Raw genomic sequence first — 107998 nt, 5'->3', positions numbered from 1 at the left:
GTACGTGATATAATTATATATATATATATATGAGAAGAAAAACAAAGGACTTTGTGAGCACTTGTACACACACGGTCGAACATTTCAGATACAAACAAATAAAACTATTGTAAAATGGCAATTTGTTTTTGATGAATAACGATTGAAACGCATGACAAAGAGGCAGCTGTGACGTCGTTACTATTCTTCATTGTTTATGGAACAGTGCCTCCAGAATCATGGCGATGACCTCAGATGGGTCATTGTTGCTCTGATCATAAGGAAAGTCTGGTTTATAGTGAGATGAGTGGATAGTTAAGACTGCCAGACATTAGCCGTCCACTACCAATCTTACGTTACCATCATTTCCCCTTTGGCAACTTCTTCGTCTTGTTGGTTTTGAGATTGTCCCCCCTGAAGGCCACAAACTCTAGCTCCTGTGTTTCGGCCCTCCCAAAAACACAGGATGCCAGAGTTTACTTCCTTTCAATTGAGCATTGTGTTTGATTTCAGCTGAAGAGACCAAAGAGAGACTCTTCGGAAAAACCAAGGACAAACAATACGAAGGCTGTTTGGCTAACTTGTGTGTTAGTTTATGTTGGGAGTATTTGATATATATTTAGACAACTGCGTAAGAAAAATAGATTGGATTATTCTGGTAGCTTGATTGATCTTTAAGATCTTTCTCATGTGCCTGAAGATTGGAGGTTTCATTTCTAACATACCATTTCTATGAGGCAGAGATGCCTCATAAAAATGAATATGGCCGAGTAGAACCAATAACATTTAAATGTTGCCACATTTTATCTTTGTACGAAGGAGGAAGCCTGCAGATCTCTGTTTCCTGTGTACACAGGTACGCTCGAGCAATCTTGGCTTCGTCTTCGTAGCTTAATCAAAGAAGTCACGAAGGTTGACGAGGAGGAAACGCGGATCTACAGGCCAGGCAATGCCAACATCTTCAAAATCACCGGAAGCAGCAGAGCAAAAAACCTCAAACACTATTTTACAGACACTCAACTTACAGCAGTGTTAAGAGGATGGCTCCATGTGGAATAGAGCATGTGTAGCGTGTGCGTTTTCCTTGCAGGTTTGAATTACGGGTGATGGCGTTCGTGTTTCCCGTAATCTAGCATCCAGCGTCATTCACTCGTGATGCAAAAAAGACTGTCTTCTGTATTTTTATTTTACACGGTTGCATATTCATTGGCGGAGAACTGACGGCCGGAGTCAGACAGACAGACACACTCACTCACACACACACACACACACACACACGCGAAGCGGGTTGGTTTCAAGTTGAAATTCATGCACATTTTTATTGAACAGTTATATAAAATACTTTTCATAGTTGCAAGTGCATGCCTCATCTGCCAACAGTTTTGAAGTTAAATTACAAAAGCAAGGCTTCATGTCGTGTAGTGAATTACTTGGGCACTTAAGCAGTTCTTAAAAAAGATCAAAGTCATTTTTTTTGTTTCATCTTAAAGTATTGAGCAGTATCAAACCTGTAACTGATACACAAAGCAGAGTTCCAAATAATAATAATAATAAAATTACACTTTCTGTGGCACATTTACAAAACAGAACAGAACCGATTTACCAGTTATGACACAAACGGCTAATCATGCATTTTTGAGTTACACATGTAACTACACACCTCACAAGAACTGTCAAACATGCTTAATTGGACTGTGTGCACTTACAAGCGCAGGTTAAAAATATGATTTCTCATTCATCTTAGATATTAAATGCTTCAATTACAAAAGAAGTTGAAGGCATAGAGCATCATGGTGTTAATTGAAAGTATGCAGGTATATATACGTTCCCAGTATATGTTCACTAAAGCGCAGTATATTTCAAAACAGGCCTCCGCAGCCACGGTATTCAGATTTCCTATTTCCTTTGTTTGATTTTTATAAAACATGCATAGGCAGACACTTTTAAGTTCATTGTATTCTTTTTTTTTTACACAATATAGGTTCTCTATTTTCACTTTGTTCGCAATACTTAAAGAGAAAAATGAACACTCAATTCCAGCAAGCCACAATAAATCTGCCCCCCAACCCCTTCCAAAAGAGACAAAAAATAAACATATTTGCAAATGATAAGATAGGTAAATGTAAATTCCAGTTATGAAACTCAAGAAAATAGGTATTCATCACAGAGTTATTTAGCCATTATACAGAAAAATCAGGTCAGAGCACACACCAAAAGAACCTGAGGTAAGCATAATATGTACAAAACCATAAAACGTTCCATTATTTGGCATTTCGACAACATTGCAACATTCTTTTTAAGACTGCCTAATTAATTTCAGAGCTATTTTATAAGAGTAGCAAAAAAAAAAAAAGTTATCAATAAATAGTCCTTATTTAGTTTGTACACCCTTTATATGTTAAAAACATTATCCCATGTCCTGTCCTTTTTAGTGCTGTATTTTTGTAAACGTACAATAGTTAGTAAGAAGTTACACGACTTTCCATTTTCGGTGGAAATGAGCGAGGGTCTTTCAAGAAATAAAACAAAATCACCTTTAAGATCCCTCCATCCCTCCCGTTCTCCTTCTCTCTGACATACAACAGAGGCCCGACCCTTCAGAAATGTGATTCGGCAATAACTTAGCAGATTTGACTATGAACTAATATTTTGAAGGCATATCCAAAGACTAGAAAGTGAGATGTCCCCCCCCCCCCCCTGCCCCACCCCCAGCTTGAGCCATAGATGCCTCCCCCCCCATCCTTTCTCCACCTTCACCCGTTGCCCCTTTTCTGCGGGGGCGGGCCGTGATGACAGGGCAGCCCCGTCGGCCACGGTGGCGCCTGCAGCCGGCCTTCACTGGATGTTGTCTCCGCTGCTGGTGCTCCCTTTGGCGTCCGTGCCGTTGGTCTCCGAGGACAGGGCCTTGTTGAGGGAGTTGAGGCTGGCGTCGGAGGGCAAGCCGTCTCGCCGCGGCGGCATCCTCTCGTTGATGCGATCCAGACCCTTCGCCTCCGCGAAGCTGTTGATCTTGTGCTGGGGCGAGAAGCCCTTGATGGCTGTTGGGGAGGCAAGACAAAGGAAAAGAGGTGGGGGAGATCAGGAGCCATTTTAGAGGGGAGGGTTTAAATGATGAAGAGAATGGGGGTCTCACTTGCTCACATTCACCCACACATCACCAGATTTGGCTTATCTTTGGTTTGGTCTTGGACCACTTTGGAAAAAAACTTGTTGAACTGAGAAAACGACAACATACAGACGGCATCTGAGGAGCTGTTGGCTCATAAGTGCCAGTCAACCATGAAAAAGAAGTACCTGAAGGGCTTGTTAACACTAATGGTACCTGCATCATGTTGATCCTTAAAGACCCTACTTCAAAGGAATAGTCCGTCATTCGGGAAAACGTGCTTATTTGCCTTCTTTCTTTCTGCATATCTTAAAACGGGAACACAGCTAACCTGGCTCCGTCTGAAGGTAACGCAGAGGGCCTTACAGCACCTGTAAAGCTCTAATACCTGAGAAAAACCAAGTAGCACAAAACAATTGTGACATTATGAGGAATTAAATATGGCAGGATGCAGTAAAAGTAAATGATAGCACTTTGCTGGAAGTTAGTGGCGCTAAGCTAACCGGCTGCTGAATATTAAACGCACAAATATGAGAGAGGTTTGATCCTCTCATCTATGCAAAGAAGTGAATAAGCACATTTTCCCAAAATGTACACCTATTCCTATATGTTGTATATAGTCCTATATGTGTGATGCAACACAAATCTATTCATAAGGCTGAAGTAAACCTCCAACCGGTGATATAGTCGTTGCATTATGCGGTTTATGAACCACACCCCATATTGTACAGCATCTTTACTTATTCATCATTTTAGAGTGTTTAGTAGTTTAATAACAGAAGAACAATTCATATAAAAAAGGGTAGAACTCATTTTCATGAAATGACTACACCAACATTGATCAGAGTTTGAAAAATGATAGAACTGCACAGACAAAAGGATTAAAGAATCCTTCTAAATCTATAGAGGGCCCTCCTGGAATCAGGGTCAACAGGTTTTCACTGTGCCATCAATCCATGCTGTTATGATCAGTATCTGTGAAGAGACTCCCGACAGTACCGGACCATCGAATGACCATCTTGTACATGCCATTTTGTAAATCTTAAAACATTGCTAAAATATGGCATATATATATATAATTGGGCACATTCCAGAACACCTGAGGACCCCACACATCCAGACTGCCCCGTCACGTCACAGATTAAAAACAACAAAAAAGGGACGAAGGAGAACGATGAAACGAGGGGAGGAAAAATAATAATAATAAAAAAAAAAAACACTAGAGTGGAGCCCACTGAGACATTCACGTCCACAAACTAGAACCACGTTGAGACTGAGCTCACGGACAAAGACACTACAGAGGGACTCGGGGTGCTAACGACTTGTTAAGTCTGCTTGGCGCATGCAGCAATCTAAGGGTCGACTGCAGGTTATGAGGGGTGGAGGAGGTCACAAGAGCATCTAGACTGGAGGTAAAGCAAAAACAAGATCCAATTGAACTGAACAATGGAGAACAAACAGCTGGTTTATAGAAGTACCACTGCGTTGAATAAACCCAGTCTGATGCAGAAAGACACAACGGCGTAACATTTGTCAACTCAAAATAGTTTGATTCAATTGTAAGTATGGCCTTATTACTCCACGATTCATCTCGATCAAGTTTCATTTCAGCCCATATTAATGCCAAAAAGTTGAAATTGTGTTACTTCCACCTCTCATAAAGGTCGGGGGGGGGGGGGGGGTCTTAATAGTAATATTGGGTATAATTGCAAAGACCCTTTATCAGAATGAGGGACGGGGACATCATTTTAGAGACAACAAATTGGGGAGCGGGGCATGATGGGTAGCGTAGTTGTGTTGCTGCATAGCACAGGTCAGACACAGGTTATTAGCAGCTCACAGGGAAGAACACGACACAGCAGGGCCACAGAGGGTCCACATGGAGAGAGAGAAGCAGAGGAGAGTCTCCACCCCACAGTGGACGGTCCTCTGTGGGGCTAAAGAGGAAGTACTGGACAACGCCAACCTAAATAGCAGCTGGCAAACTACTATTTAGCCCGCAGTTGAGGTTGTTCTTGCGCCAGAGGCGATGGGAATACAAAAAAAGATTTTCGGGAGAATCCAATTTGGATTTCAAAAAAAGCCTCCCGTGGAGCGTTTTAACGCCATTAAATTAGATTGAGCTCGAAAGAAAACTGAGGTATTATGATATTAATACAGCAGCAACAACAATGCACAACTGCTTCAGTCGTTTCAAAGGGGAAGTAATGTTAGAAGCTTTCATAGCAAGATGTATCTGTATTGCGTGAGGGCAGAGCAGGTGGCACGCTGTCTAGCACGGTGCTATCACCATGTTGAGTGATTTAAGTGAAGTGTTTGTTTCAGGGTCTCCAGAACTTTAACAGCTTTCGATAAGAACGAGACTTTAACAACATTACATACACAAATCTGCCAATTCTGTCTGTGTATGCATTCTACGCAGGATCAAACATGTTGAGAAAGATCTACAAAGCACTGTATGGGTTATGGTGCTAGTGCTCGAGCTCTACTGGATACAGTATGGTAGCCAGCCGGTGCCGCTGGTATCTGGTAAAAGCTCCTTTGAGATGCCAGAGGACCTGATGATGCCCGTATATTCACACCTCCCACATTATGAGAGTGTGAATGTGCATTTCATGAACAAATGCAACCTCTATCCTGAACCTGGATGGTCCGATACTCTTCAATGAAAGATTACATAAACGGTGATATTTTAACTTCTGAAATGAAAAGCAAAGTATTGCTATAACGGTATTACAGCACGTTGTTGCCTGGACTAGCAAAGATTTAGAACTTAGTACTTGCTTTGCACTCACTCAAAATCAGTGTGACTTTGAAAGCTATGAAATCCATTCCCCCTTTAAAACATCGTGTGACCGCAGGATTCCCTAAATGACTTTTTTTTCTCTGTTAATACTATGCCACATTTATTGTTAGCCCAAACACCCAACACACTCTATTCAAGCACCAGCGAGATGAATGAAAACCCGGCGGAGCCCCCCCCCCTCCCCCCGTCTATTGCCGTGGGAAAAGCAACAGAAGAGGGCAGCCAGACCCATTTACCTTCGTCAGCCTCAATAGCTTCAATAGTAGCTGAAGAGAAGAAGAGGGGGGTTGCAAAAACGAATGAGAGAAGTGAGCAGAGGAGGTCATTTCGTCCGAGGTACAAGTCAATGAGCAGCAAAGACAGCCAATGCCGACAACAGAAGGTTAAAGTCATCTCCACATTTTTTCTTTTTTTTTTTGATGACAAAAAGGACACATGGATGTTAGCAGAGGAGAGAGGAGAGAGGGATGAGCCTTAGCTTTAAGATGAGTTCCAGATCTGTAAAAGGGAAGGTGACATGTGACCCCGTGGAGAGGATTTGAGGTACTTTTGAAAAGTCTGACAAGGTCTGACAAAACGAATCGATGCGGTGATAGAAAAAGAAAAATGAATACGGCAGGGACGAACACTGACAGCAACTACAACGGGTTAAAGCAGGAAATAGATTAGTTCTTAACCATGACGCAGATCAGGCCATACATCGTGAAAGGAGTGTTGAAATAGGACGAATGGAAAACAAGAACAAGGTTTTCAGTGCATGTGTGACTGTGGGGGTGTCGTCAATGTGAAATCGAAGCGCTGTAGACACATGAAGCAGCATCTGGAAACTGCAGGATTAGCATCTTTTGATATGAAATATCAAAAATGCTGGCTTACTGTTGTGAGGTGCGAGGGGGGCGGGGGGGGGGGCGGGAGGAGAGAAAACCTTTTGGCGTTTTAACCACTTACCAATTTCTTACGGTCGTCCTCAAGATCATAAATTGACATACAGCACAACGTTGTAAATCAGCTTTACACAGAGACAGGGATGTGAAGGCAGAAGGTGAAAGTAACGTAACGGCTGTACAGTACTGACGACTACGGGACACACGACCAATGAGGATGAGACTACAAAAAGGCGCGAGAGGCCACAGAGTGTCAAAGGAATGGCTGATGGAGTCAACATTACAGTAGAAGCACACTGGCGTCTGCTTAAAGAGGAGGGGAGCAATGTGATTCTACCAATGTTGCAACAGGAATCTCTGAACATCACTCTACCTTCACCGGAGTTCTCTTTAGCGTCAGCTGCTTCGCAATTGGCTTAAATACAAATACTCTCAAACTTCTATAATCGTACGTTAAATCCTTAGGAACGCCACTGAACAGGTCATCGGCAGCAACACAATCGCTAGAGATGAGAGTGGTTTCAAAGTTCTGATGAAACAGTCAATATTGGGTTAAAAGCCATCTCTTCGAGACGCTGTTTGTGTACACATTTGCAGAGGATATGTTCCATTACTATGAATTTAGAGCTTTGTTTGTGACTTAAATCGACATCCGTAGAGGAGAGCATCCCAGCCTCCCTCATTGAGATACGATTGCCAATTTTGTCCGGATGTTATTTCAATTTGATCACTTCTCCTCCCACAGGAGGTCACAATGCAATTCGAAGCGAGCCCAGCTCAGAAGCTATGCTCCGTGTGTACCTTGTGTTCCATGATTTGTGGAAACAGCAAGAACTTCTTCTGCTGTTTGCAGCCAAGAATTCCCCATCATTCGATCTGCTACGTGCATCTTCCAAGCTGTTAAAAGCTTAATCGGAGTGCTAATGTTCTTTAGTGTACAGCCTGCTTTAGTGCGAGCTGATGTGTGAGAACCTGTGAGAGGAGAGGGAAGTTCTGGATTTCTGCTTCGTTTGTTGTAAAACGAAAGGCAGACAGCGGTTATCCCCCTTTCATTCACAGTCGCTTGTGTCAATTCCAATTCATCCTTTGGATCACAGAGAGTCCCGCGTCTATCCCGACGGAGCCCTGCTGAGATCCACAACTAGCGCTCAAATTCGGACAATAAAGTGACCATTTCTTTGTCAGGAGTTCCAAGTAAATTTGAAGTGTTTGTAAAGGCGTTTCCAGAAAGCCGTTACTTCCTTTTGCTGCAGCGGCTTGTCAAACTCATTTAGGGAGTGTTTGGAATTCAACATAAGAGGGTGGACTGAACTCTAAACTTGTCTCACAAAAGAAATAATAAAAAAAACAAAAAAAACAACACAACAGAATACTTGCACAACCGATTATACCTGCGGTTTCTAGAAAGAAAGGAGAAAGAAAAAGATACAGGTAATATTTGAGATAAAACCAGTGGAATATAGAAAGAGACGGGGACGGGGAGACACACTAGAGAAGACAAAAGGGACAAAGTTTGTGGCACTGAAGAGGAGACAATCGACAGGAAACGTAACTTGATATGCTGCCGTCATTTATCCAGGAAAAAAAATACTTCACTGAACTACATCAAAGCTTCATAGAGCAGCCGAAGTGTTTAACTAAAACATGCAGTATAGAAATGACACTACCGAGTGAAGCTGCCAGAAACATTTTACTTATTTTACTTCGAGGCAGCAATTTTTAAATCCTGGACCTTCACTGAGGGGGGGGGGGGGGGGGGGGGGGGGGGAGTCTATATATAGAGTATTCCCTAAACACTGAGCTAGCACTTTATTCAGGGTATTGCTGCGTAAGGGGAATTTATGTGCGAGAGAGAATCCGTTGTGGGGGGTCTCGGGGTACTTGGTGACAGTCTTACCATTCTGCAGCTTTTCTTTGCCACCGGACAAAACTCCGCTTGGTAGCATGCCTGTTGGGGTCAGTCCCTTCAGCGTCAGCACACTCTCACTCTCCTCTCTGAAACATCAACACAGAAATACACACAATATTTACTCCGGTAGGATATTTTTTTTTCATATACAAAATAACAAAAGTTACAGCCGACGTGTTGCATTGACATTCATTTAAAGTCGGGTTTCCAGCCACTGAAGGAATGTCCAATATTCACTGAGGGAACTAAGTGGCTCTTTAGCCGCTAAAGGCTCCACTATGTTCACCCGTTCGTTGGTCTCTCTGTTGTTTTGTGCCTGAGAGCATTGTGACTGAACCCGTTCAGTAAAAACAATGAGCTGAAAGACACTAAAAACCATCCGTACAGCTGAGGGGGGAACTGCAACTACAAAGGTAGAACATACAGGACACAAGGGAGTTCTTTTTAATGTTTGCATACCTGAGCACAGAAAATACCCTGGCCATCTTGCCAATGGCACGAATCTTGTTGCGGATGACCTCCTTCCGGGCAGAAGCTGTGGCACCTGGAGGGGGTCAGAGGTCAGACACAGTCCTACAAGCTGTGACTCGTGCATACTAAAACAGTGTCCTGTGGAAGTGTGACACAGACTTCCTTGTCTGCCGTTCTGTGAGTCCCATAACGGTTAGTAAATGTGGGAGGACGGAGCGAGTATTTTGGACTATTAATTTGATCCAGAAGTGCATCAGACGGACAAGATGCAAACATGGTGAGGTTACTGAAGTTCAGCTTAAATACAAAATGTGTTTAGATCCACCCACACGTCACAACTACTGAGTGATTCTCAGCATTCAGTGCACTCACGCTGCCCGTCTGTGCTCCACCATCAGTGGTGTTCAGTTGAAGTCCCTTTCACTCCTGCACACTATTTTGGCCAGGTAGGTACTTGGTACCACTGAACATTGTTAAATCATCTGTACATGGCCTGGTCCTTGTCCAAACACGTCTGATCAGCACTTTAGATGAGCACACTCCAAATTAATTTCCCTGTGCTTTGTGTTTTGGTTGCGGAGACTCAAACAGGAATTTTCCTGGACTGGAAAACAAAGCTTTGTTTTAAAGAGACCTCTTTTTTGGAAAATGCATGAAGTATGAAGGATGGAAATGAAGCTGATGTGTGGTGAAAGGCTGGGTAAAGGAAAGAGCTGCCCGTCTGATGTCTCGTTTCAGACTCTTAATGAATCTCATCCACTGTTGGATAAACTGTTACTTTGAAATATGTTCCTCCACAGGATTGATCCCCTGTAGTAACACCGCTTACTTCAATGTGTAAAGCAAACATCTTACTTCAGCTAATGCGAATTAGCTTCCTGTAAATGTTTTTTTCTTTGTTCGTGTGAGAGATTTGGCTTTACTGTAACATCACTGACACGTCTTTGTGGTAAAGGTTTAAAGAGAGATCAAGAGAAAGACTCTGTAGTAGAGTTAGTCGTTGTTTTAAACAGTGCTGTTAGTCGACAGACTTAAACGCAGAGAGCAAGCACTGGACAAAAGTCTATCGATCTACCTCTGCACACACCGCTACGGCTAATGGTTGTACCTTTTTTGGGGGGATATATTAGCTGTCCTTCTCATGAAACACCCCCAGAAGAGAAGACAAGAGAAAGGGACAGAGAGATCAGTGGATGGCCGTAGAATGAAAGATGAGGTGGTGGAGAGGGCAAGAAAGCACAACAAGTGTAAAGTAAAGCGGTGCCTTGAACATAAAAAAAACTCTGGAAAACATAGAAAAGAGAGATTAGATGAGGTAAACCAAAGGTAGTGACAACATCACAGCATGCGACAGAGAAAAGAGGAGAATGCAAAGAAAATGTGTGAAGAAGTAGTGAGGTTGGAAATCATCAACATGAAGGCAACTGGAAACCATGGAAACAATAGTAGGTAAAGAGCAGCGCTGGCACGGAAAACGAGATCACGAGTGAAAAGACAAAAAGGAAAGAACGAGTGAAAATATACAAGAGATCTGAAAAACGAAATAAACAGAAGACGAAACAGAAAGGTGAAAGCGAGGGCAAGGAAACACGAAAACAAAGTGGATCAACCGAACGCTCCGAGTGGAATATGATCACACGTTCAGGGACGGCTAATTATTTAAGGGGCCGTGTAGTGCCAGCTGTGCCGCAGTCCAAATCCACTCAGCGTATTGCTGCCATGCCAGAAAAAGAGATCAGCATCACCTTATAATGTGAAGAGTTACGCCGTAATCACGTGAGAAACAAAGTTTTCATGTTCCAACGTGATGCTGATCTTCTTCTGGCGCTGTGTGCAAATATTAAGATCAATTTTAGCTTAACTTTTTTTCATTACGCCACCCATTTATAGTCCGTGACTATTTGTGAGCTTTGATCATATGAGCTTCACTTCAAATCAGCTGAAGGAACCGGCAGCATTAGCGCTTTCAAAAAGTCTAATCGGCTGCACCCCTGGGTGCTGTTTACAGAGTCATACTGTGTGCATCAGTAAACACAGAGAGAGAGAGGGAGGGAGGGAGGTGGAAGGACTGGTGAGATCATTTCCTGTTTGGCAGTAAGGGGTGGGGCAGGCAGAGGGAAGCTCACTGTAGATAAGCGGTGACCAAACAGATTTCCCGAACTTGCCACGATTATGTGATTATAAAAGGCACGATTACTGTATGACTAACTGTGCTGTTTGTCCCAAGAGGACTTGCGCCACAGTTATCGAGCAGAACAAAACATCTCCAACAACTGTATTGAAGGCACATCCACACTTTCAAGGCCTTCAATTTGGATTTTTCTTCTATTCAGACTTTCTAAGGATTCGCTGGGTATTTAAATGAAGTATGTTCAAGCCGCCGAAAGCAAGAGCAGAGATGGTTTATTGATTCGACTGCGTCACGTGTCGAACGGTCCCTCTGTTGGTGATATTGTGGAAGAACGTTGTGAAAATTCGATGTATTTAAACTGAATGCTCTGAAAATAGGTCAGTGCAGCCACGGTATGGGAAACAACACAAGGGCCGTGCATTCGTATGAGGTGTAGAATGAGTGTGCGTCTGGTGCTCCTGTTGGCAGAGATCTCCCTCTAGTGGAGCTAAGGCAAACTGAAGAGGGGGGGGGGGGGTCTGCCGTGCTTACCGTCCAGCTCCTCTTCAGTCGTCAGCTCATCATTGGAGCAGATGCTCAATACGTTCACAAGCATCTCAGTCACTGTGAAGAAATCAGAAAAACTGACATTTTACAACATGAATCCTATTTTTTATAAAAAATTTTAAAACACGTGGCACTTGTTACACGGACAAAGATTCACACACACGGCGAGCAGTGTCCATCGGTGACCTTGCACACATTGCTAGGAATGGCCCTGTGCGGAAGGGTCACACCCAAAATAGGCTTCGTGGGGCGAGTGAGTCAGTCATAGTTATGTGTGATCCGCTGACACAGACGTGTCACACATCTGAGAGTGGGGCGCTCTACAAACCAAATGCCTGGAACAATCTTCAAGGCCGTGAGAGAACTCAACCCCTCTGCTCATGTTTATAGCCATTGCTAAGCTACCGGTATATGACAAAGTGTACTTAGAATGTGTGCGTGCTCACCTTTCTCCCCGACGAAGGGCAGGGACCAGGTGAAAACGTCCATGAAGTTGGGCAGCCAGTAAGGGTGAGGTGAGCAGTTGAACTGTCGGATGTTCATCACGTTGTTCTCGTACTTCAGCACTGCCGCTGGGGGAGGGGGAGAAAAGACGGGGAAAGGTGGTTGTTAACATACGTCGAAATGCCTCAGGGCAGATATAACAAATCCTGCTAATAATCACGAAACCTATGATGTGTCCGTCAACAGCCACATGTCCCACGGCCTGATTATTGTAACGTGTTGAAGCTTACGCCATCTCCCTTTTCTTCTTCTATAGTCGCAGATAGTACACAGCGGTCTGAAATCCATACTTGACTCCATACTTCAACAAAACCAAGAGAAAGCATCAGATCGATTTAGGTCCATTACCGGCCGCCATCCTGTTCCCAACCACCACTTAGAAACACTGTGTGGTCTCGGCAGCTTCACATATCGAGGTACGTATATCCCTCCGACGGACCGCCCGACATGTATCTGAGGAGCTAACCGTACGGACATGAAAACATATCCAAAGCATGGTTCCATGGATTGTTGTGGACATCAAATTTGAACAAAAAGACCAAAATATTCTCTACTTGTAAAGAATATCTGTCATTTTGTTTATTTATGTATCTATTATGCCATTCCCCGAGGGGACTCAATCATTTCTTCTTTAGTCATTGAAAAACAAACAATGCCAGAAAAACTTTACTTTACGAATACTTTGAGTTTTAATGTGAAAGGTTCTTGGCTGCTGTCATTAGCTGCAGGTTCTGTGCAGACTTGTGACTCAAGACAATCTCGCTACAGAGCTCCATTTGGCAAAAAAAAACAATGGAGAAATCGTGTAAAGTGGCCAAAACGCTGTCATCAACACCACAACACCTAAGCTTGGATGCAACTCAACATGTTGTCAGATGCTGTCAGTCAAACCTCTGGGTGATGACCGTGAATAAAAGGATCCGGTATGAAGCTACCTACGCACACAAAGACACTTTCAGGTGATTTCTTAACGCTAGCGTTGGTCAACCTCTCTCTCCGACAGAAGAACTAATACATCTGCATAATTGCAAACTGAGATGTGTAAATTGAGGCTCGAAAACTGCGCAAGCATCAAAATGAAGATAACCATCAATTCCTGGCGAGGAAGAAGAGGGAGGGGGGGGGGGGGGTGGAACATTTCCTCTGTGTATTGATTACCGCCCCCAGTTGGTGAAGCGCGTCCGTCATTCCCAGGATTGGAATGCGTGAATAACATCACAGAAACACACGGCTCAGCATTTAGGCTCTGTAGGCTGAGCACTTTTCATTAGTGAACAGAAGACCATCAATTCCTGGCGAGGAAGAGGAGGAGGGGGGGGGGGGGGGGGGGAATAGCCAGAGGCGGCAGGGATAATAGTTATGGTCACTGTAAGGTAATGTTCCAGGCAATCCGACATAGACATGCTGAACTGCTTACTTCCACCCACCTGCTTCTGCCATGAAAGTGTTCCTTTGTACGCTGCTTCAAATGCTAAATTATATCAAAATCGGTGCGTTGCATCATTTACAGAATTGATATGACTAAGTGTGCTTTCAGGAATTCGTCCAACAGCTGGAAAATGTGCTTATTTGCTTTATTGTGGAGAATTCTTTTTTTCTTTTCTACAAGCTAAAATGGATCCCATCAGAACAATTACAACACCACAATCATAAAAACAAAAACAATATACACACACATAGTGGCTATAAATTATTCAAGCAGTTCTATTAATCATGTCTCAGTGGAGGATCCGGTGGGTGTGGTTAGGTTGTTGGGGTTATCAGAATAAAAGCAGCAAAAACTTAAATTTGCCTGCTGACTTTAAATGAGACGAGATGCATATTGAGTATTCAGTGAATATTTACAGAAAGCCTTATCATAATCACATGGTCTCTGTGCCCCGCTGACATAGAAACCACCTCCCAAACACTGACCACACAACGCCCCGTGTGACCTCACCCATGATTAAGGCCCGGTGTGAACGTGTGTGTGTGTGTGTGTGTGTGTAATAAAAAAATTTTTAGTTTTTTTTTTTTTTCAAACTTATTCGGTTCGTCATACGTACCGAACCGTGAGCCTCGTACCGAACGGTTCAATACGCATACCATCTCTCTCTCACACACACACACACGCGCGCGCGCGAGGCCAGTCTGGTTGGCCCAGATCTGGGGAAAGCTGACACCATGGCTGGGTCACCGTGGGGGACTTTCCTGCCTCGGTCTCTCCCTCTGGTCGGGAATAGCTCATCAGACCTGGCATCCCGAGCAGCTAGAACCTCGGTCGTAACACAAATGGGGTCAGAAAACATCCTGCTAGGCTGGAGTTCGCCCCAGTGTGTGTGTGTGTGTGTGAGGAATCATTGAGGCATGGTAATGCATACAGTGCAGTAACTATGCAATCAAAGTGGTCCCTTAAGTATTGCAAAGCATTTACATTCCACTGCAGTCACCTCTTTATCCAGAAGAGAGCGCGCGCGCGCACACACACACACACACACACACACACACACACACACACACACACACACACACACACACACACACACACACACACACACACACACACACACACACACACACACACACACACACACACACACACACACACACACACACACACACACACACACACACACCATCCATGTACTGTATAATTATTCTACGTTATTATCGATAGCGGGAAAACACGACAACTCAGTCCAAATCAGAAAAGCATTGCATTACCGTGACACACACACACACACACACACCACTCAGACGGGGCAGTGGGTATTTATGCGTGTGCTTCGGCATGACAGCAGTTGCGCGCGTGGGCAGGCCTTGCATAAACATCACATACTCCCTGAACATGGTCGAAGCACTTGATTGAATGCAGCCACGGAAGCCCGGAGGGAGAGAAAAAAAATAAAAAATTGAAATAAAGCAGAGCGGGGGAGAAGGTCAGCTCCCCCGCCGTCCCTCCTTCGAATCGGATTCCCTTTAAAAAAGCAACAAGACACACCCGACAACCTCCCCCGTGCAAAACAAACATCTTGGTCGAGCTCTGGGTGAGAGCAGGTCAAGGCCCACGTTTCTTTCTTTTCTTTTGATATTCCATTTAATAACATGCAGATATAAATGGTGACAGGAACAACGCGTTGCGGGGCCCCCATTATCCACACATGCTTGACAACAAATGCTGAGAAGTTAGTTCTCATGCAGCAGGAGGGCACACTGCCTTTGTGGTGAAGCAGCCGGGAGCTCCGTGTTTAACACCGTCAGCCACTAGATGTCTCTGCTGCTCCGGTGGTGGGCTAAAGCAGGGGAGCCGAGGCCAAGCCTGCTGCCACGGTAACACAGATATTGCGAGTCGGCGCCCCGCTCATTATTTATTCAAAAGGGAGCGCCTCGAGTCGGTTTCCCCGGGTAACGAGGGCTGTTAAGTCTGCTTTGGGAAGAGGGGGAGATTCCCGCCGCCCTGCCTCCCGATGCTTTAATGCTGACTGCATATCTGTCTCTAAGGCCTCTTGTATCAAGTTCCACTGGATTAGTATCGCAGGCCAGCCACTTTAGACCTTCTTGGTCCATTACATTCGGCGGCTCTCCTCCATTTCACATCAGACACATGGATTGCAGGGACTGAATGTAGTCTGTGTACAGATGAACAATGGCTTCTAATTAATTTTCAGTTCATAAATCAATGAAATAAGTTGTAGCAGCACAGAGGAGTAGAGAGTAGTATAGGGTTGGGACAAAACACCTCGTCATGTTTGACAAATGACAACAGGTGGATGATGATTTCAAAATGAGGATCTGAACTCAAGGGTCCATTTAATTGCATCTCATGGTCTTCTCCAGTGGACAGAGTTTGCTCAGTTGTCGTGGATTTACCAAAGCTCAAGTCTTCTTACTCAAAAATATGAAGATAATGGGAACAATGAGTCGATCAAATAAGCACAATTTGAATCAGAATTGATGAAACTTTAACAATTCCCAGTCCTACACACTACACTCACCAATGACCCATAACTGGGCAAACATTACACTGTAATGACTTTAAGATCCCGCTTTGCGTGGACCGAGAAGCACCTGTCCGGCATTACGTTGTTATTATTTCTTGGTCGATGCCGCATGGTTACAGGAAACTGAAGGGAAGCCCAGTAATGACCAGAGTGATAACAGATGGCCGGTTCATCTGTGCCAGGGATACTCTTCTCGCTGGCCCCCGTGACAAGGGGGGGGGGGAGTGAATTCCCTGCTGCGCTGGCATCATCACTGCCATAGATTCCATCCTGCCGTTCATTCCAGTGGCAGGGCCGGGACCCAATCATGCCACTCCGTTTCCTTCCTCTTCAAATCACCCGTCCCGTCAACCTGCCAATCAGCACCTGACCTCCTCATCAAAAAAACGATACCAGACATTTATCTGGTCCGATATGGTTTAACAGGTGTGGGATGAATCCAGCCCAACCAATCCTTCAGTGTCTCAGGAGTGAGATTTAATACAAATTAGCGTCAACAGCGTTGCCAACATCTCGGTCATTTAGCTTTTATTCCATCAAAGCACCATATCCATTTGGACTCAGTTGTTGGCTTTCGGGTGCCAGTCAATAATGATGCAGCAGAAAACATTCCATTAATACAAAACCGCACGCAATCTCCAAAGTGTGCAACTGCCAACTACACCCCACCCACCACCCCCTTCCTCCTCCTCCTCCTCCTCCTCTCCCTCCACTGCAGTCCCTTCAGAACTCGAAGCTCAAACAGTGAAAACTGCTAAATCACTGCTGCTGTGTTTTCATTTAACACAGCTCCCCTGCCAGCGCTGGAGTGCAGGGGTGCGGTGTGCGGGGGTCAGCGCTGCGATGGACAGCTGGTCAGCGCCTGACACTTACTGCAAAGCCAACAGTTTGACTCAAATGACAAAGGATTGATGGGTGGCATCCCTGAAGCAGGACTTCATATCCTTACAGAATCACATCCTGAGCATCATTCACGCGTTGATCGACCTGACTCAGCCACCAGTCCGCTTTACTTCTTGTGGAAGAGTTGTCCGTCTGTGGTGCCTCATAGATATCCTCCGCCGAGGAGGAGGAGGAGCCACCGCACTTCGTGGCGACGTCTCATTGGTTAATCTGGCCAACTCCCTGCACTGTATTGATGGGACCCGCTGATGCTTCCTCCCTCCACCTTTTAAGATTTATGTGCCCACTCGATTGGTCATCAATCACGGTACATGCTCAGTGGGCTTCCAGCTCTGCTAAGAGTAGACCAATTCATTGCAGAGGCTTTGGTTCTACATGACTGATTAGAAGAGCATCAACAGGACTGATAGGACTATATTGGCTAGCTGTGCCTGTTCCGTGGTATTGTGTGTGTGGGGGGGGGGGGGGGAATACATCAAGCAGACTGTTATTAAAGTGGATTGGGAACCAAGTAACTACAGAGCCGCAACTTGTCGAAGTTTTAAGAGCTTTGACATGAAATCTCTGACGAGACATTTAGCTTATGGGGTGTTTATTTGCTCTTGGCTCCTGTGTTTGCCTTTTTAAGCCAAAGATCTTGCCACTTTATGACAGCGGATTCAGCCGAAGACAAAAAGAGCGTCTCGTATTCACGCAGACGGCGGATGACGAGAGAAATAAAGAACACGTAGTGCTGCCACGGAGGATGCATCCGTGTGCCTGATTGAAGTCAGTCCTAAAATCAATCGGAGAGTAATCTTTGGGGGAAGCAAACAAATGTAACCTAATCTTAGATCAACCAAATACACCTGCAAATGGGGCAAAAGAAAATAGAAAAGGCCAGCCCTCACTCCCCCAGTCTGTGATGTATTCTAACCAAAGGCGCTGCATTATAAAGCCCCGTTATGGCATTTCATCACGAGAGGCATTGCAGAAACAGCGTGCACCAGCACCATCACTCTTTCCTTCCCATTTCCATTTCCTGTGGTTCGCCCATCACCGCCCCCATCCAAACATGCCCCCACGGCCAAAGCAATATACTGTCTGTTCTCCGGGGGAAAAGTGCTGACTCACAGCACAGAGGCAAGCCTGTCTTGCTGCGTAGGCACCGTAGCACAGCACAGGGCGCCACCAGGTGCCAAGTCAACCGGCACCAGGCCATTTCATTTCTGGCCAGCTTTGTCCCTGAACTGACCTGATCAAAATCAGCGGCGCAGAGATTATTATCATTGAACAAGTGCAATATTGTCACCAAAACGTTGTGTACGACAGGGGTAAAATAGTTGTCCAAGAACTGCATGCACTGTAGAAGTGGAACTTAAGATCCACGAAGACCTTTTTGATACCGTATCAGGGTAATTGGAAATATGGCGTTATTTTAAGTTTCTCACAGGATAGCAAAAGACAATGTCATTTATTTTCTACGGTGGAATGCATTCATCAACATTACTGTAAAAGTGCCAGTGTTTTCAACAGTTTGTACCGACAATAAAACAGAATTCTCCTACAATCTAAGAAGGTTGTTAGAACTACCAATCCCACTCGGAAGCAACAGTCTGCAGCTCTGTGCAGCTTGTGGTCGAGTCCAGAATGCCCTGAATATGAAAGCCTGGTAAACGATTCCAAAATACTCATTTGTGCGCTGCTTGCCCATTGCAAAATGGTGAGGAGCCAAAGCATACGAGTGAAGACAGTGTAAACCGAGCAAAAAAAGGGAGCCAGACACTTTTCTCAGGAGTAAGACGACTAAACCAGAGATAAAACAGAGGCGGGGGGGGGGCTTGTGAGCCTCAGTAAGCAGTGTCAGCTGGCTTGTTCTTAATTAGCCACTGAAGATTGCCAAAGATATAAGCCGTACCTTTGTTGTTGTAGACATCTAGGTAGTTGGGTGCAGAGAAGATGGTGATAAGGGATGGGAAGCCAGTGGTCTGACTCTTTCTGTACATGCGGTATCTGGTGAAACATCCAAAAGGAGAGGTAAGTATTAGTAGACATTACAACCTTGTGCTCCTGGATTAATCATTGGTGTTCAACCCTCGGGATATGATTAGCGGCGGCAGTTTTCATGGCCTCTTGTTTTCACCGCGGCTGTGTGTTTGTCTTGTACAATGAGGGGGGGGGGGGGGGGGGAACATCGGCGTAGCCTTACGAGAGGAAATCCCCCGCGTTACAGGTTAAACATGCCCTCAAGTAGTCATCATCACGCTTCAACCAACTCAGCATTCAAACCCACTCAGATCTCCCAGGAACGTCTGTGCTGCGTTTGGTGGTTTGGATACTTGGAATCAAGCTTTAGGTAAACAGAGCACGAACTCAAGAGGATATGTTTGCTGCGCCACACCTCGCAGCAACTATTTACGGAGATCGAAAAATAAGAAGGGGCAAACAAAACATATCTGGAACTCAATAACATTACCACATGTGTGGTTTGAATTGGCTTGGGGCCGCAGCCTCATCTGGGACGTGTCCAGGCGTCCCATGTGACCGCGCTGCGGGAGGGAACGGTAAACAACTGTGAATCCCACCGCCTTAACCTCGCTTAAAAGAGAGATCAGCTTGACACACACACACCTGCCCTGCCCGTTTGAAAATCCTCCCAGGCTTTCCAGTGCGTTGTTAGAAATGTGTCTGAATGCGAAGCAAACAACATGTAGTGGCAAAACGCCACAATCACACTCGACTTCTTCAAACCACGGCTCTTGACTAGGTCTGCATGAATCACACTCATCCCATCACATCTGGCCGACTTACTCCTCCTGCTGCTGGATTCATTTGCATTTCGTGGATGAACACGACTTCTCTCAAAGTTCAGACTGCACCGAAACCGGCTCTCCAGACGGGCTCGAGTAACCCCCCCCCCCCCCCCCCCCCCCCCCGCTGTGTGACAGTGTGAGGGAAGACGACGACGAAATGCCACAACACTCACCCAGCATCCTGCGCTTCATGGGCCCGGATGACAGATAATAAGTTATTGTGTTGTAGAAAGTCACAGACTGCAGGGTAGCTGTTGAATAAAGAGACAGAACATTTGGTTTCGTCGTACATCAAGAAAAATTCCCAGTAAGATCAAGAACAATCAATAGAAATAATGAAATAAGTCGGAGGTATTATTGATCGTGCTCAGAGAAACTGTGGATGTACAACTCTGAGTTCAAGCTCGATTTGTTCGAAAGCCACGTGGCTTATAAAGCGCTATCTTGCCTTGAAAGGTTGCCTGTAAGCGACGGCTTTCATATCCATTTTTAAAATTAGCCTTGAATTCAAAACAGGCCCTTTAATGTGTCTAAAACAAAAAGGTATCATAATCTATATAATAACCCGTAATATGCTTTTAAACAAGCGTTCATACTGTAAGCGGAGTAGGTGTGATCTTTTTTGGAAACGGCGGATTGTTATTTTCGAATGAAACTCAAAATAACGCAGAGTATGACACATGATTCGTAGCAGACTTCGGTTTCTTCAAGAAAAAGAGTTGATCGCTTGGGAGAGTGTTATTAAAGCATGTTTTATGCTCACGCTGATCGATTCAGTCTGTGTGGAGGGAGACCGAAAAACCTGACTGCCAACTATCAGACTACAGTGCGGTTTCAGGGTTTTCCATGCTACAACCTTTCGTTTCTCAGCGCCAGCTTCCACTGGAAGTTTCCTACGCTCGCAATGGGAAAGGCAGAAGACAAGTCACTGGCAGACAGCATTTGTTATGTAATGTCTCCTGACCTGAAAATAGGTTAAGAATTTATGTTAAGTTCAGTAAAACTGCACTCCCACAATACTTTTTGTGCTTTGCTTCTAACAAACATGATTGAAACAGTGGACGCCGGGATGTGTGAATCGTGGGATGCTGTGTAATGAGAGTGCGTGACAGCTCACAGTGAATGAGTGACACTTTGCATTACATCAGAACCACCATACAATAATAGGGGCTATAATAAAGTATTTTTTTGTAGTTTTATCGCTAGAATTTCTGGCAATCTGGGTGGAATTTTAGAGCATCTCTTACAATGTGCAATGTGAAACTTTTATCATTGTGATTACTTGGATCAGTAGTAATTCTAATGCAAAAAGAAAACCTGGAAATAAACATAGTTCATAAAACAATCTCAAAATCCCGAAACCTTTGTTGTTGAGTGAAGAAGTAGATTGTGTCATGACTTTGTATTAAGTTCTGTAATCCTAGCTCAACGCCCCTGCAGAATCAGAGCACAGCAATGAACAACGCCCACATAAAGTCATCAAAACCAAACGATACATTTTGGCTTCCGACCTCTCGAGAAAAGTACCAATCTTTTTTAGCAAATGCTGCACAACAAATGCAGTTTGACCGACAGACTAATACTATTGTGGCAGCTTTATTGCATCTCTTAATGTAAAGTCCTTTGAGGCAGGGTTGTAAAAAGGGTTATATAAGTAAATTCACTTTAATTTGAACGGCTTGGTTTTTTTTATTTTTTTTTATTGCATGCTCAGATACCATTGGTGCAGAGGTAAAATATTCTAAATTGAAACTGTGTGAAAACCCCGTTATGGGAGACTGAAACTGAAGGAGCTGGGAAAGGTTCATTAATAATCCTGGTTCACGTAGATGTGAGAACAGATGCATTCCTGACAGTCATAACAAACATCTGCTGGGAGGGATGTGAAAAGGAGGGAGCAGTTGCCGAGATGGAATTAAAAATGGTGAGTTTTGCGGGTTGGGGGGAATTAGGAATAAATGTTTTATTTCTCACTTGATTTCCTGCAACAGATACATGCCATATGGAGGCGTTCAGACAATATACATTTTGGCCTAGTGTTTTTTTTTTTTTTGCCTTTTGAGTTCCGAGCGTCTCCCATCTGTCCAACAACAGAGCGCAGATGTTCATGAGCTCCTTGGACAACACGAGGAGCTGTGCAAGAACTTCCACGCGTGCAATATTAGTATCGCTTTGCATGTTCGCCACGTTCAAATTAAAGCTTTTAAATTTGGTTTTAATAGCAATAGCTTGGATCAACACCAATGAAAAAAAAAAAAACACATCAGGGTTATACATTTGTGTTGCAGAGTGGCGGCTAAAACTAAATTTCTTGCCTGAATTGCGTTTGTAAAAAGAGTTACGAGCGTGCCTACGGCGCTGGGGGGCGGGGGAATTATTGGTCGCTGCAAGACAGAAGCAACAAAGAAGCTCAATGTTTTTCTGTGGAGGGGTGCTGAGGAATGGCTCCCTCTCAGTCTGGCTGAAACTGTCTCATAAATCCTGAATGCCAGCGTGATGCCAATTAGCGAGCGTGCCGTGGGCAGATGACGTGAGGGACACTGATGAAAACAAGACTGCAGAGGAATTTTTGACCAAAAAGCAGCGGGGCTGACAAGGGTGCTGGTACAACACAAACAGTCAAATTAGTGATTTGAGCAAAAAATAAATAAAAAAATAAATAAAAAAGGCCATACACCGAACATTACATAACGTTTCTGTTGGGTCTCTCTTCAGTAAAGGGAGGACAGTAGCGGGCAAAGGACCTGTTGTGGATCTGCAGTGTAATGGCTCACATAAAGATGTTAGGACCATCAGCCAAAATGGGTCCTCATGAATCCACAACAAGAGCAGCACTGCGAGTTCATTTCCAGGCGTGGACATTAAAATACTATTAAGTCAATGGTTATGAAACACCTGTTCTTAAGAAAGAGAAAAATGCAAATCAGGAGCCTCAGGACATGTCGGAGTACTTCTTCTGCCAGCTTGCCCCCCAGGCACGCCAGGGCCAAGCAAGCAAGCATTGCGGAGGAGACTTTGGGACTTCTCTGATGCACGCCATGTTCTGACGAATGTCGGTCTCCCACTCACGGATGAGAAATAGAAATTTGGAAGCCGGGTGTCTTGATTTGTCAACCTTTTTTCCCCCATTTTTGTTTTACACTACTTGAGTACTTCTGCAACTTCCGTACCCGTCTTTAAGTTCAAGTATTGGAACATTTTTATTGTATTGTCTTTGGTAATACGGTATTTACAGATAAGCACAGCCAAAACTAGTCGATTTATTTTTCCTAAAATAAGTCAGAACACAAAAAAAAGAAAAGAAAAAGCTTTTTGATTACGGTTACTAAGATCATGTTTTTAATTCCACCGTCCAATATAAAACAAAGTGTTTGCTTAATACGAGTCCTGTAGACTGAACATTGCGGACGCTATTTAATGCTAGCAGAGAATCAAAGCTGCCATCTTTCCGACTGTTGGCTGGAATCCTTTTTCCTTTACACTCACCTGTAGAAGTAGGAACAGCCTCGCACTGTGTTGTGTGTGAAATGCTCTTGGCTCTTCTCATTCCCAAAGTCCTCCAGGGGGTCGGACCACAGCAGATCGCACATTGGTCCGTATGCTGGGGGCTCTTTGAATCTGTCTAACTGTGGAAGAAAAAATTGGGACTCGTGTCAGCCGTGCTCGACTGGAAAGATGCACATGGAGAGCGCGTTCTTGCTGCAGAGAAAAAATACGTTGGCCGTCTCTGGGAGAGCGGCTGCTGCCGTGATCATCATGAAAGCTTGACTCTGACTGACACGTTTGCTGAAGTGATTTTCAAATTATTCAGCGTAGAAAGGAGTGGAATATTTCATATTTCAATAGACAGTGCGGATGACGTATTCAAAGACAGCGCTCGCCTCTCAGTACCTAGAAGGCTTCTTTTTATTTTTTTTGAAAGACGTGAAAAAAAACTCGATGGCAGCCATTCTTTTGGTGCAGTGAACATAAATTACTTTGCTTTCGGCCAAGGATAGCTCTTTCTCAAACAAAAATCTTGTGGATTACTGGATGGGTAGCATGATGGACACTTCAATAGAGCAAATTCTATTATGCATGCCCTCTGATTGCAGCCATAAAATCCATTTGGAATTATTGAATTAGTTTGAAAGCAGGATCCGAGTCTTTTTTAAATCAGACTTTACATTCCCTAATGTCCAAGTCCTGAGCAGTAGACACATCTGGGTGAATCACTTCATGCATTGCAAGTACGGTTGTTATTTTCACAGCCCATCATGCTAAAACAAATACAATTATATCTCCTCATTAACTTTGAATGAATGCAGAAAGCACATGAGGCGTACAGGAAGCTTCAATTGTATTTTCAAAGCCATTAACAGCCACCTGCTGTTAAAAACACACACGCACAAACTGTAGCTTTATGAAATGATCGAGAAAATGGCCTCGAATCAGACACATACTTTCCTGATGTCGTCAAGATTTGTGATTTCTGGAGACAGTCCTCCGTGTACACACAGGAACTGCTGGTTCATAAGGGCAGCCAGGGGAAGGCAGTCGAAGGCGTCCATACATGCGTCATACACCCTCTCTGAATACTTAATTCTACCTGTCATGGGGGGGAGGGGAGGGGGAGACAGGGCAGGGAAAGGTAAGCGTGCCAAGTCAAACAACACAGCTCTCATACAGTGGGGCTCACAGTGTGCTAGAATGGGGCGGGAAGGCTCTCCACAGTGCCATAAAACTTCTCAAAGACATTTTTAAAAACAGCACAATTTCACAGCTCTTTTGTATTTTACTTCTTCTCCCCCCCCCCCCCTAGAGGGCACTTTTAAGTGAGCGTTTGAAGTCGATGGATGCATGATAAACAGCTTATTAGAAAGAATAACTCAGTCTGTACAGAGAGTCACAGACCAGACCTGTTTGGACTCAATCTAGATCAAAAACGTAGAAAATAAAGAAATAGAAGTGTCAAAGCAGTACTTACATTCCTGCTTAAATGTGAAATACTCTGTTAAATGTCTACATTCATGATTCCCACGCAGCAAAAACAGTGTTTTTGGGTAAAGGATCTTTAAGGCCCACAAGTACAGCACACACTGAAACAAAGAAGCACAAAAGAAAAGGGTTGGGGGGGGGGGGACAGTGAGCTTGTCATCTTTAAATAACACTGGAAACATGAACAGTCAAGTCAGACTCTGTCAATATCACGGAGTGGCATAATACAAGCAATTCTGCTTATAATGAAACATTCATGCGGTACATTTTCGTGGCATAGTTCAGGCTTGCGGGGAGGAGATGACAATCCTTCAGAGGAGCCATCAGAGGACAGGCACGGCACGCTCCATTACAATATATTTTATTCATAAAAGTGGAATGTTTCAGGCGATGAGATGGCAGGAAATACAGAGCTAAGTTAATTCCAATCTGCAGTCGCAGATCAAATACGTGCATTTTGCTTCATATTAAAAAAATCTCTCGCCACATAGAACATACACAGAGACATTCGCTATCCGGGCTATGTTTGAAGTTATTACAAAAGGCCCATCACCGCTCCAATATCTGCAGCCCGATTTGATCCACGCTCAAAAGAAAGCTATTAATAAACACAGCGTGTCACACTTGATTAAACAAAATACAGACTTACTTCAATACTGAAATACCCTCGGTCAACGTAGTCCCCCAGGAAAAGGTAGCGCGTGAATGCTGGTGATCCTCCGACTTCAAACAGCTTCATCAGGTCAAAGAACTGCCCATGGATGTCTCCGCACACTGGAATAAGGCAGAAAGAGGAACAAAGGCACATCAGGATAACTGCTATTTTTACAGCTGAGGTACAGATGAAAGCCTCTATAACGTCGTGCGAGGCGATTTGCTTATTTCCATATTTGCTGTCAGATGTGAGGAGCTCAGACTAATGTACGCTATACCGCAGAAGACGTCCTATACGTGTAGAATCCTGGATAAAGCTTAAACTTCGGTGGCTTTTCATAATTATAGCGACAAACATTCCACTATAACGTTTATTTAAATCAGTTTGCTTTGTCAAACAATGTGAAATTTTGTTATGAACATAAACTGCTCCCTTGTAACTGAAAAAAGGCATCGTGGACCAGCGTGGACCAGCTCTGCAGCCCACGCTGACTGCAGGGAATTATGCAAAGAATAAAACCGAAAACGACGTAAATACCGGCTATTATAAAAAGGAGCTCTTTCCAAACTCAATGTTCACTAAAAAATAAAAAAGAGGCTTGTAATCTGAATCCATTCAGAAAAAAAAAAACATGAGCATAATTGCAAATCACAGTCTGTACGAGAGCATTTAATTTGACTGTCAATGGCAGACATGCGTTAGTGTCGTTAGATGGCCATGAACCACATCACAAACAAGTGTGTTATTGCAATCTTTCCTACAAAGCTCCACTCTCACAAAAGAAGTCAATACTTCAGCGCACACTATTTTCATTATTAAAAAGTAGCGGTCCAGTTTGGAAAGGAATCACAAGAACTGGCTGCAGCTCGCTTTTCCACCACATCCTCTTTCGGCCTCTCCGTAACCTGGAGGTGTTTCCAACTGGCTCGTGATTGTGAACGCATCCTCGCCAAACACACTGAAACTTAATTGGCTGAAATGACTGGAAAGCTCGCAGTTGTCTCCATTCCTCAACATGTATTGTTAACCGGGATATGATATGGTATATTCAGCACCACGGGTGACTCCCCGACGTCGCCAGCGTCGCATCCTTTATGCACCAACAGCACTGGTATACCAACGGATTGGGGGGGGGGGGTGCATGTGCGGTCGTCTGATTTAAGGGCCGTGGGTCGATTTTCGAGCTACTCTAAAGGTTGGTTCAACGGGTCGTTACACCGGAAATTAGTATTCATTGTTGATACATTTCATCGGTGGGCTTCACATGGTCCACAGTCCTGTTTTCGGACCGTGGGTAATAAATTAAAAATACAATTTGAGTATATAACCACAGGATGTAACAAAAAGAAAATATAAAATGAGCATTACAATTACATTTTCCTGTAAAAGAAAGGCTGACAGCTTTGACGGAGCTCAAGCCTTGCATATAAAAAGCTGCAGTCATTTTCATCAAGTGGCTTGTCTCTTATTTGGCATTAGCCTTTGTTTGGGAAACTCGAAACGCCACCTGAAAAGCTCAACCGCAGATCCCGAGCAGTATTTAACCGCACAGCAGGTCTGTAAGCTGCCAGCTGAAACCTGCAGCTGGAAATTAAATCCAGTTAAATCACCATGAATACGCGGCGGCTTTAATGAGGCTTGTAGAAGGTGTCTTTGTTTCAGTACACAGTCTTCAGTACACACAGGTACACGAGAACACACGGGTGTTATATACCCGCAGGTATTTTTTCCAGGAAGTGGCAGCGGATTTTAGGTACATTTGTGGCATTCAACCGTTCTGGCGAGGTCTTTCTCTCAGGAGACACAATTGACACAGAATATAGTCAAAATCGTTTTTATTGACACTGAACACAAAAGAAGAAGGAAAAAAACGTATCATTCAGTGAAGTACTGGGTTAAAACTGGGCTTGAAAACAACTTTTATTCTCTTCAATCATTTCTCCGCTCTGCAGCTCTTGTGTTACCCTGTCTCCCGTTCTGTTTATCGAGCCAATTTGCTGAATTAGTTGTTACTATTGCAATGCTTTTACTGCTTCGCTATTTCCTCGATGCGGCGCTTCGCATTTCATTTAAAAGGCTGTCAAGTGGCGTCCAGTGTGGGTTCACCCGTGACCTCTGGTGATGTCATATAAAAATGCCAAGAATCACAGATGCAAATCTATACCGGCTGGTGTGATCAAAACAGCAATTAACACTGACTTAAAGCCTTTCCGCTTCAGTGAACGAGTTGGAAAAAGTCACCTTCTTCACCTGAGAGCGGTGATAAACAAACCGCACAAAGGCAGCAATCAGTGGTATCGAATGCGAACAGTATGGCAGCGACAGCAACGATACGCACGGCATCCGCACGGCTGATGCCAAAGTGCCGCAATTCATCTTTTCTTCAAGCTAGTTGAGCAATTAACAAAAAGGGAGAATAGGCTGAGATCTAATTTGAAAAGGACATCGGGCTTTCTTTTTATCGCTCTACGAACTGCATCTCGCAGGACGAATTACAATCGGAGTCGGTGCAAAAGTCTTTCAGAGAGACACCCAATTACTGGGAGCCGGAGGACAACGTTTGAGAGCAATTATCTAAAAGGTACGAGCCTCGTGAGACGGCTCGGAGAATCAGCTCTCCTTGACGGTATCGTAAACCTCTGCTTAACCAGTGGTCTTTTATTAAACCCACAGTCAGTAACGGTTTAAATCCACAGTGGCGCACCAACTCTAAAAAAAGGAGCCTCGTTATTCGTGTCCAGTTTCTGAAGATGCCCGTAGTCCCTCTTGCAATCAAGCCAACGCTACCAAAGTGCGAACATGTAGCGCAGGTTGGTTTTAGATTGATTAATTGGAACAATAATGGCAAAAAACAATGCTTGAATGAAGGGAACTTAAATTGCAGCTATTTTATTAATGTTTCTAATTATTTGCATTCATTATCTTCAGGTGTTTTTGTCAGCGTGGCTTTTTCTAGCGTCTTGGGCTTCATGTTCACGCACAAACGGCTCTGGACGGAGATTTTTTTTTATAAAACCATGCTCGTGTTGACAGGATTTCTTCTGAGAAGGAAAAAGGGAAATAAAAATACAGATGTACGTGTGGACTACGCACAACAAAATGTACAACATACCTTCATGTGTTGGAGGTTTGCTCACCTGCTTTCTATTTTTCCATTCCTCCCATAGGCTACCATTTCAGTGTTTATGTAACATATCCCCCCACTCAACAATACAGTAGGTGACAGTGAGCGGATTGTACATGCAGTTCATATCCTTCATGTTCATATTCTTTAATTATAATCAGTAAGATTTAACTCTGTGTAGAGAAACACGTGTTACATCAGCTCATCTATGCTTCAAAATGAGCTTGCCTTTATTTAATTTAGGATTCAAATAAGTGTAATATGACCATGCAGACTTTAAATTAAGTTTTAAAACCTGCATCGGGTCAATACAAATAAATATATTAAACAAACGGCAATTAAAGCGAGCGAGCCATTTTCTTTGAAATTAAAAGGCACCCTTTGCAGATATTTTTTGTCATATCTTGTTTGTTTTTTTTGCATCCTGGCCACCATTAAGGCTTCACTTTAAGGGCTAACGTACTACTTAACGTCGAGATGAAATAAAACTCGGCGATCAACTTGATTCATCTGGTTTCACCCAGAGACGGTGTGATGCTATGGCTGGCTATTGCTATGGAAACGACTCCTCAAACAAATCTAAGCTGCTGCCGACCAGATAAAGGACCACCACGAGTACCATCAACGGAAACAATGCAATGCATCCACTGTGTAGAAACACAGCGATGGATGCAACAGGCAGCCATCCCCTCTGTAAAGGCCTGGTTCTGAAACACAATCATTTCACTGTGCCATGAGTACAATTCTGTCTCAAGGAATGACCACCAAGAGAGCAATTACTGTGAAAATGTAGTGCTCACAGGGAAATGAACAATATAGTCATGTTTTTCAGAAGGCAGCTCTGCAGGAGGGAGTCCGTCGGTGAGGGAGTAGAGAGGCTGCAATTTCACCTGAAGCACACCGTGTGTGGGAGGACTATACCTCCAGCTGACCTTTTGGAAAGTCGTCGCTTGCCAGGCGAAGAGAACAGCGGGGCGACACGGCGACGGGGGAGAGTTTAAATCGCTGGCCAAAAAAGACCAAATGTGAACTGCAGTCGCCTCATCTGTGCGAGCGTGGACGAGGCTGTTCGACGAGATAAAAACCCGCCACAATAGCTCACTCCTCCAGCTCGGGGGCCCTGCTTTATCACAGCGAACAATCCATCCAATCGCTCTCCGCTCCAGTACACCTACAGACACGCTTTGCCTGCCTTCCCTCCCGCTTGTCACACAGCGCGCACAAAAAAAAACAAAAAACGAGGTGGGAACCAGAGCCCACATAAGAAGAGCAGGTGGGAGTACATTATCTGGAGTGAGAAACAATTCGTTCTGGCCATCTCCTGCTTGTGCACTGGAGTGATCTCCCTGAGTAGCAGGCAGATACCGAGTGGGTGGCAGGCATTACACAACCTGGCATCAGAACCTACACGGGCCACTCCACAGGGCCGGGCTCATTGAGCGAGCGAAATCCACGGCGAGGCAGACTGTGCCAGATCGTGTTTTGATTAAGACTGGATGATAACAATACCACCCCCCATCCCCCGGTTTGTATGATGGCACTCTGTGAGAGCGTACATGCGTCAGAGTATGCATTTATGCAAAGGGCGGGGGGGAGGTGGCGCTCGCAGATCCGTTATGAACATCGTACTGTATGCGATTCTTAACAAGCTGCAGTCTCCAGCACAGCAGCAACAATACAACGTCTGATTTAGAGTTGGACATTGACGAGCTCAGCGCACTTCAAATTACTGTGTTGGTGTGAACCACTGGTTATTTCATTTTTTTGAGAGGCGTGAAGAGGCAACACTTTCCCGTATTTCACTTTTAAAAAAAAAACAGAATTTGAGAAAAGACAAAAGATATGTTTATTCTCATCCGTCGTTTCATCAGGTTTGGAACCGGAGGTGTAAACCATGGTGGGACATTTTAGCTCGACCGACACTGGATTTGTGAGGCTGATACCAATCGATATTTGAGAGTGGAAAAAAAAGAAGAAAAAAAAGATACGCTAAGTTTGCTTAAACTAAAGGAAAGGTTTAATGGCCTTGAAATGCTTCACAGAGCAAGCGCAATTCACATTCAGCTCATAAAATGATCGTGCTGATCAATTTAATAAGAAATGTCTCAACGAAATGCAAACAGCTACTTGTAGCTGGAGTAAAACATGTTTCACAGTGTTTTAGTCGAGCACCCGCACTGCAAACAGGTGTGTGAACAGTGTAAAAGCTCGCTGTGGCTGTAAGGGTCGATCGATGGCCGTGCGAAGGCCATGGGAGCAGCTTGTACTCTGGCCTAAGCCAGCTCAGTCGTCACACGCACCCCCCCTCCACGAAAACCCCACCTGCCATCTGGCCCGACCAGGAAGTGTCGGAGCGAGGGAAGAGATGGCCGATATGGTCGACGATAAATATTTACTCACTAATTTGCTGACCGCGTGTCACGTTGGGAGATAGAGACAGAGGGGATGGACGCGGTCTCTGAGCATGACACGGAGGGACAGAACATGGCAGACAAGAGGCAACGGGAGACAAACAAAAGAAATGTTTATAGAGAGCGAGTGTGTGAGTTTTCGGGAGCACGCATGAGAGGGAAACACAGTGGGATCGCGAGCACGCGCAGCGGAGAAATCCTTGTTGAAAAGGACTCGTGCGTGGGAGAGGGGTTGAGACGGGGGTGTCGAGTGGGAGGGAAAGAAGCGCTTCATTGCCGCGCTCGTGTACACAAGTGCACGCGCACACACGCACACGCGCACAAGATCCACGGCTTGCACACAGAACAGGACCTGTCCACCGTTTCTATGTAACACAACAAAAGGAAGGAGGTTTGCTGGCCGAAACCATCGTTTTTTGAACAGTTCTCAGGTCTGAAATCAACACGTGTTAGGGTGTGACGGCGCTTGTAAGAATTGAAATGACAACCTCGCCGAAAGGTCAGAGTCAGAGCTCTGTTTACACATAAGAAACCAGATTGTCATCAGGTTAAGGCAGAAGATCATAACACAAGCTTGCATGTCAGATCAACGCCCTCGTTTTTACGTCACGCCGACTGCCGAATCCAGTACCAACACATTTTTAAGTGTATTTAAATGAACGTCTTATATAATAAACACTGTCCCTTTAAGAGATTTCTCTATTTGCTCTGAGCCTCATAGTGAGAGGACAGGCTCTGAGAAAGATCACATCTTTGCATTATTGTGCATGTGTTTAAGTTGGATACATAGCACACAGTTGCACTGTGGAAATGGACATATTTAGTCGTGTTTACTTTAAACTGGAAGGTCAACACATTTTGGTTCCGTGCGAGTTAGAATTGAATTTGTTGAGGTACACTTGTGTGTGGCTACAAATGCAGATTTTTTTCTTCCTTTCACCCCTCTACATTGGGTCCACGGTGGTACTTTATCGTGCACATGAATTACTCAAAAATCCAGTTACGCTTATACATGGCAAAAAAAAAAAAGAAAAACTGAAATCTAGTTATGTTTAACAGGATTTCTCCTAATCCCTCGCTTGTGTGCCTGCAAATATGAAGACCGAGGCAGCAAATAAGGCTTTTGTCCAAACCCGTTTGCATCTCTTTGTTAAGCTTCATTCTCTTGAACAGCCCAGACAAAATATTCTATTATTATAATGGCCTCAGTAAACATACGAGACCCACACTTTTGTTCAAAAGGGGCTGTGCATTCATGAATTTAAGTAAGTGCGATGCCTGCCAAAAGACGAGCACACAGGCCACTCCGGACTGAATTTCGAGAACAATCTCGTATTTGGAAATGATGATGGGTTGCCATAGATCCTTTGAGTAGGTCTGTGCCTCTGATTACAACAACATCAAAGAAGCCTCATCAGAAAGTCTAATGGAGGAACAGGGCACTTGACCAGGAAGAAAGACAACAATGGACGCACTGCTTCTGTGCATATGCATCAGCGAGACAGTCCTTCTACGGGTACGTTCTTTTCAGCGAGGCAGGCACCAATGACTTGGACTTCAGCTCCGGGGTGCTTTTCAGACCGAATAAGAGCTCAACTGTGAAATAAATAAATATTGTGGGGAAAATTTGGAGCCAAAAAAATGACAGAAAATGTTCAGCTTGTCATGCTGTTTTTATACTTGTGCCACACTGGTTAGCAACTCTGTTCAAAACAGAGAAATAGTCAAGTTATCTTTTTTTTTAAAAGGTTAGCAAGAGTTTACAAAGTCAAAGTTTTAATGCATGAAGCAGTCAACTGAGCGAGTGTCACCGAGCTTGTTCGTTTTTTGGCAAATTGGATGAACTAAACCCTGTGTGTTTACTGAAGTAAAAACACACTGCTATGGCTGGCCACATGGCCCACACGTGGCCCGGAGACACAGTGACTCACTTAACTTAAAAAAAACAAATGAAGCTTTCATTCATTGCATGCAGTCCTCTCTTAAAATAACCCAGAGTGTGCGTTTCAAACCTAAAACGTGTCAAGTTCACATAAAACAAAACGGTTCTGGCCTGCACAAGTGATTTTAGCTTAATATCGTAAATCTATTAAATGAAGTCTAAAATATAGGGCAATTTTGAATGTGATTTGGAGTCACGTGTCAGTGACAAACAAGGCTGGATAGCAGGGAGTTGGAAAATAATGTGCTTCTTCTGCCACGTCTGCATACAAACCCTAACCCTACAAAACGCCCTGAAACACTGCAACAAAGTTTCAATAACTTTCAGTTTCACACGGCGTCACTTTTAAAGAGCAATACGGATGGCGAGGACACACGCTCAGAGGCAGATTGCATCACATTTCATTTACAATCAACCACACATAGAATGAGACTGCAGTTGTTTTTGGCTGTTTGGCGACGTAAATAAGAGGGTTTCATACAGATGTTAGCCAGAACCTCACTGCACACCACGCACTGTGGCTTTGGGCAATCTGCATTGGCCATCCAAGTGAAGCCCAGACACAGATCATTTATCATATTTCCTCTTTTTTTCCCAGTCTGATGCTCTCTCGTTTCCTCTTTTTTACCTTGACTCCGCGATGGGCCGACGTGCTCCCGATTTGTCTGTGCAATCCCTTCCTCCTTCCTCCGTCTCATCTTCCTCTGACTCCCCTTCGATTTCTTCTCCCGGTCTCTCCCCAACACACCTCGCCGTTCCTCTCGCCTCCGATTCCCCTCTCTCTCTGTCCCTCTCCTCTTTTATGACTGATAGCGTCAGAGGGCCCACCTGAGTTTCCCCGATTTTCAGCCAGTTTTGCATATTTGCATGAATGTTGCTAAATGAATGAAGTTAGCTGTTAGCTGACGCTAGCTGCACAAGCTAGGCTAGCTAGTGTACGTAAAAGACAGTCTGGCAGCAGGAGCTGAGGCGGGACCACTGAAAAATCGGACCACTGACCTGTCACGGGGGCCTCGATGTCCAGCAGGTTCTTCTCTGCGCGCAAGATGGAGGCGCCCTCTCCGATGAGCCTCAGGGCCACCGCTTCCTCCACACGGCCTTCCTTGGTTAGGTGGGCTTTCAGCACGTCCACTTTGGGCTTCCCATCGCTGTCAAACACCTCTTTAGCCGTCAGCCGGTGACTGGGGGGGAACGGGACAGCTGCCAAAAAGAAAAAGCATCATTACGGCTGCTTTCACAGCATATATACCGTGCTTCAATATACCGGTACCTGTCATTGACAAAAGGCTTATGGAGGATATGCTGTTAATTCCACTTCGCTGCACAAAAGGTGTTTACGCTGTTTGATTAGCAGGTACTCTGTACCTTCCAGGGGATCTAGTCCCTGCCGGAGAGGGAGTCGGTGTTCACTCCCATGCTTCCAGCCCACCCTCTGAGACAATTTACCAGATTGCTGCTGTGATCGGTGAGTCATTCAATTTCCAATATTTATAACAGGCCTACACAGTTTTTAGTTTGCGTGGCAATATTCATAGCAGAATAAATTACATTTTGGAAATGAAGCACAGAATACAAATGTTTTTTAGCCTTTCATGAGAGTGTTGAATATGGAACCATTTCTATATTTAAACATGCTCACTAGTATGTGTGTGATTGGAAGAGAGACATAATCTTCAGTCTGACATGCAATTGCTTTATTTGTCAGTCACAATTATTTAAAAAAGGGTAAAATGATGCTCATTCATGAGTCTTGAAAACATCATGAAAATTAGACTAACCAAATCCACAACAAATCGCCGTTACTGTCAATCTAAAGGCAAGAGGAGTATTTCGATGAAAAAAACAAACTATGTCTAGATTCACACGTAAAAATCCCTCAATCATCGCGTATGACCCAGTAGAAGTGAGTGCCGGTGTCTGTATCTGCAGAGAACCTGTCCTCTGCCTGGATTTCAGACAAATTTCCCCTTGGGGATGAATAAAGTACATTTCTATTCTATTCCCCTTTTCTTTCTATTCCGCTTCCTTTCCAGCTGTCAATCCTCTGCCTCTTCTCCCCCCAGTGGGCTCTGCTCTGCCCTGGCCGACACCGTAGCCGGTGTCAACCGAGTCCGAAGCTCCGCTTAATTCTCCCGTCTAAAACACAAATACTACGCCCATTAGCTCGCTGGACTGAATGTCGCTAAACCGGCTGCTAACTATGCACAGATCCCATCTTTTCGGTCCCGATGCCGATAGCAATACCTGGTCAATACAGAGTATCAGTGTTTAATTATATGACATCAGTGTTATTAAAACTAAGAATATAGTTTATGAGCATATGATTGAATTTAATAGATTCGCCCCATATTCCCCGATACTCTATTTGAGTCAGTATCGGCCCGATATCAGTATTGGTGCATCCCCATTGGCTAGAGCGATGAGCCGGAGGAGGAGGGGCCCACTTTGAATGTTGCGTTTACAAAACCACAAGAGACAAATCCTCCTCATCCTGCCTTTAATTAGTGGCTCATGAAGGATGGCTTTTCACACCATCGCAATGTGCTCTCGCAATTTGGCATATAACAGACGCATTCAAAAGCCTGAATCCTCTTTGCATGCATTTTAATTCAACAGTGAACCTTCCAATCTAAATCACAGCACTAAAAAAAAATACATGAAGCACAATTTCTATGCAAATAGCCCGGTGAGTCTTTAGACGGACTGTAAATGGAAAGCGCAGCCTTTTAACAAAACAACAAAAAACCCCAGTTCTTTAAAATGGACCTCATGTTCTCACTTCAAACGGGTAAAAAGAAGGTAAGTTTAAATAATGGTTTTATTACCTTCAGTTTAAGTGGCCAACACAAAAGCATAGTCTTAATATTTAATTTATTACAACCCCCTGATGCGGAGCATATTACTTACTGACGGGTACAAAAAGGACAGAATGAAAGAATCCTAGGAACCTTTAAACTCAAGCCGCTAAAAAATAGGACTTGCTCTTAATTAACGTCCACTTGCCGACTTTGCACGCAGCAGTCGGGTGTGACTAATGCACTAAGCCAGTGGCAAATACTGTTGAGTTGGTGGTTGTGTGTGTGTGTGTGTGTGTGAGAGAGTGAGAGAGAGAGCGAGAGAGAGAGAGAGAGAGAGTTTGTGTGAATATCCATCCTTCCCAAAAGTGACATCAGTGGTAATCAGACCTGCATTGTATCTGTGTCACTCAGTGCTTCGTGACAGACCATATGTGGGATCTCAACTGCAGCATTTAAAGTTGATTAACAGGTGTGGTGATGAAATTGCATATTTACAGGACTTGCATATTTGTAAGGTGAATTTTTTCAGCATTACTATGCCTTAAACAGTCTAAACCACCAAAGTACAGCAGGCTCTCTTACTGATACATTTCTCTGCATATATAAAATTGGATCAACTTAAAAAAATCTTAACATCGCCTCAAGCCACCAAACGAAGTGAGAATCAATTTCAGAAATCTGAGAGTCTACTTTGAGATGGGGAGATGCCATTTCTCTTCCTTCCAGCAACCACCATCTGCATACTTAAGACCAACATGTTCGGATACAGGCTCTAAACGCACACATTATTCCAGCCAAATAAATACTCAATGTGCTTAAAAACAATCGCTTAAAAACAATATCAGCCCAACATCTCCGGTAGTTATCTGGAGCACTCAGAAATAGAGAGATAGAATTACCCAAAACCCCAGGTTGGCCTCCAGAGAGCACCTGCCATGCAACTCGAGCCCGAAGGCCGGGGCCTCGGGGCTTTTTGACGACACCGAAAAGACGACACCAGATCGGTCCCTGAGATGTCGGGGACATACAGCGTGAACATTCGCGAGAGCTGTAACGGACCCGTTTGGAGGAGTTTTCTTTCCTGAAGACAACAACATGACAAGCAAGGTCGAGAATCTGCAACGTTGAACTCCCGAGGCGGTCTACCGCAACCACTCGGTTCTTGAATCTGAACTTCATGAGACCTAAACTTTATGAGATGAAACCAAGTTATTTCCAACTATCTCTGCAAAAAAACAACCATATTGTGCCTGGATGGAGAGGTAGCTGGTAACGACATCGAGTTTTATGAGGAAGATGCACCTAAACACCACATCCAATGGTTGCAGCGGATATTTGATTTTGCTTCCCGTAAAAAATAAACTATCTCCATCACTCAAACAGTCATTAAAATATCTCCACAGCGATACTGAAAATGCACATCTGTAAGTGATGCGAGACGGTTTAACCATCGGAGTAGCTGTGGATGTTGATCACATCTGAAGTGACCTAAAAACACTGATGAATAACATTATTCTTTAATAGAAATAACCCATGTGAAAGCTGTGGTTGTTGGCGCACCGGTCGTCCTTTCACCCCTTCCATTTCCCACACTCGTGACAATGGAACCACTGTGAACTTTCCCCCTCCTCCGTGGAATTTCTAACAACCCTCTTATTACAAGAAGCAACAACCACCTCTGCCAAAATATTACATGACACATTGTAATGGTAGGTTCTACGCTCAAAAGTGAAAGGTGTTACTACCCTCGTGACAAAAATCGAAAGCACTGAGCTCAAGAAAAGCCACGATGTGGATTAATAAATCATTCAATCATCAAACTAAATGGTGATGTCGAAGATGGCTTGAAAATATGGGCAGTTATTAACCATTCAAATATGAGCTATATCGACACGTCAAAACAACAGTGTCTGAACATCCCCACACAGCGATTGTTGTTTATAGCTGTGAGAGCAGAAGCTGACTGAAGTCAGTATGAAGTGCTGGAGTATGACTCAAAAATGGTCTCCATTAGCCGGTCCCTTTTTGCCTTCATTCATTTTGCCATTTCCCTGTTCCTTTCCGTTACGCAACCGCCGAAATTACACCGCGGCCTCCAATCTCGAAAAGAGAGTGGAAGTGACTGACACACACGAGAGAGAGAGAGAGGGGATGAAAACGATTTAACGTTCTCTGGTAATTTGTCTCAGATTAGCATTGTAATTTGCCATCCATCCGCCATTAGGTTTGAAGACTACTAGACCACTAAACCTCTGAAGTTTATTTAGCGCACTCTCAAGACATTCAGTTCATCGAACAAAAGTATATACCATCTTGTGTTGGTCAGCAAGGTATGTAGCAAGATTTAATGATTTCCTTTTTCCAGCGGATTAGGGCCGAGGCAGAGGCCTCGAACTAACAAAGCCTCAGATCGTCACCCACAGCAGTCACCTTGTTCATGCAACATCCGTGACTCGAATAATTATCCCCGAGTACAGCAGACATTCGATTGTGATTCTTGAGCAATCTGAATCACATCGAGACCGCTGTGAAGCAGTGGGAAAACGGCAGCTTGAAATGTTCACGTTGGTGTAGTTCAGAGCTAATGCGATTCACTCAGAGGAATGAAACAGCGGGAGGTGAGCAGTCATATGGTGCCGGACAGATCAGCTTAATTGGAGAAAGTGAGACAGACTGTTGCGGAGCTCAGCAAGCAGCGCCTGGGTTCTTTTAGTGAAGAACATGGAGCGCAACCGGGATTTGCCTGAGCTGGCAGCCCAGATGTCTACAACTCCTGAATATCGTCTTCCTTCCTGGTACTTGTCAGCCGTTTGAAAGGTGAGTGCGCCGCACCTTTACGTTGCGAACACAGAATAAACTGCACAGAACATAACGGCACAGTCACTTTCAGTGGTTTTCAGGAGATTTTCGTAGAATTCAGAAGACAGCTACTGAGCAAAAAATGAATTCCGAACAACAACAAAATGCCTGTACTTTGTGCATTAGAAAATCGTTTTAAGAAGTGTTTTTATTGATATAATACAGCACCTCTCGCACAATATGGTCAGTCAATCAATATCTAACTAGTGCCACTACCGGCAGCCACAGTGCCAGTTTATTTTCATGGACTGCACAGCAATACCTATAGCAAACATTGACTGTGCCCCAGACGGCATGAAGAGCAACTATCTGCCTCTGTATTAAGTCAGCATTGCCCAAGCTGTGTTGGGATTGTTGCCAATGAATGGGCATTGATAGAACAAATGAAGTCCTAACGTACAGATAGAGCAGACTGCTTGGCGAGAAAACTAACAACGTACGATACATTGTTATTCCAGGGGCCAGAAACCTAAATGCTGCGATGCGCAGCATCGTTCCATCAGATGCCGAATTGACCCCCCCCACCCCGAAGTAATTGCTGACGGTGCGTGATACAGCGGGAGCCCTCGCAGAGCGTGGGCGAGACCCCGGGGTTGTCACTGCCCACGTCAAACCGGCCGCCCCCTTCCACCACACAAGCCACCGCACCAGCAATTTTCCTCCCCCTAAGACTCAGCATGACCAGTGGAAATCTCAGCAGGACCAACAGGGAGCAGAACAAAGGCCCCAGAACTATGTGCGGGTGCAACAAAGGTCACTTCATACAAAGCATAGAATACCAGAAGTAATTTCACTGTGTGACCAAACGGTATTATGCAAAAGCCAGTGCGCGTCTGATCGAAATCGCGATGCCGATCTGTCGAACTTAACTTCCTTACTTGCACAAAGTCACTGTTCACCTGATCCATTTGCCCGTTTTCGAACGACGGTGCTGTGCTCTTCCTCCTCATGCAAGATCTCTGTGTAATAAGTCAAGTGGAAACTCATCCTCTGATCAAATGGTACATCAATACCTATGTAACAGATTTTCACGTAAAAGGCCCCCCCACAATTCACATAAGACACCCGGAGTGAAAGAGTCACAAAGCAACAACAACACACAGGCGTGCCGTTTGTGGTCATTCGGTGTCTCCATGTGGTCGTTCTGTGTCTCTTTGTGGTCATTTAGCGTCTCTTTGAGGACCTTTTGTATCTCTTTGTGGTCCTTTTGAGTCTCTTTGAAGATGTTTTGTGTCCCTTTGTGGTCATTCTGTGACTCCTTGTGGTTGTTTTGTGTCTCTTTCTGGGACGCTTTGCAGCTGAAGACTCGGGGCCCCTGAGCCTATGTCTGATTGGGCCCTTTCAGTATTCCGTCCATAGGTAAGACACACCCAGCACATCGACAATCGTTCGATTATGCTTTCGGAACAAGAGTATAATGGAGCTGCGCTGCATGCATGAGATGAATCTGCTATTGACGGAGCAGAAATGAAAGAAAAAAATCAATCACAGATCAAGACTTTTTTCCAGTTGGAAGCCTTTAAGTGATGAAGCCTTCGCTGCACGTGGTGGAAGAAGCACAGAGATACGACTGCCAAGTGTTGAATGGGGCAGCGAGAGCAGTGCAAGTCACTCTCCACTGATAGCCGGGAGTTCGTTAATTAAATCACGCCCCAGCATTTAATTAGAGCGAGATATGTTTAGGAGTCCAGGATGCAAAGAACGCATGAGCTTCTGTGGGCGGCAGGAAACAAAAAATGACGTACGGTACATCAGGAAGCACCTCAACTTCAAATGTCGTCTGGCAGCAGTGGCACTGCTTCATTATTACACCACCACAGAGTCCATTCAGAAGCTGATTATCTGACATGCATAATGCAAAAGATGGAGGTACAAAGAACCTGCAGTAGCTGAACCATGTAACGCATTGTAGTCGCAAGGTGATCAATTATTTGCAATATGGTCTCCCTCACAGACCGGCTAGACCAGCGTGATGGCTAGATGTCAGCTTCTCAACACGGCACCTCGGTTTTTCTACAACTCTCTAGAAAAGCACGGTCAATCAATAATTCAAAAGTCCCTGGAAATAATGCATTCCTTCAATGCAATTATCGCAACATAAATTCCAGTTGCAGAATGACACCCACAGTCCACAGTTGAAATGGCGGAGCGAATAAATCATAAAAACAGAAACGACTGGTAGCTTATTCCAACAAAAACAACCTGCTTCTGCTACTGTGAACAAAACGACATTATTCTCCACATTTAGTAGGATTCACAAAAGCAATATTGTGTGCCTTAAGGGATGGAAAGAGAATTGCACTTTAAGACGACAATGAAATTCAATCTTTCAGGTACCCTTCTAATATTTATCCTCAACTGGATGAGCAGTAAAACACACTGGATTCCATCAGCGCGCTGATGCAGGGTCCAAACACCTAGTATTTGCAATGTGACTCAGTACAGCAAAGATACATTATGTTATATGAAGACTTATTGAAATTTAAGTCAACCTATAAAACACATAAGCCTCCCATCTGGCCACAGAGGACAGAGCAGAGATTTATAAAGGCCGGCAGGAATTAGGGCTAACGGAGAAAAAGGTCACCTATGAATTGGCGCAGACCTCTTTACCATGCATTAGTAGGGATAGAAGCCAGCCCTGAGCGGAACGCTTAGCGGAGCGCAGCTTTGAAGCGCAGTGCTTTGGAGTCTGCCGAATACCTCTGTGTGCGGTGCGGGGTTGGACTTGTTACATCTGCGGTTGAGGCAGGAAAAGAGAGCAGAGAACAATAGCACTCCCAGGGACGGAGAGACATAAAGAGAGGAAAAAAGGAATAAAGAAAAGGCACGGAAGAGAACCCACGGCAGCGTCAGACGAAAGAAAAGGGGGGGTGGGCACTGAGCAGAACAGTCAACAAAGACTCAGGGGGCTCGTATCAGAGACGTAATGCTACAGAGACCAGCAGGTATTAATCATGTTATCAAAATTATCAATCGTTCCCTCGAATTAATAATTCAATCTTGCACTATTTCATTTGCCTCCTGTAATTATTAATTCATGGCCTAAAATTACAAAATTGAGCCTTCAGATTACTCAATTAATTCCCTCAAATTCATAGAGCACCCTGCTTGTAGGACCGTGGAGCTCATTTGGATGGTGTTTCAGCACCGTTTGCTGGTCAGCTTTGGTTACATGGAGCACAAATGCCGCCGCTGCGTACCGCGTTAAAAATAAACGGTACGCGTTGTCTGATGAATAGATAACAACCTCAATAGGCCAACTGGGTTAAATAGCATTATTAAGATTTTGTTAGGGAAATATGTTTTTGAGGTTTTGGTGCAACACGGTGACATTTGTCATGCCACTATTTATTTTACGGAACATATTGTTTGTTTCTGATCCATAAATCTCATGTGCACATACTGTTTACCGCTGAAACTTCTGATATTCAAATCACATTCCCCTAGATGCATGTACACATTGCAAGATTTGAAAACACACTATGTTAAATTTCGCTAATTGCTCATTGTCACGACTTTAGGCCATGCCCTGCGTGCGGTCAGTATAACTAATTGCAGCTCTAACGAGCATTGCTTTCATTTAACGCTGCCGATGGACCATTACTGTACTTGAAAGAGTTGCTGACCATCATCCGCTGCAGCGGTATCAGCTTTTACATCGCATCAACAAACAGGAGAGATATTAAATACAAGTGAGTAAAAAGGGAGGTTGCCAGGGAAACAGCGCTGTAGAGTCTCAGTCGTAATCTTTCATCCATCAAAATATTGGCTTAAAAAACGAATAGCAGGCAGCGTGTTGGATTCTGCACCGGTGCGGCCGCGATGCGAGAGTGAGTGACAAGCAAACGTTAATCTCGTTGCTGGCTCAACAGATTTTGGATGAGAGATGTAGAAATCAGTAAGCAGCAGCAGGTGATCAAAATACACCGCTGCTCAGACAGCACTCTGACTCAGTCCCTGATTAATTAGTGAGGTTAGGGGCTGAAGCGTGGGAGGCGTGGCGTGGGTGAATGGAGGGATGGATAAATGTATGTAGGGACGGATGGATGGGAGTAGGCGGCGGATGCTGTGGTATGGGGTGGATGGGCCTTTTTCTAAGGGATGTCCCTGCACTGGTTTTCTGGGGGTGGTGGGGCATGTGGCGAGCCATCGATGTCGCAGCCGATCAATGACACAGTGAAAGGTCGGCAGGGACCTGGATCGCGGCTGGCAAATGCCTACAGTGATTCGGAGGCGGGGTGGTGCATGAGTCAGGGAGAGGGAAAAAGATCAGTCAGTGAAATAAAAATGTATCAAGGGCCAAGATGAAAACATTCTTTTTTTTTAAAGTGTGCTGGGGAAAGGGCACCAGTCAATCTCTCAAAAAACGATCCACCCTCCTACTGACAGTCCACTGATGGGATGCCCCGACAGATTAACCATTTACACACAACTTATACGCTCCAGAAATGTATTACCCATGCCATGACGACGGGCAGTCAAGTCAGTCCACTGTCTAGAAAGCCATTTTAAAACAGCAACACCAGTAAGGAGCAATCACTTCTTCTCCAAACAATAAATGGGGCAGTATTAAGGTACAACAGCTCTTACACTCCTTGGATGGAATCTACTGAGTCGACTTTTTAACCGATCAAGGTCCTGTAAGATTCAACTGGTAAGTATGGGAAAATGAACAACGATGGAAATTTTGGAGCATGTTATCATATCGCCTCAGTGATTCTTTCTGCCGCCGTGCTTTTTAAATTTACACAACCAAAAGCCATGTTCAGATATGTGTTGGTACCGGCCTTCTTACCTTACATGTTTGGGGGAAAAAAAAGAGAGTACTGGTATCAGCTAGGTATACCTGGTATTGACAGATGCCCTGAGTTGGGGTATCAGCAAGGATATTGGGAAAGAAAGTTGGATTAATGTATCCTTAAAAGCTGCTAAGCTTCCACACAAAACTCTAGCTCAGGATGACAAACTACGCGAATAAGTCCACCATTGAGGTATCAGATGTGTCAATTCCATCCAAGAAGATATGATGAACGGCTGGACTGAACGCCGTTAACATATTGCAGGCCCCTAGAAGTTCGGTCTGTGTTAAGGGCCAACAGACTAGGGCAAAAAACAAAGGAAACCTCAATCTCAATGTAAAACACTGTAGATTTCCATGTTCGGAGACGTTAACACTCTCCGACATTTCCTCTGAAAGCCACTCCGACAGGCCCTGAAGAAGACATTCCCTGCTAGCTTTGCCCCCCCCCCCCCCCCTCCACTTCCTCCACAATGCCGTGACACAGGATTAGCTTTCATTAAGGAAGGCGCTGTAATCAGCTTTGGAGCATAGCGGAGACGGAACAATGGAGGAGGCTGAAAGGATCCGGAAGACGGGGTGCTTTGGGTGCATGTTCGGCGGTGTGCAAGCTATTCCCACAAACGGAACCTGTGGCACATAACGGCCAGACAGTTTCACAGCCACACTTATCTGCATGGTCCCCAGCGTTATGTACTACGCTTAAAAAGGCTGTTACCGCGACAAACACGGCATAAGCGCAACATGCTAATTGCCTCACTTAGGGCCCCTGACACAACAAGCAGACAGTCAACTATAAGCCACGCGATAGCTTTTGCAGTCACACTGTGTTAGCATGATTATTATCTTACGGCAGACATTGCGAGAGAAAGATAGATGGCTGGCTGTTCGGACCAGTGATTTCACCTATACAAGCAAAGACGGTGAGCTCACACCGATGCAAAGCAATGTGCAGAACTTATGCTCACCGGGTTAAATGGCTGTCGGCTTTAGTTTTTTTCCCTGTTGAATTGCACAGAGTGAGATCAAGATTTATTTTCTCTCTGCCAATGAAAAAACACAGAGGCAAAAATCCAATATTCTCATATCGCAAATGTGACAACCGATCACAACTCTAAATTGCCATTCATAGATCAAATGAAAGTAAATCAGGCCTCCCATAAGGTCCGCGCTATTAAGTGTCTGGTCTTGGTCTCAAATGACGGCAGGTTTCTGCGGGGCATCAAGGCTACAATTTCAAGCTTTTCCTCAGGCGGTAAAGAGAAAGGTCAGGCAGCTAAGGGGGGGATTGGTGGGTGTGTTTGGATTCCAGTCGGGACCAAAAAAAAAACCTGGCCCTACACATGCACAGAACCACCTTTGCGCGAGTCCTTCGCCGCTCTCCATCACGTCTCCAACCGGCGCTTGCATCGGGAAGGACCGATGACACGGGTCTATCGAGAACATGCTTCTCCAGAGAGCTGGCAGCCACTTCACAAAGCGCTCTTGTTGGTTGCTTGTTTCTAGGAGTGTGTAGTGACATGCAGACAAGTGGCTGGACGCGATACAGATCCGCTTGTGTGCAGCTCAGCTAAGGGTTTGCGGCGGTTATCCCAAAACCAAAAAATTTGACTTCAAAAGCTTCACCGCTAAGTTAAACATCTGAAACTCAATATCATAATGACACCATGAGAGAGAGCAGTAAAAATATATTGCAGTATGCTGGACAGCTTTTGAGCAACTTTTGCATAAGTGCTTTAAAATATTGGTTGATCATAAAATTGTGAGCATAGTAAGTGAATTAATTAAACATTTTGCACCGGGGGATACGGTTTTTTCCCCCATCCTTTTAACTGCTACGGTCAACTGTAAAGAGCTATATTGAAGCCTCTTCTTTTCCAGCCCCTTTTAAATATTTCAAGCCACACATGTACACCCTCTGGAGAGAACACTGAAAAGGAATTTCATCTGGCAGAACACATTTGCCGCAAGCATCGAGACGTTTCATGTCTCGTTCGCAGAGTACAAAAAAACAAACTCTGGGGTGGCATCCGCATACGATGCCTTGAACATTTTCAATATCTGACTGGCACCTGTGGGAGGTCAGGTACTGCCCCGAGTTGTACGACCACATCTAAAACTCACAAATAACAAAATCTAGACCGACGATAACGACGGGACTCCTGACGCAATTGGATTCAATCCCATATTACCGAATAAAACAATGTGGCATGCAAATGAAGAGAGAAATGTGGCCACGTTGCAGAAACTCTGACCGACTTCAGTGTTTTCTGTACTCATTCGCAGCTTGCCTCTGAGATAATATGCCTCAACAGGCGCGATCGCACCTCCCAAGGAGGGCTCGTTGGCAGCCGAGATGTTGGCATTTGTAGAATGCAATTACTAGACGCATACAGAGGGGATGAGGCCAGTCTATATTTGCAGCCACACTTGGTAAACTGAGCATACGAGGCTCGAGGCCGACCCAAATAAAAACACGGCCTGAACTGTAGATAACGTTCCTCATCATTAATTAACTCACCTCGGGCACTCCTCTCAGCTGGGGGGGGGGGGGGGGGGGGGGTGTGTGTGTTACCTGCTCGACTTGGAAGGGAATACCTCCCTGCGACTATCACAACGACCTGTGAACGGGGACTAACCCTTACCAACCGTACGAGAATAGCCCCGTCACATATGTGAAAGGGCATTCCTCCATGATGTGTCCAAGGGAGGGTCAGAAGAGGCAAGCACAGCTCCAATAACTACACATAAATAAAGCATAAATAAAATACAAGATTTGAAAGTGTACTCAGGGATTGGGATTCAATTATAATAAAGACGCATCTAATGTTGTAACAAGCCTCTTTGTGGCATCAAATGCTTGTGTCCAAGAGATCCATGGTTGAATTTCCATTTCTGGCAGACCGACTGTGGTTTTGTTGATGAACAGGTGGTGAGGCAATGGGATGGCGCAGCCAGCCACCTCCTCCCACCCCTTGCCAAGACAACAAGGCCCCTAAGAGCCCCCTTTCTTCGCAATCGCTTCCTTCTCCCTCCGTCCCTCCCTCCCTCCCCCCACACCAATGCTCACACCCACCTCTCAAGGCCATCTCTGAATCTAGGCCATGACTGTGCGGGTGTGGTGGGCACCTGACTGCCAAGAAAGAAAAATCAAAAAACGACATAGGAGGGAGGGCAACAAAGGAATTACTGCCCTAAAAGACCAAAGGAATTCTGAGTCAGCAAGGGATATAATTCCACACCAACACACACACACACCTTGTCTCGCCATTCCCAGCCCCCTGGAGGAGCTCTATATATCAGGAGAAGCTGTGACGGAGCCCCTGAAGTAGCTGCTATTATGCAATCCTTCTGGGCTTAAAGTGACTGTAAAGTAAATCATCCTTCTCTGCTGCCAGCCTGACCTCTATAACTGCAGGGAAAGCACTTTCAAAATTCACTAGAGGAGTATTACGCTGAAGGCACCATCTGCGCAGGCTTTACTAGGAGCCGCCAGATTAAAAGGCAGTTAAAGCATCACATTCAAAAGCAGTCCCCTGCAGCCGGCGGCCAATCAAAAAGGGCGAGATGTGTAAGTGAGGGCCGGGGCCTCTATGAAACTCCAGGCGCCGCTGGGTAGTGGGGGTCAAGCAGTAGCGGGCTGCTTAGGTCGGGCCCTCGATCCCTTCGGGGCAACCGGGCCTGCTGCAAGGGCCACGTGTCCTTGAGGATCCGGTCAGCGAGTAGGTTCAGGACTCAGAAAGGGTCACTTGACAGCTTGACTGCCTGAAGGGAGTCTCGACTCCCAGACTCCTTCCTCTCTGCTGTGGTCAAAGGCCTGCTGCATTGCCTTCGCTGCACATCTCTTTACATTTCCAGACCAGATACTGTAGCAGAGCTGATTTTTTTCTCTCCAATTTCTTCACTTCTGTAAACTTTCAAAGACATTCCTGCATACTATGTTCCTCCGCAGAGCTATGCTCAGCTTCAGTTGGTGCCTCTCATCTATTAACGTTACATTAGAGTCACCATTACACCATCGCCCTGCCACAAAAGCTTGATTCGTTACAGTCAGACATTAGTTTCATGCTTTTAGGTCGAAGAAAGTCTTCTTTACAAATAGGTGTTATTTTGTATAATGCAGGGTTTTGCAGAAAAAGCTAAATGCTGTACAAGCGTTCAACCAGAGTGATAATTGAAAGAGACAAAGATCCCACTGAGCAACAGTTGAATAGAAATAGAAGAAACCACCAGTCGTTGGTTGGTGCATAATAAAGCCTGTAACAAGCTGGAGTATGTACAGGTGTGTTGATTAAGCAAAGCTATTCACAATAGAGATGCCGTCTTGCACTGACAGGTAGAAAGGAAGGAAATGTAGTAGAATTACAATATTTTTTCCTCGAGTACAAGAGTTCAAACAGACATCCGTAGAACAGGATATTAGTTCATCACAATACATTTTAGAACATGGCTGCTACAAATACGACTGATAAAAGCAAATCATTTAAATTAGGAGATACTTTAAATAATATTAAAAAGGAAGGCTGTCTTATAAAAGAATGTCAGAGGGGATAACTTCACATACAACTCATTTACACATGCCTAAAAACAAGGAAGAGATCTACCTTTGTGGAAATATTTTGTTTTACCATATGTGGCATATCAGTATTTGAGGTCCATATTTTCAGTCTCAAACATAGTTTCACCATGTCATGTGATATGCCAGTACACTCTAAGACCAGATATTACTGGGACCAGAGAATTGCAGATGAACCTTTAATATGCAGGGATTCACATTATTATCACTACCACTGACGACCCCTGTAACAGCAGCTATCCCTGGCGTTTGGTGTTTTTAACAATTTTTCTTCGCTAAACACAAACGGACACGAAAAGCATACGCTGCCACACATCCTGGCACTTTGCGGATTCTAAAAACGCACACTATATTTACTTTAAAAAAAAGCAAATAGGCTTTATAAAAGACATCCCATGCAGGGCTGCAGGCTGGTACCGCTCGAGTGCATAGCTCCGTACTATATACCATCTGTTGGACTGAAAAGAAGTCCCTGCCTTCTTAACTGCAGTCTACAAAACAGACGGCACACAACAACTGTTTAAATCAGCTTTCAACTACTGTCTGCCAATGATTGAGATTAATAAAAAAAAAAAACAGGAATCTGGGCTGGTTGAGGGGGGGTGAATGCTAACTTGATTTGACTCTTGCCAATCGCTGCCGAAGTGCTGGCTTAAGAATCAGTCGGAGATACACTATCTGCCGGCTGACCGGCAGGCTTGTACCTCGATTTGGCCGTCCCCGAGGCTTGCCACATTCCTCCAGGGGGATCGGATTACGTTCTATACAGGGAGACGGGCCCGAAGCATTATGGGTGTTTTGGGTCTTACGACGCGGGTCTGGCACAGTCGAGCAGCCAGCGTGAGCAAGCGAGTGTGCAGAAGGAGGAATGAAAAAAAGACAATGCCAAAAATGAATGGCAGACGGTGGCCTAGAGAGGAAAGCATTGTAGTCCTGGCTGAAAGCAGGGATGGCATAACCGCAGCGAAAACTAAATAAGAGGGAAAAAAGACAAGAACTACGTTGTTGGAGGGTAACTGGGATACATGACAGAGAGACAGGGAACAGTTGAGCCTGTGAAAAAAAGAATAAAAATCTGCCTCCGTACAGTATGTCTCACATTTTTACAGGACAGTGCTGACTGTAAGTAACTGTCGGGCCCCGGTAGAGAAGCTGTCAGAGACGTTGTACTCTTTAGTCTTCTTCAGACTGTGTGTCATGGACTTGTGCTCACAGCAGTGACTGTGCTGCCAGTGAGCTGGTGTGTCACTCCTCAGCCTCGCCAGTTTCTGTGGGGGCTGGGCCACTATTAATGAAGGCTTGCATGATATAGCGAAGCAACAAACGAACTGCCAAAAAAATAAATAAATTACAGCGAGCGAGTGCGCGCGTGTGCAGCACTGGGGCTGTGACAACGGCATTAATTACCAACAACAGGCCCGCATCTCGGGGCTCAGGAGTCAACACTGAGTCAATATTAGCTTGTTGAAACAACATGTCTCCCACGGTTTCATGACTCAGTATTTTTGTTAGAAGCTTCACACAAACAAAAAGTAACATCAGTGGAATGGGGCGGCTCCTACTACTTCCTTTGAGTTTGACATTCTTCAGAGTCATCGCCCATCACACACACGTATGAAAGCACATGGGCGCATGTATGAACATGCCCAACAATGGCAGCTAACGAGCGCGTCGCAGTCTATACGGAGAGACGGGATCTCTCAATAAAGAGATAAAAGCGAAACGCTGCAGCTCGTAAGCGGCAGGGCCCACCTGACAGCGAAGAGATGCGAGCGGAGTCCACGAGCCCTCCCTCCGCCCCCTAATGGTCCGAGACGCCATTGAAGCTCAAATGATTGGTCATTGTAATGCATGGCTCCCCCGGCGTGTTTTGGACAGGCACAAAATCAATCGGAGCCCTGGGACACACTAACCTCTCTGCAATCTGGCAGAGGCCCGCTGTGGGCGTCAGTCTGATGAGATATCAGTTTGCACCATCACCGCGCTCCCCTTGGCCCCCCGGAAAACTGCGGGGGCCAAGGCCGAGTCGGCTTTACTTCCAGGGTGGGAGGTGGGGGCAGCGGCCGTCTATCACCGGTCTTTGCCGTTGCTGAGACACAGTCCGTCGAGGACAAACCGATGTAAATTAAATCTAACTTTAACCAAGCTCACTTTACCCCCGCAATTACTAGCAGCCTATTCCCAGTAGAAGATGAGTTGCTGAGGGGGGCCAATCGCCAGTAATGAAATCTCACCCGGTGGTCCATTTTTGAATTGACCCTGGGGGCCTGATTCAGCAGACAAAACAGCAAGGGGCATGGCAACAAATATAGGTCCACCAGTCACGACTCTGGCTCGGGTCGGCCTCTGTAGAGTGTTTGGAGTGAGTCCTCTTCCCTCTCCTCTCCACGTGGGCGGGAGTGACTGAGCGGCCTGCCATCACCAGAACTGGGCCAAACCTAACCCCTGGTAACGTCCCATTTTTTATTTTTTTTTTAGACATTCAGGTTTTAGGCTTTATTCATGCAAAATTCAATTCATCATTTTGAAAATTTGGGGGGAGATATAAAACACATAAATATGTAAATCAGAAGATTGTTAGTCAACATCCTGTCAGGCAGTCAACAAATGCCGACCTCACAATGCAACATCATGTCAGGTCAATTGTAGAACAAGCGGACATCCAATGAAAGATAACTTTTTTTTCCTATGGTAGACTAAGACAAGCAGACACTAACCAAATTCACCACCACACGGACTAAAGGGGTTCATTCTCAGCCAGGTGGTCTATAATTAGCACGTGTGAATGAGTGTAAATAAACCTTGGGGCCTGGACTCACCTCCAGCTGTATTTGTATAGCTGGAGTTTCTCCCTCGTCCACACACTGGGCGCTTTAGCTAGTTGGGTTAACAACACCTGAAAGAAGGGAAACGTTACCCCCGAGGTTGTCTTTCCACAGATCAACAGTGAATGACCGGAAGAAAAACGTGGCACATAATGGCTTATTTACCCATCTGTAATTAGGGTTTTCCTCAATTAAGCTCATTTTCTTAATGGAGCTAAGAAATAACAAAAAAGGGTCCATGCAGAACCTGAGAACAGCCTTTTTAGTCAAAATATCCTAAAAATACTGAATCACATTGTACAAGTCAACCAGAAAAGTAAAAGTGGTTCTATTGCTCTCAATCTTGCCGCCTCTGTTACTGGAGGCTTTAAGGAGTGTATCAATAATGCTTGATTAAAAGTATTGATTGGTCTGATAATTAAAAGGAACTGGATACACCAACACAATCTCCTTGTCTGATAAAAATCGGCAAAAAGGATTCATTTCTCGAGCCGCAGTTGAAAGGATGACGATGATGAAAAGTGGTAAATAAACCGGGGAGGAAGTGGGAACAACACTCCGCTGCGTTCTTTGATGGCGCAGCAAACAGCCGGCAAACCGGTCCACGTGACATTGACTATAAATCCCCACACATACTTCACTCCGAAGGGTCTCCTGGTTTATAGTCAAAAGCCGCCGGTGCTGAAAAATGCCGTTAAAGATGTCAGACTGCATGTGAAAGCCAGAAATCACAGGGCAAATTGTCTGAATGCCGCGCTGAAGCCATGTTGGCTGATGCTGCTCTCCGTGCCTCTATACTTCAGCGATCTGCCGAACCAAACCCCCCCCTGTGACTCTTCTCTGCTGGCTAATCTTACATTTACAGGCATGCCCGCAGGCTGCTTTACTCATTTCACCCATATTTAAATACAAAACCGGTTGTCTGCCACAACACAGGAGCGTGTGTCTATGTTTGTATCTGTCACACGGCAGCATGCCAGGGCTTGTTCCTGATCCAACAAGACAAGTCTCCCATTTAGCATACAGGTATGGTTGCGTTTGTTTCACCACAAGGAACCTCCTCCTGGTAATGGAGACAAGTACGGCGGGAGAAACGAGGCCTAAATACAGTGCGGGTGTTCAAACTGGAGGTTTGTCCTCAATAAAAAATAAGAAGCACATACCTGCGTTTTATTCTGAGGTGCAAAATGGTTTCTCATTTAGCATGCGGTTTGAGGTGGCTGTGTGTGTGTGTGTGTGTGTGTGTGTGTGTGTGTGTGTGTGTGTGTGTATACCTGTGGGCTGGAGTTAAATAAATATTCAGGCATTTTTAAAATGTAAACAGACTGCAATTCTCTGCTAATGACACAGTCAGGGGTGTAAGGATTCATTCATTACGCGGATGCAGTGCAGATGTAGCTGCAGCAATATGGTAACAGAACAAAATAATAAGACAATGTGGCTTCAGCAACGATACCTTTACTCCTACCGACGTAGCGCCGAAATTGTTCAGAACTACCGACACTATATTTCACAAACGAGCACTGCAGACAAACAAGAGATCCTTAAGGTCAGACATCCCGACACCTTCCTGTTCCTGAAACAAAAAGGCACAGGAACGATAAAATACTGTAAACTTGCAAAGCCAGAACACAAACTATTTACTCACTGCTCCTTATCATTTCATAAGGCCTTCTTTATAAATACGGGATAATTAGTCGTTTGTTTACTTTATGTATACAGTTCAAAAGAAAGCAAGCCTTTAGATATTGATGACTAAAAGTTTCAGCTTGAGTGTTTTAAAGTAAAAAGTCAGCTCAAATCTTCAGTGTCTTTGTAACTGAAACACATAAAGAACTGTTAAGTGTAATTATGCAGTCTTGTTCCGATTCACCGCGCAAAACAAAAATGACAGCCTCACTTGTTTTACTACACATTTCTTTCTGCTCATTTTGGCCAACAGTTACCAAATCTGACTAATTTACTAAATATAATTATGCACACACACACACACACACACACACAAATTCGCTCCTGAACCAAAATAAACATCCACAGAGTTGTTAATTTAATGAGTCTCTGTGACGCTAATGAGTCACAGCCCTTGACAAAGCATTTGATTTGCTCTCAATTCTTTTGCTAAACAGCATTTGGCAACAGTCCCGTGACAGATGGGTTTTTTTCTCCATCTGAATCCTAAAATCAACTAAAAGTGACCCATGCTGTGGCCCCGTGTGCATGCATGCATGCATGTATACTGTACATGAGTACACTCTACTCCCTCAAAATCAAACTGATTTGGGATTTTAGGTGAGAAAGCCGATTGACTACTTCGGATTTGGCCCATCCTTCCTCACTGTACTGGGTGCCCAACATGTAGTTACATGTGTTGTAGACACTGTATTGATTGCTCTGTGACCAGCTCCAGGGAGGGGTCCAATGACACACGACTCCTGTGCCCGTTCCAAAAATCGCTTTTGTTCGCCGCTGCAGCCGACAAAGAGGCCCGTGTGCCAGAAATGAAATGGGAAATGCTGAGTGTTTGTTTATACGGAGGCGGATTTTTTTTTTTTTTTACCAAATACGATAGCGCAACGTCACGATGTAGCGCATGCGAGGCGAAATGTGATGAGCCGCAATGGCAAAAAAGCTGCAGTAAAACTCTGTCCCTCTACATATGAGCTACAAAACTGCTTATTATAACTGCACTGGTTCAGATGTATCAACGGCGGGAGTGTAAAGGACAGCAGATCCCCGAACTGTACTCGTAGGCTTAGCAGCAATCTGAAAACGCCAAAGGTAGGTAAACTGTTTTTCTCCCACTATTGCTTTATCGAGACCCAACATCCATTTGTCCACATGAATTAGCAAGAGCAGCGGCTTTAATGCATGGAGTCAGATTACAACCTCTGAGCAGAGCCGCCTTTATCCCCCTATATGGAGCGTAATCTGTCCAAATCCGCCGCTTTGCCCTGCCCTAAATCCACAACAGAGCCGAACTCCTCTTTAATCTAATGAGCGGTAACGGTGCACTTACTCAGGTTCAGGATACCGCGGACTGTGTGTCCGAGCGTCACGTCGCAACAGCGGTAGTTCCAAGTCTCCGCTACTAAAATGCAATACACCAACATCATATATATAGGCAAGCAGATACATGAGAGCTTTCGCTTGTTTGGTTATCTTCTTGTCACACACAGTTTCTGCTGTCGGAGACATTCCCAGGTCGAGCTGTTTGAGTGGACCGCTGTCAAAAGATGCTGAGGAGGAGGAGGTGGACGCCCCCCCCCCCCCTCTTCCTCAGCCACCAGGACCCCAGGCTTCTTCACATGCCAAGGAGACATGACAGCAAGCACAGAGGGGGCATCCCTGAAGACTATAAAACCGATTCACTTTTTCTTATTTACAAAAAGAGTTTCAAAACCAACCAGAGAGCAACAGCCTCGCACATCCACCCTCAATCTTTCGGGCCTTTTGTTCATGACAAGGTTGAAGCCTGGAGAGAAAACACCGAGAAAATCAGTTGAGGCCAGCAGCCGACAGCTGGACCAATCAGCAAACTATGTTGCACAAATACTAATAATTGTGATCATGATTTATTCTATTGACAGTTTGCTATTTCAGCTCCTGCTCTCGTGCAGCAGATCAAGCGCTCCCAAACTGTCCAATCACAGGCTCCAATTAACCACTCTGCTTCTTAAACACAGGAGCAGCTGCCAGCAGGATTACTGTCACCTGTGTGTGCCGTGTGGAGGGCTAGAGCCTTTGTATTAAGCTGCAATGCTATGGTGGTATAGCAATAATATTCATAAGCAGTAGTAGTATTTTAAAGTGCTGCAACCATGATTATGTTTATTAACAATTCATTCTTTTCCCTTTTTGAAATTACTGACGGCAGTCAAAAAAAAAACCAATGCAACCACCCGCCAAGGAATAAATGTTGATGTCTGCGGCACACGAACGTCGTTATTCACTCTGGATTCAAATTGACGGTCTTGCAGAAGAATAATTGATGCGACAAAAACAAAAAAAGGATGTGGTGACTGATAATTTGATTTGCCCTCAATTAGTAACGTCAAACAACTTCTGACTCGACCAAAATACTGCGGACCTTTTCTCGTGAAATTTTAACTTTTCAAATTACAGACTGGCACAGTATAATAAATGAATTTAAAAAGCCGCAGCAGTGATTATAAATCGCTTAACTTTCCCACAGCAAACTTATTGCCATGCAAATAAAGCTAATGGCGAGGTTTATGAATGCTAATGAGGAAATATTACTGAGAATGGCGGCACCCAGAGGGGAAATCCAGACAAATGATGAATTAATACCTCTGTATTACTCTGTGTTTGTACCTGGTGAGAAAGAAAACCCAATGAAATGATGGCGCACACATGCCAGCTCATGAAAATGTAGCAGAACCGTATGCAGGTGTTCACATGTAAGGCAAGGATCAAGTATGTGGCATTACTTAATGTTCTGTTCTATAAATGACTCGGCTATCCAGCTGGGATCAGTGGCTGGCATTGCGCCGCTGTCACCACCGCCATTTCTCCAGCCCACGCATGTCTGAGCACGGGGGCCTCTCCTCAAAAGTCAAATGTCAGATGTTATCCATCCCCGCTCGCAGAGAAGGACCCACCATCGGGGCCTCGGAGGCCCTGCTTCTGGGCTGGTGACGGAAAAACACCATTACTGAGCTTTGTTGTGCTTAGGAGCGCGGTGGTTGTAATGTTCGCACCGTGACGACCATATTACCAAACGATTTGTTTGTTTGACATCTAACTGAGGGTCGCTCGGGTGCAAGCTTTCATTCGCTACTCAAATGCAGAGCATAGTTTTGTTTCCGCATTCAAAATCGAAGTTAATTGGCAGTAATTATACATTCAAAAAAGAACTGTAGTCGCTGGAAATGCTGATGTTGATTTTTAAAAAGTCCAATGAATGGTGCGTGATAATGGTTCATTTGAGTTGAAATGTAAAAGTGCCAAAAGATTCCTTGGTTTCAGGTTCTCTAATGTGAATATTTAGTTTTCCTACTCTATGATATTAAACTCAGCATCTTCGATAGGGCTGGGCAATGTGGAGAAAATCCAATACCACGATATTTTGGACCAGATATTGCACCGATATTGTAGGTTGACCATTGGTGCTTTCACAAAATATTAACACAGCGAGGTGTTTGATAATTAATCATGAGGAAAGAAGGTGTAACGACGAAGTGGGTAAAGGCAAATAACAGCAGCAAGAACAGTCTGGTAAGTTCAGAAATTGAAATCATTAAACTGTAATGCAGCGTCTAAAACCAGAGAAAAGAAACGTACCATATCGATATATTGCTCATTTAAGTATATAAACTTGGGTTGTGGAAAATTCGGATTCTTGAACCAACGAGCACGAATTCTATACCAACAACAATATCAAACAAGTGGCTGGCTTAGAAGCAATGGCGGTGGTGGAAAGATTGCTCATACAATTCAGGTTCTTCCGGTCTGGTACGAAAACACGACGCAAATGACGCAACTTCTCCTGCTTCAGTTGATTAAACTGGAATGAGTAATTACTATGCATGCGGCAGCGGCTCTCAGGAGCATTATGATAATGCCTTTTGGAGAACAGGTGGATGCAAAGCACTTATGATAAGTTGGACTGACACCTCGTAGCGGGGCAAACCAAGGCAGCTGAAAACAAATGACTTCACACCTATAGCCTGCAGTTATTTTGGAGAGCTGCTTTGTACACAGCCAGCGTCAGTGTTGTCATAATACTGATGCATTACCAAAACACTGACTTCTCCAAACTTGGATGAATAACGAGCGGAATTACTTTGCCGATCATCCGGTTGAAGAGTGAGCTCGACGGAAACCGGGGCTCAAATCGGTTAGATTCCCTGACAGCCCCTCCAAAAAAAAAAAAAGACCAATCAATGCCTTTTAACCCAATTTAAGACCAATGCAGACCTTCTGCCAAGCAGAGAAGGGAAAACACGTTGCAATACGTTGGCATCTCCTCGGCGAAAAGGAGCTTCAGATCTGCGTAACGCGACCAGGCCAAGTATTCCCACTGATCATGTTAAATCTCTTCAAAAGAAAGGCCCGTACTCGTACTTATTTTTCATTAGCCTTCAAGTTGGTGGAGACTGGTAGGGGGGGGGATGATCTCTTGAAATATTCATCACAAAAAGCACCCAAGACATGCCGTGAGTTCCCTTTTAACGTTCAACCCCATTTTCTGAGCGGGAATGTAGCCACAAAACACGACGGGTTATCTCTGTACCGAAAAGACCTCGTCGCAGTCATCATTTCGTTTAACTTTTTTTTCTCCAAATGGCACAAAGCTCAACCTAAAGGACGCAATCACGTGGAACTATATTTGCTAAGGGAGCTCGGGCTCGTCTTTTAATACAGTCAATGACTCCAGTCATGGTCTTTTGAACACTGTCGCGTTGCCTTTCCATCCTTTCTCAGCAGAAAAATCTTTGTTTAATGCTCACTGATGATTCGATCATTTCAAGCGGTTGAACCCTTGGAAAAAATAAAATAAAAAATGACTTAACGCGTCCCGACTGTGCTCACCCCTGTTGTGATGTGCTGGAAGCAGGAGAGGATAATGGTTGCAACTAGTGCTGGAGCACAACCAGCAGGGCCACAAATAAAAACACATTCTGTCATCTCGATGCTGAGGGGGAAAAACAGGGGCTTTTTGAGTTGGTCTTCCAATGAGAGAAATCTCACTTCCAACGACATTTAGGCACTCATATTCTCACAGAAATTGGCTTCGACGCTGCAATTTTAAGTGGAGTATACTGCTGCCTTTAAAGTCAACATAAGATGTCAACTGACATGAAACGGGGCAGGCTGCATTGCTCCAAGAGGCAGGTCGACTTGATCGTGATCTTTATTGCATTCTTATGGTAGACTGCAACGGTGGAATGTCAGACCTGTAAAAATGCACAGAAGGCAGGGAAGCACCTCCCCATATGGCATGAAGACTAAAAGGCACACACGATGGACACCCTCAAAACGGGGAGATTCCAAAAACACAGGCGACATCAAGTAGTGTTATGCAATGGTGAAGAAGAAGAAGAAAAATAGAGCCTTGGTGAAACTATGCTTGGTGGTGCATGCAAAATGAGGGGAAATCGCCCTCGAGTAGAATGCACTGGTTGTGCAATATCTGCATGCATACTGTAAAGCTGTGCACTGTGTATATGAAGCGAATGGTCATGCATCTGGCACAGCTGCTGCTAATGACAACAGTGCATGTACAGACAAATGTGAGAACATTTGTGGAAGAACTCGCCGCTCTGCTCTGCACACTGGAGTTGCCCTCACTTCCTAGTTTACTGCTGCTGTCACAGCTCGGCTAACACCCTTCTTCCTCCATAGCACAGCAAACAATTTTTGCTGCTGCTTGCTGCTGCTGCGACCGTGAATTCTTCCCAAGTCTGCCACCGCTGGTCAGAGAGCCAGAGCCGTGGGTATAGCGTCTCGTTTTCAGCGTGGCATGAACAAAATACACTTACATTTCACCACCCTGTCCGTCGTAGATAACTTCGGTTCATCATTCGGCTTGTTTTCGGACATTTCCATTGTGGTATAATATTGAGATATAGCAGAAATGAGACTGGGAGAAGAAGAAAAATAAATAAAAAAAAGGTCCCTGCGTTGCTCTTTTGCCGAACAACTCTCGAGTCTATCCGAGAAAAAGAGACCGCAGTGATCTCACTCGGTCCTATCAGCGGCCAAAAATACTTGCAACAGGGTTACAATTTCACTGCTGGTGCTGGAGGAGCTGCTCCGTCTGATTTACTGTTACTCTGTATCAAGTTGTATGAGCGCAGTGCGCAGTCTAAAGTGCTAACCCACAGGACCCGCCCCCCCCGACTCACAGCGACTCCTATTGGCGGAGAGCGGCAGGCTGCCACTCTTCATGTCCATTCACTTTTATTAAAGGACTGTTTCTGTGTCAATCTGGTCTCTTATGAATAACTGGTATGCATAACTTGTGATACACATTTGTGGCTTGGTGTGCACAATAAATACTTTGAACAGATACAAAAATAAAATCGTGATCACTTCACAAAAGCAGATAATATATTAGATTTAGCACAACAAAGGATCTATCTATTGAACAAATGGTAAAAATGTGCATGGTCTTTATTTTATTTCTTTATTTGTAAAGATAACATTGATTAATTAACATTTCTATAAATGTGCCCGTGTTAACCCACTGGCACATTTTCAACTGCAGTTCTTTGAAGGTTGATAGTCTTGACTTGCTAAGTCAAGTTAATAAGGTATACAGACAAAAGTATGAGATAGGAAGGCAAAAAAGTACGAGACAAAAGTCAGTCAAGATATAGTGAGTAAAGGATTATGAGCTGAAAAGTCAAAATTATGAGATAAGTCAAAATGCTTTGATAAAAAGTTGAAATGATGAGAAGGTAAGTCAAACATTGTGAGTGAAGGTTTTGAGATAAACTGTCAAAATGATGAGATGGTGAGTAAAGTTGTATCTATTTTCATTTTCATCTTTCTTTTACTGGCTGAATCGGGCTTCTGTAATAAACCTCATCTGCATAATTTTGCCCCACTTTTTAGTCAACGACAATAACATGAGAAAGATATCTGGAACACTAAATAAAGGCCAGTTTGCTCTTTTCATAGTTCCCGGAGGATGAACCCCGATCGTTTTAGTGAAATGCTGATCTTTCTATTTTGGATGCTTGAATACTTTTCCTCCAGTGCCACCCTCAGGATAAGAGTTGCAGCTTCACGTCTTGTTTGTTTACAGTGATAACATGTCTCTCTGAGGTCACGGCTAACCTGACATTGACTTGTTTGTCTACACGTTTCCATACAAACGTAGCTGGCTTTAATGTCTGCTACAGTGGACGCGTTCTACTCCGTCCAACTCCCTACAGATCCCGTCTCTGTGGTTAGATCATGGTGAAAATGTGAGTGAGTTAGAAGTGTGGGGATCTGCATGGAACAGAACGATCTTTCATTGGTGAGTCATCAGCGACACGGCACCGGCGATGTGCCTGAAGGAGACCTCAGCACTCACCTGCTCATTCTCTCAGCAGTTGTGGATTTCAGTCGTACCCCACCGCTGCCCAAAGGGAATAAATGGTGGCAAACTGCTATTAGTGAGACACCGGTGTGGTATGAGTCAGTTGTTTGGCAGGTGAAGGCAGTTAATGAAGCCCTGAGTTTAACATTTCTCTCAATGATGGACCGTGTGTGTGTGTGTGCATAGTGGGTCAGAACATCCCACTGCCTTTTTATTTCTGCTTGTAGTGGAGACATTCACAGCAGATCATTAGTTTTAACAAGCGTCATGGCTCGAGTACTCTGCTTTGCACCCGTGGCTCTGTAGACTTAATTAAACGCCGGTGAGGTCGGAGACTCAAATTTTTCTCTTTCCGATGACCTGTTGCCTGCTTGGCAGCGACCTTTTCTGTTTATTATTTGCTGTTTTCTGCTCGTAGTCGTGTCCTTTTAATGGCCTTTCATTGAATAGAAAGTTATGGCTTTGTTTGCTTTTTGTATTTCAGTTTAGATTACTTCCACTGTTGGTTTGTGTACTTTTTATTCCATGACGATATATAAAAAGGAAAAACAAATCTCGACTTCTTACGACGACACATGTTGTGTTTGGTTGTGCCAGTATACCAGTTACATGTTGACAGCAAATAACAAACTTGGATGACAAGAATTTGAATCTCCAAACCACATAATCAATTTTTCCATCACATGGTGTCACGATCTTGGTTTTGATTGACTTTGTTTCCAGTATTATTTTGAATTTTCTTTGCATGTTTTCTCTCCTTTGCAATAGTCTGCCCCGCCCGTGATTGAATCCTCCTGTGTCTAATCACCCACACACCTCCCCAGTGTCTTTAAACCCTGTGTTCCCCTGTGTCAGTGTTCCTGCTAATATCGCTTGTACACATGTCTGAATTACACGACCCTGTTTTGCCCGTTCTTGTTTGCGTTGGGTTTTTAGTTCCACAATTTAGGACTCCCCTGCTATAAGTTTTGTTTTGGACATATTTAATGGATTAAAGTCACCGTGAATCATCCCTCTGTTCGCCCGGGTCTATCTGCATTTGGGTCAATCCCCTGTTGTCTTTTTGCCCCCACGTGACACATGGATGACGTACATTTAATAATAATTCTACTGGTTAAATTACTTAATGACTTAGAATTGCTGCCATGGAGCTAGTGCTGTTGTAAATCAAATGCCGCAAATTCCAGAGAACAGGCTCTACGTTCACTGAAAGAATGGTCGAATTTCTTTGTCCATGTTGGTGTAGCAGGAAACTCCCTCTTATCTGAGCTCTTCCTGACAACAGCAGTGCTGTTCTCCAGGTCACTGTGAAGTTGAACCTGCAGACGAACGGACCTGTAGCCATGAGCCAGACAGGTGAGCAGTCCCATTGCGTTGATTATTTATTCACTCAATTGCATTTTTACTGGGGTAACCAAAACCAGTCGTCGCTTTTAATACACGAGTCGTGCTGATTCGTGATCATTTGCAATGCTCGGAGCAACAACACTGGCACAAAATATCTCAAAACAATATTGAAGTGTTGGTTGTTTTTGTATATGACTGACAATCAACGGCAAGATTTATGATCACTGTTCAGCCATTTCAATGCATCCTCTACAAACGTGTACGTTACATTTCAATATGCTGAACAGAGTCAATTCAAAGGTATTTGTCCACTATGTGGGTCAGTTGCAGAAGTTTGGAGACTCTTACTATAGATATAGCTGACACAGCCTGAATGCCTATATAAGGCAGGGGGGATGTTTTATTCCATAGAACACTGAAACACTTTCTCTTGTAGCTAAGCAGCTGTTAATCATCTATGAGCCGGAGGCAGAGCAATGGGCAACTTATCTGCATTCAGTCTTCACTGGGCCAATCGCAGCGGCTGGGATCTGCTGCTATGACATCGCTGCAGTGTCCAGTCGGCGGGACGACTTCCTCAGGCTGGTCCAGTACACCTGCAAGCTCCTGGTCCTCTCCAAGGGAATGCTGGAGTGTATGTGCCAGAAGCGGCGCTTCTTCCTGGCCCGTGTATTGCGTCCTGCAGCTCATGTGGTGGTGCTGCTGTGTGGGGTGGAGAGTCTCACCCCACTGCTGGAGCTGGTGCCCCTGAACGGCGACGAGTGCCTGCAGATCTCCAGTGAACAAGATGCTCATGAGTACCTGACCATTGTGACTGATATTGTGGGAAAAGGTAGGGAATTTGAGTTTCGCCTTGTGCTTATCGTCAATATATTTCAACCTAAGAAGCGTCACTCCAATTCGGATGCTGCAGTTTCCAAAATAATTATTTCATCCACGGAAACTCTACTATAATGATCATTGAAAGCAATGGCCACATGGCCTCGCCGTTCCCCTGCCATGAATGCGAGGGGGAAAGAATGCTCATTATTTGAGAGACTGGCTGAGCAGCAGCTCGGAAACCTGTTTACTGACTTTTAGTTTTTCTTCCTGTGAATTGTGTGTGTGCTTAAAGATTGACCAACCAGCCACAGAGACTTCTTTTGTGACTGTGTGTATGTCCTCGTCTGCCCTGTCAATTATCCTCTGCCTCCTTCCTTGTTTTTCCTAATTGCAATAGTTGTATAAAATCATAAAGCAGAGAATTGGGGGTTGTATTTCGACAGGTGTGTACGCACGATATGATGCAAATAGTCTTTCCTCTTCGGCTACACTGACTATACTCTTTGGAAGCAATGCAAATTGAAGTGCACTCTGCATCACTTCATTGCACTGATACAGTGAAGGGCTTCAGGCCCGGATCCCACAAACGGTTATATTTTAACCCAGGAGCACCTTCCCTATTCATACAGGATGCCGTTTGTTAGCACATGCAACAGATATGTGGGTGTTTGACAAGTTCCAGTGTAAATTGGTGAATAAAAGGCACTTCATGACTGGTTTCTATGATCACGGCCTGAAAAGCTAAATCAACAGTGTTGGAAATTAGGAGACCTTTAAGCCATATTCCTATGACTTAAAATGTCACTTTTAATCATATATAGAGTTTTCGATTTAGTGTAATTGAACCTAGTTCGATTGTAAATAAGACAAATATTCTACACAGCCATGTTAGTGGCTCTGTTAATCACAAAGTACAATGGAGGCTGATGGGAATATCATTAGTTTTGCAGGTATTTAGTCATAAACCATTGAAATTTTGACTCGATAATGGGGCTAGATAGCTCCATAGCTTGGTAATTGCCAAGCGATTACATTATAGTAGCTGTTGGGACAATTCACTCGTTAACGATGTCAGAGGATGTCAGAGGATCACCAAAGTCGGTATAGGATTCATCCAAATTTCATCCAAATTTCATGGAGACGCAAATTTTAGTTGGCAAGATAGTTCAGTTTGGCCAACATTGCCAATCCCTATATAGCCATGTTACTTGCATGGCTAAAAACACTCCTGGCTAGCTTGTGGTATCTGGAACACATTTAGTAGACATCACTGTGATGTTACAGTAAACGTCCCATCTTTTGTAGGTGTGTTAGCGGCGGCAAATGTCAACCCCTTGACACGTGAACAATTAGGATCAGAGCAAAAGGCGGAACAAATGCAGTCAAGTGTCAAATCCAACATTGTGGTCGTTCCCGCCAGAGTTCCATGCAGGGTGAGACACTCAGCACAGTAGTTTTTTATTTATTTTTTTCATAAAAGAGTCCTCAACATTTACTGCATTGCAGTTGACTGTACTGTCTCTTTGGCAGAGCTCTACGGAAGTGTTCATTCTGTTGAAAAATGAGTCGGCTGGCAGCGACGCCGAGGTCGAGTTCACTGGTGAGAATCAGACGCTGCGGGTGAAGCCTGCGCGCTGGAATGAGCGGATCCTGTGCGTCAATGCACCAGGTGAACAAAAACAACAATGAGTTGTATGATTAAAATACCATACAATGAAATATTAAGTGAAGCCCAGCCCGGCGTGGACAATATCTGGATGTTTTCCATTGCAGATTTTCCAGCAGGAAATGTAAGAGTGACCGTGTATAGCAGCGGGGTGCCACTGAGCAAGGCACAGCTGCAGTACTACAGCAACATGGAGGAAATAACCTCCCTTCTGGAGAGGGCAGCAGACCCGGTCGATTTCATGTGTCAGGTAAAGTCATTCAAGGGCTGTTTCAAATGTGGGCATTTACCAGGCAGGCTAACAAACGCACGCGGTTGAGTTGCACTATGGGAAATGTAGGACAGTGTTTTTCATCAGGTCTTTTGATCTCTCTCCGGTGTGTTTGCCAGTCCCACGACTTCTTTATGGCAGTGCAGGACTAAATGGAGTAGCACTTTAATAGAAGGTCGTCTGGGTTTATTCTTTTTCTGTGGATGAAATCATAGTCTGGAGAACAGCCAACTGCAATTGGCAACACGGCCGAACCTTTCAATGGTAATGAAGATGAACATTAATATGTCTAAACTTTGTTTGCATGTTACTTTCTGTAAAAAGGAAGTAAACTTGATATTACACGACTGTGTTTGTACAACCAGTGGAGATACCTCAAACTTGAAACCTCCAACACTTACAAATATATTCAAATAACTCCATCAATCATTGATTTAGGAAACTCATGGGAATGCTGTTCTGTTCTCCCCCCCCCCCCCTTTAATAAAAGCAAATTTTCCAAGGCATTGTGAATGTTACTGAGTGACTCATCGTTATGCAACAGGAAATTAGTCACTCGTCACTGCCGATAATCGATCCCCTTCGAGTCGTTGGAAAGACGCAGAAAAACCGAAAATGAATTGAATCTGCATATTTCTGCTGATGGGTAGGTGCGCCACTGTTTCCCGTCTCCTCTCTGGAAATGAAGAGACAGCAGGTTTCGGCCTTCCCGCTGCCACGAGCACTTGATTCGATTAGGTCTCTTTTGCTGAAGAGGCAAACTTGAGCATTGCCAAAAGAAGAATTTGCCAAGAGTATTTCAAACAAAACGTCTGGACCAACACAAATGCACTCCGATGCATTTGGTTATGTTCAACTTGGCATCTTTATTGTGCCTCTATAGACTATATCCATTATTTTAAATGCTGCTTTTGTTGGGCTTTCAGTTGCTAATTCGCTTGTGCTGACTTGCCTCAAAGTATTTCAAGATGTGTCCAGCTTGTGAACTGTCTGTCTCTCTGGGTTTCAGGCTCTTCAGGAATCCTCTGTGGAGAAGCTGGACCAGAAGTTGTCCTCCATGTTGTTGGCGGGCATGCCCGGCAGAGGATTTCACAGACTGCATTGTGAAAACACACCTGGAAGAGGTACAGCACTGTGGGATTGCTCACTCTACATTGAATAACATCTGCTGCTCAATATCACTTAGGAATTATCACAAATGATTTGTTCTCTATGTATTCTGTATCATATTTAAATGCAGTGATACAAGAAAAGAAAAAAAAAAGGCTGAGGGAAATGTTCCCCATGACAAACGGGTCAATAAGTGCCTCCCAGCTGTCTTCCTTAGACTCTGCCGATTGTGTTAGATTGCACACGTCGGGTCAATTTAAAGTTACGTGAGGAAGTGGTGAGTGGGGATTTTGTTTTTGGTTGTTATAATCAGAGCTCCACCATGCAGACGCACCATCGCTCCTCCACTTCGCTGCCCGGTATGGATTGAAGAGCATCTCCAGCCTGCTCCTGCTGTGCCCAGGTGCTGAGCGAGCGATGCACACAGCCAACCGCCATGGACACACGCCCAGTGAGATCGCCAAGAGTCACGGCCATACAGAGCTTCACGTCTTATTGAAGGAAACACTGGTAACTATTTCCATAATTAAATCCACCCGATGACATTATTTATCATCTATTTATTTGATAATTCTGAAAGGACACTAGGATCATCATGTTTTTTTGTTTTCTTTTCCCAATGCTAATTGAATTAGGCAGTGAGGACATTAACATTAAAAGAAAGACACGGTGTGCCCAGTGGTGTAACATCAGCAAAGACAGCAGGCTGAAAACACCAGATCATTTCTGGTGTTTCCTGCAAATACTCAACTTGATGCAAGAAGCAAATTAACATTTTCACATAAACATGATTCACTTGAACGGGAAAAATAAAGAATACTTCCAGTTCCTGCCTGTAGCTAACCTGGAACTGTCCGAAGGTAAACACAGACTAAATCCATCAAGCATCACCACTAATGCTCACTATTAAACTTCACATGTTTACATCTCATTTGTTTAATCCCTAAAAACTGAAATATATAAAACGACTTGAGGTTGAAACAAAATACTTGCGTCAAAAAGCTTGTATCAGCAGTTGAATCAGCTACTTGTCAATCGGTAACAGGCATCATGCTCATTCATTCATATGAAAATCTCTGCTACAGTCTTCCCTCATAACACTGACAACTTTGAACATTCTCTGATTCAACCTAGAGTATCGCCCCCCCGAGGGAAATTTAGACACTCCAACCGCTGTTGCAAATGTATTTATCCCGCCTAGCAACGCTGCTAATTGAGAGTGACTGCAGATGGCGCGAGGTTTGATCAGATTGCTCTCGTGAGTCAAAGTGCTCGCTGCGAGTCGGCTGAGCTGACAGGGGAGAGTCAAACACAGGTCTCTCCACGGCGACGTCAACACGCCTATAGATGCAACATAACAGACAGATTAGACATGCACAAGCAACTGACATTTGTGGTCTCCTTAGGAGAGTTAAAATGTATCTGAACAGCAAACTAACATGCATACTGTGCTTGTGTGGCGTGTCAGAGGAAGTATAAGAGGACGTATGTGTCGTGGTGTTTTGTTCTTGCTCCTTTGTTTTTTGTTTTTTTTTGCACGGCAGTTTCATTAACTCATCTGCAGTGTTCCCCCCCCAATTAATCAAGCCACGCTGCATCAGTGATTTGGGCATCGGTGTAGCAGAACTCTGTCAATAAAGCCAGAGATGGATCGGTCCCCTGCTTCATGCACAGGCTGAATCACTCACAGGCCCTGCATCACATCCACGAGTCTGCCCTGGCACCACGCTTCTTTGTTAATTAGCTGTGAACCGCTCCAGAGGGGAAAGCTGAATTATTCAGGGGGAGCATAACCGTAATATAAATAAAGAAAATGTTATTATCCGCGACGTTTATGTCCACAGACTGCAATGTGCCCGCTCGTCGTAATTACTAACACAAACACACATTGTCCTTATTTAATATTTTAGTACTCGGCATTTAGATGGACTCTGCGCTCCTAGATTCCACTGCGTGCTCTCACACAGAGCAGAGCTCGATAAATAGCTTGCAACTGTATGGTCCTCAGAAGAACTGTTTACGTGCTGCATGCCGTATCTCTCTACTCAAATGCAGCATACACAAATTAGGTGCCGCCCGCTAATCCAGGGATTTGTTGATTCCACCGACCCCATTTTGCATGTTACGTTTGTTCGGTCAGTGACTGCACATCGTGCTACAGGCAAACTTCACAGGTTTGTTCATCATTTGAGTCAGACAGTCATCCCTTTTTCATCCGTCAAGCTATACGTTGCACGTGTATCGCAGGACTGGGCTACAGGAAAAACAAACATTTATCCAACCACTTTGAGTCAGTCTTCAGCTATGCTAGCAGAGTTGCTTCATGAATGGGACCGTCGGCCCACTCAAATATCTGGCCAATGGATGGTTTCAAAATATTACAGACATTCATGGTTCTGAATCCTGAGTTTGGGGATCCCCCGACTTTTCCTTTAGTGCAACCATTGGGGTTGACATTTGTGGTTCAGCTGTGCTTTGAGTTCAGCGCTAATTAGCAAATATTAGCATGCTAAATAATAAGTCGGGCATGGTTGACACCATACCTGCTAAACACCAGCATGTTAGCGTTACCATTGTGAGCATATTGACATGTGGCTCAAAGCACCACTGTGTTTAAGTACAGCCTCAAGGAGCTGCTAGCATGGCTGTAGTCCTGTTACAATGGCCGACTAGGATACATGGTTTCAAAGACAACTAGAAATACAACACTGTACAAAGTAAACAGAGTTTGAAGTGTTCCTTTGCCTGCCGAGCTGACCACTTCTTATTTTCCCATATCGCCAAAAAATGAGTTGAAGTGACGGGTTAAGTGTCACGCTGTACAATCTGCCACAAACCCAACATTCTTATCCTGAAAGCACCATGTCGAAAGACAACCAGCACGCTGGCACCGAGAGCCCAGACGAGCCAGCTTGTGATTGGACCATTTCAGCTGCTGAAAACCCGATTTACGCTGCTTATCTCACTCTCGATTCACTCTCCCTCCAACACAACCATGCCTGCTGTTTTGTCTGAAGTTTCAGACATCTGTAAAATGATTCAGCATTCGTGGTTCGTAAATAAATTCCTCTCCTCTTTCCAGAAATTACCTCTGAAAACACCACATTGTGCTCACAGCGTCCAACTATTAGCATTCAATGTTCACGCTGCGGTGGCGATTAACCCGTCCCTTCTACCTGTTGGGGCTTGATATGACCCTCCACTGTTAAGTAACGTATTCATGGCAACCAATCAGTAATTTGCAGCAGTAGGAATGGTGTAATATTGTAATTGAGTCATGAGAGGCTGTGTTGCTTGGAAACTGCACACAGAGAGCGTGGCGGGTTATACGGAAGACCTCTTGATGTGAGCCGTGTCTCATATGTTCTTTATATTACTGACTGAGATTGTTATTGAACTAAGAATATATCATATAAGTTTATGTGTACATATGCATTATGATGGAGTCTTCATTGTCATCTGCTTTGAGGCAAATTCTACAATACAGCTCTGCAGCTGCTTTAGAGACCTTGTATTTTGTTAACATACTAGAATTAATGTTCAGAATTTTTTTTTTCTCATGCAGTCGCCTGCATATACGTATATTCTAATGAGATATATATATATATATATCCCCATTAATACGTTGTAATTATAGTTAACTTGATTCAAAATACATAAAGTGTACACTGTGATTAGTCCAACAAGTGTTATGTTGTGAAACAGCATTTATTGCATTTCCTTAATGGTTCCTATGTGAAAAGAAAAATCTCTAAGAAAGCAGCTTTTGATGAGTCATTTCAAAAATGATGATGCAACTCTTCAGTTCTTCACATTTCTATCAGAAGTTGAAATGCAGCAGTTAATTGAGAGCCGTACCGCAATCTAATTACGGCTGCAGCCTAAATATCAAGCCACGGGCCTTGAATTGCTCACTAAATGATATGTTTGGACTGAAAGGGGAAGATTTGTCTGATTTCATAATTACCCTGATCATAGCCCTGTCTGTCCCTCAGCATGCCATGAGCAGATAGGCCGACTCTGCAGCAGCTTTTTGCTGTCAGAGGGAACTTACAGCCGCCTCTCCAATTCCTTCGATCGCTCTGAAATTGCTGTTGCCACAAGTTGATGTCCTAACAGATGCGGTGGGAAACCTCAATTAACAGCCTCGACGTTTGTCACAAACTCACATGAGAAAACTGCACAATAAAGCATGGCATGGACTCCATGCCATGGAGGCAGATAGCCTACGGTGTGACCTATGTATTGGACATGTCTTTCCTTGAATTCTAAATGGCCTCTATTGAGCTGCTTCGATTTGGAAGAGGCATAAAACACATCTCTTCATTCTCTGTTGTTGCAGAATATGTTCGGCTCAGACGAGGACGATGCCGGCTTGTACGAAATGATGTGCGCTGCAGGTGAGTGAAGGACTGATGGGAAGTGGGAGGACAAAGGAACGCTGGTAATGGTGTTTGTTCTATCCCATCACATCTGTATGCCGAGTTGCTGTTCATTTCAGAGCACTGAATATTCCCCCATGCCGATGGGCCCAGCGTGTGCAGCCTTGCCTCCGATGTAGCTGTAAACAGTAGCAAAATCAGCATGCAGAACTCCATCGTCACACTCTGGCAACAGTGCTGTAAACACTTTGTGCATTAGGGACTCCTTCCACCGCACAGCCACGAGAAGAGCACGGAGAGGGGGAGGACGAGAATATCTACGCACCGCTGGGGGCGAGTGATGAATACGACACCATCCTGAACTCCACAAAAGCCGTGGACATTGCCAGTCGCCCACCAGCGCCCACGCCTCGGCCCGAGATCACCGTGGAGGAGGACAGAACCCCTTACATCATTAAAGGTAACTTATGAGTCTTGCGTTGCAGTCATTTGCCCCCATTTTCTTCCAAACCACAGGACATGATGGAGCTGATTTGGAGTTTAAAAAAACAACACTGAGTCATGCACAGTATGTGAAGGGGGAGTTTGGGAGAGCATGTGGGAGGGAGGAGGTGCCTGGAATGTGCATTGCCAGAGATGCTTTTTTTTTGCAATGTAGTTTGTTTTGATCCCATAAACCACAACATAACCCCCCCCCCCCCCCACCACAGAGAAAGCCCACAGTCTAACTGTTCAATTTCAGCTGCGTGAATATTTCATGAAGATGAAACATCCAAAAGTGAGTGGTATTATTAAGGCTTATGAATCATTAAAACAGCTGCGACTTCTCGCTCTTACATCTTGCAAATACAAAAACACACACACACGCTTCAACAATGAATTGTTATTCACAGATATTACACTCGTCCCCCACTAACCATCACTTGCATATTCAAAAACACAAACATGATTTTAATGACGTAAGCGCCCCATCTCCATCATGCAGTTTGTTCTTCCTACAAAGCAAAAAAAAAAAAGAGAAAGAAACAGTGCACCACTGAACTCCCTGCATCCCAACCATCCCCTCAGTAACAGAGAAGGAACTACCGTGCTGCCATCTGCAACCAATCGTGGCCAGGCCAAGTCAGCCAGAATAAGTCATTACACATGTTTTCCATCGTCCTTATTTATGTCCCCAGAGTGCACGAGGGAGAGAGGAGAGGGGTTTTGGGGTTTCCATCCATTGAGCCGGTGGAGCTTCAGAAACTGCACGAGGATCACATTTTGCTCCTCACTCCCGCTGCCACAGTGAGAGACGCGAGCGCAGAGATGAGGCTCGGTGGAGGATTAGGCGAGGAGCCAGTTATTGGAGACCACTGCGCAAGTGGAAATAATGAGGGGGGGGGGGGGGGGGGTTCTGTTGTGAGCAGCGTCTCCAGCGCAATGAGACTAAAATGGGAATCAAATTCAGTCTCACGGAGTTGAATTACTCCGCTTGTAAACTACACGGAGAGTAATGCACACGCTACAGTCATGTGGATGCGCTGCTCCACACAGTTTCATTTCGGAATCGCGCCACAAAGCCAGGCTTGTGTGGCGCGCGAGCCGCGCTCGAACATGAAGTGGAAAGGAGAGACGCCGTCATGGAGGAAATGGTCAGAGGTGGGGATTGTCTTTCAGGGTGTGGATGCTGAATTTGAATCCAGTGTTGGTCACACAGCCGCAGCTCCTCCGCCCTCCTGAGAGCCAAACAGAGCAGCCTTTCATACTGAGAGCTCACAACCAAACCAAAAGCATCATTCAGCGGCGTTTCATTCAACCCAGAGCTGGATGCGCGTCTTTCTGCGAGAGAAACTCATTTAAGCTCTGGAATGAAAAACAAGGATACATTTAATTGAGATTAAATTGGTCTTTTTATGAGACATTTAGATTGATGGGATGTTTGTTTTCTGCTGGCTCTTCAGATTCCGCGATCCACTCGATAGGTTGTACGTTTAGGCTGTGGCGCCACCTGGTGGAGGAATTGTTCAAACGTAGGCACGCACATCTTTGTAAAATCGGCTCCGGCTTGAGCCCGGCACTGTATTCAGTGAGGGTGACGTCAACAAGAAAAGTCTCCTTTGTGGAAAAAGTTGAATGTTACGTTACATTGTGTAGTGCTAGTTATTGTGAGCTGCTCATGTGTTTCACAGTGTTCCAGCAGAAGACGACGCCGCAGAGCGACGCTGATCTGTATTCACTTCCCACTAAACAAGGTGAGTGGCAGGTGATCAACTGAAGTCACTCCAGCAATGACGTATCGCACCTCCATACAGTTGGAGCTCACAAGGGACAGATTACAGAAAGAATAGTCTACATCACAACAGACGTCTCCTGACCTTTAGTCTCTAAAATGACTGAAGCGTCAAAAACAATCGATAGAATCTTTTTGTTATAACTTCAAAAAGAGATTTTCAGACTTTTTAAAGATCATATTTTGGCAATTATATGATAAACACCTTTTATAAGACAGGGTACAGTTGAGAGGGAGACGGAAATAGAGCCGGGTATGACAGCAGCTAAAGGTAGACATTACGGTTTGTGTCTTAACCACTCTGAGTTTTAATCTGCATATTAATGCACAGACACTTTAATCACCGCTCTTCATCATTCACTACCAAAAAGACAGTCGCAGCCATCGTTTTGGATCAAATATACAAGGCGCCCTTCAGCTCCAGTACAGTAGGCAGTTTCCATGCATTTCTGTTTGCACAGTCTCCAAAAAATAATTCATTTCTCCTTTCTGGGCTCAATTTGTATTCTGACTGAGCTGTGCAGATTGTAAATGTTATCCTGGTAACAGCAGGACTTTTTCCGTGCCAATGAGTCGAGCTGACTTCTCTCTTATGATAGACAACCTGCGTGGTGGAATCACCTGCCGGGTTCTTACATAATATGTATTTATGTATGTCCAAAATAAAAACTAATCAAAGCGTAAAATAAAGAGCTGCTTCTGCTATTGAGCACAGACAGAGATACAAAGCCATTTATTCTGCTGTAATGTTGGTGGCACTGAGTGACGGGTCCAAACATCATCACAGTCACCCGGAACATTACCTGCCGTCGACATTGCAGATGTGGAGAGCAAAATCCCACTGTCAGCATATCAGCAAGTCCCCGCTATGAATGCCATCTGGAGTGGCTTTATGCCCTTGCTTGTCTTATTTCTATCACAAAAAAAAGAACCGTTCAATTTCTGACGTCACATTTCAGATCTTGCTCGTTAACTTGAACCCCACTATTTTATATTTCTTTTCATGACATTTGTATCGAGTTGCTGCACTCCGGCGGGAGGACAGCATCTCCTCCACCTACGATACCTTTGTGCCAAACCAGACAAACGGGCAGCAGCAGCAGCAGCAGCAGCTCATCGAGCTCCAGCTGAGGGTGAAGGCCGGTTCACTCACTGTGGACGGGGCCCTGGAGCGCTTCGGCGCGTGGCAGCGGGCTCAGAAGGGCATGGACGCCGTCCAGCAGGTATATATGGGACTATCGCACACTGTGATCGCACCCACACATGTGACTTGGAATGAATGAGCAATAGCCGGGGAACACAAACCCGAATAAAACTATAACCATCTGTTGCTCATGCCATGCCAAGCTGCAAAGCAAGCTACTCACAGGAGAGCACGAGGGGTACAAGCAAGCTTAGAGGAAAGCAAAGGGCAGGAAAACACAGCGATGGCTCCACAGAGAGGAGCGATAGTGATGAAGAGCCACTTACCGATGGTTGTCTTGCACTCGGTACTTTCACAGTGCAAGAAGGGAACATGTGATTAAAGGCGTGGGCTGCGCGGCACCGTTTTCAGCTTCTGTGTGATGGCCAGAAAGAAAAATTGTATCCAGTGGTTCCCACGTTTAAGGATTGGACCCTTCCTAAGAGTCATAAGATGAAGATATAAGATGATACGGGAGAGGACAGAAGAACACATCACCAGATCGATTGGTCTACTGTGAATAAATATGTAAATGTTAGTGGGATTAAAAGTTTTCCAGCAGACCTCCATGAAGGTATAAGATTTATGAGCAAACTGCAGAACTTTGATCGATTCCTTTTCTCAGCCTGTGGAAACACGTCATCATATATGGAAATCTCATCATTTTAAATCAGTGGATGTGCGTCTGTCTAATACTGAAAGCACTGATCTTTGTCTCCGCAGGACACATGTAGGGATCCGAGAGCCAGAACAGTCAACGGCAGAGAGAACGGCGACGCAGTCTATGGTAAATATTCCTCTTTCCTGGCATCACAGTGAGGCTTTCCTGGAACTTCAACTTCAAAATAAATAACACGCAGCTGGAACAAGTAGCCCCCTTACAGTATTAAACTGTATACTGTAAATGGCTCAGAAACTCTTCTCCCCCACCAGATAATATCAACATCGTTCATCACACGCCAAGTGAGTCTTTAAAAGCGTATCTCTGTGTGCGTGGAGGAGAAACCTGTGCTTGCATGCCTTTGTAGTCTCCCCATCCCAGTCGCAGTGGTGGGGGATTAATCCTCGGGGAAGTGTTATTTAATCAAATCCCAAGTGCCCCGTTTTGATCGAGTGAGTTTCACTTGCACTAAATGGGAGTTTTTTTTCCAATTTTCTTCTACTGAACAATTCTCTGTTCAGCTGTGCATGTTGGATCCTTTCCCTGCAGGTGTTACGGCGAGTGAAAGTCGAAGCCAAGCAGCGGAGTCTGAATGTTACAGCAAGCCACTGAAAGGACAGCTTGTGAGTTTGCTTTAGCGTGGCATAAGTGTGTTAAGTGGACATGATACTGAATGTCTTTGGAGTTGAAACGGTCATGAAGTTTTAGTGAACAAACAATAATGCCGGACAAACCAGTAACAAGTGTCCATCTGAATTGTTTCGCAGCCGAGTTTGTTCTCGAAAAGGTGATAAATGGTGAAGGTAAGACTGAAATCAATGCTATTCATAATTTCAGCTAAATCTCATCTTCACATTTATTCAAGCTTATAAATTGTCACTTTTTCATATTTGCAGGCCCCATCATCACTCTACACTACAGCGACTCTATTCTCCCACCAGATGTTTCACCACGCATTTACGAAGAGCTGTTTTTCACAGTAATAGGAGAGTAATGACAGAATTGTTTTTATATAGTTTGTTCATCAGTAATGTACAACATGTGTGACGTTACCGTTGTAAGCAAATGTACATCTTCAGAATCTATTTCTTAATTTTGTAAAATGTATCATGAAATTTTTCCATGTCAACAAAAATCTTGTTAATTTTTGAAAGTTACTTAATTAAACTAATTAGACAGTTTATTACACCTTTAATTCAATGTCACCATATTGTCAATAATTCAGCGACTAATATTGTAGTAACTTCTTGTTTATTTTTCACACAGTGAACAAGTAAATTCAATTTTAAAAAAAAGGTTAAAAACAGCATAAACAGTGTAATATGTTTTCATGGGTCTGTGGATCAATATCCCAGCAAGCGTTGGCCTAAAAAACCCTTCAAACCTTTGCCTCTAGAGGGCGCTGTCTCTTTAAATATATCCATCACACTCACTGTGTGAAGCAACCAAAGACATCTGTCAAACCCAGAAGCACCTGCTGACCTCATGGCTCCGCGACAAGCTATGGTTAAAAAAAACAAAACGATCCATACATGTTTATGGACATAAACAGATCAGCAACAGATTGGTTTGCATCAGCCAAGACATGTCAAACGGAATCCGCTCATTAAATATAATTGAAATAAAATGAAAACTGATACAACTCAGCTCACTGGGATGAACAGAAATATCCACAGAGGGGTGCTGTAACAGCAAGTGACTGTAAAATGAAAAAGGTCAAAGGCTTAATTTTCCTGGGAAACTCATTCTGTTCAGCTGCCACAGTGCAGGCATCTGTGTGTGACAAACTGCTTTAGAAGAATCGATGAACAAAAGCGCAAAGAGGCCTTTTTAAATCACATCCATTGAATTACTGAATAATAAACACTTCCTGTATATACACTTGTCAAAAAATTTGCTGTGATTTACCAAACTATTCAGGCATTGGCACAAATGCATAGTCTGACAAACACACACACACACACACAGTTTGTTGGTGCAGCCCAGCCTGTGCCTGAATGAATGAATAAGAGCTGCATGGGGAATTCAGTGAATGCATGGCTAAATCCAAGCTCAGTCTTGAAGCCCAGGCAGAGTGCGTGCCAACAAAGCAGCTGGGTACACGCCGGGCACATTTTTCTGTTCAATCATGCTCTTTGTGAATAATATGTATTAATGCCGTCCCTACTTAGACCTGCCAGTTAGCCTTTGGAGATGATCCGGCTTCAGGACCCCATGGCATTTGAGGCATATGTTTGCCTGTCACCTGCTGAGTGCGTTTCAGCGCGTGCGTCAGGCACGGCCACCGAGATGGGCCTCGATTCATCCGGCGTACAAACATCCGAGGGTCGCCGCAAGGAATGATTCCCCCCCCCCCCCCCCCCCAGTCGCAGAGAGACATGCGCTTCGTGGGCATGTGTCGCCCACACAAAACATGCTTCTATATGCAGGCAGCGCCACATCAAAGACGAGGGATCAAAGATTCACTGCCTTTCCAAACCCCGTACTGTAGATCCACATCCAAACTGGAATTAGGATATCATTTGGTTGACCAAACTGACTCTTTCCACCCACTGAATGAGTTTGCCTATATGTTGAAAAGTACTGTAGGTACAATATTTTCATTTTGTGAGACTTTTCTATCTATATTTTCTAACATTTTACGACAAATAAAACTTAAAGGTTGTGGTAATAAGATATGTGAAGGGTGTATTATCTTCAGCACAGTTTTTTGCCTCTTTAAGGCAAAAAGACCAAGCTGCAAAGAAATATTGACATATCAAATCACAGTATAATGTTGATATGGCCAACATTTCAAAAAGGAGTTGACTATTTACACATCCAGAAATGGCTACATTAGCATTCATTTGAAGTAGTGTCCATTTAGGCAAAAAGTTAGTCCAATATCCACTTTTAGCTTTAGTTTCTTGGTCTCCACTAACTCCTGAGACAAATATCTGTCTCTAGCAGTCAAATGCTCACCAATGTGAACCAGCTGGTTGCTAACTTCCTCTGTCGGCCCTTCAGTGTGCTTTCTGTGTCTGTAAACGATGCTGATGAGAGCGGGGAGGCTGAACCAAAACAGTAAATTAGCAGGTCTGCTAACACCCAAAACAATAAGCTGAAAGATGCTAAAACCGGAGGATAACTGGAGAGCTGGGTGATGATCGTCTTTAGGTCGGTCACTATGAACTACCTCTTTCATATTACACATTTGAAACATAAGTACACCCAGAAGTGCAGCTTTTAGTTTCCCTTCAACAGTGAATGGAAGAATTGAAAATTCTGTTGAAACCTTTACAAACCCCCCCCCCCCTCTATTCCAGCAGCAGGCTTGGCCAGATAGTGGCGAGACAGGATTACACAGTCAACGCATCAATAATACTGGTATGACACAGTTCTTAACTGGTGATGGCCTCGACCAATTGGAACATGAAAAAAGCCAAGGAGGATGTACGAAAGGAGCATGCATGAACACAACCACTCAGAACTTCTCCATTGTGCACCGTGGCATGCATGCAACACACACACACACATTCAGGGAGGCAATAACACACATTCACACCTCCCCTTCCTGCTCGGTCCTTTCTCCGACCCCTGGATTAGGGCAGAGGATTGTGCACAGCTGCTCCCCAACATCCCCGATACAAATCAGGCAATTTCACAGTCAGTGGCATTCTTTCATCCACTAATCCACAAGCCCGCATACAGTAGAGATGAGCTTCACTGCGATGAGAACAAGCTGTTGTGAGCTTCGATCGGCTATGGAGACATTGAGCGGCCAGACTGTCGGGAGCTGGAGCAGGAAAGGAGCGTCCGGTCCAATGCGCCATATTGACCCTTTTTTTTTGCCACTAATTAGATGATTAATTATGCGTTGACCAACAGCAAAGCAGGGATTACAGCTCATGCAGAAGTAAAAATAAGCAAAAAATAGTGCTTTAGAGACTCATCTAATAGGTTAGACTTTTTTTAAATGTCAATTAAATAAAAATGTTCAGACGCATCATCAGTTGTTGCAATTCAAATCAGTTTAAACCACTTTAAGAAGTGTGAATTTCTATTTGCGCTCATGTAAACAGCCCATTACCCGCAACTCCTCGACAGGAGTCGCCCTCGTTTATATAGAGACCTTGTTTAATGCGTTTCCTTAATCATTGCACGCCATTATTCTTCAGTTTTCCCTCCTTTTAGAGTCATTCATTTCATCCCATTTTGTCTGACCCCCCCCCCCCCCCCCCAACCCCCATTTGCCAGAGTAATTCTTCACCGAGGTTCAAACAGGGGACAAAAAGGTACTTTACAGCAAAAAAAAAAAGAGAGAGAAAGGGGCGAAAAAGTATGAATCAAAAGGGCTAGGAAATGGAATTCACTGTACAAACGTTGGGGGAATTTCAATGTCCGCCGAGGCACAGTAGAGCTCTGTTTCAGTCTGTGTGGGGGTGAAAAGAGCAGCAGCCACAGCAGGGTGTATCCATTCTGACACGTCCTTACAGACAGTGAAAAGCCGGCGCGAGGTCTATTTGTTTAAGAGGCAATAGACCCAGCGGAAGGATGCTGAAGCTTTAACACGATAACAGGATCATTTCATGCTTTCGCTTTTGGACGATGTAAAAGGTAACAGAGTTTGCTGCTGCTTGAGCGTTGACAGTTCAGGAAATTAAATTATTGTTTTGGATTAAAAAAAAAACGATTGGCTCGGGTCATAGAAACGCATACTAGACACAAACTTTTTTTAAGACTATATAACTATGAAAAACTTCATTCAATAGATGTGAATGAGGACTTGAGTAAAGTGGAGCGTTAGGATCAAACATCCTGGGAGTAAAATGTTCAAACAAGATTTGAAAACAGTTTTCTGCTGATAAACGACTTGAGAGCACAGAATTGGCCGTCTCCTCGCTTCTTTTCATTCAGATTTATGCAGAGGGTTTGGAGATCTTTCTCAACGAGGGCAGCACCTTGCCTATACTTCCAACAGTGACTCATTTATACACACAGCTTTGAAATGGTTAATGGATGTAGATACTATTAACAATGCGATTCAGTTTTTTGATCTCCGCGGTGAAACTCTGGTTTCCCGTTACCTCCTCCACAAAGGTCAAAGGTCGGTGTTGGATTCAAAGATGTACCCTTGGGACTGGTGGAAAACTCTCTCCACAAAAGAATGCTCGTCAGTACCAGGGCTTTGAAATAATCAGATTACATAACTATTATCTTACCGATTGTGGAGTGTATTAAAGAGTATGATGAGTTTATAAATAAACCTTTTGAACCATGCCTTCTGTGTTATTATCGTTGCATAAATGTAATGAATTATTAAGCTGTATTATAATGAAGCCTCGCTCGGTCACAGGTTCTCCTGGAGCCTCCAATGATTTCCAGATTCTGTGCATTCTGTGAGAATAGTGTCCAGAAGGTGTTGCTGTACCTTCTGCTATGTTGTCTATTGACCGTGTCATTTATTGCCGACTAACGTCAACACAAACTCTATTGCGTCTACACGACAGCTCTACTCTCAATCTACCTGCTCCGGTTTGTGTTATTATGAAATATAAATTCTTAAATATATACATCTGTATTTTCTTAAGACAGATGGGCACTGAGGTTTTTAGCAAACCTTACTCAAACAAAAGTAAAGAACATTTGTTTGGGGACTATTTTCCGCTGCGGATGAATACACATTTGGTATGATTGTGAGTATTTACAGCAGCAGGGTGGTGTATGTTGGTTTGACAAATAAACTACAGTATGGTGAAGGAACATCAACAGTTTGGCTCATTGATGCGTGTTTAATAGTTTTTGTCTGACCAACCGCTATGCCACTAAGGGACATCGTCCTCACCGCCCATACCCAAATGTACGCTGATGAATAGAGCGCTATGTTACCGAGGAATAAGAAATTAGGCCATCAATACATGAACACATTTCAATGAAAGTCTGGCCATACAATGGTGGTATACATCTAACAGTACAAAGTGATGTCTACATGATAACTTGAACAACAAAGAACGAAAAGTGGTGCCACAGGTGTTGATTATTCCACGTCGGGCCGTCAACATCAGAGAGAAAAGCTGCACTGCTTTCGGCGTACATTCCATCCATCTCCTCCTTTAATGATGGAGAAACAGCAGCCACATCCTGATTGATGTCGGTGAAGGCCAGCAGCACCAGGACTGATCCTCTCACCGGATCACGCCTCAGCCTGGCATCTGCCAAAAAGGGCACAGGTACGCCGTCCTGTGCCCTTGTCCCCGCCCCCGCTCATTTGATCGAGGGCCAAGAGTGACCCCGCAGAGCCTGCCAAGGGCCCCCCGTCTGTGGGCCCCGGGCACCAGACTCGGGGGCCCACGCTGGCTCCACTGCTTTTTGAGGCTTTGGGAAGATTAATAGGCCTCCTCTGTAGAGCGCCTTTGTGAGGCAGCGCCCAGGCGTGTTCAAGCTGTTGGGTTTGCAGGAGACGAAAGGAGCAGCGGCTAATTCCTCTGCAGGCCAGTTTGTCTCTTACTACTCTGGATTTTCAATGACTCGCAAAAGGTCACATCCGCACTGGATAAGCTAGTGCACGATCCCCCGCAGATGGCACCAACATCTCGAGATCAGAAAGGTATATTTTTACGTTCTCTGTCAGAGCTTGTGCCGGGAAATGGCAGAATTTTTTGAATTTGTCCCCATCGATGCCGCTTTATCGACGCACATTTCAACCCACTGGATGATCCTGCAGACCACAGCTGAATAATCAAACGCACGTCCACACACTGCTGTTTACCACCGGTTTTAATTTGGATTATGGATTAATGGTCAAACGAATGACAACAAACATGCAAATGTACATATCGTATTTGCACAGCCGTTTTCAGCAGAGGCTGCTAATCAGAGGCAAATATGAGGGTCACCACGGCGAGTGATGAGCAGCACTGCAGATTTGTCCATCGCATACAAACTCAAGCCCTGCAAATCTTTAGACAGGGAGGTTTTCCTTCTCGCATATTTCCTCGCACACCTGCTGCAAATACCAAAACCAAAGCCAAGAATTTCCTTCAATGTACTTTGAACTTGAGATTTCTTTTTTTTAAGCGAAAAGTTTCTGGATTTTATGCAAAGGCTTTTGGCCTGAAACCATTTTAATGATTTTTCTTCTCACTTGGCTGCAGGTGAGAGCCTTGTCACGCCTCCAATAGTGCAGCCACCAATAACAGTCCCTCGCCTTCATCCCCCCCCACACACACACACACACACACACACACTTCTGGCTTCTCCAGGTGCCAGGGTGTGAAGGGATCAGCCAATCCCAGTACTCGTCTGAAGCTGGATGGTGGCCATCGTGTTATTAAAAACTACGGGTGAGCTTTGCTGCTCGCCTCTCCTCTGCACTCCAAACACTTTATGAAAAAAATAGCTTATGAAACAAAACAGCGTTGAGTAGTGGGTAAGCTTCCCAGAGGGGGATAAAATAAATATGAGTTTTCTGTCCTCCAATGCACCGAATCACTCTCACCATGCATTCACATGCGCTGATAAGGAATGAATTTATGTCCATCTCGCTGCTCTCTGTGTCCAATGATAATTTTCACTGATATTTCCATGAACATCATTATCAGATCGAGACGTACCATGTCCTCACTCAGGACTGCTGGGAGAGCTGAAGTGCCTTTGATGAGATGAGATCACATTTTAGAGGGAGCTGCTTTGCCTGTAGCCAAAAACAGCCTAATTGTGTTTTGTCCCATATGTGAATTATTATTAACGACGATTCATTTACTACACTTCCTTTGCCAATTTCCTAAATTAAAAAAATACCATGTTGTGATTTACAGCGCAGCCCCACCCCCCCCCCCCCCCCCTTTTTTCAGCACCGGCTTCCAGCGTCGCCATGGCAACTTCCAATCAGCAAGGATGGCGGAGCCTGCCGGCCGTGTGTTTGGCGCGAGGCTCTGAGAGGCGCAGGTGGAGCACATATGGAACAATGGCCCAGCAAAAAAATAAATAAAAAATGAAACACTGCCCGCCTGTATGTGCCAGCAGTGCCCATTTTAATCCCACCGTTACCTTCTAGTGCTCTCTGATGGAGACGTTCTGCTGCAATCACAGCCTCAGACTGCTGCTGGACCCGTGCCAGGCGTTACTTGACAAAGCCAGAGCCAGTGTGCTTTTGTACAACAATGTCTCCAAGAGTCGTGGATCCACCATCTCTTAATCATTTAGTGTAATTGCTCGTCACCGAGACGTCACTGACCTTGGCCGATTCTTAATGCAGAGATGTTTCTTCCTGATTCCAGTTTCCTGAAGCCTTGTCATGTTGTCGGCAGCTAATATCCACTGGAATGGATGTTGTACTGCATTTGGGTTCACTCGTGCCCATACGTTGAGGCTGGCTGTTAATGTTTGTGTCTCATATGGCTAGTAATTGGGGGTAGTAATGTTATGGAAATCACTTGCATGTGCAGTAAATAAATCAATCATCCAAGGGGCCTTATCTATCACTGCACATTTAGACAGTCAGCTCCTATGTAGGTTAATTAAAGCACAATGGCCGAGGAGAGGACCTGGCACCCGTCCTGCTTATGTTTAAGCCTTCTCCGGGCCCGCTGGGCTGGAGCTTTCTACAGCCGGATGAAATTTGCCCATTTTATCCACCACCCCCATCCCCAGCTGAATACATAAATCATCTGTAAGGGCCTCAGCTTCAACCCTAAATTCCATGAACAATGGGGTTTGTCCGCAAATACCACAAATAATTGCTGGATACTCTTCAAAGGGGAAAACGTGTTTGTTCGCACTTATCTAGGGGCATATAGAGCAGATTATTGTGACTCGCTTCATCTGGTTTTGGAACAAATCAATTAAGATGTTGTGCCACATCCAGCATGGATATAGGATAAAGTGCGCCACCACTGATTCACTTTTATGTTCGGCCTGAGCTGTGAGATAAGAATGAACGGCGTCTGTGTGTAGGGGAAGGCTGGTTTGGTAACAGAAATGTCAATGTTCAATCAAACGCTGGCTGTATTTCAGATCAAAACTTCCCAGTGTTGGGAAGTAGCAAAGTAGTGAAAGGGATTCAATTGGGAAATTGCAGTTACTTACCTTAATAATGCTTCAATACTCTATTCAAAACTAATATTTTCTGGGTTGAATTGTTTGTTGTCTTGCCAGGAGTTTGAAAGACAGTTGATATGAAGTCGTGGGAAACGTTAGCTTGGCAAAGGGGCTGGAGGTCTAAGGGAGCCAAAGAGAAGTCTTATTTACCAATAAGACAACAAATGCTGTTTCGGTTTAGAAAAGCCCTCATGGGTTTGGGTTGAAATGAGTACATTTGTTACGTAACGTAAGCTACATTGCTCTGGGTGTCTAATAATGATGTGGATGGGTTTAAATGAGTTATTAATTAGAAAGCACAGTGCATCTCATACAGACGCTTTAGGGCGACTTTGGTGGCAATGGCCACGACCTAAGCATGGGGATCTGATGCCCTGGGAGTGTGACCAGGCCGGACATTTGGTTGGGAAGCTTGCAGTCACCTGGTTTTGTTCACCAGGGTCAAGCTAACGTTAGCGTTTTGATGGTCAGCATTTCTACACATTTTAACTGCAGGATTTGAGGCACGGAGCCGGCCCAAGTAATGAAAGTAATGAACTACTTTTGCAATGAAGTAATTGGGAAAGAGAATTTACTTTTTTATTTACTTATACTTATACTTAAACATTCAAAAGATCCTATGAGTGTATAGGCCACCTTAAATTTACAAAGCACCTCATCACTTCTTCCTTGACCAACAGGATAATTACTATATATAAATATATATCTCCTGCTCAGAAACATGTTTATATGTGGTTTCTACGATGGAGCAATTCGACATCAGCGTCATCCTAATCTTCTCTCACCCCGGGAGGATCCGAGCGGAGACACCGGGCCGATACAACTCCTCGTGGCCTTCGGCTGTCACTGATAACGACGTGTCTCATTATCCGCCTTGTGGGGGCCACGGAGGCAGCAGCGACCGTAAACACCGTCCTCCCATCCTTCCACAATGGGCCGTTCGCAGACAAAAGGCACTCTCGAAAAAGCTTAAACTCAAGCAAACCAGTTCCATTCATGTTGCCATGTATGGCAGATGTCTGGGTGAGCCTATGGAAGGTTTCAGATCCATGTTGCTTTATACAGCCGGAGAACTGCAACGCAACTTGGTGTCTTTAGGCATCTGCAGTATATGAGAAGTGGAGGTATTTTATTTTTTGTATTCATGTGGCAGATTTTTCGGTCCATTTAATGAGCAAATGTCGTTTTTGAGTTGGGGTACGAAGAGCGAGTTAAAGACAGTAAACACCTGCACACTGGTAGCTCATACTCATTAATTATCCTTCTTTTAACATCCCATTGATTTCCAAACACCAAATATTTGCTCGCTCCAGCTTCTCAAAATATTTTTATATTGCTTTAAATGTAATATCTTTGAGTTTTGGACGGTTGGCCAGACAAAACACAGCATTTGTCATCATGGGCTCCAACAAATTGGAATGGGGAATTTGGGGTGGATGGGAGAGAGGAGGTCGTTTGACCCAGGTCCTGCCTGTTTTGGCAGCACCTTGTGTGGCCCAATGGTTTCTGAGGTTCTTCATACTTTTATGTACCCTAATAGTCATTCTGCTTGTCTGTGGTGGAGTTATTGTAATTTCTGTCCACTAAATACAGCACATGCAACATCTGTTGCATCCTGGAAGAGGGATTTTGCCCCACCGAGGTTTCCTCCTCTGCCCAGTTAAATAAGCAAATGTAAGAATAGTGGTTATCATGCGCTGCACAGGCAAATTCAATTTTGAGCCATATAAAGATAATTGACTTGATTTGACTACGTTTCATTGTTATCTGACATTTTGTTGACTTAACAGAGAATTAACTAATCACAAAAATAATCACGGGAATAACTAAAGTTGGACATACTAATTTGCTGAAATATTAATGGAACATTTTTTGAGAAAGCTTTTTTTTTTATCTCGCAAAAAGAAAATGTGTAAATCTTTGCTTATTCCTGTTCAGGGTCACAGGAGTTGGAATGCATCCCAGCATGCACAGGGTGACATTAAGAGACACACAATCTATTGCAATGCATCCAAACAAGCTTTGACAGTCCAGACCACCTGAAGGGAAACCTATAGACACAGCAAACAAGCAAACTTCATGATTGAAATATAGATTATCAAAAGCCAAACTACAAAAGTTTGCATCACTAGCAGCTGAGTGACAGTTGTTTTCATCCTCCCTGCCACTACAATAAGAACCAAAATGCTCAACAGCAGAAATTCACAGTAATAAGTAGCACTGTGTGAAATGCAGAAAACAATGGCGGCATAATCAGCACACAGTTAAACATCTCCCTCAACAAATAGAGCCATTATTAAAAAGGCGAACAAATCAATCATTGCCGAGTGTGGCACCCCGCTCTCATTAGAAAATCATATAGATTAAATGTTAATCATAGCTAACTATCGCAGTGGGTTTCTGCCAAGATGACAGATGGACCATTAATGAGAATAACGAGAGGATCTTAGTCTATACACGGATATGGAGATGCAACAACAACCCTAACACCACACTTGGCTTCCAAAAAACTGTTATTTAGACAGAAATAGAAGGAGATAATCAGTATGCATATGCAGAGTAGCTCCTTTCCCAAAGTCAAAGAGTGCGTGTTCAAAATGTGTGTCGACATGTTTTTAGATGTTTTCATAGTGGCCGATGCCACAGGAGACTGAGGGAAATTGGTGGTAACACCTGTCACACACATTCAGCATCAGATATTAGCATCCGTCTCTTTTACTGGTCTGTGAGAGACGAATAATTACTCTTGTTTAAAAATCGGCCTATTAGCACAAACCAGCTTATATTGGACATCTGTCTCAGAGAGCTGACTGATGTAATTGGCTGCCATCATATCATCGCGCTTCATTCTATGGCAAAGCACACTGGCATGACAGAAGCCGTGCCGCCACTTCGTGACGTAGACTCCGATACGTCAGGCGGGAGTGAGTCAGAGGAAATTGTACAAGATGAAAGTTGCGGCGGAAAAACAGAACACATATGTGCATGCGTGGCGCTCAGTGGCATGTCATTGGCACAGAGTTTCCATCAGGTCTGACAACATATGTTTAGAACTCAGGAGGCTTTGGGCAGGAGGGAATAGCGCTGCGTTTGAAGTCAACTGCCGCATTAAGCAGAGGAGCGGCACAGTTGTGTGGAGACGCTCTCTTGTTCAAAGGGATGGAAGGAACCGCTCCGGGGAGCGGCCAACATCAAGAGCTGACCCCGGCACTGTTTCCCGCTACCTTCTGCCATGCGTCCCGCCGCCGTATGCTGCGATTCCCAAAGACCGGCAGGCCTGTGCCATCTGGCCTCACGTCGGATTCCCCGGACACATATTGGGAACCCAAACTATGCCACCTCCCCGTCGCTCCCTACCCTCTGCGCTCTATCCCTCTGGGTCGTCTCTGCGCCTCCACTTCATCCCTGCTTGAGTGTTGGCTCAAGTGGAAGGGGTCCGCTCTCCAAGTGATCCCAGTTGCCCTTTTCCTCTTTAATCCCCTTGTGATGGGATCCAGTAGGAGCCCTTTAAATTCAGAGGGAAACGGTTGATATTTTTTAAGATGAAGGAAAATCCCCCAAGGGTTCTTCACTCAATGTAGTCCGTTTCTGACGTAGGGCGCTTGGCTCATTACAAAACCTTCAGACTGCTTTTTTATGATCTGCTACTCTTTAAACAACTGCAATATTGCTCTCTCTCTCTCAGCCACAAAGAAAATCAAGATCCATACAATTCACCAGTTTAATATCATCATGCTGCACATTGGTTTGTTGTGACATCTTTGCCATCCTTCCACTTTTAGAGGGCTGATTGTGGCGTTAACATGTTTACAGAGAAACTAAGAAAGAAGAGGCTCCAGGAAGAGAGTGGTGGTGGGCTGTACAATATGTTCTGTACCCCTGCCACAGATTTCACACTCTTTTTGTGTGTCTCTTTCTCTTCGTCCTCTGGGCGTCGCCTCAGTGGGGAATTCGATTCCCTAATAACTGGGGAATCAAAGTTGGACAGCGCCACTGCTGAGATTCATAAAGGAAGCAGTGGAGTGGCTGGCCATTCATTCATCCGGCCCCATTACAACATGTACCAGATGGACACTGCACGTCACCGGGTGACATCTCAAGACAGCCGCAGCCGCCTGCCTGCCCGGCTTGAAAAAGATGAAAGTTACGAGGGAGCCGGGAGGCAGGTTGCGTCAAACAGAGACAGATCTGATCAACAACTGCACGGCGATGAAATCAAAGTGGTTGAAGCATGTGGCGTGAGGCATCTGGTATTCCAGCAAACAGAAACTAGCGTAGCTGCCAACGCTTTTCGTGGGGAGAGTAGCCTCCCCCGCTCAGCGGCCTCAAGCCAGTGGAAACGCTACTGGCTTGTTTTTTTAAATCTACAAAAGGTGTATTGTTTGGATGGGTTGTCCTAAGGTTTTTTTGGGGGGGGGTTGCTGGTAGTAGAGACACAGGATGTGACAAAAGTCCTGGGTTGGTTATATGGTACACACACAAACCACCAGGCTGCCAGGACACCCCCTGTGCTGAGTTACCACAACAAGTCTAAACAGTAGCTTATTTATTCAAAGTAAATCAACAGCAAAGGTGACGTCAGCAATTTGTGCTTGCTGGAAATACGCCAGTAGGCCTACATCTGCTCAAATCCCGGGCCACCTTTCTTATCTGCAGCGGGAGCCAAGATCTGACAACAGATTTTCAAAAATGGTCCTTTGCAAATATTTTGTCAAAAAGCTATACAGTATCCCAACAAATTAAAAACCGAATTGGTGTAATGTGGGTTTACGGGTGTATAACAACATTATGTACGGAGTATCTGTGTACATCGAGTGTAAAGAACCTGTCAAGCACCCCCCCCCCCGGTATTGATTTTACATTTCATACTACTTCCTGCATTGAGCACTGTGAGCATCTGATCCCCTAATCTCAGAATGCCAGCTTTCACTCAATGTCATCTGCCAATGAGCTGCAACCAGGCGCCCATCCTGCCTCTGGCACCAGAACCGCATCCATCCAGCTTGTGTGCTCTAATACCCGCCGTTGCTAGGCTACAACAAGAGGAATCAAATTTAGGTGGCTTCCACAGCTGCGCTGTACTGTTGTGCACCGAGGGATATAGATGGCAGCGTTCCCAGTATGCACCTGGATGGCATGAAACAGGAAGAAGTGGAGAAGTCTAATCTGCTAGGTACAGTTGCGGCTGTCTGCCCTGCGTATGTCCCTAAAATATGTCCAGAAACAGGAGGAAATCACATTCCACGTTATAGAATTTCACATTTGTTTGAAGCCCGTGCACTGTTGACCAAGTAAATGTTGTGTTTTACTGACAGCATGGTCAGCGGGGGCACTGAAAGTTTTGGATTGGATCTGGAAACCGTTAGATTCTGGTATGATTGCAAGCACTTTCTAAAATGGTGCCCACCAGGTGTCTAACTGAGCCATGTGATAAACAGAAACATGTGTGATTTAGTGAAACTTGGTGGAATCTTGTGATAACACAAATCTAAAGCAGTTTACTTTTGAGCTTTCACTTGTACTTTAAAACTACACCACAGCTATGATCAAGTCCTCTTTTCATCAGTTCATTGCATCACTAAATGCCCTTTGCTCAGATCTGAGAAACAATTGGGTTTTTGAACAATTGGCTCTCCAACACGCCAAAAAAAACATAACGGGCTTCTCCACAGCTGACTTCCTACATCTTAGTTTCAATGGAATCAGTGAGTCGCACTGCTCAGACATTGTTAATCACAGGGTTCACAAAACTGTAACATCTTAACAATCATATTTCCAAAGAGTAGTGTGCCAACGGCTGAATTATTAGATCTTGGAAGACATGCCAGGCTGACATTAACAAGACTCTTGTGAAACCATCATCAGAAAACGGTTCAACATCTTACATTGCTGGGCTTAACTCGCATTACAGTGCACCCTGGGGAGTGTTTAGGCTGAAAAAGACCATTAGCAATATGGGATGCATCCTTTAGATAATATGTGGCCGAAGACACTTTTTAATAATACTTAAATCAATAGCTTGCATTTCTTGAAGAAAATTACATAATAAATTAACACCACTCTGTCAGTTAGCTTAGGACCGTAAACAGAGATGTTAACAGGAGTTGTAATACCACAATGTGTCATTACACATTTATTAATTGTATTTTTCAATGGATTCATCAAGTGTTCACTGCTTGTAGGCAATTTTGCTACCTCTGTACACAGCCAGAGTATCTGTTTCCTCTTTACAGTCTTTATGCCAAGTTATCCTGCTGCTGTGTGTTACGTCATATTTAGTTTATAGACATAACAGTGATATTGATCTTATTGTCCAACTCTCAGCAGGAAAAGCAATAAGCAAATTTTAAATTTGTCAAAACAATTTTTGTCAAAACAGAATGTGGATTGAAAAATGTGGGTCCAGACATCTACATTTAGGAAGTTTAACTTATTTGAACTTGCCAAAGTCTGAGTGTATTCCAATTTTTTTGCTTTTGGTAATCCTTTTCACGCGCAACTTCAAAGCTGGACTTAACCAGTGGGTGGAGTGCAGTCTGTCAAATGGACACCAATAAAAGCAGAAATACACTTTCATTTGAAAAAGGGCCAAGATTCTGGACTTTGGGGATCCACCCCCCTGTTAGAAAGCCAAACGCTTCATCGGCTACAAATAGCCCCCTCAACACACCAAAAATCCCACCCTGGATCTGCATTGTGGTACCAAACAATTATCTTGCCGTTATCTCCAAAGTACATCAGGAGCCAATGCATATTTGACCAATATTTTGTTGGTTTATCCCAAAAGTGCAAAATAAATCCTTTCCCTCCTCTCGCGCCGAACAGATGCCGGTGCCACCATGTTGCCAGCTCTTCCCAATGGCAGAGAAGATGACAGGAGCTGCCAAAATAAATTCAGTCTCCTTCAGAGATGGAGGCTCAAGTGACGTTCAAGCGCATTCCTCTCAAGGAAACGGTGAATTGTGGACTATGTGAAATAACATATACACGACGTGCATGAGATTCATTTCCTGTCCTGTTCCCGTCTCTTTTCTTCAACTAACTTCGAAGATGAGTTGTCGTGACCACGAGGAAGAAAGTGCGTTCACACAGTTCAGACCTACGAGACCTTTCCTCTCATCTGTAGGCCTGCTCGTATACGTAGCAGTGCATCTGCTTGGCATTTTGAACTGTGAAAGGTGAAATGGTCAGGTGAGCTGGCAGAGGGAGGCAGTGGGCTGACTTTTTTTTTTTTTTGTTCTATTGAAATGTAATTTCCGATATAGGTATTATGAAAGCAGTTACTTTGAAATGTCTGAAAATGTGCAATGTTTTGGGACTTTGAGACCCCAGCACATTCAACCACTATTTTCAAAAATCACGATTTTATTTCATACATTAATGCAAACATGTGGGAGTAAAATAACCTTCTGACTACATGTATTTATTTTATGCTACATTATACACATACAGCGCCATGTTTTAAAGGGAAATATTCAACTTTTGATCCCACCGCATTTATTTGACATATATGCTCCTTACATGTAGTTGTATCAGTACTAATTATACAATATTATAATGCATGGCATCTAATGAGCACATTTCTGCTGCATTTAGCCCCTCATACTTAGGAATATGTATTTAAATAAAACCACATGGCCGTTTCCTTCGGCAAACTTTCCTGAATTTCTTTTTCTGCTTTGAAATGTGTTGAAGTTTCACCCATAATTAAGAATATATTTATTTTATGATTCTGCACATATTACACGCCTATTATTTATAACAGTAAGCCATTTTTCCTCTCCGAGTGAAAATCTGGGCACAGCACTTGTCTCAAGTGCACAAATTTTTACACTGACGCATGTCAGCTGTTGCTGTTTAAATACCCAGAGGCTGTCATATCAAAGCCTCCTTATCTTATACTATTGCAAGATTGGGGACAATTCTGAAATGAAACCTAATGTCCAATTTAATGCATATTGTCGAATGGCATGTCTTCCAAGTAAAGTTTAAAAAGTGTTTATGGCTATATTTTTTTAACAAATTGATAGTCATTTGATTACCAAGGCAAGTTTATTTGTAGCACATTTCAACAAGGCAATTTAAAGTGCTTCACATAAAACCATTAAAACAGTTTCATAAGGCAAAAGAAAAGGAGATTTAAAAACAATTAAGATCATTCATTGAAACATTAAAAACGGTCATTAAAACACAAAAAAGCAGTGTAAGAAATAAAATACAGTAGTGAAATGAAGAAATGCAGGAAATTGATTAATATATTAATTGAATGTGGTTCAATTAAAGGCAGCAGCAAACAGAAAAGTCTTCAATCTTGATTGAAATGAGCTGAGGGTCTCAGCAGACCTGCAGCTTTCTGGGACTTTGTTCCAGATATGTGGAGCAGAAAAACTGAACGCTGCTTCTCCATGTTTAGTTCTGACTCTGGGAACAGATAGTAGACCGGTCCCAGACGACCTGAGGGGTCGGGATGGTTCATAAGGTAGCAGCAGATCAGAGATGTATTTTGGCCCTAAACCATTCAGTGCTTTGTAAACCAACAGCAGGATTTTAAAGTCAATTCTTTGTTGGACAGGAAGCCAATGCAAAGACATCAGAACTGGAGTGATGTGATCCACTCGAGCTGCAGCGTTCTACCAATAAAAACAACTCAAACTTCACGAAACCTGTATCTCGGGGATTACCATTATTATGAAAAAAGTTATGAAAAATCTATCGATATTGGAGGAACAAGGATAAGGTATGTTCGCAATGAAGTACTTAAATTAAAGTAAATAAATAAAATATACAATATGCATCACACTAGACTGAATATAAATGGATGGATGGAGACATCTTTGCAATGACTGTTTGAAAGCTTATGAAATCAAATACTGCCTATGGGAACTGGCATATCTGAAGACCTACAAGCTTCTCTTTCTCACACACACACACACACACACACACCCAGTCTCACGCCCCATGTGAACACTCATCTTTAACGAGGGGAGAGCTGCAACCGTGCGTGATTGTTTTAGAGAGGGCTGCCCTCAAGGCACGTTACCGCTCAATGTGGGACTTCTTCTCCCAGTCATACGTCCTCTTGTTGATTGTGCAGCGTGGATCAGCGTCAACAAAGGCATCATTAGTGGGGCTTTGGTCCCCACCAGGCCCGGGCTAATTATGAATGGGGGGCCCGGTAATAATTTAAGGGCCCATCGGTGCAGCTTGAAACTGAAGAGAGAACTTCACAGATTCAGTGGCGGCGTGCTCGGCCCATCTGCCTCCATTTCCCAGCCACCTGCCTGGAGATCTGACCCACGTCAGCCGCGAGGATGGAGCACCATTATACACGAGAGAGAGGCGCAGGAAACATATGGGATTTATACATCGCTTTAATGAATGATTTGCAGTGGTCGTTAAAAGCTCCGGACAATTACCTGGTTAGAGCACGATGGGCCTGTCTGATAAATTGTCAAACAATTGCTAATTTTGCATTTTATTTCAGATCTAGAGTTGAAATATTTCCCCTCCTTCACATGCTGGAAGTAGGAAAGTGGCATCCACTGATCATATCAGTTGTCACATATGCACACATACACATATTTGCAATTAGAACTATGAATTTAAGGGAAAGATAGAATATTAGGAGAAGTCTGTTCTCTGGACTGGTCCTGCGGAAAATCTGAAAAATGCTGAAATTTCTACAATCGTGGTTTTGCATTGCTCCGATTGCTGTAGTAATGTTGTAATTGCTATTCGTAGAGAAGTTATTATTGTTTCCACCAGAAGAGGGCAGTATCCATTTTCTTAATCACATCTCAAGTGATTCTCCCCCCCCCCCCCCCCCTTTGCCAAAGCCAGCACAAACATTGCTCCAATTCCAAACCACACAAAAGAGGGAATTTGAAAGTAAACAAATGAGCCCGATGGGATGATCAGCATTCTCAGCATAAACTCTTTTCCCATGGAGCGGGCTCATCATTCCAACACAGGCCTTGGGATTTATCTCTCAGCAGTTGATTTGATTGGTGACAAAGCTCTGATTTACATGATTTCAGATTTGACATTTAAGGAAAGAAAAAAAAAAAAAAAAAAAAAAAAGAAAGGAACCCAAGGGGAGACAGGTTGAGAGCAAAATGCATTTTAGGGAGGTTCTGCAGGGCTGAGGAGCCACAGTGGCTCATATTATTTATAGGTGCAGAGTGGTCTTTTTACTTTTAGGTCAGAGACTGTGTTAAGATCAACAAATGTGAGCCATTTGGACAAACTTGAGCAATAACGTATTCATGAAATCACGAGCTGCAGCATAAAGTGGGGTGGCTGGAATGCAAATCACCGACATAGTTTTCCTTCCAGATGCCGATGAATAACATGGTCAAGCGTACAGTATGTTCGGTGACTCTGCAGCATGCTGATACGAGACCTGGTAAAACTCAAGACGCTATTTTTCATCAAGGTAACGTCCACCGAGTTTGGTGATTATACCCGTCGATGGAAAGACTGCCAGCCCAGTTTGAACTATATTCTCTCAATCAAAACGTGAATGTTAAATATTACCGGTCTGCCCGGGTCACTCATTAATATTCCAGCTCTAATTAGGGCCTCAACTTTTTAAGAGTCTTTTTTGAATGGACCAGCTAATTTGAAAATAATCTAGAGTGGCACACAGCTTTTGTCGTCAATGACATCACCCTGAGGATTATTCACGCAGCTTGCATAATAGGGTTCCCAACGATGGGTTCACCAGTTTTAAGTACTGCCTTGGGGCAGTCCTTGTTTTTTTTTTCCCACCAAAAGTCTTAGGCTGAAACACGGCGCTCAAATGCAACATTTTACAAGACTGTGTGCGACAAAAGACCCTGAACGCACACACTGTTGGGAAGTCTCCCTCCAGAGAGCTGGTCATATTTGTGGCTTGTAACGCAGAGCTGCGGCGAGGAGATGCCTCCCCTCCTCAGTTCCAGAAGCAGTATGCTACCGATTGTGAATAAAAGCTGAGCTGAACACAGAGTCACAAAAACACAGGGCTGGTTTTGATCTGGATTCAATGGCCTGGAATAACTGGCCCCTGAAGAGCTCTTGTGTCAAATGGTATCTGTGACAGGGAACAGAGAAGGGGGATAAACATGCTGCATTTAACATGTGGACATAACACCCCCCCCTCACACCATCTGGAGAAAAACAACCTAATTTTCAGCTACTAAAAAAATATCTTGTTTTAATTGCATTTCATAAAACTTTAACGAGTCACAGATTGTGATGCAAAGATTCAGAATAAGCTTCATTCATGAAGGAATCGTTGCGAAAACAAGATGTCGAAGCTCGAATACGAGCATTAAATTGTTCCCTTTTAACAACAGGCAGACGACCGTGCTAGCATTGAAGACGCATCGACAAGTTGGCTGACTCCTCTCTCCCTTTGAATCGTCCTCTGCTTTGTAATGCGAGTGTGTTTGGAGGCAGGTCAAAAGGCCCCTTTCAACCTAAGTCCTCACCTACTTCCTAATGAATTCCCAGGGTCCAGCAACCTGCAGGCGCTCCCATACAAGCTAACCAATGATTACACCTTGAGGGGGAGAGGGGGGCGGGTGGATGAGGAGGAGGAAGGGAGACTGGTGAGAGACCATCCCCAGTACACTCTCTCACACACACACACACACACACACACAACCACCACTACTACTACTACCCCCCCAGATTGGAGGCAGGTGCAGCAGCAAATCAAGCCTCATTAGCTGCACCTTCTGCTAGCGGATACCGTGGACAGATGGAAGCTCGCCCTCGCACGTTACCTCACATCAGATGGCAGTTGGAGGAGGGCGGCTAGGGGGTACCAGGGAGGTACACTTGCCCCCTTCTACCGGCGCAACTTCCGCCGAGCTACAAGGTGTCCCTAAGCGCTGATCTAGCAACGGAATGCTCCTTAACCTTAATCCTGCTGGCAACTACCAGTTTCCAGCGAATATCCTCCATCAGATCGGCTGCAACTTATTCCCCGTCAGGCCTGGCCCTGGTTAGAGAGGTGCATTCCTGGCCCAAGGAGGAGTCATGGACCTGCAGAAGGCCCCCGTGGCTGCCTTTCTGCCGAATCCGTGTAAAAAGAGCTGGGAGCGTGTGTGCGTTAGCGGGCATATGATATGCTAAAACATACTATGGGGCCACCAGGTACGCGACAGAGCCTCGAGTGCAGAGTATCACATCGCCCCCTTGTCCTCATGGCACGGACACAAGATCCTGCGCAGCTAATTGAGGCAACGGGGCAATTCATTGGTGCCGGGCCGAGTGTCAACACCTTCTTCAAGGTAACAGCGGATTTATCCCCATCCCACCAGGGAAATGGGCAAAAAGTGTCAAGGGGAGGCCATGTGCAAATTGATTGCGTCTGTGTGACAAGAAATACTGTGCTTTTCAACGCAGAGAAAAGTCATCAGAAGTGGATGGATTTAGGATGCTGGAATTTACAGTCGAGCCCCCGGAGGCGCCGTGAGTCGAATTCAGTGAATCATCTGTGAAGAAAGATGCCCACTTGACAGGCAGCAACCCAATCTAACACCAGCGTTCCCTCAAAGCTCAAGTAAAATGTTTTTTTGTTTAGAAAAAAAAACTAAAAAGTCCAACAAAACTGGTCAAAGAAAAAAAAAAAGGCACTATTTCCAGAATCCTCTTCAACTGAAAGCCCAAGGAGAAAGAAGTCACAGGACTGAACATCTATTGGAAAGCGCAGTGCATCAACATCACAGGTAACTTTTAAGTGATTAATCCAGATATAAATTGGGCCTGACCTCTTTATGACTCAGATAAGTGGTGTTTTGGCAAGCCATTATGTCTAACACATCAAACATCTACGTTCTCAAATTTAGATGTCGGCCTGTATGACTGAATTTAGGTTTGCAGAGGTGGGGATAGTGAAATTCTTAAAAGTGTGTTGGTGGTGTTGCAGGAAGAATGAGGACAGTGCCACAATGGGTACTTTGTCTAGACTTGGTAGCTAGCGGAGGGAGGGAGGTGGTGGTGGGGGGGGGGGGGGGTCACCGCGGTGGGAATGGAGCTGAAGCATTAATGGATTGAACTGAAGTAGCTGGCTGGAATGCTCAAGTTTTCGGGCTTCTGCCGTACAAACCACAGCGGACTATTTATTCCTGAAAACACAGAGAATGGTTCTTGTTTGACTTAATTGTGCCTCAAAGCTGCTCTATATTCTTATACTAACAATGGATCACTAAGTATGCGCAACAGAGCTTCAGCTACCGATTATATTTATTATCTATTAATCTGCCCAAAAAACCCCGAGCATTTAAGCCTCTTTCAGTTCATTCTTTTTCGTTTACAGTGAGTTGCCCTGCCCTCAGGTTGCAGAAAAAAGAAAAACTATTACAGGTTTAAGATTGCACAAAAAGGAATGTCTCAATTAATCCCATTCATAGATTCCAGGAACAATCTGTGCCAAGTTGTAACCTGCATGTCAGGGTCACGTCAGGTTATCGCTGCATGTTGCTCACCCCCAGAACTTCCAACCCGAAGCCGTGTTTTAACTCTTATCCTTCATTCACAGACAGCAGTGTCAGACAGCAGGGACATCAAGGTGAACGTTTTGCGTGCAACTTGAACATAAATGTATATTTAACAAATTGAAGCCTTTTTATTTTTTTTTAGAGGCAATGTCAAAATCTCTGGGAACATTTGCGTTTGTGATGTCAAGTCCTTGTGTTAATGAACTGCGTCCGTCTTGACATTTTTTTAACAACATTCATTTCAATCAAGCTGCTGAGGAGGTACTTCTGTTTGGCTGGGAGCTAATGAAGAGAAACAGACACACATATGGGACTCTTTTTCTCCCTTTTCTCCCCCTCCATCTTATCCTTCCATCTACACCCAGATCCATATGCCATATGGGAAAGTGTGGAGGAGAAGATCCAAGAGCTCAGTGCATGTTCGGTCTCTCTCCGAATGCCGCTGAAAGAATCAAAAAGTCTCCCACTCTTGTCGCGCTCACTCCCATGGGCACATGAAAGTGAAGGTTACACATGCAGCCCTTCTAATGATGGTCCTTTTGTGATGGGTTTTGTTTCATTCAGGAGGAAATCTTCATTGTTCATCCGTTGCCCGTTGCCAGGTTTGAACACGTGGCGCCATATGTTGTACACTGCCTCGCTACCTCACTTCTAAACCAAGTCATTTTGATTTGCTTCACAAGCAGACAGCCTGTTTCAGGTGGACTGATGGTCTTTGTTGATGTTAAGCTGCAAGTCTTAATTTGTAAAAACAAACAAAATGTAAAGCAGAAAACAGTTGGAGCACCGTACAAGTACGATTTCAACCCTGGGAGTTACAACCTTAACGTTGAAGGTAAAAACCACGAGAAGGGTTTAAACAAATAACACTCCGATTGCAACAGTCTCACAATACAAGCGTCTTCAAAAAAAAGTCAGTTTCCAGCTTCAGAGGAGAATTTTTCCTCAATCACATCGATGTGTTTCAGCCAAGATGAAGTCTGGAAGCCGTTAACAGAGAGTAGAGCAGTGCTTCAGCAGAAAGTACAGTAAATGTCAAGCAGGTGAAGGATTTGAATGCTTTAATGATGTGAATATTACTCATCAGTCTTCCACAGAAAGAAAAAAGCTATTTTCAAAGCTGTATTTTAAAGCTTGGCACTATTTTCTATCTCACACTGGAAATCCTCTTAATGTCACTTTTTAAAATGCAAACTTAAATGTGGTGCATGGACCTTATCTAGAATACATGTAGCAGGGTTACATGAGGCAGACGTTTATAGATAAACACAACACTGTGTGCAATATACACACACACACACACACACACACACTCCCCCCAACATAAACTATTATTCCAGCCTGGGTTTTCACAGGTGGGAGTGCAATATTAATCTGCCACAGTCTATACATTGCACCATTCATCACATAATTAGACTGCCATGAAGTAGATTGCCTCCTTATTGGTTGTCACTTCAAATCTATGCCGTCAATGAGAGAAGCCCCCCCTCTGTGGTCCGTTCCATCAGCCCATCTTTACTTTGCATACCTGCCAACACAGCTATGAAGAAATGACCCTAATCATCACTGTAATTAGCATCAATAATTATTGACAGTGCCACAGGCCGGAGGGGATGTCGGACAAAAGAGTTGGTTTGTCGAACGCTTTGACGCCAATTTCCTGGAAGAATCGTTGTTTCCGCTGCTAAAGACGTCCGTCAACGCGTTGTTTAGAGCGAGGTATAGGAGCCAGAGTGATGTCATATACTTGCTAATTCAGACCTCAACCTGAACAGCCATATCAAGACAATTACAAAATCAGCCTACTATCACCTGAAGAATGTATCAAGGATTAGAGGACTTATGTCTCAACAGGATTTGGAAAAACTTGTCCACGCATTTATCTTCAGCAGACTGGACTACTGTAACGGTGTGTTTACAGGTCTCTGTAAAAAGTCCGTCAGAAAGCTGCAGCTGATTCAGAACGCTGCAGCTCGAGTCCTCACTAAGACCAGGAGGGTGGATCATATCACTCCAGTTCTGATGTCTTTGCACTGGCTTCCTGTCCAACAAAGAATTGACTTTAAAATCCTGCTGTTGGTTTACAAAGCACTGAATGGTTTAGGGCCAAAATACATCTCTGATCTGCTGCTACCTTATGAACCATCCCGACCCCTCAGGTCGTCTGGGACCGGTCTACTTTCTGTTCCCAGAGTCAGAACTAAACATGGAGAAGCAGTGTTCAGTTTTTCTGCTCCACATATCTGGAACAAAGTCCCAGAAAGCTGCAGGTCTGCTGAGACCCTCAGCTCATTTAAATCAAGATTGAAGACTTTTCTGTTTGCTGCTGCCTTTAATTGAACCACATTCAATTAATATATTAATAAATTTCCTGCATTTCTGCATTTTACTACTGTATTTTATTTCTTACACTGTTCTTAATTGCTGTTAAATCTCCTTTTCTTTTGCCTTATGTTTTGATGCTTTTAATGGTTTTAGAAGGACTGCACAATATGTCGCCATTTCCTCCGGGACCGAGTTCGTGCAAGGCGTACACTATAAAACGCAGATCGGCAGAGATCTTTTCCAGACGTGCTTTGTGTGCGAGTAATTGCAGAATTGCGGCAGTGTATGGTTGATTGCGTGCAGCGCAATGTCTCAGGGAGACATCAATTATTGTTTCAATGTATGTTTTAAATCTCCTTTACTTTTGCCTTTATGCTTTTAATGGTTTCATGTGAAGCACTTTGAATTACCTTGTTGTTGAAATGTGCGAGACAAATAAACTTGCCTAATGTAGAGTGCCACCAGCAACAGCAGGTGACCCCCCCCCCCCCCCCCCTCGTCCATCACACACACACACACACACACACACACACACACACAGCCACCCCCTGCATCTCCGCTGTTTGCCAGGAGTGCACCTGCAGCTTATTATCCAAGCCTTTAGGTATATAATGTAGCACAGGTGCTAAAGTGCCATAGCACCATTGTAACACACACACACACGAGTCAACAAACATTAGCAGGCACCAAAATGGGCATACACACTTGCAGATGTGCGATGGTTAATTAATACTATGGTTGGTATCGGTAAATCCTGACCATTGTTCTCTCCCAGTGTTGGGAAAAACAGGGAGCACACCACTCATTCTAAGAATTGACATATGTTGATACATCAGCCTTGAATGATTCTGATACCACATTTCCTAGATTTCTTTCTCAGACATGATGCTGTAGTGTGCTATAAAAAGGTTGAGTTACGATGTTGCCTTCATATCCACATTCATTGTTTTTGGTGCAAAGTGGCTTTTCAAAAAGCAAATCAAGCCGTTTTACTCACATGTTGCCGCTGTCCTTCATCCTAAGAAGGACTACCGCGAAGCTCAGACGAAGCATGATAAAAGGCCCGCTCCTTGCCTCTGTTGGTCACGGATGTGTTGGTGCACACTCCTGACAAACTGCCGATGTGATGTGGTTCAACGTGACGTATGCCAATATGGTACAGTGTGAAGTGATGAGGGGGAAAACTCACCTATTCTGGTGAGAGCAAAAACTTCCCCACGCATAACTCACAGAGACAGCCGGTTCAGCAAACAGCCTTCTTCGGGATGAGAACAGTCACCTGACTGGCATCTACACTAACGAGGACAGGTGTTTCAAATCAAGGCAATCAACTTGAGGCCAGTCGAAAGCCAGAAACCAGAAAGAAACAAGACACGAGTCAAAATAGACTAAAGTCTTACATTCATCCAGTGAACATCAATATAAATGTCTCGTTAGCATAAATGCCAGTCAGGTGACTGTTCTCACCCTAAAGAGGGCTGATTGCACAAAGATAGATTTTTAAAATAGAAGTGTCAGAGTTGTGATTATGCGCAGTGATGGGATAAAATATGGCATAATATGGAAAGCATTCATTTGCTCTCCTAACATAGAGGTCAAAGGGCAGACTGATATCCAGACCAGCAGCCTTGGAGCTGGCGGGATGTAGTGTGTCTCATCAGCAGTGTTTTTATTTCTAGCACACTGTATGCTGATGTTGTACATGTTCAGGGTAATATAAACGTGCAGTGATGTAAAAAAAAACTTTGTTGGTCTGTATCTTTACTCGCTCTATTTGGTGATGATTTTGTGTGCTCAATTGATGGGAAACCACAGCGAGCTACAAGCGGGCTGAGACACTGACCACAGGCAGCCCGATCCAGACTCAGTGACACACCTTGTGGTGACATCTGCTTTTACTCAGGGAGAGCACTTCAGCACTTAATAAAGCATGTAATCACACTGTTGTAACTCGGGAGTCGACAAAGCAATGCTGGGTGAACGCTTCATATGCTGACTCGTCCGTTTTTTTTTCAGAAATGTCTGTTCCTGTTTATCAGATTTATCAGCAATTCCATAGATTTCAACCCAAATGAAGACAAACAGCTACTTGAAGCCTTTATGATTGATTGCAGGTCTTTACCGCACAAGCAAGAAAGCCATTTACAGCAAAACACTGCATTAAGGTTGATCTTTTTTTCCTTCTTACACCTGCATGTAATTTTCTACATGTAAGTGGGCAGGAAAAGGCACAGAGTTGCAGTCAACATTTCTAATCCCAATGTAATTTAGGAGGCTAAATGCTGCCTGTCACAACCGACAAAAGGGGGTCTTGTGGGCTTCATGACAGCTGGGTTACAGTTCTTCTTTTTGTTATTACCCCAACACGACATGCCGATGAGGCGGACAGAACGTTCCACATTGCTGAAATATTTTGCCATCGACAGATATATATATATATGTAAAGAAATCTCCCAAGCTGTCTCTCAGGTTTCGCACGGACAAAGTTCTACGGCCGCACCAGCTCCGCAGTGCACAGGCAGGCTAAACTGGAACACACTTTGAGTGTGTTCTCTGCATCTCTTCTCATATTTCAGCGAAACTGCCTCCTCGCCAAGGTCCAAGGAATGCATCAAGCGCCATAAATCAGGGGCTTGATGGGAACTTGGCGGCCGGACAGCAGTGCAGAGAGCTGCGTTATGAAGCTACAGTACCGTAAAGATGTTTTAAGGTGAACATTAACATCTTGGGGGAAGAGAAAAACGAGGGGGGGAGGATACTTTGATTCAGGGGAGTTTTGTACAAATGACAGAGCAATGAAAGCCCGTCTCACCTCCTTCAACCCTTTGCTTTTCTTTACATGTGAATCGCTGTGATCACCAGCAGGAATGCAGGCCTCAAACCCCAGATCCATTTTACTTACGCTGTACAGCTTGAACTCAGACACGAGGTCATTTATGGCACAAAGTGTACGCAAGTGGGTTTGCCTGAGCAGAACATGTAGAAAGAGTCCATGTAAAGGAGGCAGCCGGCGGTGTGTGTGTGTGTGTGCCAGGTTTGTTTGTCACATCTCCGCCTGTCTGCGCCTTATGCAAATGACCAGGGGGCTGGGAGGGAACAGCTCCATGGGAAACTGCTGGTGCTAATCCAGCATGTTGAACAGGGGAGGAGAGGAGCACTTTTCAATAAAGCACCCCCACCCCTCTGTCAAGTCATACACACACAAAAACACACGTGTACACGCACGCACACACACACACACTGCACACACATATGAACGGAGCGTTCTCATCCTATGTGCTTGTATGCTTACGAATAAACATCACAGGGGGGGGGCAACACAAAGACGCACACATGAGTTTGCTTCCTCTCTCTCTCTCTCACACACACACACAAGCACTGAACACCTGTTTCTTTTTTTCCGCGCATCCACACAGACATGCTTTAATATGTGAACAAATCCCACGATCTTAAGACCCACTCTCAATCCGCCGGGTGTAATACCACGGTGCTTTCAATGAGATAGCAACGACCCCTCGGTGTGATCGGCCTGTACTACCACGCAAAGATATACTAATAACACGCTCCAGCCACAGCCCATGACTTAGACGTTGAAATTTATGCAAATTTGTGTGGGAATACACAGAGCTGAGAGTGCTATTTCGGACTAGTGCGTTTTCAGACAGCCCTCTTTTATTCCCGGAGCTCTCTTCAACTACATTTTTGCAAACAGACGCGGGCTGTTGTCTGATGTCTTGTGTGTTCCCTTCACAAAGGCGAAAGTTCTTCTTCGGAAGAGACGGGCTCACGTGAAATTGTTTCGCCCTTTGGATATCGCCAAATATTAGTTGGTGAAGGAAAATACTTATTCACTTATATGTGTCTAATATGAAAATACAGCTAGGATTAGCTTAGCTTAGCTTAGCTACAACTAGCTGCTACCCCCCTAAAACCACAAATCGTCTCTTTATGCACTTTGTTTTTTATTTATTTCCCAAGATGTTGAACTAATCCTGTAAGTGGAGTCTTGGTTACTGAAGCCTCTTCCTTTGCGGATTTATTTTCAAAGAGAAACATATGAGATTTTTCATCTATTTCAAAAAAAGTTAACGTTTTGTTTTGTTTTTGTATTGAAATCATGTGCTGCACATTCTCCGCACCAAACACCAACCACATAAATCTTTCTCTCAGTCATCGACCAATGAAGAAAATCTGCACAAATTTCGCTTTAATGACTTCCTGCTAGATAAAGTGCATTACACTCATACTTTGATGCCAAAAGACGAAAGGATCAGATAAATGAATTACCTTATTCCAACAGCGCACGAGATGAATATTATACTCTCCCATAAAACTTGGGGATGTGACAGAAGTCTTTGTGCTAGCATTGGCTCGTGTCCAAACAGCCCAGTCCAGCCTCTGCACTCACAGGGTTGTGTGAGAGTACTCACTGTGCTCCCCCCCCCCCCCCTCCATCCTCCCTTTGGTACGCATGTCGGAGAACCACAAGGCGCCGTTACCTCTCCTGAATCCATGAGGGTATAGAGGAAGGAAGAAAAAAGAACTGGACAAACACAAAGGCAATCAACAAATCCCCTTTGCTTGAGCCCTGCGAAACATAATAGGGCCAAATCATCATCTATTTAGCTTCGTCAAATCACTGACAGCAGGCCTTGATAAAAGAGAGTGGAAAATATGTAGGGTACAAGACGCTGCCAAGACCCTCAACGACTAGAGCCCCCTATTGAAGCCAGATGTTGACTCAACTGGCCAATTTTGATAAATGGCATGATGATTACCATTATAGATCGGGTAATTTATATCAGCGTGCCACATAGTTGGTCCTCTTTAATGATAGCCAAATGAACTCCGGTTTGTGCCCGAGGCCAGGTGGGCTTTTCTGTGCTCAACATGCCGCATGCACTGCCCCAACCGACCATTCGGAGGGCGCCCCTGGTCTTGTGGGTGCTTGGACTCCTGGGCCGCTGACGGTGCCCGTTGTTGTCATCAAGTGTCCAGCTGAGCCCTGAGCCGATCACACAGGCCCGTAATGAGACTTAATTGGCGCTTTAGACGGACTTTTGCCTTTTTCAATGTCCTCAATCCCATTAGAAAGGCTTACGAGATCAGAGCTTCACGTACTTGACACAGTGACCCAGATGGATGCTACCTTGCATGACCCTCCGAGGCCCCAGCAGACTGCTGTGGTCCAAACACTGTAGTCGGTCTCCCATTCCTCAGGGATCAGGGTATTACAGTAGATTAGCTGGAGTAATACCACGTTGGAGCGCGGGTATGTTGGGTCATGGGATCGCTCCAGGACATGAAATCCAATGTTTACTTTCAGGGAAAACTGTCACAGACACACTTCTGAGAATCAACGGAATCCAATTTGTTTAATACTTAAAGTCAAGTTTCGTCTTTCCTGATTTGGCAATGTCCTCATTCCACCTCGGCAGCAATTACTCACCTTCTTTGCTCTCTCAGTGGCTTTCCTGAGTTCGGCGATCCTGAACGTTACAGCCAGTTATCACTCTTACACGAATAGTCAGCTCCTCTCATCTGTTTTAGGCACTGAAATAACTGGGTTGAATCTAAAAAGACAAAGGCAAGACCCTCGCAAGGCTTATTATTGTAACCCTCTTCTCTTAACTTGGAAGAAAAAATCTCAAAATAATATATTCATGGGAAACATTCAACGCTGTGAATATTTTATAACCAGACTCTATTTTGAAGAAAGAGCTGCTAATTAAACATGTATTTGACAGCACAGGTGGCAGCTCTGTGGCTTCAGATGGACCCGAGTACCACAGAATTCCACTTATTAAATTAATGAAAACGAGTTACGGCAGGATATCACCAAATCAATTACATAATGAGACGTTTCTTCCAACAAGCTTTCGCAGAGCGCGGTGTTAAATATCAAAACCTTTGTGATTCGGCCGTTTTATTTTGATGTATTTTATTCTAAGATACATTTCACATGGGAGGAATGAACCTGGGATTAGGCCACAGACCTACTCTCCACTCCAGCAATTCAAGGATTTTTTAGATTTCCCCACAACTTTCAGCCAACTGGCTTGAACACAGAAATGTGACAGTTTAACTGAACATCCCACATGGACTGAATCTGATGTCAGACCTCAAACAGGAACTTCTATATTCAGGCCTCAAATTGCAATCATTCAAAATCACATATAAGAAAACAAACACAAGAAAGAGGCACGGCAGAAAAGTCATTTTTGTAGCATAGCTCATTTTATTGTTTAAACAGTTTTGCATAGGAAATATATCCACTTCCAGTAATTGACTGCAGTAAAAACAGCTGCTAGCAGTATAGGCTGGATATAACAGTAACAATCACAAAAAGTTGAGCCTTTATTTACACTGATTTTAATCTTGTGGCAATTTTAGCCCCTGCACCAAATGTAACCAGCTTGAAGGCATCGCCTAATGCTCGGCATTTCTAAAATCAATAAAAAAAGGGATATCAAGGCCTTCGCTATACAGTTCACAATGGACACCTGTGGCTCCTAAACTGTCAATGAAAAGATAAAAAACAAAAAAGGTTTCCAAAAAGTCCTCTAAAACGTACATTCAGATACATACATAGACCTTTGCACACACTTGCAGTGTAACTACGATCACTACTGGAGACTGTTTACATGTTGTTTTGTTGGTGTTGTTGTTGTTGTTCGTCATATATAATTCCACCATGATTCATGAAGTCGAAATGTGTGCGCGGAGGGACGTAAAAGTGCCACAAGACCCAAAAGATAAACCAGCCCTGCAGAGAAAACTGATGAGCAATCTTAAGAAAAGACATTGGTTCATCCTTTCACTGCTCTTATTGTAGCACTGATCCCCACTGCCCCTCCCGAAGAGAAGAAAAGAAGAAAAAGAAAAGATTTCCTCTCACATTTTGAACAAGCTTGATGTGGGCATTGTGTGCTGACAAAATTAATAAATCGCAACAAACAAAAAAAAGATCAAAAAAGTAATAAAGAGCATATTTCTAAATGAGTTCGCAACATTCGGTTCTGTGTGATGGTGTTTTTCTTGTCACATATGAAAGTAAGTCTATCACATTTTACAATTATATACAATAGACAGCTTGCACAGGCACTGCATTGCTATCTTTTTGTCTTCTTTTGGTGAATATTACATCCTGTAAAAATGCTGGTTTTTATGTTTTATAATAACCTGATGCCAAGTGACTAGCAGCCAGCCAACGTATATGGAAGGTGTGTATTGCTCATGTAGGATGGAAATGAAGTTCTAATCTTTTCCTCGAAGTCTGCATGCATTCGCCCTCTCAGTCCCCCACCGAGTGCGTGACATTCTGAAAAAAAAGGATAATCGCACATATTGCGTGAGTGCCATAAAGTTGTCCTGTTTCTCGATGATCGTAGTGATCAACGACGTAATACTTTCTAAAAAAAAAGGTTGCTGCGAGCGTCAAATCTGACTGAAATACGGCTCTTTCTGGTGGGTGGAACATTGACGATAATTTTGTAAAGTTACAAGAGCGTTTTGACAATAACACCCTGCGTAGCAATAGAAAAACGTAACCAATGCGCAAATACACTAGCTATTATCAACTGGAAGGTACAGTACCCTATTCTGAAGCACCTGCAGTTAAAGTAATGTTTGTTTGTAGTGTGAATGAAGTGTTTCCCAAATCCCATCAGGCATTGACAGCATGTGGAATGTGCAAAATGAGCAATGCCTAGATGTTCTTACTGAATTTTAAAGAGATATTTCAGAGAGTCGTCTGCATATGAGCAAAGCAGACGGCTCAAAATTGGCCGGCCCGAATCCGATCGATGTCGTCTTGCAACATTTCCTCTGAAAAGAAACAAAAGAAGAAAGCGTCTCGTAGATTAATCGAGGAAGTTTGTCACTACGGATTTGACCCTGCTTCTCGCTTTAGGTCGGGTGCAATCTGGGGCCTTTTCTACTGGTTGAGTGAATACACCCCCAGCTGCTACAAGAAACACACTCACACCAAGATCTTGTTGGACAAGAATTCACACCCCCAAAAAAAAAGAGTTAAATCACATCACACTTGCTATGGCCACGCTAAGGGAAGAACAACAATTCAAATATTCATGAAGTGTTTCCCAAATGGAAATATCTAAGCACTAACCAAGATCAGAAATAATAATAATAATAAGATATAATAAAAAAAGCCTTCATTGTTGTTTTTTAATATTTATGTCTGTGTAGAATATTTCCCCCCTTTTTTACTTTACATACAGGAATACAACTGATGAAAACACTTTTGACTCTACGAAGTGGGAAAACCTGGAGAGTTCTAACTCAAATCCAGCCTCCAAAAGAAAAACCCAAATTAAATTTGCTTTTTTTTCCTAAAATGGAATTGACTTATTTCCCCCCAGAATTGAAGATTTACAAATCATGGCTTAAGAGGAGAACTCTCGAGAAAGTTTACAGTGTACAAACTCCTGTCCCACGGCAGGCTTTTCTTTTTTCAACAGAAAGACCCTCATCTTCTCTCATTGTGTTGTGTCAGAGGCACTCGATCACACATCCAGCTCAAAGTCACTCAAAGTCACACACACACACACACACGCACGCACACACACGCACGCGCATGCACACGAATGCTCAAGCTACCAAAGCAGAGTTCAAGCCCACAGACTACTGCTATTGACGCAGTCAGGATATTTACCTTTATGTACAATCTCCTATTCAAATAAACACCAACAGCACAGTGACCCTGACACATGTATCACTCATACACACGCACGCACGCACGCACGCACGCACAAACACACTTGGGGACAATGCACGTCAGTGGGGTCTCCAATGGCCAAAGGCTAAAAAGCACTTGTAGTTTTTCTTTTGAAAAGAACAAAAATAAAAGAATGAAACAAAAGAAGACACATAGAACGGGGTGACTTTTTCAATTCGTTTCTCTGCATAAGATATCTGGGTGAAGACGGAGAGACAGAGCTTGACTTGAGGATTACTTTAAAAAATGTTTTTCCGCTTCTTAGCCCTCCGCTAACTACAGCTGGAGAGCTCCCGGTACTACCGACCGTCTCTCTGAGGGGAACATTTCTTTCACGATTGTGGGGAAAGAGTGCAAAAGGTGTCATCGGAGGCGCTGCTCTCACTGTGAGAAAAGTCGTATTTATGTTGGCCTTACATTAAAAATGGTAAGATAATGATTCTATAAATAATGCCCGGTAATACGGCTGAGAGATTTAGTTTAAGACTAGGTTCAAAACACTGAACGGGGGAAGAAGACGATTGCCTATGTGCTAGTTAAGTGCTATCTTTTTATTCTAGTGGATTCTATTTAAGCCTCTACTGGGCCACTGGACAACACCACGCTTCTGCGGCTCTAATATT

At 44.1% G+C, this 107998-nt stretch overlaps 2 protein-coding genes across 5 annotated transcripts; one reads left to right on the top strand and one right to left on the bottom strand.

Annotated features, from left to right (window-relative positions):
• Positions 1–1272: 1272 nt before the first annotated feature.
• LOC306796331 (protein phosphatase 3 catalytic subunit alpha) lies at positions 1273–58756 on the bottom strand. Of its 4 annotated transcripts, XM_079295194.1 has the most exons (15): positions 58482–58756; positions 34120–34320; positions 25638–25762; positions 24978–25089; positions 24454–24599; positions 23498–23637; positions 20185–20262; positions 19117–19211; positions 12279–12404; positions 11818–11889; positions 10264–10290; positions 9144–9228; positions 8673–8770; positions 6128–6157; positions 1273–3017 (listed from the first exon to the last, which is right to left on the bottom strand). In XM_079295194.1, the coding sequence occupies exons 1-15, from the start codon at positions 58546–58548 to the stop codon at positions 2815–2817; spliced, it is 1605 nt and encodes a 534-aa protein (XP_079151320.1). In that variant the 5' UTR covers positions 58549–58756; the 3' UTR covers positions 1273–2814. The 4 variants fall into 4 exon arrangements, with proteins under 4 accessions (XP_079151320.1, XP_079151322.1, XP_079151321.1 ...); XM_079295196.1 differs by lacking the exon at positions 6128–6157; XM_079295195.1 differs by lacking the exon at positions 10264–10290.
• Positions 58757–61374: 2618 nt separating this feature from the next.
• On the top strand, positions 61375–74745 carry LOC306796820 (B-cell scaffold protein with ankyrin repeats-like; the record flags this gene model as incomplete). The annotated part of the gene is made up of 16 exons (XM_079295885.1): positions 61375–61387; positions 61815–62210; positions 63506–63633; positions 63731–63869; positions 63974–64116; positions 65147–65261; positions 65561–65757; positions 69590–69647; positions 69889–70089; positions 71801–71863; positions 72916–73124; positions 73808–73871; positions 74018–74047; positions 74295–74368; positions 74513–74548; positions 74642–74745. The coding sequence occupies 15 exons, from the start codon at positions 61375–61377 to the stop codon at positions 74534–74536; spliced, it is 1854 nt and encodes a 617-aa protein (XP_079152011.1). The 3' UTR covers positions 74537–74548; positions 74642–74745.
• Positions 74746–107998: the final 33253 nt, after the last annotated feature.

This window comes from Melanostigma gelatinosum, assembly GCF_949748355.1.
Source record: "Melanostigma gelatinosum genome assembly, chromosome: 23".
NCBI classification, from domain to species: Eukaryota; Metazoa; Chordata; class Actinopteri; order Perciformes; family Zoarcidae; genus Melanostigma; species Melanostigma gelatinosum.
Note: the sequence above shows the minus strand (reverse complement) of the source record. Positions and strands in the feature narration are given on the sequence as shown.

What these genes read in the sequence shown, in the direction of transcription:
- LOC306796331 (XM_079295194.1), bottom strand. Translation starts at nt 58,548, where the DNA reads ATGGAAATGTCCGAAAACAAGCCGAATGATGAACCGAAGTTATCTACG. An exon ending in GAGGGTATTTCAGTATTGAA is followed by an intron (nt 25,090 to 25,637) that starts GTAAGTCTGTAT and finishes TCTTTGTTTCAG; the next exon opens with TGTGTGCTGTACTTGTGGGC. An exon ending in CAAAGAAAAGCTGCAGAATG is followed by an intron (nt 6,158 to 8,672) that starts GTAAGACTGTCA and finishes TCTTCTCTTCAG; the next exon opens with CTACTATTGAAGCTATTGAG.